We start from the raw sequence: 144,179 nt of genomic DNA on the forward strand, positions 1-144,179 counted from the left end.
GAACGAAATGTCAAAGACAAAGATTTATGGTGAACATTGATCATTTGGAGATGAACAGGCTTATTTGCATTTATAATCACTTCAGCTGGTTTCCTGATGCATTTAATCTGCCACAAGAAACAGTCAAACACTAAAATGTCACAAAGCTGAAGTCAGATTCTTGTTTGCCAGCTTTCCGTTTGAATTCTCCCATTCCACCTTAAATGGGGCAGCAGTTACAATCTGGGGTCTCAGGCACCATTTAAGGTGGAACAGGAAAATTTAAACAAGAAGCTGGCGCATGAGAAGTTGATTTCTGCCTCAAAAAAGTTGAATGTTGAGAGACATTGTACTGTTCTTGTGAACAAGCTACTCTACTTTTGCGGAAATTTTCCTGCCACAGATGCGAGAAAAGCGACTGAAGCTGAGCTTACAGGCTTAAAGCAGAGCAAAGTAAGTCTGCATTTTAGTTTATATTATATTTTTTAGCCCATACTAGTACATTAGCACATACTGGGACATACTTACAGCCAACAGAGTAAAATGCACATAAAACGTTGTGGCTTCCACATGGTTTGATTTTTGATAAAATGGCTTCTCTTAACATTTGGGTTGCCGAACTCTGGCAAAGAGCAACAGCCCTCCGAAAGCTTGGGCTCATCATCAACTTTAACAATGCAAACTTAAATATCACCTCATACCAACATACTGTGATTACATTACACAAAAACCACAAGGAAAGAAAAACAACATCCAATGAAACAAAATAAAGGCTAAAACTAACGCTGGTCTGTGTGCTTATATTAGTAGGTGACAGCGCTGGTGTTGTACATAAATACAGCAGCACACGGGGGAGCATGCTATATTATCCAAAGTTTAATGATGGGTGATTAACTGAGGCTGCCTCTTCAGATGAGCTAACAGAGCTAACCAGTGTCACACTGGATGTTGAGTCTGACTCATCAATAGACCTTGTTTAGCAGACAGTGAGTAGTCTCATCGGTCGACGTTGTGCTAGAACAGTGGTGGTCAAAGGAACACACTGTCATTGCTTCTGGACCTAGCTAACATCAGCTAGTTAGCCTAGTTAGTGACAGTCACGCTACCACTGCCTTCTCAGTCGCATCCTTAGCGACGCTTCCTTGGTACTGAGCTCATATTCAGGCACTTTGGTTTTGGAGTTAAAAAATATAACATAATTACTCACAAACACAAGCAGACACTTGGGTTTCATTGAAGTGTTAGCCTGTAACTGAATACTGGCACCTCAAACTGAGCACTCGAGCAGCTGTGCACATCCCCAAAAAATACCTTCCCCGACATCCTTACGTCCCTCGCTCCCTCACTATGTCAGGCCCAAGTTTTCAAATGTACTAAAATGGCTCAGTCAGTTCCAAATCTGGTCGTGTAGTGCCCTCTAGTGGTCAGGAAAAGTAATAAGTCTGTACTGGGGCAGTAAAAGGAAAAACAGTGGGGCTGATAGAAGAGCTGACACTGAAAGTCTGCAGACGTCAGGACCGTCTGTAGTGTTCAATTCACCATCTCAGGGCTGACAAACTACCAAACGATACAATGTAAATAGATAGTTACAGTAGAAATATATATGAAGACCGAATAACATCTAAAAAAACCTTTTTCCAAATTAAACGTAATATGTAGATCCACATTGTAGAAGGTATTGGCAAATAATTCAGAACATTATGATGTAAATCATGCTTGGCTCCACAGATTCCATGAAAGTCAATTTCCTCCTCTTCTGGAGGTCCCCCAGTTTCTGTAATATCCCTCTTTACCTCCCTCAATAATTTTTATGGAACATGTTTGAATGGAAATGTGCAGTTATTGTATGTGTAATTTATAAAACTGGAAGTGAGCTGGATTTTCATCTTTGTAGGCGGGCAAACAAGTCAACATATGAAGAGTTTCACTCTAAAATTCTGCGCACATTTCTAACAATTTTGGATATAATGATTTTTTGAAGGAAATACAGCTGACGTCTCACAGAAAGGCCATGTGTATTTCTCTAGAGAAGCTGCAGAATGGGGTTAAAGTGAACAAGGACGTGAACTAAGACACAAAACGTTAGTTTAGACAGAGGAGAAAGCAGGCCTGTTTCAGACAACATACTGAAGGGGAAATCCAACAATTTGAGTGTCTTGATAAGAAGGGGCCCATTATAAAGAAACTTGGTTTATACGTCAACAACAGAAACAGACATTTGTTTACTATCCAAAACCACCAGTGAACCTATACGTGTCTTGAGTTTTTAATCGGTGCTGATGATGGGAAAATAGTGGTGAGTTTTCTTTGGGGACTATTTTGCCTCACAATACCATGCATGGACCCCTCACCATGAGTGGATTTAAAAAAATAAATAAATAAATCGCAAAATAATGTCTCAAAAATTAGGCAGTGTATTCATAACCACTTCATGTAGGAACTTTCTGTGAGCTTTTAGAGGTGGATGTCTGGTTCCTATCACCACCACTGTGCACAATTCTGACTCTGCAAGTTTCTGTAGAACAGAGCGTTTCACACCAAACCACTGAATGACTTTACATCTCAACCATTAATGATGTAGAATTTTGAAAAGTCGGTGGAGATCCACTGTAGGTTTTGCTGCTGGAAGGTGCTGCTAATGGTTCTTCAAGGACAGTAAGAAAACCATATTTGTCCATAATCCAAGGGCAAACAGACAGAATAATAAACATCTGACTGGACACTGAGCTTTAACATTTCTTCCATTTACTAAATAAGGAATGTCATTCCCCACACCCACATACACCCCCCCCCCCCCCCCCCCCCCCCCCCCCCCCCCCACACACACACACACAGAGTGTAATCTGCTGCCAAATAGGCCTGCACAAGGAGCTTTGATGTCAGCCTCACTCTGCACGCTCTCTTCACCTCTCCTCCTTTTTTCTTCCTCTTTTTCTCTTTCTCTCTCGCTCAGCAGGCAAGGGCACACAGCGTGCACGTTAGAGTGTGTGTGTGTGTGTGTGTGTGTGTGTGGGGTTGGCATGTCTTTGATCACTTCGTTATTAGTGAGGTATGCAAAGACAGAGGAATTCAGAACCCCTTCTTCCTTTTCTTTTCACTCTCACTCCATCCTCCACTTCTCCCCTTGACTACAAGACTGTTTTCCCCCCAAATCTGACTTCCCTGACGTCTTTTGTCCTGAGGAAAAAAGGCCAGATCCTGTTATACACAACACAGTAACTCCCTCTGATCTCATTTTACTTGGTAATTGTGTCACTTAACTGGTTAAATCATCTCATTTACTAAAAAAGTCCATTAACAGCATAACAGCAACACGCTGCACTGGTAAGAGTGATGATTTCACAGCAGCACTGAAAATACTGAAGATTACTGTTTAAAGATTGATAAAAAAATAATAGATTATTAGTTTATCAAAGATTGAGACACAACTGTCTCAATGTACATGTTTAGAAAGATTCTTCAGGGGTGCCTTTTGTAAACACAATGGTTCTACATAGAACCATGAATTCTATATAGAACCACATGCACGCTGAAACAGTTCCTCGCTTGTTGAAATGGTTCTTTAGATTGATGGAGAATGTCATGTATATGGATCTATATAGAACCTTTTTAAAAATTATTCTATATAGTGCCAAAAAGGACTCTTATATTGTGACAGGCTTGACATTGTAACAATAGCAGAACCCCTTTTTCAGCATAAAAAAAAAAAAATGTTGTCCACAGAACCATATTCCCTTTACTTGGAGACCCCTTGAAGAACCATCTTTAACCTTTTCAACTCCTTGAGACCACCAGTGGTTCCAAAACACAGTGTCATATTCTTCATAACTTTCATATTTCATCAGCTACATTCAGAAGGTGGGTGTCGTATGAGGCTGTAACTGTCTTCTTTCCAGTCAAATAGACGGGTAATGTAATTGTAAACCCTTATAATAAAAGAAGCTGAACCATTTTCTGTTCGCTGAAAGTCGACCCATTTTTCCACAAACTATAAGCTATAAACAGATGGTGCCTCTTTAGTGTTTTACTCTGTAAAATTATTTTTATAATCAAAAAATACAGAGGGCATCTAAGATTTTTGGCTTTCAGCAGTAAACTGTAAGCATATAGAAACATATGGGATCATAAAACACATTTTTGTTCATTTGAGGGGAATTTTTACCAATAAATAAATAAATAAATTCCAAATTTTCATTTTATTATTTCATGCAGTTACTGAATTTGCCAATCTGGTCATGTATATTCAAAGGGAAAAAAACTAAATATACCCTGATGAATAAGAAGTGTGTGTTTTTATACCAATACATTATAGTCTGTGACAAACACTTCAGAAACACTATGTTTTAAAGGAAATATGAATTTAGTGAGGTATAAAGCGTATAAACATAGATTTGTCCTCTCTTTGGGTTGGGGTGTGGGGGGCATGACGAGATACCATTCCCATTCAGGTGGGCCAAAGTGAACATCCTCACAGACCAACTTTGGGCAGCCCAAAAAATGAACCAATCAATCAAAGTATATTAAATACACAAGAAACTGAATACTAGTTTAAGAAATTTGCATGAAACACAATAGAAAATCACAATATTTATATATATATTTCACACATCTGATCAGTTGGAAGCAAGCAAAAAAATAAAACCTACATTTAAAAAAAATACTGTCATAAACTGTAAACACAATGATTTTTACTCTATATGTGGCACTAAATCCAGTTAAACTGGACTAATTTTGCTCTCTTTATAATGAAATATGCGGTTTGTCACTGTTCAAGCACTGATGATATACACAATATGTTCAGAAAAGCATATTATACTGCACTGTAACAATTTCTCAATCACGATATCTATAATTACTATCCAGCCTTTTATCTATCTATCAATCAATTGCACGGAAAACCTTTCTACAGACCTCTATATTCACAAGATATTACTATCAGTCTGCAATGATATTCAAAAGTAATTATATAATAACAGCATCAACAAGGTTAGTTACATAATTACTTTTAATAGTGCACTGTAACAATTTCTCAATCACGATATCTATAATTACTATCCAGCCTTTTATCTACTATTGCACAGAAAACTAAAGCTTTTTACAGAACTCTATACTCACAAGATATTACTATCAGTCTGCAATGATATTCAAACGTCATTATATAATAACAGCATCAACAAGGTTAGTTACATAATTAATTACTTTTAAACTTAATACCAAAATCAACAGGTTTGAGTCTGCACTTCTATTTTTTAGCAAAAAACTAAAGTAAATAAATAAAAAACCCAGAACAAAATGTAACAGATGTTTGCTTTTCCTCTGGTCTGTTATGGAAGGATGTGTTACACACTTTCCACATTCACCACTTATGAGCTGCGACTGAGAAACATATAAACTACAGAGTGATTTGATGAGCTGTGATGAGCTCGTGTTGTTTCTCCTGTACCTGTTATACAAAACATGCAGAGGAGAGAGAGCGAGTCGAATAGACAGATGGACTGGAGACTGCTGATTGAACCCGCGCCAAGAGTCTGATAATGATGATGATAATGAGAGAGAGAGAGAGAGAGAGAGAGAGAGAGAGAGAGAGAGAGAGAGAGAGAGAGAGAGAGAGAGAGAGAGAGAGAGAGAGGAGAAAGAAAAAACATGGATAGAGAGAGGTTGATAAAATAAGAAAGAAATAAAGAGATTTGGAGAGCAACAGCAGGAAGAGATAAAGGCAGGAAGAGACAGAGAAAACAGAGAGAGAGAGAGAGAGAGAGAGAGAGAGAGAGAGAGAGAGAGAGAGAGAGAGAGAGACAGAGAGAGAGACAGAGAGAGAGACAGACAGGTGGAGAAAATTAGAGTAAGAAAACGAAAGAAAGAAATGTAGACAGTGGAAGCAAGAAAAGAGGTGGAATGAAAGACCTTTCTCTATTTTGATTCATAGTTTATTTTTATTGGTATTAGCATTATTTTATTGTTTTTTGCGTGTCCATATTAATTGTATGCTTATATGTATTACCATATTTATATCTCCACCTTTATAGCTTTGATATAATGATTTATCCCTATGAACTTTTTTTAAAAGCTAAAATTTAAAATAAAAAACTTTAGATTTTAATGATATTCAATTTGACATGTATGTACAGCTTTAGCAGCACAGGCCTCATATCCTGTCATGTCAATAAAGACAGAGAGAGAGAGAGAGAGAGAGAGAGAGAGAGAGAGAGAGAGAGAGAGAGACAGAGAGAGAGACAGAGAGAGAGACAGACAGGTGGAGAAAATTAGAGTAAGAAAACGAAAGAAAGAAATGTAGACAGTGGAAGCAAGAAAAGAGGTGGAATGAAAGACCTTTCTCTATTTTGATTCATAGTTTATTTTTATTTTTAGAGAGCGAGCATATCAGAGAGAGAACATAACAGTTTTCAACATAATCTGAGATGCTGAACAGCACAAACCTCGTTCGTGTGTGAACTCGGAGCAGAAAACCAACAGGAAAAATGAACACAAACACAATAAACATGATTCTGAATGAAGAGCAGAGGTTCTGATCTTGGTGTTCGTGGTTCCCTCCTTTAACATTACGGAGTGATTATTTTTAATAGAAGAGTGAAAAGCACTCCGGTCTGTATCAGAACGTTTAGGATGAAAAATACTGTACAGAAATAACTTCTGATGAATAAAGTTTATCCTCCCACAGTACCACATCCACCCGGAAGGGCCGGACACACAGCCTCTCACAGGAGACCTGCGTAATGATCAACTCTGACCACAAGGCGTCACTGAACACACAGCAAATACTGCCACACCGTGAAGCACCAAATTAATAAAAGCGTTCTGTATCGGTGCCTCAAAATAGATTTTTTTTTTTTTTTTTTTTAAATTAAATAAATTAAAAAAAACCTGTCTGCACTCGTTCAAACAATAATCTTCATATTAACGACTCAACCGTCATTAGTTTCATTGTAATCCGCTGTTATAAATAAAGAGAATCATAGCTTCATGCATTTTTGATGACTACTTCAATAATAATAAAATTTACCTTAATGATAATAATAATAATAATAATAATGTTATTATATTTATTAGTAGTAGTAGTAATAGTATTCTAACTGAAATGATACTCAGGATAATAACTGTGTTCCAGAAGGGAAGAAAACAGTTAAACCAAAGCAGCACTTACATTCTCAATAACAAACGTCCAATCTTTGTCCTCAAACTCTTCAGCGTGGGGGTCCTGCAGGAGACCAGACGAGAGATTAAACAGGACTGTTTTATTTGTTTATTTAAATAACTGGGTGTGTTAATATATGTTCATATGATTAAACCGGAGCTCTCAGAGTGTTAAAGCTGATATTCTGGGTTTATATAATTACCATATTAATAACTAGGACTGATCTCTGAGTTCAGGTTCATTCATCACTCCAATGTCTACAGTCTGTGTTAAACATTTGCATGTGAACACATCTGTGTAAGAGAGAAGGAAAGAAAGAAAGACAGAAAGACTTGCACAGAGAACAAACGAGAAAAACAAAAAAGACTGACAGAAAGAGAAACAGATGAGAAATAGAAAAAAAGAACTAAGAAATAAACAGAAAAAAATGAAAGAAATAAAAACAAACAAAAGACTAAAGACAAAAAAAAATGAGAACAGGGAAAAAAATGAAAAAGAAATAAAGAAAGGAAAAGAAACAAAGACTAGCAATGATAAAAAAAGAGAAAGAAAGAAAATAATGAGAAAAAGAAAAAGAAATAAAATCAGAAAAAAAGAAAGACTGACACGAAGAAGAAAAAAATAAGAAAAAGCAAAAAAGAAAGCAACAAAAAGACGAAAAAAGAAAGAAAGAAAGAAAGAAAGAAAGAAAGAAAGAAAGAAAGTGAATAGCGAGACAGACAACTGTGTCCATATGAAGAGAAACAGACACTGAGTCTGAGAGTGAGGAGCACCTTAAACAGCGTGACTGTGATCTCGACGTTCTCAGGAACAGGCCACACCACCACGCCTCGGTACGGGTTCTTAATGCCCGGCTGCCAGCTGTGAGACTGAGAGCACGTACACGCACACACGCGCACGCACACACACACACACACACACACACACACACACACACACACACACACACACACATCAAAAATCAGACAGGATCGTCTCATCTTGCAGCATCTTCTCAAATGCCTAGGAACGACAGACAGGGACGCTTAAACAGAGTTAGGACACTGCTGGGGTTCGTTCTACAGTTAGGACAGTATTTAGGAGATTTAGTCTAGTCAGGATGTGTGTGATACTGTTTTCTTATCTGGAGTTAATGATGAGATAATTAAGTTAGGAACTGTTATTCTGTAATAGCTGCTATCCCAAATTCAGTCATGAAGTCGTCATGGAGACCAAACAGATCAGATTTCAGAATCGGGATGTTTCTGTAACATAGCCTCCGGATCAGAACATCCATTACGATGGAGTTTGTGATAGAGTGTTTTAACACATGAAGGACAACAGTGAGGAAATCTAAGTTCTGTCACGTTTCTGTGTTTTGATACACGAGAATCACTGATGATTACCTTGGATGTTAACTGCTCTCTCCAATTGCAGGGACATTAAGGCAAACTCTTGCGCAACACTGAGGAATGTTAGACACTGTAAAGCTGTCAGACTGAGTCATGGGGGAGTCAACCTGCTGCCTGTTTCAACAACTTTTTATACTCTGAGGAAGCAAACAAACACAAACACTGCAGAAACTCTGCTCGAGCTGTATCCAATCCCAGCCACCAGGGGGCCTCAGCAAGCTGGCACTACGCCGTCCCATCAAAGCCGTTAGATTCAGAGAGGAAGGACTTCCACCGATTTTTTGCTTAATAATTCAGTGTTTGAGATGTAAACAAAGTGATTCAGAGTGGTTTGGTGTGAAATTTGTCAGACGTCTTTACAGTGGTGGTGATAGGAACCAGGAGTCACTATGACCACGACACTAATATAGACATTTTATTTACTGTCCAAAAGCAGCAGTGAACCTACACGTGTCTTCTGAGCTTTTATATAGAATGTTGATGATGGGAAAATATTGATAAATCTGAAACAATAAGTTTTCCTTGGGGACTTTTTTTGCCTCATAGCACTATCCCTCCACACATAGGGTGGGATATAAAGGATATAAAAGATATATGTTTTACACCAAAATCTTCTCAAAACTATCATAAAACAGTGTCTCAGACCTCAGGCAGTGTGTTCATAACCATTTCATGGAACACATTTCTGTGAGGGAGCTTTTAGAGGTGGATGTCTGGTTCCTATCACCACCACTGTCTAAGTTTCTCTAGAACAGAGCGTTTCACACCAAACCACTCTGAATGACTCTGTTTACATCTTAACTGTTAAATTATGCAGAAATTTTGAAAATTCACTGGACTTCCCATGTTTGAACTTAAATAAAACATACATTCCTCATTTTCCCTCTTACCCCAAATGATGATTGCTTAGTTTTGTACTGGAGCTATGAGGCTAATGGAGCTAATAAGTAAAGTAAATGTGTCTGGGTTACTCCCTCTGGGAGTATACTATATTTTTATACCTATAGTAAAGTAAAATATACCTATTTTACTTTCATCCTCAAGCCTATTCAGAATATTTGGGTTTATAATAATCCATAATAAAGTTTGACCATTTTCCAACCTTTATTTATTTATTAGAATTAAACATGTTGTTTTTTTACTGTAACTTTAAGACGGATATATGTAAATGAGCTCTGTTCTGACTGGAAGCCCTGTGCTGTGCCTTGGTTATAAAGCAGTCCAGGCTGAAACACTCCTTATAACTTGAGTGCGAGTGGGCGGAGCTAAACTGCAGCATGCTGACTAGGAGGATATATCGCTGCTGTCGGAAGAAAACATTTTTTATGATCACACAAAAACAGTGAGCTCAAAGTGAATTTCAAAACTTCAAAAGAAGAAGGTTTCTATAACTGAGGGGGACTGGGGTCATTTGTGGATCAAGATAAAGTAAATGAGTCAGAACAAAAGTTTTCACACCTGCCTGTGACAGCAGCTGCCTACTGACAAACATTTGATGGACCCATGTCATAAAAAAAAAATAATTTTGGACAGTTGGAAATAGTATGTGAACATATTCAAAATTTCAGAGCAAGGAAACTTGCAAAAACAGCCCATTTTGAATTCATTCTTTGTGATGTCATGAGAACTGTACTACATGTACATGTGATGTCATGAGAACAGCCTACAGCAATGTTTCAGCTCTGAGTGCTTTTTCAACAAGGTACAATACAGAGCAACTAATAAGAACAGACCTCATTTAAAGGTAACAGTAAGAAAAAACAGCCAATTTAAATGTAAGAAAGAAGATAAAGAGATGATGGTCATATGAAAATGTACCATTTAAGGTATCAAAACCTACACAAACATAGGATATGGGTCCTTTAATGTTTATTCATACTTTTTCACCGAGACCTCAGGACGATGAAAATTAAGGCTGCAGTCATGAATAGGGCTGAATAAGCTGAACTGTTGAACCATTATCAGTTATTTAAAAAGTGCTCTATAATGCTCGTATGCCTGAAGATTGCAGTCCACTGTAGAATGCAAAGAGGGAGACAGTCTATCGTCTCACTGAACAATAAATGAAGGAATGGGATGTGAAACAGAACTTGGAGCAGCAAAGCAAAGGAAGATGATCTGAAGAATTAGCCCATAAACCCATTAATAAAAGTCAGTATGGCCATTAACTGTAGAAACAGTCAGCAGCAGCACAAAAACACAAACTAAAAACAAACAAAAAAAAAGGGGTAACGCACCTTGGAGGATTTCCGCCGACTCCTGCGTGTCCACACGACCACCAGTTTATCTGGCTGCCTGAAAGAACAGACAGGAACAAACGATTAGTGATTGAATAAAACGTTACACGCGGGGAACGTGTCTCCTGAACTCGTTAGAGCTCACGCTCCTCTGATGTTTGTCCTGGATGTGCTAAGCCGATTTTGCTAAGACGCAACAACTTGGCACTAGTTTGGAGAGAACCTGCTGTCGTCTCATCCGTGGAAAAGCGTTTACATTGTGGGTGTGTATGTGTGCGTCCGTACATACATAAATAAATACACAGTGGATCATATGATACACATCCTGTACATGATTCATTTATATTATGATCACGTGGTGCTTCAGAATAACTGCACTGAACAAGTATATATATGTGTGTGTGTGTGTGTGTGTGTATGTATATATAAAACACACACACACACACACACACCCCTAAAAATCTTCACCTTGTTCTTCTGTAAATGTTTTTCATATTTTAGCTGAGATGTAGATGGGAACTTTGCAAATGATACAGTACTACACTCAGTGATGGTGCTTCAAGTGTTCTTTGGTATAGAAAATGGTTCTATATAGAACCACGAACACTCAGAATGCATGAGTAAAGCGTTCTCTGTATCATGAAACAGTTCTTCAGATTGATGGAGCCTGTGTTGTACCCACCGTTACAGTGTCAAGCTTGTAACAATGAAAGAACCCTTTTGGGGACCTTTCAAAAAGGATCTAAATAGAACCCCCTATAGCACATTCATGCACATTTTCCTTCAATCCAAAGAACTTTTTCATGATGCAGAGAACCATTTAAGCTGTCTGTCTCTCTCTCTCTGTCTCTCTCTCTGTCTCTCTCTCTGTCTCTCTCTCTGTCTCTCTCTCTGTCTCTCTCTGTCTCTCTCTGTCTCTCTCTGTCTCTCTCTGTCTCTCTCTGTCTCTCTCTGTCTCTCTCTGTCTCTCTCTGTCTCTCTCTGGCTGTCTGGCTGTCTGGCTGTCTGGCTGTCTGGCTGTCTGGCTGTCTGGCTGTCTGGCTGTCTCTCTCTGGCTGTCTGGCTGTCTCTCTCTCTGTCTGGCAGTCTCTCTCTCTGTCTGGCAGTCTCTCTCTCTGTCTGGCAGTCTGTCTGTCTCACTGTCTGTCTATGACTTGATGACTGCACAAAAAAAAACAACAACAAGCAAACAGAGAATCAGAAGCAGATAAACTGAATCTGGTCCACTCTTAAATCTGTTGACCTCCTTACAGAGTGGTTTGTGGTCCAGTTTCAGAGTAAATTAGTGATGACTGAGAAAAGGGTCAGCAGAGCGAGACCTTGTGTGTATAGTGTTTCTCTGGATAACAACACTGACCAGAGATCAGCTCTTGCATCTGTAAGACTGCATTAATGCACTGCACTAAAGCTTAAAACTAAAGCTAACAAGGAACTAAAATACCAGCCCGAGGGCCAAATGGCTGATAATAAGCAAAGGACAGACAACATGAAAAGGAACTCAAACCACGCATGAAGCTGCTCTGAGTGAGAGATAAATCACCACAGCAACCGTCAGGCACGCTCCCTCACACACAGGTGCACAGGCATGTGTTAAAACATGTTATTCTCATACTATGAGGTCTGGATAAAGCTGAGCTGGGCAATATGGCAATGTTCATAGTTATTGTGATGAATGACATCTGAATGTCAAAATATGCTTTTCTGAGCATTTTGTTGATCACAATTGCTGCACAAAAAAATGGAGAAAATGGAGCCCATTGACGTGTTTGTTGCTATGGTAGCTGATACGCAAACAAGCTTATGTAGTACAATAAACAACATACAAATACTTCTTATTAAAAAAAAGACTGACAAATGCTTAATCAATCATTTTACTCGATAAGGTTATGAAGACAAATTTTAAAGCAAGCTCTGCTCCAACGGCTTTTCCATTATTTTCATGTTGTAACCGAAGGCGTGTAAATCTGTAGCGTCCTCAAAATCACTCAGGACGTAGGCTGCATTTTTAGGCTGTATAGGAAGGGTCATCCATTTTGTAAAGGCTTGGACGCATCATAGAAAACTTCCTGAAATATTCAGATGTTAGATTCCGCCATATTACCCAGCTCCAGATAAGCCCTCTTATAAGGGTGTGCAGTTCGTGTTCAGATGCAGCTCAATCTGTTTTGTTTTGATCCAGTTAAACAGGGACTCACTGTGAGCTCCTCAGAGTCTAAAGTCCTAACACTGTGCTGTGTCATCCATGAAAAAAGTGACCAGAATGAAATAATGTGAACAGTAACACGAAACTCAAAGCAGCTTACAAGATAAAAACCACACCCGCTCACACACACACACACACACACACACACAGCAGAGCCCTCACTGACCGTAATCTGACAGGCAGGGGTTTGTGTGTGGGTGCATGTGTGTTTATTTACATGACTGGGCATTTTCAGGCAGTGTTCTCTGAGTGAGAGCACTGGTGACCCTCTTCTCTGTGAATATGATCCTGTATCAGCTTCTTTCAGCCCACTCAGACCCACCCAGCACATAGCGAGGGTCCAAACAGAAAGCCACCATCATTGGGGGGGGGGGGGGGAGCGAGAGAGCGAGAGCGAGAGAGTGGGGAGAGAGAGTGGGGAGAGAGCAGGAGAAACAAAAAAAAAGGAGAGAAAAGAGAATGGACAGAGAATAAGTAGAGAAAGAAAGAGAGAGAGAGAGATTTACTGTAAGCTTCTGTGCCTTGAGGGTTGAAATACAAATACAAAGTTGCCCATTGTGTCTCTGTACTTATGATCAGCATCATCACACATACACACTCACACTCACTCTCTCTCACACACACACATACACTCCTCATAAACGCCATAAATAATTCTGAACTTTGCTGAGCCACAAAAACCCTCCCCTCTCCCATGCTGTTCTCTGTCACAGTTCCTCTGTTTCTTTAACTTTTCTGTTTTTCCTCCCTCTCCCTCCCTCTCTCCACTTAGTCTTTCATCTTTACCTCCACTGTCTGCTCCCCAGTGTGTGCTTGAAAGAAATAAACAAGCAGATGAAACTAAACTCTCCCGGTACATGCAGGGGGAGCGCAGCCCTGCCGAGCTGCAGACAGGTAAAGACAGGGTGTGTGCTGCTGAAGGAGGAACACACACTGATCCTCTGGGACGAGGAGAGAGTTTTTTTCTCTTTCCGGTTGCGTTCCTGATGAGGCGAGCGGGAAGGCTTCCAGACGGCGCTGTGCCAGGCAGCAAGGCTCTGGGGAAAAGCACAGCAAGAGTTACAGTGTCTCACTGCGCAGGCCGGCTACATCAGCTAACTGTTCAGAACCACCACTCGCCAGACAGGATGTCACACATACTCACTGCCCTCTTTTTCAGAAACAATGACTACAAACACTGGGCAAGTCCGAAAGAATCCAGACAGTCCTCCTACTGAGCGAATTCAGATTCATAAACTCTGAGATTCACAAACTGCTGATACAGCAGTTGGGTAATGATATTTATAATCTCCATAGAAAAGCATGGACCAATAGAAGGCAAGGCAATTTTATCTGTTCAGCACCTTTCATACAAAAATAAAATAGACAGATACATCACTAAAATAGATAGACAGACGGTCAGACAGACAGACAGACACAGACAGACAGACAGACAAACAGACCAACGGATGGACAGACGGACGGATTTATCACTTCTAAAATAGATGGATCACCTCTATAATAGACACAGAGACGGACAGACAGATGCACAGACAGACAGACAGAACTTCTAAAATAGATAGATCACTTTATTATACCCAGAGGGAAAGTGGTCTATTACAGCAGCACAGAGTACAATAAAGAGCAAAAGAAGAGTTGTAAAGTATTGTCATAAACTATTATAAAGACACAAAGAAATATAATAAAATATTCTAAAGCAACCATAAAATACAACGTGCAGTACAAAAGGAAGTAAAATCACAAATATTATGCAGGTCACAATGCAGTGATGCATGACACATCCAGTGGATAAACTGAGTAACTACACACTGTATACAATAACATGTTAATAGTTCTGCAATATGCCTGGGTACATAAGCGAGTGCAATATTCAATATTTATGGAAGTATAGGTGACAGTGCAATATGTAACACTGCAATAATAATTAGATAATAATACAGCTTATGGCATCCTGAGATCCTGAGACCTCAGAAAGGCTTTTGCAAAAAAAGGCTTAAAAATAGAGAGGCCTAAATTTTGACAAAAAAATGCAATAGCAATTATACTCAAGTCGTTCCCAGCACCCTAAGAGAGCAGGAGCAGCAAAAGTTAGAACGGGACGCTCCAGAGCAGCCACAGCTTAGGCCACACTGACATTACCAGCTGTTTGTTTTGCAAGCTGTGTATTTCTGAATTAGTTGTCTCTAATTTTCTCAGTTCATCTACCAGATGATTATCGCCTTTTACAGATTACCATCGGGTTATGTGAACATCATCCATCACACCCGATTTCACCGGCCTACCGCCCAGGCCTAATGTCACCTACACCAAATTCACACCCAACACAAATCGAACCGAGGAAAACGACAAAAGTGACTTCAAAAATCTCTCAACAGCAAAGACCAACAGCATCCTTTCTCTGCCAACTCAGAGAAAAAGCTATGAGCAGATAAGGCTTTAACAGATGGACTAGTGTCAGTACTGGGGTCTGTTCCATATCAGCAGACAGTAGATTTTGCGTCTGTTTTTTACATCCGCACAACGGTTCAATCAGGTTTTTCTGTTACAGAGACACACTCTGCACTTTAAGGAAGTGCTCAGCTCAGGTTTGCTGACCCACTTTTCTAGAAACATCTAGGATCCATTAAGTTGTTAAGCTAAGCACAGATTTCACCGAGGGCAACATGGAGAAACACCAAAACTTTCATACCCGCAGAAAAAAGCAGAATTCATCCTCTCTCCATCCTGAGAAACAAGCCACCCAAACAATGTGAATGTAGGTCAGAAGTGTGTAGAATGATCATTTGAACTGGCCTCTTTATTACTGCATCTCAGCAGTATCAGTTTATTCGCTGAAAAATGCAAATGTTACAATAAATACAAATATATTCATTCTTGTAGACAGTGCTGTTGTGTAGGTGTGTGTTCCGCTGGCACGAGTGGATCAGACACAGCAGTGCATTGGACCCATCATCAGGAGATCGCGAGTTCAATCCCTGGTGATGCTACAGTGATGTCTGGTGACTCCCATCCATAGCCAGGAGTCCAAGAGAGCACAACTGTCCTCGCACTCTCTGGGTGAGTAGGATGGCCTCCCCCATGCTGGTCAGCACAGGCGTCTGTTAGCTGACGTAGCACATCTGGCAGTTGGCGCTTTCCTCCGAGTGCATTCGGCTGTCCGGTGACGTCGCATGAGCGGCAGTTCGAAAAGATGAGGCATCTGGCTTCACAGGTCTCAGAGGAAGCCTGTGTTAGCCTTCCTCCTAGCATTGATAGAAACGTGTGATTGGGAGGGTCCTAACTAGCGGGTGGACTTGGGAGATGATTAAATAATTGCGGAGAAAAGAAAGAAAAAGAAAGAAAGAAAGAAAGAAAAAGAAAGAAAGAAAGAAAGAAAGAAAGAAAGAGAAAGAAAGAAAGAAAGAAAGAAAGAAAGAAAGAAAGAAAGAAAGAGAAAGAAAGAAAAAGAAAGAAAGAAAGAAAGAAAAAGAAAGAAAGAAAGAAAGAAAGAAAGAGAAAGAAAGAAAGAAAGAAAGAAAGAAAGAAAGAAAGAAAGAAAGAGAAAGAAAGAAAAAGAAAGAAAGAAAGAAAGAAAAAGAAAGAAAGAAAGAAAGAAAGAAAGAAAGAAAGAAAGAAAGAAAGAAAGAAAGAAAGAAAGAAAGAAAGAAAGAAAAAGAAAGAAAGAAAGAAAAAGAAAGAAAGAAAGAAAGAAAGAAAGAAAGAAAAAGAAAGAAAGAAAGAAAGAAAGAAAGAAAGAAAGAAAGAAAGAAAGAAAGAAAGAAAGAAAGAAAAAGAAAGAAAGAAAAAGAAAGAAAGAAAAAGAAAGAAAGAAAAAGAAAGAAAGAAAGAAAAAGAAAGAAAGAAAAAGAAAGAAAGAAAAAGAAAGAAAGAAAGAAAGAAAGAAAGAAAGAAAGAAAGAAAGAAAGAAAGAAAGAAAGAAAGAAAGAAAGAAAGAAAGAAAAAGAAAGAAAGAAAGAAAGAAAGAAAGAAAAAAAGAAAGAAAGAAAGAAAGAAAGAAAGAAAGAAAGAAAGAAAGAAAGAAAGAAAGAAAGAAAGAAAGAAAGAAAGAAATGCACGCTCTGTTCAGGGGGAGGGGGGGTTCCTAACAAGTAAAGAACAGGGTAGCAAAGTATGCAGTACAGTCTGTAAACGTGCTCCTATACGGTAAAATACCACAAACATCTCACAGCTTTACTGCCCAGTAACACCACAAATTACAACTCTATAGCATGAGAGAAAGAACTGTACACACAGATGGAGAACAGGAAAAGGAAAGAACGTTGAGAGAAACGTAACACATTCTGCAATAAAAATAAATAAATACATAGCGAGAGGTAAAGTGGGTCAGTAGCACAGCAGGGGTCCAACACAGAGAGAGAGGGGAAAATAAATGAGAATGAATGTGTGTCAGTGTACAGTAGGTGTGGAAAGCAGAGAAAAACAGATGACAGTAAAACATTCTTTCTCTCTCTCTCTCTCTCTCTCCCAAAGGAAGAGTTAAACTACAGAATGGAAACCACAGAGCCAGCTGAACTAAAATGGCTCTTAAAATGCCCATCCGTACTCTAAACCCAATAGGTTAGTATGAGAAACTATTTTTCACAATATGCATCACAGTTTCAGACATAAAAAGGACCAGCAGACATACTACACACACAATTATTTTTATTCAGCATTTCACATGCTGTGCTGCACTAAACCCAGTTTAACAGGACTTACTATGCTCTCTTTGTAATAAAACACAGAGCTGGTCTGTTTTAAAGGTGCAATATGTAAGAAATATGTTCAAATGTAACTAAAATTATCAACAGAATGTTAAGAAATAACAGTTTTGAGGTTCTTTTCGAAGATGTCTGTGCCATCAGTCCAACATGAGAGTATGAAGAAGCAGCTCTGCCCCGAGGGTGTTCCAACCTCGTCAGTCATGTTATGGGTCCCAACCTCTGATTAGCCCGTTTAAGGACTGGGAGCTAATGAAAATAACAGTAAACGCAACAATGGCTGAAGCACTTGGCGAGCAACCATTATGACCACCATCGGCCCCGCTCACGCCAAGAAACCACGTTCAGCAGCAAAGAAAGTTGGCGCACTAGCATTGATGCCGTTTCCCCTGCTGGAGACTGGAGCACTGAGAGTAAAGTGATGCAGTCTGAACTTTTAGGCTACTATACACGGAGGATACACAGGGTTGAGCAATACGACAATATTTATCATTACTGTGATGTAATTTATCACAAGGTCACAAAAGGCTTCTCTGATATCCTACAGCGTTGATATCATCTGAACTTCAACACTGACCAGCTGCATATTTCTTTAGAAAGAGAGCATAATTAGTGCTGCTTAACTGGAATTACTGTAGCGCAGGTTTTGTATTCCATAGATTGCATTATATTGTATTACATGGATGTGAAATGTTCAATGCAAATCATTTATTATTTTTCATAGTATCTTTTGAACCTTGCACTGCTGGTCCCTTGTTGTCTGTTCCAAGTTATCAGACGTCAGAAAGAAATTAATGGTAGCATATTGTGTAGTACTGTGGAACTAAATATGTCGCTGTTGTCGGAAGAAAACCTTGTATCTCCATTTTTGACGTTTTTCAGTTTTTGACATAGTTTGAAAAATACCTATTACGCTTTACGTTGTGTGGAATTTTCATAAAGAATGGACCAAAAGAAAGCATCCAAAATGACTTGGAAATACTTCTGGTTCCACTGACTTACATTAAAAGTAAGGCATGTTTTTTCCTTCTCCTGTAAAGTTACCATTTTGGGGATACGAGGTTTTCTTCTGACAACAGCGATGTAATGATTTAAACTATCACTTTTTCCTTGTATTGAACTGGAGTCGTCTTCTGCTTGGAAAACTCTTCTGTCAGTGACGTTCACAGCAGAGGAAGGAAGAAGGAAAAAGGGAAAGGGCGAGAATCTCCCAGGGCGGAAGACAACAGATAGAGGAAATGAGAAAAGCTAAAAAAAGAAAAAAAGAAAAAAAAAAAGAAAAAAAAAGCAATGAAAGGAAGCAATGCAGCTAAAACAAACGTCACAGAGGAAGGATTGGCCTCGGGGGGGTGGGGTTGGTGGGGGAGACAGTATGGTATTAAACACTACATCCTGCAGTAACGACAGCTGAGTGTTCACATTAACACAGAGCAAAATTCACCTGATACGTGTGCACTTGGAAATTCAATCAAACTCTGAAAACCATCCTTCCCCACTCACGCCCACCAAGTGGACCAGACCAGAGACAGTGGAGCCACTCAGCATCTTGCCATTAGTGTTTAAAGCAGCACTTTATGCACTGAAAAGAAAGTTGCTTAAAAGGTTACTTTTGACCTGATTGACATGACCAACATGATTAAAATGTGACCACTGGATCATAATTACTGTGTGTAAATGCTTCATTTAACTGCAGCTTATATTTTATGTGTTTAAAATCTGTAAATGCACACATTTTTATTTTCAATGTATGATTTGTTTGTTAAAACTGAGCCAGAAGAATAAAAACAAAAAAAATAAAATAAAATCTACAATTACAAATTCATAGCAGGTGACATGGCTTAAAATTTCAACACAAAGGGGTGAATCTTAAGTTTTTTTATGTGATCTGAGAGTTCTGCTCGCCTCACATCTCTCCAGCAGATGAAATACATATGCTGTTCCAGCACCACTGAGCGTTTTTTAAAAAGGTTCTACAAAGTCATATGCAACACATTCTTCATCAATCTGAACAATGATTTCCCAATGCAAAGAACCACTGTAGCAGGCAAATGGTTCTGAGTGCTCATGGTTCTATACAGAATCAACAACTAAGAACAGCCATCTTTTAGAGTGAGCTGAGATTGTGATGAATCTTTATAACACTTTATGGAAATAAAAATAAAATATAATGAAAGTACAAAACAAAATGAATGTGCAGGGGAAAAAAAAGTCTTAAAGGGTTAAAGGGTTAATGACTGACTTTATGTAGGACATCCTGCACGTTCTCACACATTTCCTCCGTTTCTTTAATAATGTTACAGTCTAGACTGTGTTCGGAATAGCGCCAGAGTTTGAGGAGTAGCTGAATGTGTCCCTGGGGGGGAAAAAAAAAAAGGGGGGGGGGGTGAAGTTCGACAGTATCAGTCCCAATACAGATGAGGAATAGGTTGGGTTGGTAAAAGACACGTCTCTTCATACAGCACTTAAAAGAGCACTGAATTAAGTACTGATTGTAATGTAATGTATTGTATTGTATTGTAGTGTGTTGTATTGTACTGTATTGCACTGTTTTGTGTTCAACTCTGTTCCTTTTCTCTGGGCATCAACAGTGACTTTTGTTTCTAGCAGTATCTGAGCTCAGGACTGGCTTTCTCTCTAATCTCTTTGAAACTAGGAAAGATACTTCCTCTAGATAAACAAGCACTTCTGGTAAGTCGCTCTGGATAAGAGGGTCTGCTAAATGCTGCAAATGTAAATGTAAAAGCTCACCTAAAGAGTAAAGTATTTCTGCAGCAGTAATGAGAGTATCAGCAGGAGCGAGAGGAGTTTTAGCGCAGCAGGGCTATCAACTGATCAGAGGCCGGATGGATGCTGTGCTCAGTATCAGGAAAAACAATATACCCATAATCAAAACTGTTCATGTATTACTCTTGTGTAATGTAGCAGTTTATTCCAGCAGGATTTTCTTTCCATCAACTCAAGGGTCTAAGGCAGGGGTCAGTAATCCAAACGTTAAGCCATTCTGTCAAGTGTCAACAGAAATTAAACCACTTACTATATAGCTGCACTTTGTAGTTCTACAATTACAGACTGTAGTCCATCTGTTTCTCTGATACTTTATTAGCCCCCTTTTACCCTGTTCTTCAGTGGTCAGGACCACCATGGACCCTCGCAGACCAGGTACTATTTGGGTGGTGGATCATTCTAAATCACTGCAGTAACACTGACGTGGTGGTGGTGTGTTAGTGTATGTTGCGCGGGTCTGAATGGATCCATGCAATTCTGCTGTGTAGCCGCAACAGGGCATTAAAAGAGCCACATGTGGCTGCAGAGTGACGTTGCCTACCCCTGGTCTAAGGCTATATTCAGACTGCCAGCAAATCCAATTTTTGGTATATCCAAATTGGATCCAGATTTTTGGATTTTTACAGCTCCGTCTGGACGCTCAATTTGGATTTCAAAGTGACTTCCAATATGGCAAACAACGACAATGTCAAATCTAGAGGGACAGAAGTGCTGCGATTCCAGAAGAGAGACAAACGTTCATGCTTATGCCAGTGAATTTTGAAGAGTTTGAAGGCCGAGATGAAGCACCTCCACCTCTCCAGCATCTGCGTTTGAAACCAGTAGGGCTGAATGATTTGGGGAAAAATATCTAATTTCAATTTTTCTGATTAATTTCTGAAGTCCAGGCATGTTATTTTGGCCAAGAAGACCAGACTGTCCACTTTTTCAGGATTTGAACATGCCAGACTACCAAGTGAGTTGCGGTTGTGGTCAGGGATGCCAAGATTAATTGACTTAGCCGACTAAAATCAATGACCAAATTAGTCAGCAACTAATTCCGTAGTCGATTAGTTGGTGACATCATTTTACACGTCTTTCCCACGCCACTAGGAACGTTTTGACATCACAGTTCACTGGAGAGTTAACAACACGGCGGCCCACTGTGAAGAAGATTCATCTCGGTAAGATACGCCGTGTCCCAAACCACATACTAGCTCACTAAATAGTGTGTAAAAATAGTGCATATACAATTAGAAATGCACTCATTAGTGTAGTGTGTGAAGTACAGAAGTGTATGGTTTGGGGCATGGCGACAGTTTTGCTAGTTAGCTAATCATCATCATCATCATCATCATCGTCATTGACCGCTTAACCCAGATAGGGTTGTGGCAGCAGTTGGAAGAGCAGAGAATCCCAGATGACCCTGTCCCCCACAACTTCCCCAAGCTCATTCCCAAGGACCCCAAGCCGCTCCCAGGCCAACTTGGAGATTTAATCCCTCCAGCAGGTCCTAGGACGACCCCGGGGCCTTTTCCGGTATGCCATGCCTGGTACACCCCCACCGGGAGGAGTCCTGGAGGAGTAGCAGCTCTACTCAGAGCTCCTCACCCTATTAAATAGAGTATAACCCGCCACCCTGAGAAGAAAGCTAGTTCCGCCACTTGTATTCGCGTATATCTCATTATATATATATATATATATATATATATATATATATATATATATATATATATATATATATATATATATATATATATGTGTGTGTGTGTGTGTGTGTGTGTGTGTGTGTGTGTGTGTGTGTGTGTGTGTATATATATATATATATATATATATATATATATATATATATATGTGTGTGTGTGTGTGTGTGTGTGTGTGTGTGTGTGTGTGTGTGTGTGTGTGTGTGTGTGTATATATATATATATATATATATATATATATATATATATATATATATATATATATATATATATATATATATATATATATATATATATATATACACACACACACACACACACACACACATACATATATATCATTCTTTCGGTCATTAACCACAGCTCATGACCATAGGTGAGGGTTGGGATGTAGACCAACCGATAAACAGAGAGCTTTGCCCTATGCCTCAGCTCCCTCTTCACCACTACAGTCCAGTACAGTGGCCGCATTACTGCTGCCGATCTCACGATCCCTCTTCCCATCACTCGTGAACAAGACCCCGAGATACTAAAACTCCTCCACCTGGGGCAAGTCCTTTCCCCTTACCTGGAGTGGGCATGCCATCCTTTTACGGGCTAAGACCATGGAATCGGAGGTGCTTGGATTTGGAGGTGCTAATCCGCATACCAACCACTTCACACTTAGCTGCAAACTGCTCCAGTGAGTGCTGGAGGCATCCATGTGATTCAGCCAAAAGAACATCATCTGCAAACTGCATTAGTTAGCTAATGTTAAATTGTGCCCTACTTCATGTTCTGAGCGAAGCTGTAACGTTTTCTATTTCGAAATGCAGGTTCTCTGGAATCGTTAATGAAGCTGGAACAGAGAAGCAAGTAACTGTTATTCACAGCGACCCTTTTCACTTCTCAGATGATTAACGTTTGCATCATCGTCTTAGTGCAGAGGCCGCTGATGCACTCAAACTCGGCAAACACAGGAGATCCAAACAGGTTCCTGATCTCTGCGAACATTTGGCTCCACTCCTCTCCTTGAACACTCAGGGTAACTGGACAAAGGGTTCCCGCTGAAACGAAGCTTATACACAAAATCGTTCACGATTATTAGTTTCAATAACTGATCGATTAATCGACTTTAAAATTAGTTGTTTGTTGCAGCCCTAGTTGTGATGTCACCGCATATAGCTGTTTGGTTGCTTCTGATTGGTATAACTCATTTACAGGCAGTTTACAAGCACTGATATTATGTCAATTATGTTAAGCTACCTAATTAAGACAACACTGTTGATCAATAATGGCTATAATTAAAATAACATTTCTTGCTATTTGTATTCTTGCACTGTAAAATTGCAATTTTGACTTAACACGATTAATCTTTCAGCCCTAGTCACCAGCACAGCCACGTAGCTACCACAGCAACCCATGCAGATCGGCTGGTGAAGTCTGGAAACAAATCTGATCTGATGTCTTGCTACAGTGTGGACAGTTATTCTCAACACATCAGATACCGTTTTGCCTGCAGCCTGAACACAGCTGAAGCAAACTGGACCTGAACGAGCCTGTTGCACAGCATCATCTAATGTCCATCACCCACTAAACTTTTCCATATCAGGCAGAGTCTTCATCTTCCAGAATTAATGTGTTAACACTTGAGAGTAAAGCTTTCACACAGTCAGTTATTCATGAGAATTCCTCTCTCACGACTGCAGAATATTTCAAAACACACTGGAATCGTTAAATTACCCCATAAATCCAGAAGAATTCTGGTCCTGCACTAGAGAAGTGGAATGTTTTTAAGCCAATTTTAAAACAAGGGCCTCTGTATCTTAAAAGAGACCGCATTCATTTTTAAAAAATCTGTACATTTTAACTGTTGAGATGTAAACTCAGTGGATTGAGTTGAAATGCTCTGTTCAAAGTGGTGGTGATAGGAACCAGACGTCCACCTCTAAAAGCTCACAGAAAGTTATTACACGAATTGGTGATGAACTGCCTGATGACTGAGACCCTGTTTTAAAGCTTTTGACCAAAAACGCAGAGAGGTACATGCAGAGCACTGTGAGGCAAAATTGACCTCAAAGAAAATGTATTTTTCCAGACTCACTGCTGTTTTATTATTGTCTGTACGTCATATAAAAGGTCGGAAGACATGTGTAGGTTCACTGGTGGTTTTGGATAGTAAATAAAATGTCTATATTTGTGTTGCAGAGTCAGTAATTCATTCCACAATGAACCATTTCAAATCATAGCATTCTGAAAGATTAAATTATTTGGAAAACGTGAGAAATCCCAGCCTGAAACAGCATGAAAACTGTCTAATTTAAAAGTGAACTCAAGCGTCTGCTGCATGCTGCTGGTTTGGTCAGCGTGCACTACTTAAGTGTTTGTGTGACTGCTACACTGCATCACTGCTAACTGGGGCAGTAGACATTTACAGTCATTACACCTCTACATCCATCAGAAATGACTATATTTTAGGGTGTTGCTATTGTCTGCTGATTTTGTACCTATTTGTCCTGCATTACTGTTTACTTTATTGTTTATAACTGATTTTAAAGCTGCCTGGATGCGTTGATTAAACCTGATTCCTCATCTATTACAATGATTAGCTGGCAGCTTGTAGGACAATGCATGTTTAAAATTTTACTGCTTTACTGAGGTTGGCTGACACCTCATCCGAACAGCAGTGCTCATATACACAACAGCAAAAATCTGTCCCTGTTCCCCAGCGCAACCACAAACACACACACACACACACACACACACCTGCATGCTGTAATGGAAATATTCCTTGACTGAGTTTTGAATTGAGCGATAAAACAACTTTATTGACTCCATTACAACAGATTAAGTCTTCAAAGCGGCAGTGAAAAGGAGGCTGTAAATGAAGAGAGAGACAGAGAGAGAGATGGAGCGAGCGAGCGAGCGAGCGAGCGAGAGAGAAAGAGAGTGAAAGAGAGAGAGAGAGAGAGAGAGAGAGAGTGAAAGAGAGACAGAGAGAGAGAGAGAGAGAGAGAGAGAGAGAGAGAGAGAGAGAGAGAGAGAGAGAGAGAGAGAGAGAGAGAGAGTGAGAGAGAGTGAGAGAGAGTGAGTGAGTGAGTGAGTGAGAGACAGACAGACAGACAGAGATAAAATGAAATCCAGAGAAAAAGCCACAGACACTTCAGCACAGATTAATCATCAGTCCAGACACAAAACACAGTTAAACATGGCACTGATTTACTGTGTCTGAGGGACAAAGGGCACTCAGAACAGTTCCTACAGGCCTGTCTGTCTGTCTGTCTGTCTGGGTGTATCCAAACATGAGGCCATTTATTTACTAATATAAGAGGTCAGACAGGAGCAACAAGAGAGAGAGCCAGAGAGGGAAAGTGAAACCGTTGTTCGGCTTTAACTTTGTTCCTAGCAATACAAGTACTCTGTCACTGCAGCCCTTGATGTGTTTATGGCAAACATTTATAACACGATAATGATAAAAAAAATTTGAAAAAAAAAGCATGATTTATGGTGTCTCAGTACTTTCACTAGTAAACGCTCCCTGAAGTGGGTGCTGTGAGCTGAAAGTGTGGCTGCAGCGTGTGTGTTTGTGTGTTTTTGGAGGGGTTTGTTGCCGCTTGTCTGAAGTCTGCTGAGCTGCAGTCCTGGCCAGGCACTCTGCCGAGGAAAATCCTGCCGCTGGCACCGGGAACATGCACTCCTGCACAGAGGATCCCCCCAACACGCACCGCAGATCTACACTGAATTTGACTGCTGCAAAGCAAGCCCAATTCACCAAACGGCTGAGAATCTAGCACACAGTTCTATACTGCTGAAATCAGACTCATGTTCTAGAACCTTAACATTCCACCAGATTTGCATCTTAGAACATGACATTCCACCAGCATTATATCCTAAAATGAGACATCACATGAAATCACATTTATTGTCATTTACACAGGTGCAAAGGTGGGTGAAACTCTTACTTTTGGGTGTGTAGCCCTTACTTAAATATACACAATCTACAAAAAAAAAATCCCTTAAACCCTATATTTAACTGTGAACAGTACAAGGACAACATATCCATGTTGAACATGTCGAAACTGACATATTTGTATGGTTTTTTGCACGAGCAAAGAGTTCAAGAACAATTCAAGAGCAACATTTCTGAACATACAGTACATAATATGAATATGGAGAAATCTCTATATGCAAGGCACAAGGCCAAAAACCAGTATTTGCTGGATCTTTTGGCCCCTAGACGGCACGGTATTAAAAATAGATATGATGCTCTAGTGGAAATCACAGCATAGGCTCAGAAACATTTCTGAAAAATTCTATCCATGAAAATAATGTGTCACTGCATCCATAATTGCAAGTTAAAACGCTCAAATCCCCCAAAAAACACCACATATAAACAGCATCCAGAAACACTGCCACTTTCTCTGGGCCGGAGCTCATTTAAAAGTCTGACAAATCAACATCTGAAATTCCATGGGTGACGTGCACATCTGTGAAGACACCATTAATGCTGAATGATATACACATATTTTGGCAAAATATGCCACCATCCAGACTACATCTTTTTCAGGGAAGGCCTTGCTTATTTCAGCAAGACGAGGTCAAACCACACTCTGTATGTATTACAGCAGCATTTGGTCCAGGTGCCAAACTGACCTGGCTTCAGTCCAGATCTGTCACCACTGAAATTATCTGGCGCATTATGAAATTTAAAGAAAAAAAAAAAAAGACAACTAAAAGTGTTGAGCAGCTGAAATCCTATATCAAAGACCTAAATCCTATATGAAACACAGTGGTAAACAAGTCCCCGTCTGAACGTTTTTGGAATGTGTTGTTGGCATCAAATTCAAAAATGGGCATATATTTTTAAAATTTCTGTTTCAACATTTGATATGTTGTCTTGATTTGCATATCATTGCATCCTATTTTTACTTATAAAAATATTCCTTAGGAGTCATGTCCTAAAGCACAACAGCACCGCGTTCTAAAATCTGACTTTATTAGATAACAACACTTGCGACATTGTCTTGGTGTCCTGTTCTAAAACAACACTTTACCATCCATGTCTTTTGTTACATGCAGAGGAGCTCTTAACACTGAAACCAGTTACCAGCTAAACCAGCCTCTTCAGCTACATGTAATGAAGCAAGAAGAAAACTGTGCTGTCATTGCTCATTCTTACTACAGCACTTTAAATGAATTTAAATGTATTAAATGAGTGCAGTCAGCCTGGTAGGTTTAAATTAGCCAGTATTATTACAATGCAACAGACATTAGACAAATCCTTCTTCAAAAACTGAACAAGGAAATACTGTTGAGGCAGACATTCCATCACTCGAACATTTTACGCCCCCACCCTTCCTAAAAGGCCTTCCATCCAGCAGTCCGGATCTTTAAACAGCCAGCGGTGATTCTCCAGTGTAACCTGGCTGAATGGTCCTGTAATAAACCCAGGTCTGCTAACATGGCTACTCATAAGGCAGTGGCACTTTCAGGGAAACCTGAGGCAAATCCTTGGTCTAAACATCAAACATCCAAGATTCTCCATCAGAAAGAGGTATAATGAGGGCTGTTGCAATGTCAGCATGGGGACCACCATGTGCAACACCACCTGTGATTAGAGAGCTTTGCATTAGCCTTCCTTTGTTGACCTTCAGACTATCATTACTAAAATATACAAAGCAACTCTAGATATTGAAGGGGATCTCCACCAATTTTTCAAAATGTCTACCCAAGTCCTTGAGATTTAGAGTGATTTGGTGTGAAATGGTTGAGATTTCTTTACAGTGGAGGTGACAGGAACCAAGGGTCACCATGAGATTACAATTATAAATATAGACATTTTATTTACTGTCCAAAACCACCAGTGAACCTACACGTGTCGTCTGAACTTTTATATGGAATAAGGATGATGGCAAAATAATGGAAAACCTGGAAAAATAAGCTTTCCTTGGGGACTATTTTGCCTCATAACGTCTGTATCCCTCAGTCACGACTGGATTAAAACAAACCGATTCAAAGACAGTTTAAACTGAAACAGTATAACAAAACCATCAGAAAACAGTGTCTCAGACATCAGGCAGCGTGCTCAAAACCATTTTGTGCAATAACATTCTGTGAGGGAGCTTTTAGAGGTGGACGTCTGGTTCCTATCACCACCACTGTGAATAATTCTGACTCTAAGTTTCTCTAGAACAGAGCATTTCACACCAAAAGCGATCATTTAGAATTTTTGAAAAATCTGTGGAGTTTCCCTTTAAAAGAACAAATTACACTAAAGCAAGCTTGTTCTGTTCCAGAGGCATGGCCAGGTCCATCATAATTATAACACAACTGCCTAATCTCAATTACTGGAAATGATCGCAGTTACTGAGCTGTTGGCAACAGTTCAACAGTCGTTACATTTCACAATCGTATTATGCCAAACTGAGCTGGGTGAGCTGGATCGAGGTAAATGTCACCAAGGAACATCATGAAAACAAAGTTCAGTGCCATAACATGTTTAGAAGGGAGCGCTGGTATATCAGCTACACAGGCAAAAAGGATTTATTATTTACGCATTGATATATATTATATATAATAACATGACGATAGGAGCCCCACCCCTTCCCACCAACTTTACTGTGACAGGATGCACCCAGACAGCCAGTTCTGATCACTGATCATAAATGATGACACTTGGAAGAGAACAAAGAATCATATCTGTGGCAGTTTAGCTTTTACAGACATATTCACATGCGCAAAATTAAATTTTCCTATAATGTACTGAAACAGATTTTCGTTGGGAGTGACAAGGATGGACAAGATTAGAAATGAGCAGATCAGAGGGACAGTGAAGGTGGAGCAGTTTGGAGATAAAGCCAGAGAGGCCAGGTTGAGATGGTTTGGACATGTGTTGAGGAGGAATAGTGGATATATTGGGCAAAGAATGTTGGAGATGGAGCTGCTGGGTAGAAGGAGAAGAGGTAGACCTCAGAGAAGGTTTATGGATGTAGTGAAGGTGGACATGGAGATGGTTGGTGTAAAAGTAGAGGAGGCAGTGGATAGGGCAAGATGGAGGCAGATGATCCACTGTGGCGACCCCTAAAGGGAGCAGCCGAAAGAAGAAGTACTGAAACAGATTCTTACTGATAACTGATTATTTGAAACGCATTTCTTGTGCCAAATTTCCACTGCAGTCTTTGCTTCTGTTGACATGACCAGGAAATCGAGGCTAATCTCCAACTTGTCGTCATCATAATGACTACTACTTTATTTATACAGCACATTTCCCATGCTTAATTACGAACAAAAAGTAACAAGATATATAAATCAACAAAACAATAAAATAACACAGAACACACACACACACACACACACACACACACACACACACACACACACACACACACACACACACACACACACACACACACACCTCTCAGTGACCACAGTATATAGCGTCACTTAGCTACCCTCTTAGCAAAAAAGGGTTCTATATAGTACCAAAAAAGGGTTCTTTGGCTTGTAACAACAATGGAACCTTTTTTGTGCTACATAGAAGCCTTTTCTAAACAATGATCTATCTATCACACATTCTCCATCAATCTGAAAAACCCTTTCATGATGCAAAGAACCCTTTAATCATGCAAATGATCCTTTGACTGTTCATGGTTCTATGTACAACCATTTTAGTTACTAAAGAACCCTTGAAGAACTGCATTTTTAAAGAGTGTAGCCTGGAAAGAGTCCTTAGCTGCGGGGGAAAGTTCACACAGCAACTACAGTGCATCACACATGTGGCTGGCCCGGAAAGGCTCAAAAGGTTCTCAGCCACAAAGTGGTAGTGTTTCCCTGCAGCCGAACACCACCAGTCCAGGCAGCCTCATAGCTGCAACGCAGCGTCACCCAAGTGGCCGGCCCAGGCAGACACATAATGGCAATGTTGCGTCACTTAGGGAGCCAGCCCAAGAGCTCTTGTAGCTGCGCCATAGTGCTGTTCATGCAGTCAAACACCACCGGACCAGCAGCCGATCATAGCAGTGTTTGTAGTGTCACCCAAACGGCCAGACCAAGAAGCCTCTGAGGCACGGTTGGGAAAAGTCAGACTCGGCCACCATCTCCATGGATATGACAGTAAACTCCTCAGCCAGCAGGGAAACGTCAAAGCATGCACACAAACAATACAGAACAAATCAATGCAAAGCAGCAGCCATATCGTACCACACAGAGAGACACACCCACTTCTGTGCACTCTCCAGCACCTTTTACCTCTCATCTCCCACTCTTCCTGTACAAGTTCTCTTTCTTTGGCCTCCCTACTTTCTCTCATTTCTTCCCTCTCAATCTACTACTTCCCGTCTTTCATCTTCCAAATTACCCCCTCAAACCACTCTCTTCTCTCTCCATCTCTCAGGACCGTTTCCCTTTCCCTAAACCCCAGTGCAGTTTGTACTTTTTTCTCTATACAATCAGACACTGACAGAGTGAGTTTTGTTCTGAGTAAGAAGCGGCTGTGCTTTTCTTTCTTGGAGCAAATGGAATCTTTCCACCACAACACCAACATATGGGACGAATGAACCACGAGGCACGAAGCCCACGCTCCGTCTCACACTCTCTCCCTCACAGATACACTCCAAAACTCCTCAGAAAGGCCCTGCTCAATCAGGCAGTGCTGCGTTCCCACTGCAGGATAGTCACTAGAATATCTTCAGACTTTTGCTGCTCATCCTCAGATCCTCTCTGCAATCTTACTGGATTGTGCTGCTGTACTTACAGCAAAAGTGCAGCCTCACAAGGACAGATATGATCTTATTTCCACATTCTTAAAAAAAAAAAACGGTTCTTCAGGGGTTGTTAAATAAAGAAAATGGTTCTACATAAGACCACTAACACTCAAAGGGCTCTTTGAACCATGAAATGATCTTTCAGATTGATGGAGATCAATGCGTGCTGTACATGAAAAGGGTTCTATATAGAACCTGAAGAACCATTTCATGATGCAAAGAACTCTTTATTCATGCAAGCAGTTCTTTGCATGATTAGAGAGTTCTTTGCATCATGAAATGATTCATCAGATTGATGGAGATTGTGCCATAGACAGTTCTGCAAAGAACCTCTTTGAAAAGGGTTCTATATAGCACCTAAAAGGGTTCTTCTATTGTTATTATGTCAAGGCTGCAACAACAGAATAACCTTATTTGGTGCCATATAGAACACTTGCAGAAAGAATTTTTTTTTTTTTTTTAATAAAAACACACTCCAATCTGAAGAACCCTTTATCTTTACTAAAGAACCCTTGAAGAACCATCTTTAAGTGTGCAGAATACATGTGTGAAGACAGCTTTTGCTAGCAGACGGCAGTGAAATCTCAAGCTAACAAGGCTTCAACCACATTCTTTTCTACAAAAAAGCCACTCCAAATTCCTCCAATCTCGATCAATAATACAAGCAAACACTTCACTAGTTAGACAGCAAGTCTCTGCAAACAGAGCAGCTCATTCTTTCCTCATGGTAGCTGTGAGCTGCAGAAAAGACAAGACTACTTTTAACCCACCATTAACTTTTACCAGATGTCCAGTAGGGTCTTAACAATACAACGCATCATATTAAACTGTAGCTGTGTCCCAAAGCCTAGGCTGCATTTCTTGGACGCTACGTCATAGAAGGCCGATCCAAAGTCAAGGACCCTTCATAAACAGCCTAGAAATGCTGCCTACGTTCTGGGTGATTTCAAGGAAGCAACTTGCTTGCTTCATGCATCCCTCCAGGCCTTTGGTTACCCACAGTTCCCTGCGCACAAACAATGTAAAGTTTAAAGACAAATAAATAAATCAATCAATAAAAAGCATCACGAAAATGGTGGAAAACGCAGCTGCTGGTTATTCACATCCTTGAATTCATCTTCGTTAACTTATAAAGTCTAAAATGATTGATTAATTAAATTCTGTTTGCTCCCTCTTTACTATGGCCCATCCCGCACAAAAAATAAAAAACAAAATACAAAGCTAAACAAAAACTACTTTTCTAAGCTTCTTGGACGCAGCAGATTCTATAAGTGGAAAACGATGAAAGTAAGACATTCATGCTACACCGATACGAGAACATATAGCTACATGACTAACTACAACCCCAATTCCAATGAAGTTTGGACGTTGTGTAAAACATAAATAAAAACAGAATACGATGATTTGCAAATCCTTTTCAACCTATATTCAATTGAATACACTACAAAGACAAGATATTTAATGTTCAAACGGATAAACTTTATTGTTTTTTGCAAATATTCACTCATTTTGAATTTGATGCCTGCAACACGTTCCAAAGAAGTTGGGACAGGGGCATTTTACTACTGTGTTACATCACCTTTCCCTTTAACAACACTCAATAAGCGCTTGGGAACTATGGACACTAACTGTTGAAGCTTTGTAGGTGGAATTCTTTCCCATTCTTGCTTGATGTACAACTTCAGTTGCTCAACAGTCCGGGGTCTCTGGTTTACACTTTTTACACTTCATAATGCACCAAACATTTTCAATGGGAGACAGGTCTGGACTGCAGGCAGGCCAGTCTAGTACCCGCACTCTTTTACTATGAAGCCACGCTGTTGTAACACATACAGAATGTGGCTTTGCATTGTCTTGCTGAAATAAGCAGGGACGTCCCTGAAAAAGACGCTGCTTGGATGGCAGCATATGTTGCTCCAAAACCTGTATGTACCTTTCAGCATTAATGGTGCCTTCACAGATGCACAATTTACCCATGCCATGGGCACTAACACACCCCCATACCATCAGAGATGCTGGCTTTTGAACTTTGCACTGATAACAATCCGACAGTCCTTTTCCTCTTTGGCCCGGAGGACACAACGTCCATGATTTCAAAAAGCAATCTGAAATGTGGACTCGTCAGACCACAGGACACTTTTCCACTTTGCGTCAGTCCATCTCAGATGAGCTCAGGCCCAGAGAAGCCGGCGGCGTTTCTGGGTGTTGTTGATATATGGCTTTCGCTTTGCATGGCAGAGTTTTAACTTGCACTTGTAGACGGAGCGACGAACTGTGTTCACTGACAGTGGTTTTCTGAAGTGTTCCTGAGCCCATGTGGTAATATCCATTACAGAATGATGTCGGGTTTTAATGCAGTGCCGCCTGAGGGATCGAAGGTCACGGGCATGCAATGTTGGTTTTCTGCCTTGTCGATTACTTGCAGAGATTTCTCCAGATTCTCTGAATCTTTTGATGATATTATGGGCTATAGATGATGAAATCCCTAAATTCCTTGCAATTGCACGTTGAGAAACGTTGTTCCTAAACTGTTGGACTATTTGCTCACGCAGTTGTTCACAAAGCGGTGAACCTCACCCCATCCTTGCTTGTGAATGACTGAGCCTTTCACGGATGCTTCCTTTATACCCAATCATGACACTCACCTGTTTCCAATTAACCTGTTCACCTGTGGAATGTTCCAAACAGGTGTTTTTTGAACATTCCTCAACTTTCCCAGTCTTCTTTTGCCCCTGTCCCAACTTCTTTGGAACGTGTTGCAGGCATCAAATTCAAAATGAGTGAATATTTGCAAAAAACAATAAAGTTTATCTGTTTGAACATTAAATATCTTGTTGTTGTAGTGTATTCAATTGAATGTAGGTTGAAAAGGATTTGCAAATCATTGTATTCTGTTTTTATTTATGTTTTACACAACTCCATTGGATTTGGGGTTGTAGTTATTCAGTAAAGTACTGCTCAGAAATAGCTTTCCTTTTTAGAGAAGTGGGCCAGTGAAACTGCTGCTTGGGAGAGTAAAAATCTGAACCACTGGCTCCAAAAAAAAAAAACTTCCTGTTGAGCCCTTCACACAGTGAGAGAATCAGCCTGGCGCAATAGATTTCAACATCTTGTCAGTGGGTGAATAGTTGCCTTTCAGCAGACTGTTCCTCCCAGCTGTATCGCTCTATATTGGAACAGATAAAAACTAATAACCAACTAATATCTTGTTGTGGCCCATAAAACTGTCCCATATCAAGATTACATGGATGTTTCATCACTGACAAAAAAAGTCAGTGATAAATCGTCCACATTTATAACTGTTTACATACTGAAAAGAGCAAACTCCTCTAACATGAAGAGAATATCTGATTTGTGATTTTACTCTTTCATCCATCTCTACACCAGGTGTCGGCAAACCAAAGGCTAAGAAGAGACATTTTGTCCCATCAACAAAAATCAAACCACCTTGGGAGCCAAAACATTATATCTGTTTTACCATCTGGGCTGTAAATATGTCTCATTATGTGCTAATGTGCAAACACATGCTAAAAAAATTAATAAATAATAAATAAATAAATAAAAGCCATTTTTCTTGCTTCTCCAGCAGGAAATGTTCCTCAAAAGTAGAATAGCTTCTTGTAAAATGCCTCTCAACGTTGGATTTTATGAGGCTGAAATCAGCTTCTCATTCATGACGCAAGTCTTTGACAGTTTCTTGTTGCAGATTAAATTCATCAGGAAACCAGCGGGAGTGTTTTTTAGGGATGCAACGATTATTTGACTTGATCGACTAAAATCAATGACCAAACTAGTTGGCAACTAATTTAGTGGTCGATTAGTTGGTGACGTCATTGCATGTGTTTCTCGTGTTCACTAGGAATGTTTTGACATTACTGTTCCCTGAAGAGCTAACAACAGCCAGATGGCAGTTTCGAGAACAAAATCCTAAAAAGTGTGGGAGCTAAATTCATAAATAAAAAAAAAAGGTTGTCAGTTGTGCTATTTGTAAAGCCGAGCTCAGCTGGCACGGGAGCACATCCTCCATGCTGGAGTATCTGAAGATGAAACTCTTCGGCTCACTGGGTGAACAAGATTCATCTCGGTAAGATACACCGCATCCCAAATCACATACTAGCACACTAAACAGCATGTAAACATAGCGCATATACTATTAGAAGTGCACTCATTAGTGTAGTGTGTGAAGTACAGAAGTGTGTGGTTTGGGACACAGTGATAGTTGCGCTAGCTGTCCTACTTCATGTTCTGAAATGCAGGGTCTCTGGAATCGTTAATGGAGTTGGGACAGAGAAGCAAGTAACTATTACATATTCGAGCCTGTTGTTACGACCCAGCCTAGGGGTAAAGGATCATAGCAGCTTGGTAGTATGAATATTACTGTCAAGGTGTATGTTGGATTAAGTTAACCACACAAGTCACAGAGGAACAGTGAAAGAAAGTGTATTGGGCTTTAAAGTGAACTTGACAAAAGACAAACACTGATACAAACTTCAGGAGTGGCCCAGGCCAAAACAATAAACAAAAACCCCAGATAATTAGACACACAAACAAGTACTTAACCTAGTGACACAAATAAATAAACATAAAAACAAGGTGTGCTAACCTAACTCCCTGACCCTACAAAAACACACAAAACCCCAAATCCCAAAACAAACGGCAGTCACTCCCTACACCCAGCACTGTACAAAAATTTACTAATATTTACAAAAGCCACCACATCAGAAGAGAATAGGCAAATTCGACATAGAAACAAAACAAGCAAAAGGTCAGGCACAAATCAAACAACAAGCACATAGCAGAAATCTCTCTCGAAACTCCAACGCAGCTCCATTTTTAAACGGGACAACGACCAAATCACGGGACGGAGGTAGGCTGGAAAATGGAACAGAGTGGAAAACCTGGACTGGAACATGGATAAACTGAACAGGAACTGTAATGGGGGGGGCGGACACAGCAGACACAAATGGAGACATACAAACACAGAGACAGGAAAACCTACTGCACATAACACTTCACTTTTCAGATGATAACTGCATCATCGTCTTAACGCAGAGGCCGCCGGCGTTTCAGATTTGGCGAACAAAGGAGACGCAAACAGGTTTCTGTGTCTCAGCGAACGTTTGGCTCCACTCGCTAACAGTTTTAGAAGGTAGTTCTCTGTGAACACTCAGGGTAGCTGGACAAAGGGTTACCATTGAAATGAAGCGTTTACACAGTAGTTTATAGAGGATTATTCTATTTTTACCTAAAAATCTAATTCTGTTGTGGAGTCGCAACAGGGTGGTAAAAGAGCCGCATGTTGCCGACCCATAAACTATACAGACTGCTACTCTGGCAGTAACTGTTTACTTCACAGCACTATGGAGTAAACTGGATAAACTTGAACACAAAACAGCCATACGAACTATGGCTGTCATAATCAAGAAACTTTAGCTGACAAATGTCACATAAACAATCCCAATTTCCAATTCAATTGTATGCAACTATTAAAGTACAAGCCTAAAGTGGCTAAATTAAGTTATTTACTAGTTAACTCAGCTATGAATGTGCAGTCATCTAGAATTCCACAGTATATATAGAGTCAAGTAAAGCTGTATTTTTCTCTTGACAGTGAAATCATAAGCCAACATTAGAACTATCATCATGTGCGCTGCCCTCTAAACATGTTAGAGCACCAGGTTAGACGTTTTCATAAATGATGTGCCTTTAGCATAGAAACTGAAATAAGAATAATGAGATCCAAGTAACAGAACCAGTAAAGCCACTAGGAATGCTGGGAAGCTCCGCCCCCATGCTGCAACATATATATTATCTACTGTTTCACTATGTATGGTTTTCTTGTTAAAGTTGAAAGAAGCAGCATCACGGAGTCAGGATGCCATCGCTATTTTGGGCCATTTAATTCTTGACCATGCAAAACTATAATCGGCCGATACTGAAACAATATTTGAACTTCTTAAAACTGGTATTGCCCACAATTCACGTCTTGACATCTAAACTGCAGATTAAGATGGAGACAAACCGTCTTTCCTCACATTCCTCTTCCTCCCCCAGTGCCCCAAAGCAACAGACATCGCCACATTCCTCTCATTCCATCCCCGACACACACATCTGGAGCACCTCAGGCACGTGTGTGTGTGTGTGTCCTGAGGGAACAGTACTCAACTGAACACATGCCTTCGAAAAACCCTTGGGTCGTCTTCTCTGATCTGGGCGTGTGCGTATGTGTTGGCACTCTGAAGTGATGCACAACAGTGCGTGTTTGTTACTGAAATGTGACTCAACTGAAGCCGTGCCAAGCCAAACCTCTGTTTCTCTGTAGTGCTGAAATCTGGAAGATGAGAGAATTCACTGAAGCAGAGAGAGAAACCGCATCACACACACAGGCGCGCTTTCAAAAAAGGTGAGGAAGAATGAAGGGAAAAAAATAGCAACACCAAAAAAAGTAGAGTAGCTGTATATCACTGGCCTGGAGGCTTAGACTTCTCCATGAAATGGATGTTTTTGCTCTGCGATATGGACTGTCTGGACTGTAGATACCAGCAAATTTCGTTCACCACCATAAAACTGAGGAAGCTCCAATTGGATATACAAGATCAGTACTTGTCTGATACCAACCTTAATAAATGGATCAGGCATCTGCCAGACAGTCCTTTTAAAATTGTTTATTAGAGAAAATGTTAGTTTTTTCCCCCTTTTATAGCTCAAATGTGTAGACAACAGTATTCCAACCAACGTTATAAATCAGTGTCACACTTCATTTTGATGGTCCCCTATAGGCACTTCAATTATTAAACTTTCTGGTGATAAACGTTGATAGGCTTAGGGTCAGGTTAAGGTGTAGGTCTTGGTTTTTGGTTAAAGTTGAGGTCAGGTTTAGACTTCTGGTTAAGCCAAGAATCATTAGACTCCTTCACAAGTTCTGTTGCATTTCATTGATATTTAGACGAATGTTAACAACAGACTACAGAGTACTATCAAATAGTGGACTATCAAAATAAAGTGGTGCCAGTCATTTTTATTACTAGGCACATAGGAATTGTAGACCAAAGCCAATATGCAATATTGTTCATGTACATACAATATCTGACACATAACCATCTATAAAAAGTAAATGATGTGTTTATATATGGGTACAAAAGCATTAAAGTGAATAAAATGCCGATATTTCAGTGCTGCAGTCCAGTGTCACTAACATTCTGCTCTTCCTTGGTAACAAATACATTACCAAATATCGGTCTGAAATATCAGTCAAACCAAATCATCTAATCATCTGTCCAATGCCAAGATTGTTTTTTTGAAGCAATTATATGCTGATACAATATGATTCAGATATCATTAGGCATCATTGTTCGTATATTACTGTGGCGCCACATCTGATGCACTTACACCCATCATCAATGACATAACCTGGGGTCATTGGGTGTTTCAGGCCTTTTAGCATCAGACAGCCCAGCCCAGCCCAGCCAAGGCGACCCAGACGGGGCAGATTAGACCACAGAACGTGTCCAAGTAGCACTCGCTGACCTCACTTCTCCCTTCCTCATCTACAGCTATCTAGACACTCTTCTATAGCCTCTGAGATTTCCTTGATGTCCTCCCTCTTAATGATCTAGTGGTTGGTATAGCGTAGTGGGCAACATCTCTGCCTTTCACACTGTAGGCTGGGGCTCAATCCCCACCTTAGCAAACACCCTACAGTATACCAATAAGAGTCCTTGGGTAAGACCCCTACCACTACCTTCACCTACCTGTGTAAACATAATCCAAAAAAATAATCATTCTGGATAAGAGTGTCTGCCAAATGCCCTAAATGTAAATCTACAGCGTATTCCAATGTTCAGGCATCGAGCACTTCTGCCTAGTCATGGATGACATGGATTTTATCATATGTTAATTCATCATATTATTATTACTACATCATTATACTGAAGTTAACAGGAAACATTTAAAATAATGGTCCTTCAAGGGTTCTTTAGTAAAGTGATCCTATATAGAACCATGAACACTCAAAGAACAATCTGCATGCTTAAATGGTTCTTTGCATGATGAAATGGCTCTTCAGATTGATGGAGAACATGCTTTAGATGGCTCTATATTGAGCCCTTTTCAAAAACCTTCAAAGGGTTCTGCTATTGTTACAAAAGAAGAACCCTTTTGGTGCTATGTAGAGCCCTGTTCAAATATGTTCTCTATAGAACCATTTTCTTTATTAAAGAACCCTAGAAGAATCATTTTTAAGTGTGTAGACATCCGGACCTTTTTCACCAGAGTAATACTGGGGGCTCACTGAGCCGAAATACCTTAACAGTGTCCGCACAGAAACGGGCTTTATTACATGAATCAGTAATTCCATTTCTTAGTTAAAATTACAACCTTTTTCTTTTAGAGTTCAGAAAACGATGTGTAAAAATAATTTTACTAAATCACTTGTGGTATAGCAGTTCTAAGCTGCAGCAGAAATTCGACAGCCGGGGATCGAAAGCTCACATGCAAATTGATGGGCGTAGCTGCTCAAGCTCTTGATGTTTACATTTTTATTCCACTTGATGTTTTGTACTTGTTGATGTTTACATAGGCCTATTTTTTAGTCTTTTCTTTTCCTTGAATAGGTGAAAATTTTGCAAAAGGGTCATTTTCAAAAACAATTTAAGAAGTCTTTTTGAATTATAACTTTTGGGTTGCATTTGCCCATCCGTCATTTCAGTCCTGTGTATTGTACTACTACTGTAACTACTGTATTACAGTGGTTACACTTTCCCAAACCATGATACAAATCTAATAGAGGTGCAGAAGTCGTGGACTGAACCGAATCGTGAAAAGGCTGAACCATTACACTTCTAATTACTATTATGAACTATTATTACTACTCCACTCCTATTACTGATCTATCAAGCTGCTTTGTTGTTGTTGCTGTCTGGAAGACAAGCATCAGTATTCCTCACATTCCTGGCAACCAGGTGGTGGAACGAACTTACAGTGGCTGTCTGCAAATCGGAGCCCCTCACTGCCTTCAAACGCAGACTAAAGACTCATCGATTTGTGAAACACTTCAGTGAACGCTAATCTAGCACTTCAAGAAAGCACTTCTGTCAGTCACTCTGGATAACAGCATCATCTAAATGTTATAAACAAAAACTAATCACTACTACTACTACAATAAACACATCATTACTTCCCTGAGAGCAGTAGCCATCATTATGTTCAGTTCATGTTTCTCCCACCTTCCCAGCTCCTCCCTGTATGATACATGGGCAAGTCTGCACTACAGCAGAGCTGAATAATCACCGTCAACACACACACGTCACAGGCCAACTCAGCATTCCACAGCACGCTGTGCTTCCAGCAGAGTCACACACACGTTACACTACATCTACAGAAGTGCAGAGGGCACGAGAGAATGATGAGCAGACACAAACTCACCACTTCTTTGTACATTCCACCATGAGTTCTTGATAGGAGGCCACAAACTGGAATTTGGACGCATGTTTTCCCACGCGCTGAAGTCTCTTCCACACTGAAGCCATGACCCTCTATGAGCTAACAGTTTGTTTAAAATAATATTAATAACAACAGCAATAATAATTACGGCCAGTCCTGGAGGCGCTTCCTGTCAAATTCCTCCTCCTTGGAAAATCCAATTCACAAGTATCCGGGTAAATTCACAGCAACGCATACATTCATTGCTGATGCTTCAGGCGCCAAAATAAGTAAATAAAATAAAACAGCAGCTGGAATAAAAACTCCAGTGAGGGATCAGTGCCATCAACACAGAATCACGGAGGGCCAAAAAGTGGCATGGCAGAAAGATGCTCTACATCCACAAAAGAGATGGATAGGTGACAAACAGCGGCATAGCGACGTCCTCGTACTCCCAAACGAGCTCAGCGTAGCATGATGGCCCCTTATTCTACACTTGCCACCATCGGAAAACCTGGAAACACAAAGATGCAGGCTGTCAGTAATGAGGAAAAGTACAGAAATACACATCTTCACATCTTGGTATCAGACCAAGGTATTTATTTATTTACCATATTTCACCCCTCAGCCTTTCCACTAAGCCCCACCTCTCCATTGTATTGCTTGGCTCCCTTTTAAAGCTCCATATCATCTAGAACATAAATTTTCCTCACATATGTGGAAAACGTATGAGGAAAAACGTACCTTTCACTCCCCAGACACACATTCCATATATGAAAACTAACCTTCAAAGACGGTCAAGCTTGTTACAACAGAAGAACCCTTTTGGGTGCTTTAGAGAATGCTGTTCAAAAAGGTTCGATATAGAACCACATGAAACATTTTCCATTAATCAGAATAACTCATGACACACAGAACCCTTTAATCAGGCAAAGGGTTCTCTGAGTGTTCATGGTTCTATATAGAATCATTCTCTTTCCTTAATAACCATTGAAGCACCATCTTTTTTAAAAGTGTACAGTAACAAAAACAGACTGCTTAACTGTGAGAAACTGAAAGAGAAAAAAAAAAAAACAATACAACAAAAATGGAAGACACGGAACCTCGCACGTTGTCGTTAAGCAGACAAACTACAAACAAAGGAAATTATTTTAGCTGTTATGTATTTCAAACTGCTTTTCCAAAAGAATCTGAAGCATCAGCAAAATGTCAGCAGGTACGTTTCTCTAGAAGTAATGCCAATCATGAAAATCAATATGCCTGTAAAACACCAATATGTATACAAATATTGATTTAGATATATCACCCAGCACTGGGAAGCTACATCAAACTCACACAAAGGTGAGATTCCCATCACAGCGGCAACAACCTGCAGCAAGTTCAAGCAAGGTGTCTTGGCACCGGCAGCCGCCAGGAGATAAATTAAAAAAAAAAAAAAAAACCCACAAGCAAAACAAAATAAGAACAGATGTTTTCAGGTTACGGTGCTTGAACGATCACAAAAAAAATTCAGTTTCATTTGTTAAACCTTCAGAGTCATCAGACGAGCCCATATGAGGCTAATCACGGATGATGGAAAGACCTCTTTGGTAAAATCCCAACAACCGCACATTCCTGCACTTCGTCCTGCGCAACTTATCCATGCAAACTACAGGCAGATAGGCTTCAGGCCAACTCTACCTGCCAGAACGAACCCTGACAGAGCTTTAAATTACACAACACTATCAGACAGACTTGGCTCAGGCTGTTTGACATCCGGGTACGACACAGATCTGCAGTTACAAATGTAGCAAGGCCTGTATCTCATCATATGCGTGTGAGTTTACATTGCACTGCATGGTAAAGACAGACATCTTGATCTCGCTGAACTGAGACAGAACGTTTACAGATTTTTCACATTCCATTTTTTTTCCTACCCAAAAGGTGATAATGAATGAGTACCAGGTGAGGTGATCTATATCGGTTCTACTGTACTGCATATTTGAGTGTTTCACACTTTATATTTTCAGTTTTAGTACAATATTTGGTAAAGCTTTCTGGTACTTTGCGCATTAAAGGGGCCATACAGTGGAAAAGTGAATTCCCCCACTCTTTAATCTGTAATAAAATAGTACGACGCAGTATGTAAACACAGTTTTCAAACCAAAACGCTTATTATCCAGTCCAACTTATACTTGAACACTAAGCCCGTTTCGTTTTATGGCACATAAATCAATATTTTTTTGTATCTCTGTTGAATATATGTCTGTTTTTATTTCTGAACAATGTATGCAAGTTTATGAGTAATTCCCTTTACGGATCAATCAATCAATCAATAAATATCTATATAATTATCCATCTACCTACATTTGTCTGCTTATTCAACCTACAGTATCTTAGACCCAGCCATTCACAGTAGAGTGCTTCAGCATGGATTATTTGGGGTTTTTTTTGTTTTGTTTTTTTTTTCACAAGGCACAATATAGGACCAATCATCCAATCAGAATTAAGGTAATTTGCATACATCAGTCTTAAAGGCACAGTAACAAGAACAGCCCATATAATCCTAACTGACCAACAGAGATTAGAAAATGGTCGATGATTTATGAATTATGACAGATTTTTGGACATTAAGAAACGTTATAAATGTACAACAGGACTCTAATTATATTCTACACAGATCTGTTCAGTTCATATATTCCAAATTTCTCGAACAGGACATTTGTAACGTCTGCTGCACTGCCCTAACTAAATAACATAAAAAAGCCCAATATCAGATTATAGGCATGTCCTTAGCATAAGCCCCACCCCCTTTCCCCACTTTAATATGCTAGGAGACACCCTGACCCCTACTTTCAATTTCTGACAGCGATATCCTCAGAAGATGGTAAATGGTAGACGCCTTACAGGACATATGTTTTATTTGATATTTCTAGTTTTCAGTCGCTGCCATTGGGACAAAACCTCGTATCTCCATTTTTAGCATTTTATATGCAAGAAGTCTGGTTCCATTAACTTACATTCAAAGTAATCAGTTTAGAGATACGACATTTTGTTCTGACAACAGCCATAATTTCTGTGAATGTTCTATAGTAGCAGATATATGGACCTCTACGGTACACACATTACCTAAAGTACTTGATCTCATTATGCCACTGTCGCCACATTTATGTTTTTTAAATGGTGACTCAGCTCTTTTTTCTTCGATTCAGCGAAGGATGATGATGGCAGGTTTTACAGCTACCAAGAAAACTAAGTTTTTTGCATTTGAACTGCTCCACAGCTTTCAGCTGTGCAATTCTGGATATCTAGTTTTCAATTCATATTTCAGATGGAATATCTTACAGCAAATCTTAACAAGGCAAAACAATTAACACTAAGAAACTGTGAGAGTTTAGTTTCCAATTCAACTGCGTAATGTTGCTCAGTTGTGTACTTGCTTATGTATTGTCTTTGGTTCATTTTTGATTTGTGTTTTCATAAAAATGTATGTCACCACCTAGCTTTCCCCTAGCCCTTATCTTTCCCCACCCTTGACCTAAAACATCATATAAAATGCAATAAAAAGCTTGAGCTAATTTATTCGATTCTTCAGTGCTGTGTTGAAATCAGTGCAGCCTGACGAGCTGTAAAAACAGGACTGTGACTGAAATATTGGGTTATTTCGAACACAACCCATCACCTGAATACACAGTGGATCGTTTTTGGCAAGAACCTAGAGGACTGAATAAAGTTTGTTGGAGCAGAAAAACACTAAATTGTGCATGAGCTGCAGGAGAAGCAGGAAAACACTGTTTGAGATTTAAGTGGCTGGCTTGATCAGAAAGTTACCGAGCTTATCCGAAGTTATCAAGCCTGCTAAGAGGATGACAAAGGTAGACACAAACAAGTCAGCTCACTTACTAATTCATGTCAGTAGCTGGGGCGTTACTTAACAGCCCTGCATCTACACATAACAAAAAGGTTCTTCAAGGGTTCCTTATTGAGGACAGTGGCTCTACACAGAACCATGAGTGAAATGGTTCTTTAGATCGATGAAGAACATGTTGTATATGTCTCACTATAAACCCTTTTTGAAAACAGCTCTATACAATACCAAAAATAGTGCTACACTCTTAAAGATGGTTCTTCAAGGGTTGCACATATTCTAGGGTTCTATGCTTTTATTTAGCTCTTTGCACAGTGAAATGGTTCTTCAGATTGAGGGAGACTGGTTGTGATAGACTTTTCAAAAAGATGGTTATTCAATGATTCTATAGATTCTAGGGTTCTATGGTTTTACATAGAACCATTTCATGCTTAAATGGTTCTTCGCATGGCAAAACAGTTGTTTTAGACTGATGGTGAATGCGTTGCATATGGCTCACTATAGAACCTTCTTGAAAACGGTCCTATATTGCACGAAAATGCATTACTGTCAAGCGTCGAGAAGCCTTTTTAGTTCTATATAGACCCATTTTCCAAAAGGTTCCATACAGAAAACACATCGCACATACAAAACATCCATTCTGTATCAATCTGAAGAACCATGCGTCATGTAAAAAAAACTAAATGGTTCTATACAGAACCACTGCCTTCAGTAAATAAGCCTTGAAGAACCATCTTTTTAGGTGTGTAAGCTGAGCCAAGTTACTCCACTCCTCTTCTGCAAACTCCCAAACAACGTGGATCCTTCACGAACACAGCGGTTTACACTTTTGACAGTTTTGGAGATCTACGCGGGATAAGATTTCAGTCGCTATTTAGTCTAATATTTTAACATTTGAAGCATACTGTGGGTATGCAGGCGCTTCGTTAACTCACTTCACAAAACGAGTCTCAAGTCGGCTTCCTATTCGCCAGAATCTGGCTCAAATTTTTCCGCTCCACCTTAAATGTCGGGCGCCAGAATGTAACTGCTGCACCATTTAAGGTGGAACGGGAAAATTCGACCAAGAAGCTGGCGAATAAGTAGCAGCCTCGTCTTCACGGAGTCCGGTATGTTAGCCTGTTGTTTGTCGCGGCCAAAAAGAGAAAGAAAATCCATCACTCACCTCTTAAATTATTCAGCAGGCTGGCCTTGGTTGCAGTCTGACGGCAGGAAGGGTAGGTAGGCAGCCAAGGCTATGCTAAGCTAAGTTCAGCTAAGCTAAGCTAACGGTTAGGCACAGTCTTTCAGGCGCAGCTAGCCCGTTAGCCTGCTACCCTGCTAGCTAACACCATCCTGCGAACAGCCATAATAGCTCCCAGACGCCAAATGTTTGACATGAAGACGACCACAAGGGAAAAAGCGAGAAAGTTTAGGCGTTTTTGAAAGACGGGGCGAGCAAACGAGTAACATGAACTTCTTGTGTTTGTTGTTTTTCTAGCCGAAATTCCCCACAGCCTCCGCATACACAAACTCAACAGTCAGTTTTCTTCTCCGTCATTTTAATACATTCACTCGGTCACGCCCCCCGGCGGCCTCTCATTGGCTGCCGACTACTAAATTACTTACAAATTCATGAGGTGAACACTTCTATTGGTCGATTCCGACGTCCTTTAAAGCGCCGTTATCCCTTCCATGCAAGCAATCACGCCGGCTCGCATAGAAACATGAGTGTTGCAACGAAGCGGACCCTTTTCTCCGAAAGATGCGTTTTACTGTTTCTCCACTGCGGATTATATTCAGGAACATTCAACTAACTTATTCTTGTCCTAAGAACAAACTTGAAAACCTGCTTTTAAATGTAACAGTTTATGCTGAAATATCTTAAACCATTGAATAATCCAAAAAATAATAAATTATTATGTATTTTATGTGTATTAAAATAATGTCTTGTTGTGAAATTGCACCCAAAAAAATGCAAATTCATTTCTTGTTTATTTATTTATTTGCTAATGACCTGGTGAGTTTATTAGTATTATTGGTATCATTATTGTAATGGTTTTTTACATATACAATTTTTGCCACATGCTTGTTTGTAAAAAGTGCAACCTTTTTTTATCGAGTGCAGCAATTATGTGCATGTATACAGCTGCATGCAAAAGTTTGGGCAGCCCTGGTTAAATGATGTTTTTGTTGAATTTGAGTGAAGAAGTTTGCATCCTCTACAGAAAACACACTTCTACACATTTTAATGCACAGTTACTGTTTATTTACTGAATTTATGTGGTGGCATATTGGGGTAAAATAAAGCTAAAAATGTGACCTGAGCAGAAGTTATTGCATGTTTTATATTTTACTTTTTCTCTGTGTGTTCAAGAGAGAAATGCAATAAAATTAGTCGAAAAAAAAAATATATATATATATAGATGTATGGATAAAATATATATAGACAAATACATGATAGATAGATAGATAGATAGATAGATAGATAGATAGATAGATAGAGAATACATAAACATATATATGCCATCATATATGGCATTTTTTGTGCAAACTTTAGTTTTTATTTTAAATAAAACGTAAAATATAAATTTTTCTGATATATTAAATCCAATAAACATACAGTACATGTGCATTAAAATGTGCAGAAGGTTTTGTTCAAATTTCCTCATGACAATTTAGTCGTATGCAAAAGTCTGGGCCAAGTTATTAGCTCCATAATAAAAACACAGCTCCCGTTTAAAGTCTGTGACACTGAACGATGAATTTTCCTCCTTCAGTTCTCAGCTGAAAGCTGCTGAGCTCCGCTGTATCTGATCTCTTCTCCTGTTAGCATGTTAGCACAGCTGATTCCTGCAGCTCCGTTCAGACTCATTCTGCAGGCAGCAGCTCCTCTCAGACCTCGAGAGCCGTTCTGAGATTTCAAGATTACAGAGAAACGCAACACGTCAAAGAATGCTTTGAAGTGACAAACGATACAGAGAGAATTACTAACCAGAGAGAGAGAGAGAGAGAGAGAGAGAGAGAGAGAGAGAGAGAGAGAGAGAGAGAGAGAGAGAGAGAGAGAGAGAGAGAGAGACAGAGAGAGAGAGAGAGAGAGAGACTATATGACTACGTAGAAAAACGTGAAAGTCCAAAAGTCAGAGATCACCATTCATTTATTTTAGATACAGTCAAAAGAACTAGTTCTTTTTATTTTTCACCATCAGGATAAAAAACGAAAACATAATAGAAATTTATCCAGAAGCCTCAACAACTAAATCTAATCTCAGCTGTGTGAGTGTTCGGTGAGTCACTCTTTACCTTAAATAAAGCTTCCATTCTTTTCAGGAGACTCACTTTCAGCTCCTCAAACAGTCTGCAGACACACCCCCAAAGCTCAGTCTTAGAAGCTGGTTGATCATTTTCTGAAGTAATCAAACACATTTAGTGATGTTGAGGTCTGGACTCTGGCGTGGTCAGTCCACTGTTCAGCTTCTTTCTTTGATGTGTCTTCTTTTCTCAGTCAGGTTCTTCTTGAACAGCTACACATCCTTTCAGACCCATAGCGCTGAATCGTCTTCTCACAGTGGAAGGATGGACAGAAACACCTGTGGATGTTTGCAGATCTGAAGCAGCTTGATTTTCTCCTCTCTCTCAAAGATGAAAGCCTTAAGTGCTGTTTATCTGACGGGGGCAGTTTTTGTGTCTACCGGGGCTTCCAGGTGGTTGTTAGGAGGCACCTTTTTAATACATCTTAATATTTTTAAAAATTCTCTGTGTACTTTTAGAATAAATACAAACATGCTTGAATTGTTAGTTAAATGGTCATGTAAACAGCACATTCAATTTCTTAGCTTGAAGGTCTAGTGATCAGATTTCTCAGTGCATGTGAGCTCTTACTCTGATTTCTTTCAGATTTCTGTCTGAGCATGTGGGAAAACAGGTGGTGCTGTGAGATGCAGCAACACTTTTGGAGTGTCGCCGAAACCAAACACATGCTTGACGAAATGAAGGATATTCTTGATCTTCTAGATGATATATGTTCGTATTTTCAGGAAAAGTGGCTCAGGTAAAAAGCCACAGTATGAAGTCTAAATTTTACGGCATGTGTTTATGTCACATCTTATTCTGTGAGTTTCTTGACTGTTTGTAAAGCAGAAGTCTGATTACTGTGTGACTCATGTAGACCCGGAGTTTCCCCATTATCTGATTACCAACTTTCTGCAGTTATCGGATATTAGGGGCATGTAAATGCACTCACTGTGAGCGCTTGGCTTTGGCAACAGTTACTCACAAACAACACAAATGTAGTGATTTGAATGTGAGCGTGAAAGAAAAGCAGGTTGATCTGATAAGATTTCAGAGTAAATGTTGTATAACATGTTGTATATGTGAGCACATCCTGCCTGTGACCCAGCAGGAGCTTTTCTGGACATTCAGCCAATCAAACGGTCATGCAAGGACTCTCTCTCTCTCTCTCTCTCTCTCTCTCTCTCTCTCTCTCTCTCTCTCTCTCTCTCTCTCTCTCTCTCACTCTCTCTCTCTGTCTCACTCTCTCACTCACTCACTCTCTCTCTCTCTCTCTCTCTCTCTCTCTCTCTCTCTCTCTCTCTCTCTCTCTCTCTCTCTCTCTCTCTCTCTCTCTCTCTCTCTCCACAGGGTGTCGGCGCTTAAACAGAATCATTATCCACCTCCAAACCTCCTGACACACACACACACACACACACACACACACACACAGTGAGCTGAGGACGGAGGTGTTGACAGCCGACAGGAAACACTGTAATAAACTTATGAGAATCTTTCTTTTTGGCCACATTTGACCAATAAATTTGTCTCTGGTCCTTTATTTTCATTTACATTTGTCCATTACATTTTTATCTTAAAATGTAATTTAAATGTAATTTATTATTATTATCTTTTTGTTCATATTTGTCCACTGAATATTTATACTGATCTCTGAATCCTTGTTTTTGTTCACATATGACCTCTGAACCTGTCTATTTTGCCATATTTGTCCAATGAATCTTTATAATAGTCTACATTCTTTTGCTGTTTGTTTTGTTTTTGGTCAGTTTATTTGTACCTTATATGTCCACTAAATCTTTTTTCATTTATCCACTCAATCACTGTACTTGATCTCGAGCTGTAAAACAGACAGAAGTCCATTTTCTCATATGTTTGGCTAAAAGATGCTTAAGGAAATCCACTTCTCTCTACATCTCCCTCTCTCTCTGTTTCTCTCTCTGTCCCTGTCTTTTTGTTTCTCTATCTCTCTCTGTCTATCGTCTCTATATATCTCTCTTTGTCTCTGTCTCTGTATCCCCCCTCTCTGTTTCTCTCTCTGTCCCTGTCTTCCTTGGTTTCTCCATCTTTCTCTGTCTATCATCTCTCTATATATCTCTCTTTGTCTCTGTCTCTTTATCCCCCCTCTGTTTCTCTCTCTGTCCCTGTCTTCCTTTGTTTCTCTATCTCTCTCTGTCTATCGTCTTTCTATATATCTGTCTTTGTCTCGGTCTCTTTACCCCCCTCTGTTTCTCTCTCTGTCCCTGTCTTTTTGTTTCTCTATCTCTCTCTGTCTATCTTCTCTCTATATATCTCTCTTTGTCTCTTTATTCCCCCCTCTGTGTTTCTCTCTCTGTCCCTGTCTTCCATTGTTTCTCTCTCTCTCTCTCTCTCTCTCTCTCTCTCTCTCTCTCTCTCTCTCTCTCTCTCTCTTGTGCTCTCTCACTCTCGCTCTTCCTGCTTATACCCATCAGTAATGTGAGAGTGTGGCAGGATGATAAGGATCCTGACTGTAAATGATGCCACCCTTACACACACACACACACACAGAGAGAGAGAGAGAGAGAGAGAGAGAGAGAGCTACTGCGTTTTATGCTCCTCATAATCCTGCCAGTCTAACACATTCAGATGTTAGTACCTTTTTTAATCCTTTATTGAAATGCGTTTTTTTTTAATCCTGTTTTTCTCTGACTTTCCCTGACTTTCTCTTTCCTTATGCAAGTGGATTATCGTATATCTTATCTCCTCACATACTTAACTTGCACTTATTGGCTGTTTTGGCTGGAAATTAGTATTGCGGTCTCTGACGCCACAGGACAGTGTGGGGTGCAGTATATCATGATAATAGCTCTCACTGCACACTGTTACAAGTATTTGTCAAAATATTACATCATCAGAGTATATTTGCTGTACTGGAGAAGCACATCAACCTGCGTACAGCATATTATTTACTGCATTTGGACACAATGCACAAGAAGTATTGGGAATACATATTCAGAATACAAACACTGAGTATCTATATTCAGTATTGGTTACATTTTGTTAAAGTACTACGAATACAGTTACTTTTTATATTTTAAGTAGAATAGTTTTAGAATACTGACTCATTAAAAATATATATAATATTCAAAAGACACAGAATCCATGATCACTTATTAACTAATAGTCTTGTTTTCAAGAGGATTTCAATTAAGTGTTACTGCCAGTGTTACTGAGCTCTGCTAAAGCCTGAGTAGACTGATAAATCAATATGATTAGTTATTAATCTCAGTGTTACTGAGCTCTCCTAAAGCCGGAGTAGACTGATAAATCAATGTGATGATCAGTTATTAATCTCAGTGTTACTGAGCTCTGCTAAAGCCTGAGTAGACTGATAAATCAATGTGATGATCAGTTATTAATCTCAGTGTTACTGAGCTCTGCTAAAGCCTGAGTAGACTGATAAATCAATGTGATGATCAGTTATTAATTTCCGTGTTATTGAGCTCTGCTAAAGCCTGAGTAGACTGATAAATCAATATGATTAGTTATTAATCTCAGTGTTACTGAGCTCTCCTAAAGCCTGAGTAGACTGATAAATCAATGTGATGATCAGTTATTAATTTCCATGTTACTGAGCTCTGTAAAGCCTGAGTAGACTGATAAATCAATATGATTAGTTATTAATCTCAGTGTTACTGAGCTCTCCTAAAGCCGGAGTAGACTGATAAATCAATGTGATGATTAGTTATTAATCTCAGTGTTACTGAGCTCTCCTAAAGCCCAAGTAGACTGATAAATCAATGTGATGATCAGTTATTAATTTCCGTGTTACTGAGCTCTGCTAAAGCCTGAGTAGACTGATAAACCAATGTGATGATCAGTTATTAATCTCAGTGTTACTGAGCTCTCCTAAAGCCTGAGTAGACTGATAAATCAATGTGATGATCAGTTATTAATCTCAGTGTTACTGAGCTCTGCTAAAGCCTGAGTAGACTGATAAATCAATGTGATGATCAGTTATTAATCTCAGTGTTACTGAGCTCTCCTAAAGCCTGAGTAGACTGATAAATCAATGTGATGATCAGTTATTAATCTCAGTGTTACTGAGCTCTGCTAAAGCCTGAGTAGACTGATAAATCAATATGATTAGTTATTAATCTCAGTGTTACTGAGCTCTCCTAAAGCCTGAGTAGACTGATAAATCAATGTGATGATCAGTTATTAATTTCCATGTTACTGAGCTCTGTAAAGCCTGAGTAGACTGATAAATCAATATGATTAGTTATTAATCTCAGTGTTACTGAGCTCTCCTAAAGCCGGAGTAGACTGATAAATCAATGTGATGATTAGTTATTAATCTCAGTGTTACTGAGCTCTCCTAAAGCCCAAGTAGACTGAAAAATCAATGTGATGATCAGTTATTAATTTCCGTGTTACTGAGCTCTGCTAAAGCCTGAGTAGACTGATAAACCAATGTGATGATCAGTTATTAATCTCAGTGTTACTGAGCTCTCCTAAAGCCTGAGTAGACTGATAAATCAATGTGATGATCAGTTATTAATCTCAGTGTTACTGAGCTCTGCTAAAGCCTGAGTAGACTGATAAATCAATGTGATGATCAGTTATTAATCTCAGTGTTACTGAGCTCTCCTAAAGCCTGAGTAGACTGATAAATCAATGTGATGATCAGTTATTAATCTCAGTGTTACTGAGCTCTGCTAAAGCCTGAGTAGACTGATAAATCAATGTGATGATCAGTTATTAATCTCAGTGTTACTGAGCTCTCCTAAAGCCTGAGTAGACTGATAAATCAATGTGATGATCAGTTATTAGTCTGTGTTACTGAGCTCTGCTAAAGCCTGAGTAGACTGATAAACCAATGTGATGATCAGTTATTAGTCTCAGTGTTACTGAGCTCTCCTAAAGCCTGAGTAGACTGATAAATCAATGTGATGATCAGTTATTAATTTCCATGTTACTGAGCTCTGTAAAGCCGGAGTAGACTGATAAATCAATGTGATGATTAGTTATTAATCTCAGTGTTACTGAGCTCTCCTAAAGCCCAAGTAGACTGATAAATCAATGTGATGATCAGTTATTAATTTCCGTGTTACTGAGCTCTGCTAAAGCCTGAGTAGACTGATAAACCAATGTGATGATCAGTTATTAATCTCAGTGTTACTGAGCTCTCCTAAAGCCTGAGTAGACTGATAAATCAATGTGATGATCAGTTATTAATCTCAGTGTTACTGAGCTCTGCTAAAGCCTGAGTAGACTGATAAATCAATGTGATGATCAGTTATTAATCTCAGTGTTACTGAGCTCTCCTAAAGCCTGAGTAGACTGATAAATCAATGTGATGATCAGTTATTAATCTCAGTGTTACTGAGCTCTGCTAAAGCCTGAGTAGACTGATAAATCAATATGATTAGTTATTAATCTCAGTGTTACTGAGCTCTCCTAAAGCCTGAGTAGACTGATAAATCAATGTGATGATCAGTTATTAATTTCCATGTTACTGAGCTCTGTAAAGCCTGAGTAGACTGATAAATCAATATGATTAGTTATTAATCTCAGTGTTACTGAGCTCTCCTAAAGCCGGAGTAGACTGATAAATCAATGTGATGATTAGTTATTAATCTCAGTGTTACTGAGCTCTCCTAAAGCCCAATTAGACTGAAAAATCAATGTGATGATCAGTTATTAATTTCCGTGTTACTGAGCTCTGCTAAAGCCTGAGTAGACTGATAAACCAATGTGATGATCAGTTATTAATCTCAGTGTTACTGAGCTCTCCTAAAGCCTGAGTAGACTGATAAATCAATGTGATGATCAGTTATTAATCTCAGTGTTACTGAGCTCTGCTAAAGCCTGAGTAGACTGATAAATCAATGTGATGATCAGTTATTAATCTCAGTGTTACTGAGCTCTCCTAAAGCCTGAGTAGACTGATAAATCAATGTGATGATCAGTTATTAATCTCAGTGTTACTGAGCTCTGCTAAAGCCTGAGTAGACTGATAAATCAATGTGATGATCAGTTATTAATCTCAGTGTTACTGAGCTCTCCTAAAGCCTGAGTAGACTGATAAATCAATGTGATGATCAGTTATTAGTCTGTGTTACTGAGCTCTGCTAAAGCCTGAGTAGACTGATAAACCAATGTGATGATCAGTTATTAGTCTCAGTGTTACTGAGCTCTGCTAAAGCCTGAGTAGACTGATAAATCAATGTAATCATCAGTTATTAATCTCAGTGTTATTGAGCTCTGCTAAAGCCTGAGTAGACTGATAAATTAATATGATGATCAGTTATTAATCTCAGTGTTACTAAAGCCTGAGTAACTTAAGATGCTGCTATGCAGTTGCTATGGTATTCCAGGTAGTTGCCAGGGTGATACTAGGTGGTTACTATTGTATTTCAAATGGTTGCTAGAGTGTTACTATGCAGTTGCTATGGTATCCCAGGTGGTGGAGAGGTGATTGCTGGTGGTTGCTATGATATTCCAAGTGGTTGCTAGGCTGTTGCTAGGTCATTGTCATTGTGTCCCAAATGATTGCTAAGGTGTTGCTATGCAATTTCTATGGTATACCAGGTGGTGGCTAGCGTGTTGCTAGGCGATGGCTATTGCATCCCAAATGGTTGTTAGAGTGTTGCCATGCAGTTTCTATGGTTGCTGGGGGTTGTTATGCAACTGCATGGTTAATATAAGCTGGGTGCACAAACTTTTGCACCCCATTCATTCCTATGGGGAAAAATGTCATCATTTAATTAGTATTGAATGAACACTGTGGCGGCACGGTGGCGTAGTGGGTAGCGCTATCGCCTCACAGCGAGGAGGGCCTGGGTTCGATTCCCCGACCAGGCAGCCAGGGTCCTCTCTGTATGGAGTTTGCATGTTCTCCCCGTGTCTGTGTGGGTTTCCTCCAGGTTCTCCAGTTTCCTCCCACAGTCCAAAGACATACAGTCAGGCCAATTGGACATGCTAAATTGCCCCTAGGTGTGTGTGAGTGACTGTCTGTCTGCCCTGCAATGGACTGGCGACCTGTCCAGGGTGTATCCTGCCTTCCACCCAAAGACTGCTGGGATGGGCTCCAGCGTCCCCCCGCGACCCTGACGGAGAAGCGGCTTAGAAAATGGATGGATGGATGGATGAACACTGTATGTAGCACCAAATTATTGTGTAAAGGCATGACATTCTAATAATAACGAACACTTTATGGTGCTACACAGTACCATTTTTGAAAAGGTTCTAGGTAGAACGCTATACAACACTTTCTAAAGAAAGATTTCACCATGCAAAGAAACATTTAATCATGCCAAGGGTTTTTTGAGTGTTCGTGGTTGTATATAAAACCACCCTCTTTACTAAAGAACCCTTGAAGAACCATCTCTTATTTCAGTCAGAGCTGGTTAATCACCCATAGCTCTGCCTTAGGATCTGCTGAGGAGGAAGTGACCAACACTTTTGATTTGTTTTTGTATGCAAGATTGGATCTCTTTGAAGTCGAGGACGAAATGCTTGGCTTTGGGTTTTCTGTAAATAAACTCTTCCTGGAAATAAACTCACTGAAACACTTCACAGCAGCTGTTGGGTTTGTTTCATGATAAAGTTTAAACATGTGTATGTTTGTATATGTGCAAAAGTCTGAACACCCCTGGCTAAATGACATGTTTTGGTGGCATTCAAGCTGAAAATATGTTAAAACATGTTGTTGCTGTTTACAGGAGGGAGCAGAAATGCTCTTACCGTTTAATGTAAGTCAACGTATAAAGAGTTTAAGTGATTTTGGAGCATTTCTGCTGGTCCATTCATCATCATTTTTTTTGCACAATGTAAAGGACAGCTGTGTTAAAATGAAAAAAAAAACAACACAAAATCGAGATACTTGGTTCTCTTCGCACAGCAATGATATGTCAACACATCTTCTGCAGGAAACACAATTAAATTTGAGATTTTTTGTAGATTTTAAGTGCACAGTTCCTATTTATTTGCTGAATTTAATATAGCAGAAAAAATAAAACATGCCGTGTAAAATGCGACATAATGTGTACAGGCCACATTTTATGTTATATTGTTTTCCTATATGTTAAACCCAGTGAATAAACAGTTACTGTGAATTTTAATGTGCACTAGTGTGTTCTCTGTAGAGAATGTGTCAAAGCTACACTTTGGAAGTTTGGCAAATGTGGGGAAATGGCGGCCTCTCTGGTGGAAATAGGTAACTGCATGAAACATGCAGAGGAACATTTTTTGTAATGTGGGTTGTGCTGCAGTTGCATTTATGAAAGGAGACAGATGGTAGAACTGGAAAATATCAGGGAATAATGGCTAAGCTGGTGTATCAACCAATAGAGGATGAGCTCTAATGCAAAAAAAAAAAACCACACCACTGGCAAAGTAATCCGCTAATATTAGCCAATTAACCAGCTAACACTAGCTCTGCAGCTAATATAACTTCAGAGTTACAAGATTCCCAAACGGAGAACGAATTCTGAAGCAAGAAAGACATCCTTAGCAAAGTAATCTATTTATTTTAGCAAATTAGCCAGCTAACCATGGAAACAAACTTTACATTTTCATTTGCAGCAGAGATGTGAGTCTGCATGTGTACAAATATTATTAACCATGCTGAAGTATTTTAGTTATTCAGCAAAATAATAAAGATGCCATTCTGTGCCCTGCTCTCCTCCGCTTGAGCTTGAGTGTAAAAGGAGAGGAATGTGTGTGTGTGTGTGTGTGTGTGTGTGTGTGTGTGTGTGTGTGTGTGTGTGTGTGTGTGTGTGTGTGTGTGTGTGTGTGGCTGAAATTTTTGAAGCTCAGATCATCCAACAGCGGCATGTTTTCGTTCTCACACTCAGCCTGATAACAGTCTGATCTCCTTTAATGGACATTCAGATTCGCTCCCATTCAGATCATTAATCACTTGATTACACCATTAGAAGAGTGAGAGAGAGAGAGAGTGAGAGAGAGGAGGGGGAGAAAGAGAGAGAGACAAAAAGAGAAACTGAAGAGAATGGATTGGAGAGAGAAAAGAGAGATTTGGAGGGATAGAGGGAGAAAAGAGGAAAAAGAGTGAGTGGAGGGAAGGAAAAAGACAGAAGGAGTGAGACTGAATAAAATAGGAAGGAGAAAGAAATAGAGAGATCAAGTGAGAGACAGAAAGAGGGGGAGACAGATGGGATGGAGGGAGAGAGAGGAATAAAAAGAAGAACAGATAGAGAGAGGGAAAAAAATTTAGATGGAACAATGGAAGGAGAAAAGAAAGAGAGCTGAGTTTGGCGAATGCCAGGAGAACGTTGCACTGTGCCAGCTGTAAAGTTTGGTGGAGGAGGGATAATGCTATGGAGTTGTTTTTCAGGGGTTGGCCTAGAACCCATAGTCCCAGTAAAGGGAAATCTTAATGCATCAGCACACCAAGACATTTCTACGCTTTCAGCATGGCTGAGACCCAGAGGACGAAGTATGGCTCATAAAGGCATAGTTGGGTGAGTTTGGTGTGGAAGAACTTGACTGGCCCTGTCACGATCTGCCCCTCCCAGTCCTGTCCATGTGCTTGTGTTTACCACCCAGTCCTGTCCATGTGCTTTTGTTTTGTTTCTTCCCGGTCCTGCCCCCCTGTTTTCAGACCCTGCCCCCTGATTGTAACCACCTATGTTTTCCACCTGTGTCTTGTTAACCCTCGGTATCCCTGTTGCATTTAAGCCCTGTGTTTTCCCCTGTGAGTTTGCTAGTCTTTGTATTGTTTGGATTGTATTGTTTGGTCTTTGTATGGTATTGTTTGCTGTGTGTTCCTCTAGCCTCTGTTCTATTTTTTGTTCTCTGTCGTGTGTTTAGTCTGTGTTTCTATTTATCATGTCTGTACCCCAATCTCTCCATGTTGGCTCCTTGACCCTGGACCGTTTTGACCCTAATTCTGGATTTGCCCTTAATAAATCTCGCTTCTCTCAGTGCATACATCTGCCTTATAATCGCTCCACAGCCTTACAGGCCCTCACAGAGCCCTGACCTCAACCCTATCAAACACCTTTGGGATAAACTAGAACGGAGATTGTGAGCCAGACCCTCTTATCCAACATCCGTGTCTGACCTCACAAATGCTTTTCTGGATTCAATGGGCAAAAAGAGTGGAAGCTGTACCAGCTGCAAAGCCAATGGATTTAGAATGGGATTTATAAAGGCTCCTGTAGGTGTAATGTGTAGGTGTCCCAATACTTTTGACCATATAATGTATCTAACTGAAGTTAGCATGCTAACCAGCTAGCCTCAGCCCCTCCTGTCTCGTAATACAACTTTGTGCATTTATTTGTCTGTTCCACATGTTTTTATCCTCCATCAGTGGTTCCATATTTTAAATGCCACACTTTACTGACCCCACAGCACCTTAGACACAACGTCCTAACACCGGTGAGGAGGGGGAGGAGTCAAGAGTTTGAAATTTAATTCATTACACCCACAACTTTCTGTTGATGTCGCCCCCTGTTTGTTTGGAGTGTGAGGTATGACTGACAGGTTGTGTCATCTTCCATAAAGCTCCATATTGCTCTGTCTTCAGTGATTTTAAGTCAAATTATCACTATATTGGCAGATCATTTTGTTTGTTGTAATAAATATGCTTAAAACAAGTAATATTATCTACCACAGTGAGAATGTATACATATTGGACCACTGAAGAACAAAGGTTCTACTGTTTGAACATCAGAGAGAAAGATATTTGGGAACGAAATGAACCTAAACCCGATAACCAGGAATGAAAAAACATTAGATGGACCTGAAGAAAAACTGGACGTACGATTCTCAAATCAAGTAAGTGGACTTGCTTGTGCCGCAACCTGAGAACAGTACAGGTTTATTTAATGAAGGTTGTTTTTACCAGTAAGCTGCTCAGTTTTAAGATGTCCTTGGCTGACGGACGCATAAAAGACACATTACTGATGAGTTTGAGAACATATCATTAATTCAAAATGTAGAAATCTAAGGCAAGCAGAGAACAGACGGCAGTGCTTGGGTTACAATAATCTGTTTTTCTTGCAACAATACTTTTTAACAGTTAACAGTGAATCCATCATTTTTTTCCTGCGATTCTGCATAATTAAATGGTGAAGATGTGAACAGTCATTAGGCAGCGAGTTCATGTGTGTGAGTGGCAGACAGAGAGAATCACGGCCTTCATTTCCGCTCTCTCTTTTATTTTTAGGAGTTTATCTCTGCTTACCGTCTCATTTCCCTCTCTGCATGTCTCTCTCTCTCTCTTTTCTCTGTCTCCCACTTTTCTATCTCTTCATCACTCGTTCTTTCCTTTCTCTTTTATTTCTTGCTTTCTTCCTTTTATTTCTCTCTCCCTATTTTCTCTCTCTCTCTCTCTCTCTCTCTCTCTCTCTCATCAGCTTATACAGACTGTATAAAGTGTAACAGGGACTGAGCCTCATTCTGATAATATTAAAAATTTCTCCTCTCCCATTTACAGACACAGATATATTATTCAAATATTCGTATATCATTCATCATTCAGAAGAAACGATGTTAGCGTATTTGTCATCATGGGCGTTAACTAGGACTGAAAGTTGTAAAGTGCAGAGAGTCAGCTGCATGTATCTCCACATTGGTTGAAGCATTTAGGAATTACAGAGCTTTGTATACATACTCCCACCCCCCACCCCCCCCCCCATGTCAGGGAAGTATTTGGACAAATTACAGGTTTTAAAAAACTCTTCACTTCCAAATGTGCTATGCTCTATGAACATCCATGACCATGTTCTGAGAGCAATACTACTACAGCTACTGCTACAACTACTTTTACAACTACTATTATAAGTACAACTAATACTGCTACTACAACTACTACTTCAACAACATCAACTACTACTACTAGTACATCTACAACTGCTATTATAAGTACTACTAATGCTACTACAACAACAACTACTACTACTACTATTTCTATAACTACTGGTATAAGTATTAATATTCCTACTGTTACAAATACTACTACAACAACTACTACTACTACTATTACATGTACTACTAATGCTACTGCTACTACAAATACTACAGCTACTACTACTACACTTTCTATAACTACTGTTATAAGTATTACTACTCCTATTACTACTAATACTTCTACAACTACTATTACATGCACTACTACTACTACTACTACAACTACTATTACATATACTACTACTACTACTACTACAACTACTATTACAAGCACTACTAATGCTACTGCTACTACTACAACAACAACTACTAGTACTAAAACTACTTTTATTTGTGAGGTCAGACACTGATGTAGGACGAGAAGGCCTGGCTTGCAGTCTCCGCTCTAATTTATCACAAAGGTGTTCTATTGAGTTGAGGTCAGGACTCTGTGCAGGCCAGTCAAGTTCTTCCACACCAAACTCGCTCATCCATGTCTTTATGGCCCTTGCTTTGTGCACTGGTGTGCAGTCATGTTGGAACAAGAAGGGGCCGTCCCCAAACTGTTCGCACAAAGTTGGGAGCACGAAATTGTCCAAAATCTCTTGGTCTGCTGAAGCATTAAGAGTTCCTTTCACTGGAACTAAGGGGCCGAGCCCAACTCCTTGCACTTGGTGATGTAAGGCTTGGATGCAGCTGCTCGGCCATGGAAACCCATTCCATGAAGCTCTCTACGCTGTTCTTGGTCTAATCTGAAGGCCACATGAAGTTTGGAGGTCTGTAGTGATTGACACTGCAGAAAGTTGACCTCTGCGCACTATGCGCCTCAGCATCCGCTGACCCTTTTTACGGGGCCGACCACTTCGTGGCTGAGTTGCTGTCGTTCCCAATCACTTCCACTTTGTTATAATACCACTGACAGTTGACTGTGGAATATTTAGCAGTGAGGAAATTTCACGACTGGACTTGCTGGAATTCACTGAGCTCCTGAGAGCGACCCATTCTTTCACTAATGTTTGTTGAAGCAGTCTGCAGGCCTAGGTGCTTGGTTTTATACACCTGTGGCCATGGAAGTGATTGGAACACCTGAATTCAATAATTTGGATGGGTGGGTGAATACTTTTGGAAATATAGTGTATTTCTACAACTACTATTATAAGTATTACTATTATTGCTGCTTCAACAACTACTACTACTACTACAAGTACTTTTATAAGTACTACTGCTACTATAACAACTGCTACAACTAAACCAGAACAATACTGCTACTACTACTACACATATAACAACTACTACTATCATAACTAGCAGCAGTTGCACTAGTAGTGCTCACTGAACATGTATATGTATGCTATGTTACACAAGTTAATTGTTCTTTAAAGAGACAATTAGCTATGATTCTATTGTAGGTTGCAAGTAATGAAGCTAACAACCCACCAATTAGCACTGTGCAAACTGCATTAGCCTCACAGCTCCAGGGTAGAGTTAAAAAAGCAAACATCTGGGCTAATTCGCTACATTTGGGTGAAGGGGAAATCTGATTTTCACCCAAACTCACTCTTATAAATTTACAGGACTGGAGAGGGAGACTGTAGAGAAACAGGAGTGAATCAGCAGCGGACGAGGGGACTGTAAGCAGCAAGCACCAGAAGGACATTCAGAACTGTCACAGTGTACAGGGAGCTAAAGGGAAGGAAGGCAAAAAGTGTGAAAAGAGAGAGACGTGTGCGGATGGAGACACACGTCTGAAGTTTCCTTCCTTGTAACTCGGCCCAAAGACTGGAAAATAAAGCACAGCATTGACTGTGACTCAGGCTTCTGTTTAGGAAAGGGAATTAACCCCTTAAACTACTGGAACAGCCGTACACTGTGGAGCTACTTACACGTATAGGAGGTTTAGAGTGAGAAGTCGTGGGATTGTGAATGGAGATTTTGCACTGGAAGGAAAATTTAGTCCATGATTAAATATAATCTCTGTCTGGAAAACCGGCCTTCAGAGTTTCAATGGTTACAATCATGAAAGCGTTACTAAGCTGATCTGCATTAGTAACACACTGGAAAAAAACTATCTTGCCAAAGTAACATTTTCTTAAATATAGTCAAGAAATCTAATATTTTTTATGGCATTTTTGGCAGACGGTCTTATCCAAACTTACAATTTGATGATTTTTACACAGGTAGGTGAAGGCAGTGTTAGGAGTCTTGCCCAAGGACTCTTACTGGTGTAGTATAGGGTGCTTACCCAGGTGGGAAATGAACCTCAGTCTATAGCGTAGAAGGCAGAGGTGTTACCCACTACACACTATCCCAACCACTATATTCTTGCTGATGAGATTGTTGTAAGTTCAATTTAAGATTATTTAACTTGTTTTAAGTAATTAGGTTATTGAGGAAAAATATCTCACTGCACAGGCAAATCATTTTGCTGGTTTCAATTATATTTCTTAAACCAAGCAAACTTATCTGCCTGTGTAGAGAGATATTTTTACTCAATAAAATAAAATAAGTCAAAAATAGTCTATATAATAAGTGCACAACCATCTCAAAATGGGAAATCTTAGATATATCGACTAGATTTAAGATCATTTCACTTTTTTTGCAGTGCAGTATTAGAAGTAATAGCAGTTGTAATAGTAGTAGTTGTTATAGGTGTAGTTGTAGCTGTGGTAGCAGTATTGGTTCAGGTAGTAGTTGCTTTAATTGTAGCAGTAGCTGTAATAATAGCAGTAGTGATACATACACCGATCAGGCATAACACTATGACCACCTCCTTGTTTCTCTGCTCATTGTCCATTTTATCAGCTCCAATTACTGTATAGGTGCACTTTGTAGTTCTACAATTACAATTAGCCCTCTTTTACCCTGTTCTTCAGTGGTCAGGACCCCCATGAACCCTCACAGAGCAGGTACTATTTAGGTGGTGGATCATTCTCAGCACTGACGTAACACTGACGTGGTAGTGGTGTGTTAGTGTGTGCTGCGCTGGTACGAGTGGATGAGACACAGCAGTGCTGCTGGAGTTTTTAAACACTGTGTCCACTCAGTGTCCACTCTAGATGCTCCTACACTGTCATGTAGACGTAAAGTCAGAGACGATAGCTCATCGGCTGCTGCACAGTCTTTGTTGGTCATCCTCTAGTCCTTCATCAGTGCTCACAGGACGCTGCTCACAGGATGCTGTTGGCTGGATTTTTTGGTTGGTGGACTATTCTCAGTCCAGCAGTGACACAGAGGTGTTTAAAAACTCCTGATCCATTTAGGCCAGCACAACACACACTAACACACCACCACCACGTCAGTGTTACTGCAGTGCTGAGAATAATCCACCACCAAAATTGTACCTGCTCTGTGAGGGTCCATGTGGGTCCTGACCACTGAAGAACAGGGTAAAAGAGGGCTAGCAAAGTAGCGTTAGGAGCTGTAGTAGTAGTTAGAGTAGTAGTAAGGGTTGTAGGAGTTGTGATAGCAGGACTTACAGTAGTAGTTGTTATAGAAGTACTACTTGTAGAAGTAGTACCTATTGTTGTAGCTTTTCTAGTAGTTGTGGTAGTTGTGGTAGCAGTACTCAAATAGTTGTTTAGATATTTCAAAGCAGCATCACTTTGCACTTTCAGTTTTGCATATATGTACAAAAAGGCTATTCTAGAGGCAGTTTTACAGTTTTTCATCTGCGTAGAAGGCCAACTTGTAGCAGAGAGGTCAGCAAATTGTGCAGAAAGGAAGCATTGTATACACAGGAACTACAGCATTACCCCATACTACCCTCTAGTGGCGAACAGTGACTAATACAGCAAAGATCAGAATAATACTTAGCTGAGCTCACCTCAGCTCAGCTTTGAAGTCAAGATTATTCAGTAAAATTAAAAAAACAACACTTCTGTCTTTATATTTAGCTAAAATCATGAGGTCAAAACTTTCTTTTAATAAATACACACCAGTAAACAATGTCCAAACATGAAGAGAGCATACAAAGATTTACAATAAATATTTTAAAGCTTTAAAACAATACCCAACATGTGTTTTAAGACTCTTGGGCAAATGTTTGACTTCTATAAACAATGAGGAACTGATCTATAGTGACTAATTATGAGTCTATGAAGAGATGATTCCTTATATTTCAGCATTTTTTCAGCATTATACATTCATCCTAATGAGAAACTGTAGAACAGACTCGGTTTATATCACAATACCTACATTTAGAGCCAGTTATTCATTCAGCCTAATGAGAAACCGTAGAACAGACTCGGTTTATATCACAATACCTACATTTAGAGCCAGTTATCCATTCAACCTAATGAGAAACTGTAGAACAGACTCAGTTTATATCACAATACCTACATTTAGAACCAGTTATTCACTCAACCTAATGAGAAACTGTAAAACAGACTCAGTTTATATCACAATACCTACATTTAGAGCCAGTTATTCATTCAACCTAATGAGAAACTGTAGAACAGACTCAGTTTATATCACAATACCTACATTTAGAGCCAGTTATTCATTCAACCTAATGAGAAACTGTAGAACAGACTCAGTTTATATCACAATACCTACATTTAGAGCCAGTTATCCATTTAACATAATGAGAAACTGTAGAACAGACTCAGTTTATATCACAATACCTACATTTAGAGCCCGTTATTCATTCAGCCTAATGAGAAACTGTAGAACAGACTCAGTTTATATCACAATACCTACATTTAGAGCCCGTTATTCATTCAACCTAATGAGAAACTGTAGAACAGACTCAGTTTATATCACAATACCTACATTTAGAGCCAGTTATCCATTTAACATAATGAGAAACTGTAGAACAGACTCAGTTTATATCACAATACCTACATTTAGAGCCCGTTATTCATTCAGCCTAATGAGAAACTGTAGAACAAACTCAGTTTATATCACAATACCTACATTTAGAGGCAGTTATCCATTTAACCTAATGAGAAACTGTAGAACAGACTCAGTTTATATCACAATACCTACATTTAGAGCCCGTTATTCATTCAGCCTAATGAGAAACTGTAGAACAGACTCAGTTTATATCACAATACCTACATTTAGAGCCAGTTATTCATTCAACCTAATGAGAAACTGTAGAACAGACTCAGTTTATATCACAATACCTACATTTAGAGACAGTTATTCATTTAACCTAATGAGAAACTGTAGAACAGACTCAGTTTATATCACAATACCTACATTTAGAGCCAGTTATTCATTCAGCCTAATGAGAAACTGTGGAACAGACTCAGTTTATATTACAATACCTACATTTAGAGCCAGTTATTCACTCAACCTAATGAGAAACTGTAAAACAGACTCAGTTTATATCACAATACCTACATTTAGAGCCCGTTATTCATTCATCCTGATGAGAAACTGTAGAACAGACTCAGTTTATATCACAATACCTACATTTAGAGCCAGTTATTCATTCAACCTAATGAGAAACTGTAGAACAGACTCAGTTTATATCACAATACCTACATTTAGAGCCAGTTATCCATTTAACATAATGAGAAACTGTAGAACAGACTCAGTTTATATCACAATACCTACATTTAGAGCCCGTTATTCATTCAGCCTAATGAGAAACTGTAGAACAAACTCAGTTTATATCACAATACCTACATTTAGAGGCAGTTATCCATTTAACCTAATGAGAAACTGTAGAACAGACTCAGTTTATATCACAATACCTACATTTAGAGCCAGTTATCCATTTAACATAATGAGAAACTGTAGAACAGACTCAGTTTATATCACAATACCTACATTTAGAGCCCGTTATTCATTCAGCCTAATGAGAAACTGTAGAACAAACTCAGTTTATATCACAATACCTACATTTAGAGCCCGTTATTCATTCAGCCTAATGAGAAACTGTAGAACAGACTCAGTTTATATCACAATACCTACATTTAGAGCCAGTTATTCATTCAACCTAATGAGAAACTGTAGAACAGACTCAGTTTATATCACAATACCTACATTTAGAGACAGTTATTCATTTAACCTAATGAGAAACTGTAGAACAGACTCAGTTTATATCACAATACCTACATTTAGAGCCAGTTATTCATTCAGCCTAATGAGAAACTGTGGAACAGACTCAGTTTATATTACAATACCTACATTTAGAGCCAGTTATTCACTCAACCTAATGAGAAACTGTAAAACAGACTCAGTTTATATCACAATACCTACATTTAGAGCCCGTTATTCATTCATCCTGATGAGAAACTGTAGAACAGACTCAGTTTATATCACAATACCTACATTTAGAGCCAGTTATTCATTCAGCCTAATGAGAAACTGTAGAACAGACTCAGTTTATATCACAATACCTACATTTAGAGCCCGTTATTCATTCAGCCTAATGAGAAACTGTAGAACAGACTCGGTTTATATCACAATACCTACATTTAGAGCCAGTTATCCATTTAACATAATGAGAAACTGTAGAACAGACTCAGTTTATATCACAATACCTACATTTAGAGCCCGTTATTCATTCAGCCTAATGAGAAACTGTAGAACAAACTCAGTTTATATCACAATACCTACATTTAGAGGCAGTTATCCATTTAACCTAATGAGAAACTGTAGAACAGACTCAGTTTATATCACAATACCTACATTTAGAGCCCGTTATTCATTCAGCCTAATGAGAAACTGTAGAACAGACTCAGTTTATATCACAATACCTACATTTAGAGCCAGTTATTCATTCAACCTAATGAGAAACTGTAGAACAGACTCAGTTTATATCACAATACCTACATTTAGAGACAGTTATTCATTTAACCTAATGAGAAACTGTAGAACAGACTCAGTTTATATCACAATACCTACATTTAGAGCCAGTTATTCATTCAGCCTAATGAGAAACTGTGGAACAGACTCAGTTTATATTACAATACCTACATTTAGAGCCAGTTATTCACTCAACCTAATGAGAAACTGTAAAACAGACTCAGTTTATATCACAATACCTACATTTAGAGCCCGTTATTCATTCATCCTGATGAGAAACTGTAGAACAGACTCAGTTTATATCACAATACCTACATTTAGAGCCAGTTATTCATTCAACCTAATGAGAAACTGTAGAACAGACTCAGTTTATATCACAATACCTACATTTAGAGCCAGTTATCCATTTAACATAATGAGAAACTGTAGAACAGACTCAGTTTATATCACAATACCTACATTTAGAGCCCGTTATTCATTCAGCCTAATGAGAAACTGTAGAACAAACTCAGTTTATATCACAATACCTACATTTAGAGGCAGTTATCCATTTAACCTAATGAGAAACTGTAGAACAGACTCAGTTTATATCACAATACTTACATTTAGAGCCCGTTATTCATTCAGCCTAATGAGAAACTGTAGAACAGACTCAGTTTATATCACAATACCTACATTTAGAGCCAGTTATTCATTCAACCTAATGAGAAACTGTAGAACAGACTCAGTTTATATCACAATACCTACATTTAGAGACAGTTATTCATTTAACCTAATGAGAAACTGTAGAACAGACTCAGTTTATATCACAATACCTACATTTAGAGCCAGTTATTCATTCAGCCTAATGAGAAACTGTGGAACAGACTCAGTTTATATTACAATACCTACATTTAGAGCCAGTTATTCACTCAACCTAATGAGAAACTGTAAAACAGACTCAGTTTATATCACAATACCTACATTTAGAGCCCGTTATTCATTCATCCTGATGAGAAACTGTAGAACAGACTCAGTTTATATCACAATACCTACATTTAGAGCCAGTTATTCATTCAGCCTAATGAGAAACTGTAGAACAGACTCAGTTTATATCACAATACCTACAATTAGAGCCCGTTATTCATTCAGCCTAATGAGAATCTGTAGAACAGACTCAGTTTATATCACAATACCTACATTTAGAGCCAGTTATTCATTCAGCCTAATGAGAAACTGTGGAACAGACTCAGTTTATATCACAATACCTACATTTAGAGCCCGTTATTCATTCATCCTGATGAGAAACTGTAAAACAGACTCAGTTTATATCACAATACCTACATTTAGAGTCAATTATTCATTCAACCTAATGAGAAACTGTAGAACAGACTCAGTTTATATCACAATACCTACATTTAGATCCAGTTATTCATTCAGCCTAATGAGAAACTGTAGAACAGACACAGTTTATATCACAATACCTACATTTAGAGCCAGTTATTCATTCAGCCTAATGAGAAACTGTAGAACAGACTCAGTTTATATCACAATACCTACATTTAGAGCCAGTTAATCATTCAACCTAATGAGAAACTGTAGAACAGACTCAGTTTATATCACAATACCTACATTTAGAGCCAGTTATTCATTCAACCTAATGAGAAACTGTTCTTGCTTATTGCTATTTTTATCTCAAATAATAATTGTAAAATATGCATCTGGGGGTTGATCATGGACAGGTTAGTTTTACGGTACCTTCATAATTTGATGCACCAAGGCTTTCTCTTTCTTATTTACACAGAGGAAAAAAACTGAATCTGCTGCCTAAATTAAGAGTAATAAGATGGGAGTTGCCTGACCAAAGGACTAATTGGAGAGGCGTGAGCATCCCTGACCAAACCACAGAGACAGGAGCAGATTTGCTGAAGATGAATTAGTCTTAGAGGTGTGACTGACCAGGGCCTGGGTCAAGCACAGGTCAGAGGAGTGAGAGATCTGAGTCATGCTCTGCTGCAGAGCTCCCGAGAGAAATAGCCCTCGATGTTGTGCATCATTCTGTAGTCGGTGTCATGGCCCATGTTAGGAGCTCTGGTCTAAGCTAGTTTGTCTCTATGGATGCAATGAATGGCGTTTTTTGAAATCACAATCAGAGCCGCAGTAAATTAATATGTTCCAAAGCTGATATACTGTGTTCAGCGGATCCTTTCAACCACAAGGCTGTTTAGCAGCTCAATATAAAAATAATGCTACATACATCGACTCTGGAACATTTCTGGTCACCAAAGGAAAACGACGTTTATTTTTCCAAAGGAGAAAAACGTTTTAGACCCAGAGATTCTAATATAGGCCTGGTGGTCACTTCAGAACGACTACATAACTTCAGAGGTCTGAGTGGGCATAAGCAATATCATCAAGCATATGAGGGTTTCTAATAATGTGGCCAGTGAAACTCCCAGAAAGTCATGATCCTCCTTCATGCGAAAGCACAGATACGAACAGTCACGTCTTGTTACATCATCACATCATGTTCAGTTCTCTCTCTGAAGGTGGCCGAATGTAACTGGTGCGCTTTTCCAATGTGGAGCGTATTTGAGTTTCTTATCTGAAAACCTGACCACACCATGTCACCAAACCGCGCAAGCACCAAAGCCATTGGTCAGACTGTGAAAGGACACTTTCGCAGGGCAGGAATGGTTTGTTCTAAGGGCCCACATTCTTCATTTATCTTTTACTGTTTTCCAGCCTGCTTTATTATACAGCCTGTTCTTGTATCTGTGATTTTAAGACTGTGAATGGCGCTGTTCTGACTGGCTGTCCTGTATTAAGTCTCATTCCAAAAGCAGTCTGAGCTGAAACACTCCTTATAACGTCAGAGTGGTGGGCTAAACTGCTATAGGCTGAATAGGTGGGTCCCTACGTGGTCATGTCTGTCACACCTGTCACTTGTCATGTATAGACTGGGCCTAATCTTGGCATCAGTCCATTGATACAGGCTGGCTAGGCCTCTGGTACCTGGGTGCAAGAAATAAACTTTAATGCTCCAGACACTTTGTTTTGTGATGGGTTTGGATTCTGTACTGGGAAAGTCAACAAAACACGACCCAGGGATATTCAAACTCCATGCTGGAATATCAACTTACTGCCCCTGCCACCTTGTTGACCTACAGTTAGAAACTACAGCTAGAGATGGCCTATGAGTATTAATAGGTATTGGGTGGATATTAGCAGAAAATGTGGACAAGTATGACAAGTGAAAAACTACATACAGCTCATTTTAAAGAAAAAAAAGTATCAGTATTGATACTGGAAAAGAAAAAAATGATATTTTGCCATGTCTGGATCCCACCTAATCTTAAACCTGCGGTATTTACTTTAACTTATGACAAGTTTCCTCTTTGCTCATCTAATCTGCATTCATTTGCATGTGAATTGCATGTGACTTCAATTTTAACTGACAAAGCTAAATATGAGGCAGCACTTCAACACACAGACACACCAACAAATACAAAAAACAAAATTAAGGTTTATTTTATTTAGATCAACAGAGAAACACACACACACACACACACAAAAAGAATGTGCATTATAATTTACAAAACACAGCCCAGCAACAGAGACAGAGCACAATAAAACGCAGGCACACTTTCGTCAAAATATCTTTCTATTGTAGGACTACTATAAAATTAGCTTTGTACACAACTCTACTTATAGATCTTATATAATTTTTGCAAAGATTACAAGTTGCTTTGTGGCACACACTTAAAATAGGCAACACTTTGATTTTGGTCAATATGTAATTACAGCTACAGCAAACGAAGACCTGAGTCATTTTGATAAACAGCATAATTGTGCCTTTGCACAGACGTGACTGCGTCTACAAGCTTTATTGTACATTTTAAAGCAACATCAAAGTGACAGAGTCTAGAGAGAAAGACACTTAGGAGATCTTAGAAGGCACAGAGGACGGAAAAGAGCTGTTTCTTACAATCAACCTTTGGCCTTACACGGCCGCGGAGGATATCCTGTATGAACGTAATTTAACACACCTAGATATTCACAAGCAACAGGGTCTGAACTTTGGTCTGTATTGAAAAGCGTTCAGGAAAATGATGAGTGATGGGGCTTTTTGAGTGTTCTTTTGCTTGAGGACCCATGAAACACACCACCCGGTGCACCACTAACCCTTGAAAGAAGTCCTTTGAGACAGTCCGAGATCCTGCCCAGGGCCTTCTCTCTTCATACTGTGCGAAATAACGGGGTCCGAATGATCTGCTTCAGGTTGATAAATAAATACCTTTCAGTTTGATTGTTTTTTTTTTGTCTAGTCATGTAAACATAAGTTTCGATGCTACTTCTACAGCTAGCAGGCACAGTCTGCAATATTTGGTTTTATGTTGAGCAGTGAGGAGGAAAATCAACAGAACTTTCAAAGAAAAGGAAGGATGTTTAAAACCAGAAAGGCAGCAGTGCAGCGACGTCTCGACGCGTAACATCTCACGTTATCTGCCTGTCATATTACAAAACATGGATCCAGTGTTTATTAAAATAACTCTAATACAAAAAAATAGGTGTGCTTCCAACACCTAGCCAGCAGGTGTTGCTGTAACATGACTAGTCCCCCAACTCACCACCCACTTTGTGTTATTCCTTAGTGAAAAAAGACTGCCATCAACAGGGGCGCCAGGTCCTTGATTCCCTGGTTCTGTCGTTTGTCAAATCTAATGAACAAAAGGCAGCGTCTACTTCAGACAACAGTCCACCATTACACAAGCCCTATTCCTCACATCTTACTCTTTAATCAAGTCATAACAGCTTTCCAAAGCATCTACGTTGGGCACCGAAAGAAGAACACTGTAACGATAAGAGGGAAATGCTTCCAAGTCCGCTCTCCTGTGAGGGAACATGGGGAACAGTGGCCTGTCCAGCATGCCTCACGTAAAGCTGGCTATGTTATCACATTTTGGCTCCGACTGCTTCGATTGAAAGAGGTGAACGATTTGATCTCACAGAAAGCTGATGCACTTTGGCTGGACACACCTACAGGACCGTTGAAAACATTTACAGCAATAATCATTTTAGTCCGTTAGGAAATCTACTTCTTAATGGAATAACCATTTAATTGTGCAAATGGATAAATAACTTACATAATAGTTCCACTTAACATCAGTGTCGACAGCTAATCAGAGAATTATGTGACCCACAATACTAATTCGCTGACCTAATTTCATGGATCTGATTACTACGATGGAATTGCAATGCACTTTCAGGATACTACATGTCTTACTCTTTTGGAGCAGCAACTCAAACAGTAGCAACACAATGACCAATGCATATACGCATAAGCTAAAGTGGTCAGCATTGATAATACAGGCACTGACAAGGCAGCGATCAATGGTTTTGCAATACATTATTCATGTGGAAATGTTTTTTTATGTGGCTTTTGCATTTCTTAATCCTTAATTGACGCCCACTTAATAAAAAATAGGTAGTGCAATAACAGCATTTACCCAACTTATCTAACAACCTAGACACATAAAATAACTTATAGTATACGCTCAACTGTGTGAACAGGCCAGCTGAACTACAGTTCCCATGATTCTGTTGTTTCTAGCTTCTGTGGTACAGCAACTGGTTTTGTGTAACACTATCAAAGACATTTGTGGTTAACGTTATGTTTAAAATACAAATTGCTACTTTCTCTGCAGCAGCTTAGATCAGCTCAGACACAAGGCATGCGTACAGGCCAAAAGCTATTAGACAATCATATCAATTATTAATAATAATAATAATAATAATAATAATAATAATAATAATAATAATAATAATAATGTGTAAGCTGCCAACACCTAGCAACCCTGAGGTTGCTGAAAGGCACCATGTGGAATCTATTGACAGTTTAAGGCTGGATCGTTGAGCCAGGCCCAGATTTTAATCATGTCTTGTGGAGTTCTTGGGTGGACCAGCATCAAGCTCTTATAGGCACATGGGTTGTTACGAAATTTCTCCTCGATATTGAAGGTGCGGAAGCCCTTATGCTTCTCCGGAGCAAGCCCCAGCTTCCTCAGGCACATGCCTGTGTAGACGTCGTCGATGGGATAGAGGACCACCTGGCCCATGATGCCGTGGAGCCTCTTGGCCACATGTCCTGAGTACAGGTAACCTCCACCACCTGCATAAGGAGGATATGATCCAACAAACATGCTCTCAGGGATGTAGTACTTTACTTTCTTGTCTCTGTGAGGACCAGCATTGGTGATGACATCCCCGACGAACAGATCCTGCGCCTTGGCAGGTGAGAGGCCCTTAAGGTAATTGATAATGTGTAGCGTGTTGACAAAAACGTCGTCGTCGCCCTTGAATATGAAGCTAGCTTCGGAACAGCGAGTGTTGACCCACTCAAGGAAAAGCACCTCTTTAATGGTTAGGTTGAAAAAGGAGTCTCTGTAGTCCCACTGGAGGAGGTCTCCATACCTGGAGCTCTCATAATGTAACAGGTGTGATAAGTCTGGGAAGTTATCCACACTGGTGGCATTACCAAGAAGAAAAATGGTAACAACAGTTTTGTTCGCCATGAGACCAGCTCGACCCCAGGACTCTCGTATTGCCTGGCGCCGGTCAAAGTGGGGCGCCAATGACTTGATGGCCAGGAGGAGGAATGGTGGATCTTTGCATATTTCTGGCTGGTCCACTACCATGGGGTAGGATCTGCATCGCATGTACAGCAAAAAGTCTTTAAACCGGTCTGGAAGGGAGCTGAAATCCTTCACTTGTGTAGTGACTATAAAATCCGGCTCACAGGAGTTATTCAGCGACGTTTCGTTTAACCACTCTGGCAACCTGCTGTTGCTAAATGTCATGTTTGGTCCATTCAGGATGGGATTGTTCTGATGGTCCAGTTTCTGCTGTTGGAGATTCCAGTAAGCATCATGCGGGGTCTGTTTTCTCCAGAACGGCTTTGTGGGGACTCTAACTTTGCTCCTGCTGTTCTTATCCTGGCCAGTGCTTCTTGATACTTCTACCACAATGAAGATGAATAGGGTCATCATAGTCATCACAAAGACCTTCAACTTCCTTCGAGGTCCGTGCATGGTGCCAACATTCACCACCTGGTAAGAGAGGCACAAGGGTCACAAGTCAGAAGACAGACAAAGACCAGAAAACAAACCTTCATAGGCATTAGAAAAACAACTAGCAGATATCCTATTCTTGGACCTTCTCAAAACACAATGCATGAATGGTAGAAATGTCTGCTCTTAACTTGGCTAACCACCATAAGTGAATCAATCACTTCTGCTTTCTCTCACAACTGACTACACTGCCTGATTTCTTTTAAAAATATTAGAGATGGCACAATGTTTCCTTTCCGATCCTGAAACCTTAAATATCAGCCAATATGACATCCACCTGAATTTTTTTTTTAACAACGCTTCAAAGTGGAATTTGTATACAAACTCAAGCTACTCAAGCACTGAATTACCCTACTCCTACTTTTATTATGTCATGCTATCCTATTTCTTTACTTTTCAGTTTGAACTACAAAGAGGTTGTGTTATTTGACACTAAACACTTGAACTGTGGACCCACCAATAAACATGGCTGGTCCACTTCCAAGCAAACCTGGGTACTGATTGCTGCTCAAGGGACTGCAATTTTATGATGGTCAGTGCACCAAATGAGGGAGTTCAACAACAGAGCATGCTTTTTCAATTCTTCTATCAGCACATCAGTTCTGTAACCCCCTCATAAAACCTGCCTGTTTCAGCATCTGACTCTTGACAACCAAAAATCATTTCTGCAGCAATGAAGGCAGACAATAAATTAATAGCAAAGATACATGTTTGATTTTGCCACATAGATCACTGAACATTTTTTTTCCTGGGAGGTGAATTTAGTGAAGGGTAGTTCTTCACACGCCATCAAGTAGGCTGTGAAATTAATTTTAAGCTGTTTTCTGCATGCACGAGACATTGCATTGGCTATGACCAGGTGATCTTGTGCCTTTCAAGTACTTTTACCCTCTCAGATCTGTGGGGTCAAACCAGAGCAAGAACAAAGAAACAGAAAGAAAAAAGCAAATGCTGAACTTTATTAAAGGGTTTGTTTTGATCAAACTAATTTATCTGACAACCCTAAGCACCCCAGCCACTGGGTATAGCCTCAGTCTCTTAATAAAGCAAAACACTGTCTTGTGACCTTCCTGCTTCGCTCCTTCATAGAAAAGAAAATCACACGATTTATGGTCATCATGTGCTGTATTCCCAAACCCTCATGATAGCAGTAACAGATGCTTTATGGATCAAAAAAATACAAAAAGACAGTGAACATGGGATTACAAAACAGGCATAACAAACCTGCGTTGGTGGTTAGGTCCTTTTTATATATTATATTATCTATTTGACTGTACTGACTAGTACTGCTTTGTATTATTTAACAATGTCACTGTGTTTTGGCTTGAGAAAGTTCTGAAAAAAAAATAGTCACTAACATGTGGAGCACATGGACCCAGAAGCTATTGATGATGTTTACTGGCAACACCAGAGAATGCATGTACAGAGCCTTCCAGAAATGCACAGGGAATAAGCTGCTCTGCAGGGAGAGCAGCAGTGTGAAATGCTTTCGCTCTTCTCAGTACAGGTAACCGATGTTGACAGTAAATAATTCAACATCAGTAGTTTTCAGTCCAGTTCAAGGGTCAGTGTAGTCTTTAAACTGACCAGCCACACCTGCCTCAACATGTCAGTTAATATCCAACCGTAACACTGTGGCTAAATGCATGGATAGTTTTTAAACATGCCTCTTTTTCAACTCTAAATTTCTTAGAAAGGCAAACTAAAGTAGAGTAAATCATTAAACAATCGTGACTGTCTGGGAGTCCAAAGAAAACTTACAGCTTAAACTTACAGGGGTGAGTGATATGGGGAAAAAATATCACGATACCTGTTCACGATATAGTGCTTTTCTGAGGTGTGATAAATCTGTACAGTCAAAACAAAAAGACTCAGTTGTGCCAGATTTTAAAGCTGCTACCAAAACTATGAATATAAATGACTGATTTTCAAGGCGCTGCACAAAATCCAATTAACAGGACTAACATTTGTAATATGTAGTCCCTCAATATATACCATATAATGATGTAATTTAGTATGATATGGATAAATTTTGTTGTAAGCTACCTGCATTTGCTCAGTTCCCATTTTTACCCACCATCCAATCTATCCAAGTTCATCACATTAGTGTAAGTATGTGTATAGGTATTACTTCTAATGTAGGCTAATGTAAGGAGAGGTTAAGTGATTTTGGAGAATTTCTATTGGTTCACTTTAAGACATTTTCACACAATATAAATAATGTAGAAACCAAATGCCTTGTGTGTGTCAACATACTTGGCCAATAACTCTGCTTCACAGTTTGGCCTATAGTTTTTTACAGATGATATTAGTGAACTGCTGTACTATTTGTATCAACTGTTTTAGGTCATGGCACCGCTGGGATTTGAACTCACCATCCTGACGACAGGGCAAAACCTTAATCAGCTCAGTATGAATCACCTGTTTGGCAACATGAGAGCAATACAGGCTGAAATGCTGACTTGGAGCAACAGCATGGTAAGGATTTCCAAAAACATTTTACACGAACCTCACATGTAGCGTGAGACTAATATTACAGCAAAAAAGCATTTTTAAAATAAAGAGAATGAAAAGAAAAGAGGACTGCAATAATAATAATAATAACAATAATAATAATAATAATAATAATAATGATTAAGCCTGTGAGTTTCTGCTTCTGTTTAATTGTGTTTAGGAAGTTTGAGAACTAAGTAGTGAAAATCATAACTGTCAGTAAAGCACTGTTGAACTACAACCATTGGAGTACGATAATCTAAGTTACAAACATAAAATTATATCGGCCCGATAAACTTGTTATCGGTTATCCAAATTGTAGCACCTAGAATCGGGATCTGCCATAAAGCTTAATATCAGCCAGGATGTAGGTATTTCAACCGACTTCAGAAGCATTTTAACAGTCACTATTCTTTGGCGATGGACTCCAACAGCATGTCTGTATGTCTCAGTGGGTCAAGGTTGAAGTGAAGAATGCAAACAAGGGTCACACCATATATTTAAATGTCTGCTGCAGGATCTGTCCATCTAAACCAACACAGAGGCTTAAAGCTAAAAGCATCATCAAGCCGGCTTTAGCAATTCCTGATTCGGGTCAACACCACACAGAACAAGCTCTTTGTTTCGCTGACTTATTTCTGTCTCTTCACATGCCAGATTGACCTTCTGACTGCTCAAATCAAATCAAATTAAAACGCTTTTGCTTTTTCACTGATGATTCTCTAGTGTAGGGGGGGGTCAAACTCAACTAAAAGGGCCATATTAAAAAATCTGAACAAATCCATGGGCCAGCTGTGTTCTTATTTTGCCATGACCCCAACTGGCCACGGTTTGCTCTAAATATGCCAAAATTACAATGGCAAAAAACAATGAATACTTAAACGATTCAAAAATAAGTTTACAGAAAAACAAACTTTTTAATATGAAATAATAGGCTACATTAGCTGCTCACCGTTAAATCGAACGAGACGCCTTTTTTTGTCCCATAGATCGTTGTTGGGGAGGTGGGAGCACACATTACGTTGCAATGCATGTTGGGTACTGTAGCGCAGCTCAGGGTGAAATGCGCCAATAATAATAATAAGGTCCCTTGTTTTTCAGTAGGTATATCTGTATTGTGTTAACTGGTTAAAACATTTTTATACAACATTATTATATACAGTATTAGCTTTTGCTAAAAATAAAGGTACCAAAAACATAAATAACCACTTTGGGGTCCCTAAAGAAACTTGCAGTGGTTTAGTCTTCAAAGAGCTCTTAATGTCCAGGAAAGCTTGCAACTTTGAACTGTCCTACAGTTTTTAGCTTTGAAATTCTGGATATCTAGTCTTCAAAATATAGTTCAGAGAGAATATCTTACAGCAAAGCTTAACAAGGCAAAACAGTCAACAATAAGAAACTGGGAGAATTTATGACTCTATTAAAGAACTTCAGTTTCCAATTCAATTATATAATATTGTTCAGCTGTCTAGATATTTTATTTTCTGTGTGATCCTAATAACATGTTACCATCCTGCTTCCCCTCGACATTACCTTTACCCATCCTTGTTGTAAAACGTAATATAAAACGCAATAAAAAGTTGACCACGAAAAAGAGCTACTGCTGCAAATGAGATGTGTGAGAAGAATCTTTTTGTAGCTCCTCAAAAAACCTCCTCATACAGTTCTATAAACCATAACCTTAATTCTGAATTTGTTTATATTCATAAACATAAAGCCCATGGAAACACAGGAAGTCTTTTGTTACTTAAATAAAGGTTGAAGAGAATTAAAAATCACAGATTCTTGTTTTTACTGAATTTTACAAAATGTCTCAATTATTCCAGAAATGGGGCCTGTAACACTAATTAAAGGTGTTTCCTAGAACCATATTTCCAAACCAAGAAACACTGAGGAACATGTATTATTAAATGGGAGTTCAGTGTATTTTTAAGAGTCTTTGTTTACATCTCAACCATTGCATTATGCAAAAGATATTCAGACTGGATTGACCTGAAAAGCTTTGTGGTGGTGATAGGAACCAGACATCTGAGGAGCCTCTAAAAGCCATCAGGAAGCTATTAGAGTAAACGGCTATAAGTAAATTAACCAATTTCACTGCTTTACATTAGTTTTGGCCTGAGCTTTTGGCCTAAAACTTTTATTTTCATCACACTAATGGCTGAGATACCCAAAGAAAACACTTTTTTTTCCCTCAGATTTTACCATCAGTGAATGAAAGCTTGTGTAAATTCACTGGATAGTAAACAAAGTGGTTAAAAACCTCTAGGATACATAAGAGCTTATTACAACGACAAAGGAAAGATGGTGGTTTGACTCTTCCTAACTTCATGCAATACTACTGAGCAGCTAATGTGCAGAAGGTAGTACTTCGGCATCAATCCCCACAATTAAATTGGTGTTGTTGGGAAGCAGATGCTTGTACTTCATCCTGGCTTTCACCCCTAATAACAGCTAATTTACCTTTAGCCACTTTGACTTGTGCAACTTGTTCTGTTGTTAGATCCACTTTGAAGATATGGTTTGTTTGTTCTATGTACCACATTATTTGTAAGTCGCTTTGGATAAAAGCGTCTGCTAAATGTAATGTAATGTAATGTAATGTAATGTCCCAATTTCGGCAGCATTTTGGTCTCACTGAATTTTCTAATCTTGGTCCTATTTGTAAAAATCACTTGTTTACTCCTGCTACTATGGCTTGGGTCTTTACTGATTGGCATAAAAAGGGCATCAGTAAATTTGCAGATCTATACATTGATGGAGTCTTTGCTTTCTGATCTTTCAGTCAAGTTTCAACTACCACCTTCTTCATTTTACAGATACCTTCAAATTCGGAATTTTATGCATAAACAATGCTCTCATTTTCCTTCCCTGCCACCAAAAATTCCCCTGGAAGATATTCTTGAACTACGCATGATAAATAAAGGTTTAATTTCAAGACTTTAGAATAAAATCACTCCCCCACATAATACTCGTTTAGAGAAAAATCGCACAGCTTGGAATGAAGAGTTGAGTCTGACTATACCTGAAGAAACTTGGAAATCCGCTATGAGCATAATTAACAGATTTTAGTCATGTGCACAGATTAACCTTATTCAGAGTTCAAGGTCCTTCACAGGGTTCATTACTGCAAAGTGAAATCGGGATAGATGAGCTGTGTGATCGTTGTCATTTAGATAAAGCTGACCTAACACATATGTTTTGGACTTGTCCCGTTTTATCAAGTTTTTGGTTGGCAATTACTAACTGTTTATCAGAAGTAAATCAACCTAGAAATTGTGCCAAGCTTTGAATTATTTTTATTCGGGTTGATCATCTGCGTAGAGCCACGAATAAAATAAATAAATAAAAGCATTAGCATATCAGTATCACATATCAGTATCAAATAGACAATAAGGGGTGCGGGGATTTTCTAAATTTAAATTTGTGCTGTGATGCTGATGGAACACAAAGGGCGGAGCTTAGAAGTGGGTAAGTGCAGCACCTGGACAGTCTGTGGCAGCACATAACAAAAACACAACTGGATGAACGAGAAATCCAACCGGCTCTGCATTAAAAGCCAGGTCAGGTCAGGAGTCACAACACAAAATGTTAAGAAGAGCCATTTTGTCCTTTCAACAAAAGTCAAACCACTTTGGAAACCACAACGTTTAATGTCCAATATGTCGCTGTGTGTGTGAATGTCCTAGTATAGGCTAAAAAATATGAACAAAAACGCAGATTGCTTTGCTCTGCTTTAAGCTTTAGCTCAGTTATAGCCACTTTCCTCCCTTTCCATCAGGAAACTTTTCCTCAGAAGTAGAGCAGCTTATTGTAAAAATGTCTCTCAGCGTTAAGCTGTTTTATGAGGTTGAAGTCGCTTCTTATTCCCCAGCTTCTTGTTCGAATGTTTCAGTTGTAAATGCAGCACCATTTAAGGTGGAACGGGAAAATTCTAAAGAGAAGTGACTTCATCTTCACAACTTTTTAGCGTTTGACAGTCTCTCGTCACAGATTTAATGTTCCTGGAAACCAACTGTGCTGTTCATAAATGCAAACCAGTCCAATCGTCTCCAAGGCTACGTTTACACAGCACGTAGAAGTGGCCCAAATTCAATCTTTCTCCTCATATGTGACACAGATGTGTCTTTTGTGTGTCAGTATGAACAGCAAAAAACGCATTGAATCATGCACACACACACACACACACACACACACACACACACACACACACACACACACACACACTTTCTAAAGCCGCTTCTCCCTCTGGGTCGCTGGAACCTCTCTCAGCGGTCATTGGGAGGAAGTCTATTGCGCACGACCCATCTCGCAGATGTTTTACTGTTACAGTGAACCCTGACAACATGACCAAATCCGAAGTTATAAAGTCAATACAGCTATTCTACCCATTTTCTTTAATGTGCTGCATGGACATCCATTGCCACTGGATGTTATTTCACCGTAACTGCGCAATTTATCACAGATGAGTAGCGTCTAATATGCTCCAGACAAGAGCAGTGAATGAGAGTCTTCCAGTTCACTTGCCACATCACTTCCATTTGATTTATTAATAAAAGATATTGGACATAAATGCATTATGGATCATTACAAATACTTTGTTTTAAAAAGTACCAAGTGGTCACACAGTGAGAAAAAAGAAATCCTGTATAGAAAATGCATCAAGATGCATCAATAATCATTTTATAATCGCACCTCAGCTCTCTGAATCGTAATCGAATCGAATCATGAGGTGCCAAGAGATTCCCACCCCTAATCACAATACACAAGCTACACACGCTGTAGAGAAAAATATATCACAGAAATAGGAGCGTATAGAACGTCTGATTACTTATTTACTAGTTCAGGTGTTTCTATACCTGGCAACGAGTCTCACCTCCCTCTATTTCCCCCCCCAATTTACATCTGCCACATCAGAGGAGCTTCAGCTCACCATACTACTCACCACTTCCACTCATTGTTTACAGGGTGTGTTATTTAATAAATAAATACATGCTCGTCTGGCTCATCAGTCTCCCACTCACTTCATTCTCTCTCGCAGAAAGGCTTTTCTCCAGTTTCGCTGCCTCTGCCTCCTAGCAACTCCTTCAATGTGGTCTCTAGGCACCTCTCTCTATCTCTCATTTCTCTCTTGTGCTCTCTTATTCAAAGTGTATTTATTAAAACTGCCACATCTAATAGCAATACTCAAACGGTGACTTTACAAGAGAAGGAAACATTTTCCTTCTGTAGGTAACAATGTAGATGAATGTAAAGAGATTTCTGGAGTGATACTGGAGCACTTCTATTGGTCCATTAGTCATGATATATTTCCACAATGTAAAAAGCAGCTGGCATTGTCTCATGTAGGAAAAGAAAAAAAACCCCAACCCCCCCCCCCCCCCAAAAAAAAAAAAAGATTCACAAGCTTTTAATATGACCTAAATAAATAAATAAAATTAGGCACGGCACTCCCTCGTTCTACTAAGCACGGTTAAGCATTAACTCCATTAAACCCTCCATTAAAGACAACAAGAAAGAGACTCCCTGCCTCCACTGAAACGCCACTCTGCTCAGAGGTGCTTACGCAAGTTCAGTCATACAGAACTGTTACCTAATTGCAGGATCCGCTTACCAGAAAATATTCAAGATTTCTTAATGCTGCCAGGAGCTCCACAGCCAATTAAAAGCCTAATGAGTGGTTTTGTGGACACAGATAATGTATAAAAAGGGCTAGTCTTCGGAGGGACAGAACACTTTGAACGGTGTGTCCTCATTAACAGTGTTATTTAACTCAGGACCTGGCTTCTCTCTGGGGAAGAGATGTCCTTCAGACATACAGATACACCCAACCAATTCAAATCAACTATAGAACCGAATGACATCTTAGATGGTAGCTGTGTAACTGAATTTGATTCATGATTGTGATCATATCTCTATGCGGTTTCACTGTATTCCCAAAAACCTACATAATGATCATTACTCTACGGTAGAACAATATACTGGACATATCAACGTGCATGAAATGTGAGAGATTTTAAGTAAGGAACACATTTATTAAGACCGATATAACAGCACAAAGCAAGCAATGAATCTTTCCTGTGCGTACTGTTTGTATAGTTGCATGAAAAAGTTTCTGAACTGATCTTTTTGACACAAAGCATATACTATGATTTACATGATCATATCTAAAATAAGAAAATGTTTTAAACAAGCAAAGTCATTGACTTAAAAAGGATGTGACACCCTCAGATAAGGGCAGATTGAAAATAGAGTTAAGTGCGCCCATCAATTCAGACATATCTGATCCGCCCTCCAAGTTAAAAAGCTGTTTTTTTATGGCTGCAAAACACAAATTACAGCTATTAGAATTGCAGCTAAAGAGCTGGAAATATCACAAATTCATGAATCCCAGAGTAGGGGTGTTTATAGGGGGTGTAATGATTCTCTAAATTCACAGTCCAGTTCAGACCTTGATTTCTGAGCCACTTTTTTTGATGAATAAAAAAAATTTCTAGGCTTTTATTAAATCACCATCAATTTGGAACACTAAAAAAAAGAACACGGTATACACCTGGCCCTAACTTCAAATAGTGGAATAAAAATAATTATTTTGTGATTTACAAGTGTTATAAGAAATTATGAAATTGAAAATAAGTTTTGCTACATTAACGTAATGTCAGCCATCAGGCTGCATCAGCAGTGGTGGCAACAGAATGGGTTTGGGGTGGAGCGAGGTATTGGGTTCGAGAAGGCGGAGCTGTGACATGAGACTGTGGGTGTTTGTATCACAATATAAACACTTTACTTTCTACTTTTTAAATATTTTCTACTTTGAAAATTAAACCGCTTGACTCTTCATTTTTCACGTAACTGGTCTTCATAAACATCCTGCATTCATGTGCACGCAAAGTTGTTAACCACTGTTAACAAAGAAAATAAGTTGTCCCATGTTCTGTGAAGCTGAAATATAGTCAGGAACACTGTGCTTGGACAGACAGGCCTCAGAGATGGCAAACTCCATTCCTTATGGGCTGCAGCTCATGAAGGCCTCGCTAATTAGCTGATGAGTTGCATAAGATGAGTTTAATGAGGCAGAATGCTGAACTCTACAGAGCTGCAGCACAGAATGTTAATAAAAGCCTCAACTGCTCAAGCTTTGTCTTACACAAAGCTGTGAAAGTGTGTGGAAGAGGGTTTGCTCTGGAAGGGTTACCTGTTCTCAGGTGAGAGTGAAGGTGAGGCTCCAGGTGTGTGGGGCTCCGCAGTCAACGACAATCTTTACCCCATCATGCCATTCAGACAGAGGGGAACCGGAGGGGTCAAACAGGGAGTCAATGTAGAGGTAACCTGTAAGGACGAAAAAAAAAAAAAAAAAAAAAAAAAAAAAATGCATCAACCCTCCTGCTCACACACAGGCAGAATAATTAGGATGGCTTACTAATTACATAAACCGGAGAGAATTTCACAAGTGTTTAAGCTCAAAGTGCAGACGCACACAAATAAGAGATACCGCTTTTTCCTTTTCTGATACTGATATGGAAACTTTAAGAAACGTCTGATACCAGTAATGATCAAATACCTTTTTCTATACACACTATAAACTTCAACATAATCTGTTTTTTTATGTGAAGCACTTCACTTGCGAACTATCTACACCCTGGTCTCTTTTCCCACTGCACAGTAGAACCAGAGTAGAAAGTTCTCTGGAGATTGTGTGGTGGTCAGAAGATTAACGGTAACAGTAACTCACAGTAAACACAAGCAGCAGGAGCAACAACGAAGAAGCATTAAGCACTAATTTACCTTTAACATTTGGTTTTGTGTGAGGTATTACAGTGATTCTGGCTACTAAGTGTTTTTAGAAATGTCTCATGTCTCTGAATGGTGAAAGACGTAGAATCTGAAAGTGAAAACCAAACTCATGTTTCAAAATCATAAGCAAAAAACAGCAATATTATTAGTCTGTAGCGTGTGGTTCAAATAACCCACAAAAAAATGCTGTATAGTTGTTCCTGCTAATTCACATTCATCTGCAAGAAGGAAGTGCTTTTAGCACTTATGCCTTCAGCAAAAAGTTGACTGGCTCTTTTACTTGAATGTAATAAAAGGCACCACAACAATCTTCTACATTCAGTTTACAGTAAAATCTGCTGTATTTGCGAGATGTTACATGTGAAAACATATTGCTCTGATTAACAGGTTGGCGCTTTCAACCACCCGTAAGAAGACAAGTCGACATTAGGATTCCACTGAATTTGGCAAAATGTTACAGACGTGACTAATAAGGCAGAGGTAGTGTGGCTGCATCACTAACTAGGCAAACAGTTTCTATCAGGTAGAACCGAGTGGCTCTGAAATCACTTTTTAGAAACAAGCAAACAAAAACTGAACAAAAGGTTCAGTTTAAGATTTATTTACCACTTAGTACCAAGTTTAAGTTTAATAAAAACTTGCTTTAAACTAAGGATCACAAATTAGCTTCCTTTACTATATTGACCTGTAGGTCTCTGTTCATGAACATTAACTAATTTACTGTAAAATGAAATCTTGGTTATATAAATTCAGAAAAAAGGAAACCTGCCAGTCACGACTGCATATGTGGACATATTTCTATATTGTGGTCTATTTACACAAAGTTAGGTTAGTTCCATCATTTAGGTATACGCATGTATTTTTACGTTGCTGCACTGACGTTGAACCATGTGCTTGCACTGGGTCAAGATAAGTTCAAAACAAAGTGACCGCTGTGCCCTGATTGGTGTTCTTGCTTTGCGCTTCTTTTGTTTTGACATGTTACGTTTTTATACACACAAAAACCAAAAGGAATGACAGATTTTAAATAATGTGGAGTAAAAAGTAAGACATTTGACTTCAAAATGTAGTGGAGTGAAATAAAAAGTCACCCAAAATGGAAATACTTAAGTAAAGTACAGATACACAAAAAAACTACTTAAGTACAGTAACAAATTACATTTACTTAGTTACTGTCCACCACTGCCCCTACGTACCACGCTGTACTGCACTGCCTGATGGAAAAATGCCTTACCAGCACCTGCTTACACGCCTGCACAAGATTACTAAAAAGTGAAAAGTGCAGGGAGACGAAGTTCATTTTGAACTGGTTTGAATAACACTCTTGAAGTACCTGGAAAGGGTGTGTGTGTGTGTGTGTGTGTGTGTGTGTGTGTGTGTGTGTGTGTGTGTGGACAGGGAGCAGAACAGAGTTGCCATGGCACACAGCCACCTTGGTTTAAGTAAACAGAGGAAAAAGTGAGCAGGGGCTATGCATGTGTGTATACACCCACACCCACACACACACACACACACACACACACACACACACACACACACCCACACACACACCCACACACACACACACACACCCACTCAAATCTGTTGCCCAACAGCTCAACACATTAGATCTGCTAAAATCTGGGCTGTAAGAGGATCTGGAGGTAGCAAAGCTCACCACCTCAATGCTTCTGGAAAACTCAAGGCAGAAAGTTAGCCTCAGTTTTACAAAATTGCCTAAGCACCTCACGACTACAGCTAAACTGGATTATTGATTATTTAACTAAAATGAAAGATAGGATTGTTTTCTGTTCCAAGAGGATGACACAAATATATCACTGTAAAATATAAAACCACATTTACCATTTTTATGGAGGCTACAACCATAATGGAGTCAAGAAAATGCACCAGGGTCTATGGAAACCAAGTAAATTGTAAAAAACACTATTCAAGACAGAGTGGGGGGGGGGGGGGGGTGCAGCTCAAAGCCTTAAAAAGATCTGAATTGTATTCTCTATGATGGAAAATCTACATAAAACTAACACCAAAAAGAGATCTGCCATTATTACAAGTCAGAATGTTTTATTAATATGATACAGAACCCTATTTGACACTGTAAATGTGTCTTTTTTATGATCCATACAGTTCTTCAGTGTTGGAATTATTAGTTATAATCGAATACTAAGAGCAGGTGTATTGTGTCATGATCATGATAAAGTAAACAGCAAACTGCCCATAGCTTTACTTTTATTCTGCTTGACCTGCGCAACAATTTTACGTGCAAATAATGTGAGCCAGCCAATGTGTGCTGCATTTCCATGCTGTGAGGCATGGCAATTTATGGTGAAGAGTAAATAAACAATGTTCTTTCCTTTGTTGCCTGGAATTGTTTTTTGGGGGAGGGGGGGGGGGGGGGGGGGGGGAATCAATCAAAACCAAGTGTAAAAATTAATTAATCGGTACACTCCTACGGTTTTCCCTCATGAAAACTAAGCAGGGTGTTATTTTCTCCCACTGAGCCATACAGGAGCAACCTGGCTCATAACTCAACACCACAAGCAGATTACTACTGTAAAAATGTGGAGACAGAAAACTCTGAACCCAGATCAGCCACTCAGTTCAGACAGCCTACAAAACTAAGCTAAATATTTAGACTACAGGAAACTTTTAATCGGTGCCAAATGTCAAACATGCATCTCACTCGGGAGCAGAGGATCCAGCTGTATCTAAAAATCCACCAACGAGTTTCCATCAGAGAGACAGAGCTTTATGTCAGATGGCCTGTTAGCATTACGAAAGGTGAGAAGGTAACCCAATGTCAGGGTGAACAGAACGGGGCTTAAAATAAATTAGGACCTTCTAGAGCTCTGCCAGGTAACAGTGTATAAAAGGCCATCAAAACCAGCACAAACAGACATGCCAACAGCTTTTTCCACCCAGAGCCATGACACTTATTAACCACAGAGGACACCTAGCACTTTAAACTTCAACTAAACCAAACAAACCTCCTGACTGCATTACTGTAACTCCTCTACGCTTATCTGAATAACTGTACAGAAGTATTTTTAAACAATGTTCACATCATTCTGCAACATACTGTACATGAATAATATATTGTATAGTATATGTTCCATGTATCAAACATAAGGCCCTCAGGCCAGATCAGACAATCCTATCCAGCCCACAAAAGTATTTTAATTTTCTATTAATATTAGCCCATTTCATTGGTGTGAAAGTAGATGAGGCAATGGATAGGGCAAGATGGAGGCAGATGATCCGCTGTGGCGACCCCTAAAGGGAGCAGCCAAAAGAAGAAGATTAGCCCATTTCACAGACTGAGCTCCTGGGGATGTTTACATTTTTAATATTTCAAGTATTCATGTAATATTTCAAGATCTACTACAAGTGCCTACATTTTACTGCTGAGGATTTTGTGTCTTTTAAATAAGCAATGGTCAGTACAGTTTATATCAAAATGTAGTAAAACACAAGTATTCTCTGGCCCACGGATTTGTTGAGATTTTTTTAATATGACTCCTTTAGCAGCAGAGTGCAACACCCCTGGTATATGTCTACCCAGACCTGCATATGTACAGACATTCACATCTGCACATGTACAGATATCCACTCATCTTATATGTACAGACATTCACATCTGCACATGTACAGATATCCACTCATCTTATATGTACAGACATTCACATCTGCACATGTACAGATATCCACTTATCTTATATGTACAGACATTCACATCTGCACATGTACAGATATCCACTTATCTTATATGTACAGACATTCACACGTCTCTCTAGCTCATTTCTCATGGCCATTCTTTATCCTTTGTTCTTGTTTTTTTTATTGTATTTGTGCAAAATATAATGTCACAATACTTATGTGTTTAGACATCTGATCAGTTGAAACAGGAAAGAGAACCAGTACTGCTACATTGTAAAAACACTATCAAAAACTATAAATACATTGTTTCTTATTCATTATTTGACATGCTGTTCTGCACTAAACCCAAATAAGCAGGACTAACGTTGCTACTTTATAATGAATCATGCAATTGGTCAGTGTCTACAAGCACTGAAGATATTCATGACACATTCAGAAAAGCGTATTGTATTGCATTGTGACAATTTATTACGATAATGATCTACACGGTCATATTGCCCAGCCCTATCCTGACCGCTGCTGGTTTTGTACGGACTATGAAAATCAAACAGTACGACTGAATTCAATGCCTAAACTAACAGAATGCCATTCTCTACAATGCACTACTAGTTTTTCACAGCAATATTACAATGTCATGATGCTTTGTTACACCCTTACAAATCACCTCAGTGCAGCCGAATGGCTCAGGGGATGGTTTACAGCAGAGGTTTCTGAGGGGGTCAGTGAGGGCCGCTTTAACAACCACTGGCTTAAAGGACTAATTTACATGAATTACTCCAAATGCAGTCAATCAGCCAAGGCATGTTTTCTCCTTTGCTTCTGCAGTTGAGCTACACAGCTGATCTAATAAAATTATATGTAATCCAAAAATATTTTTGGTGACCTACCCTTTTGTTACTTGTCACTTGTTACATTAGCCCTGCATCACCAGTGCATAACAAAAGAAGCAATATTCAGAGACCAAACATGTAAACAAAACTAATACATGGCTGAACCCAGCGGTAAATCATCACTATTTGTGCAACAACACAGTTCCTTGGTAGATCTAGTAAACCTAGGCCTAATATAAATTAAAATAAGATCGATTTAATTTTTCCACATCCCACTGAGCTAGCAATAATTAAGTGGTTTAAGTAACTTTAATTAAGGAAAAAGTTCCCATTTTTGGGACTCTCGCTTTCCCTTTTTAAAAAAAATCTGCAGGTATATTTATCCACAACTACAAAGTTCAGTCTTAGACGTTGGTGGCATTTTCTGCTTCTCGTAATCCAAAACTAATTTACACTCCAGTGCAAAATTTTCCTCTTTTTTGTCCTTCCTTTTCTTAGCAGTCCAGTTTGAAACATTCGTTTTTTAAAATTTTTTTGCTTTCACTTTCATTTTCCTTATACAACTGGATTATCATACATCAATTCTGCTAAGGATTCTCTCCTGAAAATGAACAACTTGTACTTCTGATTGGAAATAAAAAAAACTGAAGGGTGGTCTCTGATCTTTGGACACTACTGTATAAAACTGCTGTTAGAACAAAACCATGTATCCAAATTACTCGGCAGAATAAAGTCACAGTGAGACCCCTCGTTTAGAATGCATCAATTTACCAGCAAACACATCAGCTAAAAACATTTTTGGCAAAGTACTCAAAGCTTGGATTAAATGGAGATCACCCATTTCCATGTAGTCAGAGAACAGAGGACTAGGAGTGACCAAAAAGGGCAGAAAGACACAGGCCAAGAAGCAGCGACCATCAGGTACACTGTATTAGTGGTAAATCACAATGGTTAACAATGTGTTTCCTAAGTGTTAACCTTGCTCAGATATGATAAAACAACGTGGCTCTCAAAAGCCAAATACAAACCGAAGAACAACGTGTCGATTTTTAAACACCAAAATACCAGCTGACCAAAGCAGAAACAATGATTTTTGGATGAATGAGATTCGTCCTGCCAGGTTATCTGGGTGGAGAATGCAGATCAGTTCCTGTATAAAGTAGAGCCTAAAAACACAGCAAACATGAAAGAAAACACCAGAGAGATATAGAATGCTTCACATGGTGACAGGAAGTCCTGTCCTCCAACAATCCTAGGGGGAAAACACAGTTTACAAAGACTTTTTGCCCTCATCTGGGAAACAAACTAGAAATAAAGTTCAAATTAAGCCAAAAACAAACAAATCTCAGCAAAGCACATCTGACCATTACTTTAAGAAACTGGTTTTAAGGGGCTAAACTCCTGAACTTCTAACTGATATAATCTTATATTTAAGATTTATATATTTATTTTATACCCCAGTAGTTTTAGTTACAGCACTTTACATGAATGTCAGTTCTCAATTGTCACATTTCACTTAAATCAACCGCAAGATTTCCATCCTACGCCCTCCACCCTGAGGCATACTATTCAGTACCTACACTGACTACAATGCAAATTGCCAGAGCTATTCTTAAGTCTATTAAGTACATTTTTTTTTTTTTAATTTCATATTAGCCTTATAGTGGAGGGTAACAACTCGCTTTCTTCACCATTAGAATAATGATGTGTTCGAGTGGTGTCAGAAACTGGGAAATACCAAATTTCTCACTTGTAAATTGCACTAGAACGGCCGACAAAGTCGTATTTACAACTGGCAATCCAGAGATTCTAGACAATGAGGGTTTTTTAAAGAGATATGACATATAACGTAAGCTTTCACCTTTTGCACGAGTGAAAAATGCTAAACTTGCAGTAAATGTGAAACATAATAAACCTGAAGAGCTTCTATCAGACCCAATGACTTTTGGGGTTTTTACTACATGATCTATAAATGCAGAAGGGTATTTGACTAACTTCATCACTCAGTTCCATGTAGTTAGAGAACAGAGGAGTAGGAGTGAATAAAACGGGCAGAAAGATGTTTTCATGAACGCAGTATAAGTTAAATAAGGTTTGCTCCTGTTTGGTTGGAATAAAAACCTGTAGCCACACTGGCTCTACCTCAGTAAACTTGGTGACCCCACGTATTACAGCATCAGAACATATTTAATAATGCTTAGTAAACGGACCCTTGCTTCCCGAGAGCTGCTACTTTATCCTAAAAAAGCTTTTTAGTCAAAATTACCCCAAACTTGTGTTAGCTTGAACAATTTTGAAAAGATGTGGTGGTGTTTCACAGGTTTTACAGTAGCACTACTGATATTGTGTCATTGGGGGAGTCCTAAAGAGGGGGCAGAATTGGATACAACTAAATTGGGGAGAAAATAAATAATAAGAAAATAAAAAAATAAATGAAAGGTTACTCTAAAGCAGAGGTGTGCAATCTCATCCACAAAGAGATACTTCTGCTTGTTTCGAATGAAAACCTGCAGCCACACCAGCCTTTTGTGGATAAGACTGGACACCTCTGCTCTAAAGCGAACCTTACCAAAGTCTTTACAGAGAATCTGTTCACTTGGCGGGCATCTTTGCCATGATGCCGGGTAGTTATTTGCAGCCATAGACCAAGACTCTGCTGCCTTTGAATGAAGAAAAACCAAAATACTCAAAACTGAAGGTCAAATTACTGTTTCTAAAACATACTTGAAATCAAGAGTAAAATCTGAGAAAAAAAACCTCATTAATAGTTTGTAGCGTCTGAGTCAATAACAAAAAAAAAACATGGCCTCTAATCTCCATAATGAGCAAACTCCACAGCATCCTCGACTGTTCTCCACTCATGGCATAACCAACAACCTGACTGGCTCTTTTTCTTGAAGGGCAGGCCTTTCTCTACAAACAGACGGCATGTTGAGCATTACAAGCCTTACTGTTTATATTTCAAGCAGAGAAGGTCTCGGACCTTACACAGTGTATATTTACTGGTGTAGCAGCAGAGACTGCTATTATAGGAAAAAAGATCCATTGTCTAAGATATAATCCTTATTTTTTATCAATTACAAATGCAAAGAACGATCAGCTATTACTATAGCTGTATGCATTGAAAGGAAACAGTCAGACTGGCAGTTTTTTTAACAATATCTGACTTGCACCAAGTCAATAATATTAGTATAACAACAACAACAACAACAACAACGAGTAAAGGCTAATGTAGTTCATGAGTTCATAAACAGCACGTCAACTTTTAACATCATTACGACACTTGAGTGTGCATCATCTAAGTGATCAGAAGCTGACAGAATTAGCCGAGACAGAAAACAACACACAGACCAGTCCATGGAGATGGCGAATGGATCCCCTGCCTAACATGAACACCTTCCAAACAAACAAATCAGATCACCCAAGCCACTTCAGGAGGCGGACAAACGCATTTAAGCCACTTTATAGCAGCATAAATGGATCCGTTTCTCCATGACACGTTTGACAACTGAAACTCCTCCAAGTACAACCAAAACTCCTCCCCACACGGTACGTCACTGGACACATGATCCATGTCTGCGAGGTAGATAATCATGGAGGCTGCACATGGCTGGAGACCGAACATCTGGATACAATCCAGATATTGGACACATGAAGTGACCAGGTGTAAACAGGGTCTAATAGCTGGAGGCAGCCAGAGCACAAGGGACTGAAATCTCTTATTCAAATTTCCCACATCTGTGCCAATTTTGCCAAACAGTCCTATGAAAACATATTTTTTACTACTATTTTACCATCATCAACACTTCTTTTAAAAACTCAGAAAACACATGTGGATTCACTGGAAGTTTTGCATGAAGAATAAACTGCATCTACATCGCAACACCTGGTTCCTATTAGCACCACTGTAAAGAAGTCTAAAACTCAGCCCTACTCATGCCCTACTAACCTTAACTAACCACAGCCTAAACATAAAGTAGTACCATAAACCTGAGAGAACATATCCGATGTGACACACATGGAACTTCCTGTCATCCAATCCTAATTTTTTAAGCCACACCTGTGTGTAATCAGCTATCTCAAACTCTTACAAGCAACTTCCCAGGTCTGGCAGGTGAAGTCACATGACGCTCACGGCACGCATAGTGAAGAACAACAGTCAGAACATGAACGACAGGCAATGAACTTCACTTGAGCCTTCAGCAGAGGGAATTCCTTGAATAACAAAAGACTGACACACGTATGAGCCAGCTTAGTCATTACACTAAAAAGGAGGAGGAGGAGGACAAAAGGCACAGAAGGACTCATTTACGGATGAGCTATTTTTTCCCCTGCAATGAAACATGCTAAACACAAAACATGTAGACTGACCACAAGACCAAGCAGCACTACATTATCCATTCTATGTTAGTTCTATTTTATTTATGGAAAGCTGTGTTATCATGTAAATCCAACCAAGTCTCACTTACTCAATAACTGTAACTACATGCAAACTGTAACTACAATAATTGCGATTAACAATTTAAGTGCCTTTTTTTGTTTACTGCATGCAGCTATTAAGATTGGCTGTCTTGCTTACTAGCTGTCAATACTCTCTCCCCACTGGAAGACAGAAACAGACTGACCTAAAAAAAAAAAAAACAAAAAAAAAAAAAAACAACCAACTACTAAGAAAAAAAAACTAAAAAGCTACTAGACAGAATTTCAAACTTTAGTTCTTTTCTTAAAACCCACACTCAATGTGCTGTCTCCGTTCTTTTAATTTACATGTTTTTTTTTTTTACTTAACCCAAGAGATGAAAACATTCCCAATCCACTTTGTTCTAACATAAAAATATGATTGTGAAAGCTATCATAATTGTGATCAGCTTAAATGCTGCAATCAGGTGATTAAGGGATAATTATGACAGGCCTACTTCAAATCTGGCTTAAACTGTATGTCAGGCCCACAAGTATTTTGCTAAGAGGAAACAGCTTAGTTCTCGTTCTTTCTTCTGCCAAAAGAGTTCTTTCAAGTGATGCCACAGAAGAACAACTTTTGTTTTCCTAAGAAACCATTTAATTTATGAAAATGTTACGCAGTTCTTCGGGAAAAATCCTTTTAAACCATTAAAACTTTGAACCAGTATAGAATCCTTGGTTTATAATTAGTTGGTTATTGAAGCTTAAGGAACCAAGAAGAGGAACTTCTACACTCTCAAAAAAGATGGTTCTTCAAGAGTTCTTTAATAAAGACACTGGCCCTTACTTATCAAGCACCCCACCATAAGAACACTGACCTAAGATCAGGCCTCATCAGTTCATGCAGTTCTATTCAATACTATGTAAAAGAAATAACCTGACATGGCTTAAGCAAACGGTTCAAGGCTTACATGCTACAAAGGTTCTTTGCAAGGTGAAATGGATCTTGAAGAATGTGTTGTTTACGGTTCTATATAGCACCAGAAAGGTTCTTCTATTGCTACAGTGTCAGGCCTGTGTACAAGAGCAGACCTTTGAACATGCAAATGGTTCTTTAATTCTTCATGATTCTATACAGAACCGTTGTCTTTACTGAATAACCCTTTTTTTAAAGAGTGTATGGTTTTGATCCACAGAACCTTTTAAAGACCTTTATATTTAATGTTATGTAGCCACTTCTGACCCTCCTTTTCACTACGAGTCAATCCAATACCACCAAAAGAAAGACAAAAATGCAAATTATACACACTTGAAAAAGACGGTCCTTCAAGTGTTCTTTAAAGAAAATGCTTTAATATAGAACCAATCAAAGAGCCCCTTGCATGATTAAAGGGTTCTTTGCATTGTGGAAGCATCCTTCAAATTGACGGAGAGTGTGTTTTATATGGTTTTATAAAGAAACTTTTTGAAATGGGTTCTATATGGCTCCAAAAAGGGTTCTTTTATTGTTACAAGCTTGATGTTTTAAACAATGGAAAAACCCTATAAGGTCTATAAGGAACCATCTACAGCACATTCTCCATCAAAAGCCATTAAAGGGTTCTTTGCATCATTAAATCATGCAAAGTGTTTGAGTGTTCATTGTTATATACAGAACCATTTTCGTTACCAAAGAACCCTTGAAGAACCATCATTTAAAGAGTGTAGCTAACACCACATAAACAGAACTGATCTCTCATCCAACACAAGCATAAATTAATTAAACTGTAGTACCTTTTAGTAAAAGATTAGTCAACATATGGAGGTATTTGTCTGAACACAAACCATCATGTTTTAAAAACAACAATATACTCATGAAACAGAGTGATGTCGGAAATCACCAAACGCTCACTCCACCACTTCTGCTTTGTCAGTGCCGCATAGTTTTCCACGTGACGAACACAAAGCATGACATTTCAATCATCTCAAAGTGTTGCTTCTGTTTCTAATGAACACAACCTACGAGGAATCATAGCAAAGACAGGCAAGCCTTCTGAGCATAGAGTTCAGAGAAATTATACAGAAACTGTGCTGCTTCTTCCTGTGATCTCTGCATTATGCCTGGCTACGTATTAAATCACACAGGTGAATCAGTGATGTGACATGGTTATGGATCAGCCTGAATTACTCTGAACAAAATGATTTACCTTCTTGGTCTCTTGATTCATTCAAACATGTAAAGACTTTTCATGACTGGTGCGAGTGCTCACCACAGATAATGCCAGCTTTCTGCTCTAGCTACTGGCCACATACTTCCTGCCTGCTCTCTATCAGCTTTTCGTAGACAACACAACAGCACAGGTTGGTATGGAGCCGCTATCCTGTAACAGATCAATCCTAAGGTTGTAAACAGCGTAGTTATTCTTGCAGTGTAGTAAAGTGTTGGAGTAGTTTGATGATGACAGACAACTTTTAGATGCTCTTGATGTGATCTTAGTTAAAATGCTTCAAATGAAAACAGTTTGTAGCTTCGAAGTTTATAAATAAGAAACCGTATCAGCTGATACTCAACATCAAGCGCGGAAAAAGGTTTCATCGTGCCGTTTCCCGTTATATTTAGATGCACCGGCCAGTCATATCTATGCATTCTAGCTATAGGCAAAATCCTTAACTTTAATCCAAAAATGAACCTACCTATTTGGGTGAACTAGCATGTGCTATGCACTTATTCTGTTGGGCCCCAAAGAAACCCGCAGGAGGACGGCAGGAGGACGTCAACCACCAAAGAGGGGGCTATTCCCCTCGGATCACACTGCTGAGATCAAAACCACAACTGAGCATTTTCATAAATGTTACACTCAAAGCAAATGGGGGGTTGAGGGGTGTGTGGGGGGGGGTTCTTTGTCACAACCTGCACTCAATTCTGACCACAGATCTTTCTCAGGTAGCCCACTGCAGGAATGCTGTACACACAGACATGCTTGATTACTTTTAAACAAGTTGGAATGCAGAAAACTGGAAGCGGTGGCCAGCAAGGAACGACTTTCCACATTTTTTGCGACTCCACACATGTACATAGGCCAGCATACAGGAGATTTTCCAATATAATCCACCGCAAGGGTTTGTCCTAGTTAGCCTGCCTGCAGCACTGCATGAAATACTGCTAGGAATCTCTATAAGGATTGCTATCTGAGCTATGCAGGGACCTCAGGCGAAGAGCTGGGACTTGATCTCCATTCCACGAGCATGTGTGACCACACATGTAACCCTGCAGAGGTACCAGCATGCCCCACTTGAGTGGCACTGGAGGAAGCAGTGCCAATACAAGACATGCTTAAAATAAGGCACAAAAAAAAAAAAAAAAAAAAAAAAAAAAAAAAAAAAGACAATTGAGCAACAAAACACCAATAACATCACTACTGTGGCAATCATAGATCTTCACAGTTAAACAGAGAGATTTTAAGGTTGAAAAGCTTTTATAGAGCTTAAACAATTTTGCGAAGTGAAGTAAATAAACGTTACGTAAATAAAGCGTTGCTTCTGTTTTTAATATTGCTGATTCCTTCTGGAAAGAAAGAAAGAAAGAAAGAAAGAAAAAAAGAAAAAAAGAAAAAGAAAGAAAGAAAGAAAGAAAGAAAGAAAGAAAGAAAGAAAGAAAGAAAGAAAGAAAGAAAGAAAGAAAGAAAGAAAGAAAGAAAGAAAGAAAGAAAGAAAGAAAGAAAGAAAGAAAGAAAGAAAGAAAGAAAAGAATAGGCCAGGGTAATTAAAATGTGACATCAGGAGAGCAGCAAAAATCACATGCCTGGTTGGGACAGTTCATGCGGTTGGTAAATAACAAGGTAACTGAGGCTCAATTCATTTGAATATTTAAACTCTCGCCATGCAAAAATGGATCGCGTAAAACAACCAACGGTATTATATGCTGCCAAATGACAAGCAGTAATTGTCAGCAAAGCACAAATACAAAGCAAAGCAAGTCAGCAGCTTCATTTCCTCATGGGTTGATTCTGACCCCTCTGTACCTGAGAGGATCTGTAAACTTTGTAGGGAATAAGGCAGACAAAAGTGGTTCTTTTTTGTCGGAATTACAAATTTTAGAAAACAGTTACTCAACTAGGACTGAAGGATTCTGACAAAATATCTAATCCTAAGCACCTGAGCACTGCGATTCTGATTGCAATTGTTTATAATTGAGGTATAAATTAAGATACGAGTCTTTTTTTTGGCTAAGAATACCAGTGTATACTTTTTGTGGCTTGAGAACTGTGACTAATAACATGCAGTGCACCAGCCTGCCAGTTATTTGTGGTTGTGATGTCATAGCAGTTCACAAGCTCCATGTTATAAGGTAAAATTTCCCTACTTAAAACTTGCATTTCAACATTTGCACATAAAACTTGCACTGTATTAAATGTTCTTAACAACAGACTGTAAGACTGTAATATAAAAAATGGCAGCTCTGGCAATATGAAAACTGCATGCTTTCAAATTGTGATTTCGATATAAAAACAATTAATCTTTCAGCTCTAATGACAAGTCTCTCACACTGCATGTATAGCAGTGAAAAAAAAGCAGTTAGCATGTCTGGACCGCTGGAAATACGACGGATGAACAGTGAAGCAGATTACAAGTTGACCAAGTTAGTCACAACAGCATATCACCTGGTCAAAAAAGGAAAAGCTTTCCACATGAGATTGACCTTCACTTTAAAAATGGACGGGAACTTGGTAGCCAGTATTGCACTGATGTCGCTTGCAGAAGGTAATATTTGCTAACTTATGCATGAAAATGCCAATGTTCAGATTATTCATAACTTTAATGTGATTGTATTTATAATTAAATAGAAATATAATTCAATGGTAGATTTTTGAGCAGTTTTGTTTCAATTACTAGGTTTTCCTTGGTGACCTTATTTATATAAGCATGGTGTCCTTTTTATGTGTGTATATAATTTTAAAATACAAAGACTTGGAACAGTAGATATTTGGGAACATGAACTTTCAGGTCGCTTGGCTGACTGGGCAAGTTGGGGGAAAAGGTAACCTTGAACCCTGGTGGATTGTTTTTACTTGGTGGTCAATGGCAAGATATGGACATGACGAAAACATGCTTTTATCAGATGTAACAATCCAGGAAGAATGCAGTTCAGGTTGTGCGATTTGGATTGACTGCTCTTAAGGGACGATTATAAACTGCAAATCACACCACTAGAGAAAAGTACACTGCTCAAAAAATAAAAGGGAACACTCAAGTAACACATCCTAGATCTGAATGAATGAAATATTCTCATTGAATACATTGAGTACAAAGTTGAATGTGCCTGGATTTGGAGTCACGCACAAAATTAAAGTGGAAAAACACATGACAGGCTGATCCAACTTTGATGTAATGTCCTTAAAACAAGTCAAAATTAGGCTCAGTATTGTGTGTGGCCTCCACGTGCCTGTATGACCTCCCTACAATGCCTGGGCATGCTCCTGATGAGGTGGCGGATGGTCTCCTGAGGGATCTCCTCCCAGACCTGGACTAAAGCATCCGCCAACTCCTGGACAGTCTGTGGTGCAACGTGGCGTTGGTGGATGGAGCGAGACATGATGTCCCAGATGTTCTCAATCGGATTCAGGTCTGGGGAACGGGCGGGCCGGTCCATAGCTTCAATGCCTTCATCCTGCAGGAACTGCTGACACACACTCCAGCCACATGAGGTCTAGCATTGTCCTGCATTAGGAGGAACGCAGGGCCAACCGCACCAGCATATGGTCTCACAAGGGGTCTGAGGATCTCATCTCGGTACCTAATGGCAGTCAGGCTACCTCTGGCGAGCACATGGAGGGCTGTGCAGCCCTCCAAAGAAATGCCACCCCACACCATTACTGACCCACTGCCAAACCGGTCATGCTGAAGGATGTTGCAGGCAGCAGATCGCTCTCCACGGCGTCACAACAGCATGTGAAATTGATTGTCAATCAGTGTTGCTTCCTAAGAGGACAGTTTGATTTCACAGAAGTTTGATTTACTTGGAGTTATATTGTGTTGTTTAAGTGTTCCCTTTATTTTTTTGAGCAGTGTATAAAGCATATTAATGACAACTATGATAACTAGGGGCTGGGTAACTAAATTCAGCACCTTTACAGTAGTGAGTGAACTCAACATCTACACAGTCAGTCTTATCAGCATCTATGAGCCACTAAGCATAGTTGTTCAAAGTCTAGTCTGCTGACTGGCTGCCTAAATTTCATTTCGCATTCATTTCTGTTTTAAGCCCACATCCACTTTTAATGTGTAACATAAAGTGACATGTCAAATAAAAAGGTCTCATTCAGGAATCAGCACTGAAATCAAGGTATCGGTACCGGTATCAGAACTGAAAAACTATGCAAAGCCTTAAATGTGTAATTTAAAGAGAAGATGTCATTATTGGAATAAATTCTATGACCAGTACAACTGCATGGGTCATAAAAAAACAGATTGAGGCCGAACAGAGAGGCTCTGAACAATAAGCGCACAGTAACTGCATAAACTCTAACTGAATGGGTGTCAGCCCAAAATGCCATTATTATATTTTAGACATTTTTGTCAGTTGTTTGTTTTGTCGACTTTTCCTCTTGTTCTTTCCAAAGGTTTATTTTTGATACTTATGCCTAAAATGCATGCAGTCCCCAAAACCTCAGAACACTGTATACATATTGTATATCATCATCTTATATTTGGCATATCGCCTTCCCTTAGCAGTATGTCTGCTGATTCACAGCCAAGCATTTGTGGTTATAAACAGCACAGAGGCTGAGCGAATCATGGGAATCTACGTTGCGAGAAGAGAGATCAGTTTCCAATGTTTCCACAGAACATCACAAACCACAAGTAGAGTGTGCTGTGTCTGAGTGTACTATGACTACTTTCCTTAAAAAACTGCTTACAGATAACAGCACACCACAAACTTAAAACTGGGTTCTTTAGTAGAGGCAATGGGTCAGTTTAGAACCATGGGGTCTACATACAAGCATTTGCATGCTTAAATGGTTCTCTGCATGGTAAAATGGTTCTTCAGATTCATATACATGGCTATAAATAGTTTTACACAGCACCATGAGCACTCAAAGAACCCTCTGCATGATTAAAGGGTTCTATGTATCATAAAAGAACTCCTCAGCTTAATGGAGAATGTGCTGTATATGGTTCTACATGGAACCTTTTGGAAAAAGGGTTCTATATAGCACCAGAAAGGGTTCTTCAATTGGTATGATGTCAAATGACCAGTTATTGCCCTGAATTTGCTTAAATATACTAAAAAGTCATGTTTGAGTTCCAAGATCAGGCATGGTTAGTGATCACTAGGTGCATACCCTGCAGAGTCCAACTGAAACTGGACTCTGGGAGTCAAAATTGCTTTGACAAAAAAAAAAAAACAATACTACACCACATAAAGAAATACAGAGATAACATCACTGCAATTTCAGGACAGATTTGTTACAGGATTGGATCAATCCTCAGGTTTGGGCCAAATTTACCTGCTGTGTAAATGTAGCCTTGATACTCTGATATCAAGTACTGATATCAGATCAGTGCCATCTCTGGTGGTTAATCATAATCACATCGTCCCTCAATAATTTCTGTCATAGATATATCTGGAATGATTCAGATTCATTCACTCTGTTAAATCAGTTAATGACCCACCATACAAACCAGGCAGGTTATTTACTTTTGTGCGATCCTGGCAAAGCGTTTCTGATTCAATCATCATTTCTGCTGTCTAAGTGGGTTTAACTAAGGGTGAAACATGACTGCACCTATTTGCAGCCTTCATAACTGAGTGAATGTGAACACGTAAATAACCCTGAAATAAACTGACACTACTCACTTCAGTTCTCAGAATGTGTCAGCCCCCGGAGAGACCTCCAAAGGTCGTGCATGTGTGTATATTACGTGGGCTAGACCACAGAGATATTTTCCATACTAGTGCAAAGTAAGACCGGCCCCAGGCCTCACTGGTGCCATGAGGAATTTGGTGGCTGGAAGTGTGACATCACTTTCTACGTCAGAGTACAACTGGACCGAACACTCCACGTTCCAGATATTTCAGGCCAGGACTGTTTTGATTCATTGATTAAACCCTATCCTCTTACATATAGTTCTTCAAGGGCTCTTTAGTAGAAGACAATAGTTTATATATAGAACCATGAACACTCAAAGAACCATTTGCATGATTAAATGGTTCTTCGCAGGGTTCTATATAGCACCATAAAGTGTTCTATTGTATAAAGTTTGACAGTGTAACAATAGCAGAACCCTTTTTAGTGCTATACAGAACCATTTTCAACATGGTTCTACATAGAATACAACATATTCATATAGAATATAGAACCACTGTCTTTACTAAAGAACCCTTGAAGAACTGTCTTTTTTAAGAATGTAGGGGCATCACGATTAATCGATTAAACTTAAATTTTAAGGTCACTATTAAAATCTAGAAAATATTCTGGAGTCTTTAAAAAAATATAAAATCATTTGCTACTGTAGAGTTCAGTCTATTTTAAGTTTCTGGACTGACTATGTCAGAAATAATCGGTAGATTACTCGATTGCAAACGTAATTGGTAGGGACGTATAGGGATGAGTTAACTTTTAAGTTAAGTTTCCAAGATACAAGGTTTTGTCAAACTTCACTACATTCAGCTCCCTGTTCGCTTTCTCCAAGACAAAATGACTACTGAGGTGAGCAGCCAAGTCCAGGGATCACTCATGTTTCCTGAGAAAGAAGGTTACAAATGAAAGCACCCAAAGAAAAGAAACCTTGAGTTAGTGGTGGAGAAATGAAACAAAAGACGGCTGATCCAGAGCACATGGGTCATGGTGTGACTGTATTGCAACCTTTTTGAGGTGTTTCCCCTTTTCTGCCGTATCAGCCCGAAAACGTTCACTTTCTGTGCTGGCTCTCCCACCTTTTTGGCTAAAAGGGCAGGTGGAGGGGGCATTTACACAGCCTTTTCAGTTACACAAATCAACCCACAAATGCTTTTATCATTTGAAAAACATGTTAAACTTTGTCACTAAGTGTTAACTTCACAAAAAGGACTGTTCTGTAGAACAAATGGTGCTGAGAACAAAAAAAACTCCCAGACACTGTGCCAAAAAATACCCTAACCCAATTCCCCAGACAGGTTAGTTACCAAGAAACAGAAACATACCGGATGTGCAAGACACTGAAAGTAGCTTAACTGAATGAGTGAAACCAAAAGCTTGTTTGCCTGTCTTGTACATCATAGTTTACTATTAAACTATCAGCAGCACAAGTTACATTCCTGGACAAGTTTTCTTTGGAAAAGACTTCATTTATTCCAAGAATTAGGCCAGGTGACTTTGTTTAAGGTTAAAAAAAATTAAGTATTACCATAATTCTTTATCATAAAGGTGCTCGAAGAGCAGATGACTGAAAAGACAATTACCACAAAACATGCGAACAAGTACTACACTAGTGCTCAAGATCTCAGAGGACACAAGCTAAGTGAATTACTGTAAAGCAGGGGAGTCCAATTGTGTAAAGAGCCAGTGTGACTAAGTTTTCATTCCAGCAAAGCAGGAGCACACATGGTCAGCTATTGAAGACCAAGACTAACCTGATTAAAAGACTGGAATCAGGTGTGTTCCTGCTTGTCTGTAATGAAAACTTGCAGCCACGCTGGCCCTACGTGGACTGGACTGGACATCCTGTCAGTAGAGGACTTATGTTAAGGAGCACCAGTTATGGCAATAGAGGAGAATAAATCAGAGATCAGAGAAATAAAAAAGCACTAACCGACAGTTTTAGAGGAAAAGGAGGCTAGAACTATGTTAGCAAACTCCCTCCATTGCAACTCACCTAGCATTAAAGGTGACTTTTCTACTTCTATATGATTTTTCTATTCTATTCTATTCAATAATTTGTCATTGCAATGTAAAACAGAGCAATTCAGAGTGGTTTGGACTGATATTATTTATTGTAGAGACACAGATTTCTTTACAGTGGTGGTGATAGAAACCAAGGGTCACCATGACTACAACACACATATAGCCACTTTATAGGACTGAAAGATTAATCATTTTAAATTGCAATTGCAGTTTAAAAGAGTGAAAAACATATGAAATTTAAAGAGTAGAAACTGAATCTAATAACACAGCGTTTGTGAACAGCCTACAGATAAGTTAAACAAAGGCAACCAAACCTCCATATGTTGTGACATCACAACCACAACTTACTGGAAATTGGGCACACTACATTCAAGGGTCAAGCCTCAAGCCAGAAAAAGTGGATATTCTGAACTTCTTGGCCAAACAAAACCCTTTTATCTTATAGATAATAGTCACAACTTAAATTGCAGCCACAATGTTAGTCAGAAAAATCACAATTAGATATTATCAGTGAATCGTTCAGCCCTACCTTTTTATATACTATCCAAAACTATGTGATGTTAATGTATGCTGATGTTAAAATAGTGAAAAACATAAAAGAAAAAAAACAATGTCTACTTTGTCTCAAAACGCCCTGCATGTATCCCTCTACCGTGAACGGGTGAAAACAAATGGTTTAATAAGACGTTTTAGGTTAAAACTCTATTGTAAAGCAATGTCTTAGACATCAGGCTGGGTATTCATAAGCATTTAATAACGTAAAAACTTTCTGAGAGGGAGCTTTTAGAGGTGGACGTCTGGTTCCTATCACCACCACTGGGAACAATTCTGACTATGTTTCTCTAGAACGAAGCATTTTACATCATAACCATTTAATTATGGAAGATTGGTGGAGCTCCCCTTTAAGATCGACAAAAGGACCTCTCTCCCAATATAACAGTTGAAATAAGTTACTCTTTACAGAGGTGGCTGAAAGGTCGGCTCCCAGAATGAACTAGTTAGATTAACACACAGAGTGAATTTACAACATATGTAATCTGTTCTTCATGACGAGATTTAAGCCACACTTGGGGTGAATACGCTAGCACAGGTATGTTATATCAACATCGCTTAACGTAAGAAACGAAAATTGCTGGGCTTCTTATTCGAACTCTCCCGTTCCACCTTAAGCAGTGCAACAGTTACACTGTGGCGCCTCAGGTGTCCGACCGTAACTGCTTCACCATTTAAGGTAGAACGAAAAAAATCGAACAAGACGCTGGCGAATAGGAAACCACTCCGGTAGAACAAGTCGAGAGTGTATTCCAACAAGCAACCATATCTCAAAATGTGATCTAACTTTTCCTCTAAGCCTTTTTAAACCACCAAAGTGGCTTCTGTCAAACGTATACAAGGAAAAAACTGAAAAGACGATGGATGAAAGGACGAATACTGTCGGAGGGTGATTCCAACGTCAGCCCGTATCAGATGTTTGATTAACGTTAGCTTAGCATAACTTCAAAAAACAAGTATGAAAACAACGTCTAACTTGGCGCCAGCTGAACTTTATGACGAGAAATAATGTCCCCAAACGTATGAACTCCGGCATATAACCTTGACTTCCACTCAAGACACAGTTTAAAGAGTTAAATACCTTTAAAAGCCGGAGCGAATATCCCTCATTTCTCTCCGCTGTACAATCTGTTCTCCTTCCTTGCCTCGGTTCGCCAAGTGACTAACTGAAAACGAGGTATAGAGGGACCGAGGACTCGGTGCTCACAACAGCCAATCACGAAGCAGCATGCAAATTGAATGCTACTTTTATTTTATCCACTATAGATGCACGGGCGCTGTGGGCGGGGCTGGCTCAATGTAAACGTAATATCCCACCAAAAATAACCTTTGTGGATTGAATTAGCTCCTGCACTTTAGTACAGACAACAAATAGAAAAGATATAGTTCTATATAGAACCATGAACACCGGAAGAACCCCTTGTATCATGAAAGAGTTCTTAAAATGTGCTGTAGATTGTTCCATATAGAACCTTTTTGAAAAGGGCTCTATATAGCACCCAAAAGGGTTCTGCTATTGTTGCAGTGTCGTGCTTGTAACAAAAGAAGGCTCTTAAAGAACCATCTTATTTAAGACTGTATATAGAACCCTATGTAAAACGTTCCCCATCAATCTGAAAAGCCTTGTCATGATGCAAAGAACCATTTAATCATGCAGAGGGTTCTTTGAGTGTCCGGAGCTCTGCATAGAACCATATTCTTTGCCGAATAACCCTTCAAGAACAATCTTTTTAAAGAGCGTGGTCTGGTTCTGGCTTAGTGCTGGTTTAGCTGGTCACCCCGTCATGATCATGCTGGTTGACCGGCGTAATAGCATCCAAAGCACAACATATGCTAACATATTCTGACAGGATGTAGCTAGAACCTTTAGAACAGGGTGGCCAGGTAAGAACCAGAGAGTTCATCAGGGTAGCACCCACAAATAAAAGAGCGTTACTGCATTAAAATGACGTAAACTGTTGCGCTCATTTTCCTCTGTATATATATACACACAAATCTGTCCATCATTTCCACCTGCTGCCCTGGGATGGACTGGCGACCTGTCCAGGGTGTATCCTCCCTTCCACCCGATGACTGCTGGGATAGGCTCCAGCACCCCCCCACGACCCTGAGGGTGAAGTGGCTTAGAAAATGGATGGATGGATTTCCACCTGAATATCAGCGCAACTAAACTGAAAGGCAGAACTGTGTTGATATAACATTGCTTAGTAATAGTAAAATGAAATTAAAATCAAGATATGTAGATTATAGTTATATACGTTAGAATATATTGATGGTTAACACATTTTACCATGTCCACTTCAAAATGCAGCTCACAGAGCAGCGCACATTCGCTCACCTGTTTACTGAGTGAATTAGCCAACCACAGCAAGATGTTGCAGCGTCATCAGACTCTAATATCTGTCTGGTAGCTGCCCTGATGGCAGATTTCACCATACAACAACTTGCTTTATTAATGATGGCTGAGTGACGTTGGTTGACTGTCTCACTGTTCATAGCTGAGCCACCCTTGGCTTCGACCCTGGCGAGAACTCTTTTCTTATAAGGCCCCTGATGTCTCTTTCATTTATGTACTGCATTCTTTTGTTTACAGCTCAACGCCCAAAATTCAAACTTTTTTTGCTGCAGCATAAACTGTGGAAATCAACTGTGGAAAATGACTGCAGTCCGTTCTTCTGTACCAATTTAATGTAAAGGTTCTTCAAACATAAAGCTTCTGTGCAAGTACATTTTTTTGTTCATCAAGGTTAAAACAATGTAGAAGTTCCCTCAAGGGTACAACAGTGGTTTTAAGGTCCAACTGTGATCCTTAAATAACTTTTTCCAGGTGAAAAGTACATATTTGTACCTTTTCATAAACTAACGTTTTAAATCAGAACTGTAAAATAAAAAGCCTGGAGACGTGATGGGGTGTGTGGAGTCAATACAACTTTCAGTGGATTTTGGTACAATTATGTTTCCTGATTAAAGGTGCTGCTATGTGCCCTTGAAGGATCTACCCCAGTGACAAGGGGTGGGACCCAGAGCCAGTTTACTACCTTTTGGTGTACACACTAAAAAATGATGGCTTTTCAAGGGTTCTTTAATAAAGAAACTCAAGGAACTAAAGGAACACTCAAGGCCTCCTTGCATGATTAAAGGGTTCTTTGCAAGGGTTCTTCAGATTGATGGAGAATGTGTTATACATGGTTCTATAGATAATCTTAACGAAAAGGGTTCTACAGTGCACCAAAACAGGGTTCTTCTATTGATACAACCTTGGCATCATAAAAATAGCAGAATCCTTTTTGATTCTACATAGAACCCTTTTCAAAGTACATAGCAAACTCAGCTTTGAACAGCTGGAAAACACATAAAATCATCATGTTTTTAATTAAGACGCGAAAAAAGGACTTAATTCAAGAGGATGTGCGACAGGTCTTCAGTTCTTCCACGCTGGTTTTCAGACTTTGGGACACATTTGCTTCAAAACAATGAGATGTAACTGCTCGACATGTGGCCATGAGGGACAGGGATGCAGCCACACGTCCTGCTCTAAAATACAGGGGTGTGACTAATACTTGGATATGCAGGATCATTTCAAATCGAAATCCTTTAACTTTACTTTAAAAGAAATAAAGTGGTATTCAAAATATAGCATTGAAAAAAATACAAAAAAAAGAGGGTAAATATTGGGGTTAGGATTTGGGGCAGATATCTTCAAATAGAAAGTACCCTTTAAATGATGATTTTGTATATATTTAGCTTATTATTCTATTAATGATTTGGGTTTAAATAGATCACAACAACGCTTGTACTTGGGTCATTCTCCATTTGGAGTGGGAATTTAGGTGGATACATTTAAAAAACAATCAGTTTCTTTCATCCCAAAACTCAATGATCTTAATATATCCATCAACACCTCCTATTATCATATATGCAAAAAGGAGAGCTTAATTCCAAACCTATTGTACAGTCAGTGGTGTTGTATTAACATGGTGTAACACCAGTGACGGTGACTGCAGTGACATTCTGGATAAAATTGAGGATTTTCTAAACTGGCTGACTCGTTGGCTGTCAGGTGACCTTGTGCAGCTATTTAAAATCAGTAACACAAAAGGATATATAGCTATTATTTTGACAAAATTTGAATTACCAAGCCATTGAAGCGCATAGCACCGGTGACACACAGAAGTTATGAGCTCCCTGATAAACCTAATTATTAACAAATGAATTAAATACAGTGAGCAGGTATGACTCGCCTTGTAACACCTTGAGATACTTCCTCACTGATGAACCTCGACCCAAAGAAGTGGTTTAACAGAGCTAAAAACACTGTTAAAATGTATTAAGAGTCCTGATAACACCACCACAGTCTCTGACAAATGAATTTTAAATAAAAGACATATTTTTTAATGTAGTATAACATTAATGATATAAAAAGTAAACATTAATCTGTTTTATACTAATTCCTAAGTCTCCTAAAACATTGTTTTATATTAAAATTGGTTTCTCAAATGTTGAAAATTGGTTTCGTGATGGGCTGTTTTACAGACGCAGAGTGACTATGAAACTGGATGAAAACAGAAAAAATCTGAGAATTATAAGGGAACAGTGTTTAAATCTTAGGTCAGATGTGTAAATGTAAATACCATACCAACATTTGGAGCTGTACCTAATATTTAAAGCAACTTTGTAAGCCCTGCAACCTTTGTGACATGGTTTCCCCTCCAATACTTCACTGTTTTTTTAAATAGATTTTTTTTGCTGTGGGACCTACTGAATGCTCCATGTCTGAGTTGTTTTAATTAGGTTTTGAAAACCTAAAGCTGTGCTATATCTGACAATGTTACGCTGGTTTGAACACATGTACAGATGCTTTTATTTTAAATGAATGTTTTAGATTATTGTCTATTAAAACTAAGGCAACACATAGGAAAACATGTATGGATAAACAGGTTTTGCTCCCAGATGACTGTAAAGTGTGTCAGTCATCATTAGTCCAAAGTTCCTTCAAAAGGACCATTGTTCTGGCTGATAGGAGCATTGAAACTACTCTATAAGCCTATAGACCACAAACATGCAGGGCTGTTTTCTCTTTTTGTCAATCTAGCAGGAGAAGTACTCTGATAACAAAATGAACCTCCTCTCGCTGTTGTCGGAAGAAAACCTTGTGTCTCCTGTATCTTGTAATTCTTCAGTTTTTCACATAATTTGAAAATACTTGTTGTCCTTTACATTGTGTGTAAATTTCATGACGAATGGACCAAAAGAAACGACCCAAAATGACTTGGAAAAAAGTTTGGTTAAATTGACTTACATTAAAAGTAAAGTAAAGTTACCATCGCAAGGTTTTCTTACGACAACAGCGACATGTACTTCTTATTACATCACAGTCTGGGGAAATAAACCCAAGCTAAGTCAAAAGCCCCTCCCCAGCGAGAGCAATTTCATGCGTTATTTCATTATTGAATGTGCGTTGTGTGTTTCAGGTCATGAAAAAAGAAACAAACTGACCACAAACTCTCTTTCTCAGAGAAACCCGATACACACACTCTCATATTTCCTTTGTCTGTCTAAATGGCACAGGCCTGAAGAATGAATAGAGAGGCTTCAGTATCAATACCTGTCTCGTTACCTAAATGACTCAATGCTTTTGCAACTTTTCATGGTGTGAAATGGAGGCCTCTCAATTTAACACCATGAGAATTAATAGTATAAAAAAACACTGCTGTGACTATAATGACCAAAAAATGAAGAGTAGCTCTGAATTCTCTACAAAATTGCAATTTCAAATGCTTGTTCAGAAACTGCAAATGACACTTTAGTTATCATCTTTATTACAGAGTCACATCCACCAATTTGCTATTTCTGTGTGATTCATTCACTGAGACGTAAACAGAATGATTCAGAGTGGTTTGGTGTGAAATGGTTCAGATTTCGTTGCAGTGGTGGTGATAGGAAGCAGGGGTCACCATGACTACAACACACATATAGACGTTTTAATTACTATTTTAATATTAATATTTTTGGAGTGTTTTTGGGACTGTTTTGCCTCACAACACCATACATGTGCTCTCTGTTGGGAATAAATGTTAAAAATATATGTTTTAGGTCACAAAACTGTCATAAACCAATGTCTAAGACACCAACTTTCAGAGATAACTTTCTGTGATGGAGCTTTTAGAAGTGGTTTAGAGACATTTACATGCACACAAATGCATAACACACTAAAGAAAAGGGAAATACTGGAAGAGCATTAACATATTAGAATCAACTATGTTGGTCTATAAGCAAACTGATTTAACACTGAGTGCGTTTACATGCACTTAAATGATCTGATAACTACAGAAAATCCAATTTTCTCAGGAATCTGATCAACACGTTTACATACACTTGGGTAATCAGATAATGGGAAACTCCAGGTCTACTTGAGTCGGACAGTAAGCAGATTCCTGCTTTACAACCAGCCAATAAACTCACAGAAGAAGACGTGACTTAAATGTAACATAAAACTTCATACCACAGCTTATTTTTAAACATTGTGCATACCTGAAAATATGAACAAACAACATGTAGAAGATGAAGAATATTTAATTCCTGCATTTTGTCAAGAATTTGGTTTCAGCGTCGCTCCTAAATTGTTTTGCTGCATCTCACAGCAACGCTGGTCGCTTATATCTGGTACCGCTGTCTGTTCTCGCGCATGTGCAGACTGAGAATGGACTGAAAGAAATGACCCAAAATGACTTGGAAATCACTCTGGTCCCACTGACTACATTAAAAGTAAAGTATGTTTTTTCCTACTCCTGTAAAGTTACTATTTTGGAGATACAAGGTTTTAACCTGACAACAGCGCATTATATATATATATATATATATATATATATATATATATATATATATATATATATACATAAATGCATAAATATAAAAAATTACAAAAAAATACTGTAATTATGTAATTACTGTGATAAACTGGGAACATCAAAAAAGGGGGCCCATGAAAAAATTTATGTGTATCACCTTTAATTGTGTGTCTGATTTATTCCAAGTAGAGGAACGAGGCAACCTCCTTAAGCCAGCATTCAGGTGAAGGTGGAGTGGAACATTTTCACTGAATCAACACAAGATGTCTAGCTATAAGGGTGCAAAAAGCAAGGACATCAGAATATGCAGCTGAGAAAGTGGAATCCTTGGGCAATAAACCAAATGCAGCGACTAGGGGACAAAGTTTAACTTCTGTGATTTCAAACATTTGAACAAAAGTTGCAAAAGTTTTATATTTTACATTTTATTTTTCCGATATGTTAAACTCTAAGCAGAATGCCCTATTTAATTTTTTTTTAATATTTAAGAGAACGGATTAACTTATTTTCACTTAGAAAATACAAAGCATGTCATTTGACTGGGGATGTTGAAATGTTTGCATGCAACTCTAAACAGATAGATATATTCAGTTCTGCCTTCAGGGCAGCACAGAGTTAATCTAAATAAGAGGCTTTGGTTACAGGTTTTAGCCGAACCTGTGATGAAGAAGCCAAAAATACACTAAAGTGGAAGTAAAACAAAAACATAAACTAAAAGTTGACTGGTGTTTTGCAGCTACTAGTCCTTTCACAGACTGATTCATTTGTGTGTGTGTGTGTGTGTGTGATGCAGTGTCAGAATCCGCATCATTGGGTCTGTTGAGGCGAGTGTGTGAGATGATTTAGGCCTGCAGTTAGCATAATGCTAATTGGTGGGGTATAAGGTTCCATTACATGTTAGCTACATTAGCCTTTTAGCTCCAGAGTAAAACAAAAGAAGCAAACTTCAGCCACCGACTGTATCTGGGCTGACCGACTGCATTCAGGGTGAGGGGGAGAAACTGGGCACATTGGGTTTTTCCCTTTAAACGTTGACCTGGTCAGAGATTCCAGACAATCAGCACCTCGCCAGATCAGAAGATGTTGATGAGTCACTAAGTGATGAGTAGACCTCTCCCTCTCACTCTTCCTTTCCTGTTCCTCTCTCTCTCTCGTACTCATCTTCCCCTGTTGTGTTAGCCACTCCCATCCTATTGTCCTTCTCACGCACCAAACCAGCATCCCTCCCTCTCTCTGTTTCTCTCTCTCTTTCTCTCTCCCTCTATATATTATCTCAGGTTCTATCTATCTATCTATCTATCTATCTATCTATCTATCTATCTATCTATCTATCTAGACTGGACTTGACTGGACTGGGCTGGACTGGGCTCCACAGAGGCTGCTGCTGCAAAACTTGAGCTTCATTTCGTGCATATGCATAGAAACACATTTACAGGCATCACAGTCATTTTTTCCGAGGTGCTGCTCATTTCTGTTCCTCAAACGGAATAAATACACTGTTAAAAATGATGGCTCTTCAAAGGTTCTTTAGCCAAGAAAATGGTTCTACACAGAACCATAAACACTCAAAGAAGGCTTTACATGATTAAAGTGTTCTTTGCATCATGAAAGGATTCTTCAGATTAATGGAGAATGTGCTGTAGTTGGTTCATAGAACTTTTTTGAAAAGGGTTCTATATAGCCCAAAGGTTCTATTATTATGATGTCAGAGATAAGCTACATGTGGCTTTCAAGAATGAAAAACTACAGTGGATTGGGATGCCGGACCCTGATCAAAGGACTGTTCAGATTATTGTACTAACATAGTGTACGTAGTGAGAGTAAGGTAGTAAGTCAGAAAGTCTGTCAGGGTGTTAAGGTAGTGAGTCAGTGAGTCAGCCAGAGAGTCAAAGAGTCAGTCAGTGAGCCAGAATGTCAGTCAGTGAGTCCGTGAGTCAGATAGTGAGTCAGAGTATAAGTCTGTGAATCCCAGTCAGTCATGATTGAGATTAGATAACCTAAGAAAAGCTCTGCAAATTTGCACGGAATTGTATGAATCCTGGTATTTTAAGGGGTTAAGAATTTACAGGCAGTTTAGAGAATCTGCTCGTCCAGACAGTTTGTCCTTCCACTCCGCCATTTGGGTGGAAAAGCTGTGGATGAGTGAGGGACGTGAATCAGGAGCCAAGGTCAACAGCGAGTAATGAAAGAAACTGAGGGTCATGATGAGAGGAGGGTCATTAGTGTGATTGGATTCATTAGTTAATGTCTGAGAGGCTCATTAGTGTGATTAGATTCACTGGACAGAACCTGAGGGTCATTAAAGTCTCTCTGTCTTCCTCCTGGAGCGGCTAATGACTCAGTTTGTCTAATCTTGTTTGGCCAAGGATGGTCAACACTACTCATTAATAACAGTGCCGGCCTACACATCACCTACGCTCTTACAAATACAGGGTAAACACCACAGATCATCCACCTGTGGGTTCTGTGAAGAACTTTTCAGTAAATGTTGCTTTAAAGAACCATTTTTTTGGAAATGACATGGCTGTAATAACCTTAATACTACTGGTACGCTTCAGTGCTACTTATTGAATTATATTCAATCTAAAATGAACTCAAAAGATCTTATTTCAATATCACTAAGAAATAAAATATACTTTTATTAAATACACTTGAGTATACACAGATACACCGATCAGGCAAAGCTTAATAACTTAATGTTTAAACACCTCAGTGTCACTGCTGGACTGAGAACACACCACCAACCAAAAATATCAAGCCAACAGCATCCTGTGACCACTGATGAAGGGCTAGAGGATGGCCAACACAAACTGTGCAGCAGCAGATGAGCTATCGTCTCTGACTTTACATCTATAAAGTGGACTGACAAGGTAGGAGTGTCTAATAGAGTGGACAGTGAGTGGATACAGTGTTTAAAAACTCCAGCAGCACTGCTGAGTCTGATCCACTCGTACCAGCACAGCACACACTAACACACCACCACCACATCAGCGTTACTGCAGTGCTGAGAATGGTCCACCACCAAAATAGTACCTGCTCTGTGAGGGTCCGTGGGAACAGGGTAAAAGGGGCTAACAAAATATTAGAGAAACAGATGGACTACAGACTGTAGAACTACAAAGTGCACCTATACAGTAAGTGGAGCTGATAAAATGGACAGTGAGTGTAGAAACAAGGAGGTGGTCATAATGTTATGCCTGATTGATATATATTATTAGGAATAACCAAACACAAATTATGTACTCTTTAATTATATACAAGTAATATTCAAATACACTCTATGCTTCCAAGAGCTTTTCTGTTCTAAATTGAAATTAGATTAAGCACAAACTCGACTACAATTACAACATATTTTACATTTTGTTGGGGGCACAAATACCCATATTTGTTTGCTACTTAGTCTGCAACAAAAATGCAGCTAAAACGTACTGATGCCTACTTGTGGTTGGTTAGTGTAGTGGTTAACACCTCTGCCTTCTACGCTGTAGACTGGGGTTCAAGCACCGTACACTACACCAATAAGGGTCCCTGGGCAAGACTCCTAACACCACCTTGGCCTACCTATGTAAAATGATCAAATTGTAAGTCGTTCTGGATAAGAGCGTCAGCCAAATGCTGTAAATGTACTTTAAAAGACATTGCCTTGAAATATACTGGGCCTAAAAGGCCCAATTCCATTTATTTTTACCCCTACCCCTTGTCTTCAAGTGTCATCTAGTGGCTAAAATCTTTCCTCTGAAATGACCCTCAAATAAAAAGAGCATCATTTCATTAACAGCTACTAGCGCTGCTCTGTAGGCGACCCTGCCATGTGCAGTGACAGCAGAGGAGGGTAAAGCTCAGCTCCTCACTGCTGGGCTTTAGTTACATTTAGGACATTATCTGCCTTCAAAAGATGGCAAAAAGATTCTTTGGTGATACGAAGCTGAAGTCAGATATTTGCCAGCTTCTTGTTCAAATTTTCCCGTTTCACCTTAAATGGTGCAGAAGTTACATTGTGGTGAACCAGGCGTCAGAACTGCTAGACCATTTAAGGTGGAACAGAAAATTTGGCTAGCTAGGTACCAAGACAAAGCATATCACTAGCAATTGTTTATGCTACTTATAAAGGAAAGGACCGCAATACACTGAAATTACATTAAACTAAGATAATATCATCGTTATTGTAATTTTTTTGACTGAGAAAATTCTCACATTTGTGTGGTCACTTGTGTAGCCATCTTGCCATTCTTTCTTTTTCCCCATAACACTCTGTTCAGAGTGAGTCTCTGAAAAACCTCGGTTTGGAGAGTCATGTAACTTCGACCTACCCCTCTGGGCTAAGTGGTAGGGCGAGGGGTGAAATTGGAGTGGGCCTTTGGCTTACGGTCTTGGGACAGTCTTAGTTGGACTAAATGTTTTGTACTTGTAAACTGATGACTTGCTGAGATCTCTGGTGTGTAGACTGTATGTAAGATACAGAAAATGTATCTGTTCAATTCACAGAAACCACACCATTACAAATGCGTGCTACAAACTCAGAGGGGCCAGGAACGGACATTCCTACTTGCAGAGATAAAACTGAGAAGAATACAATGTGAGTTGATAAGTGAGCTGTTCTCCTGCTTTGCAGATGAAATCAGTTTGATTATGATCATGGCTGCATTTTGAGGCCCTCAAACAGAAGGTAAATGTTTGGGAAGTTATGTAAGACTTTCAGAGGAACTGAGATAATGACCCAAGTCCAGAAATGCCTGGAAGCATTTCAGTTGTTTTTCTTTCTTTGGAGATAACCTACACAAACTGTAACTTCGTCAGAAACACCCATCTTTTCCTTCCGCTCACTTGACACTGTATTAGAAACATTGTATACTTCCACTAACTGGCCACTTTATTAGAAACACCAATCTTGTGCTTCCACTAACTGGCCACTTTATTAGAAACACCTTTTATTTCCACTAACTGGCCACTTTATTAGAAACAGCTATCTTGTGCTTCCACTAACTGGCCACTTTATTAGAAACACCTTGTACTTCCACACAATGGCCACTTTATTAGAAACACCTACCTTGTGCTTTTACTCACTGGCCACTTTATTAGAAACACTTATTAGCTCCACTATATACATGTATAATGCCAGATTGTAGTCCATGTTACTGCCCAGTTTTCAGAACCCCTTTCCCATATGGTGAGGTGCAGTACTGGACAATTAACAGGGCTTTTCAAATGTATCCTTTCACATTCTGACCAATGGCCTTGGAGCTAGTTCAGTTTGGTGACAGATGCAGTCAGTTTTTCTGATAAGAAACACAAATACGCTCCACGTTGGAAAAGCGCACCAGTTACATTCAGCCACTTTCAAAATGAGAACTGAACATGATGTGAAGATGTAACAAGACGTGACTGTTCATATCTGTGCTTTCAGGACAAAAAGAGTCACATGAAGGCGAAATGTGACCTACTTCTGTTTCTGCTCGTTTATGAGAGAAAGAGAGAGTGAAATAAGAGTGGGAAGGAGGTCACTGATCCATTTGTTCATCTGTATTATTACCTTCTGTCTTTCTTGGCTGATACATAGGCCTTTGCTATTAGCACAAAGAGAATGAACAGACAGAACTTCAGTTCAACTGTAAAGATAACAAAGGTTATCATTAAAGGATCCAGAACTTCTAGAAATATGACATAGATCAGCATAGCAGAACAAGGATGAAGGAGCTTGAAAAGGTCGTAAAATTGAGTGATCTGTCAGGCTGTGGACTTTCCTGTGGTTCTTTATGGATGTGAAAGTTGGACAATAAAAAGCAGGACCGGAAAAATATTGACGTGTCTGAACTTTAGCGTTGAGAGAACCTTGGATGGCAAGAAAACAGTTTCATGATAAAATCAAGTCTTAAAGCCCAGATAAGACACTAAGAGAAGAAGCAATTCACAGGAAAAGGCCTTCAGGGAACAGCTAAAGGTAAAAGAGGAAGAACTACAAGATTGACGGATACAGTCAGAGGAATCATGAAGTAGCCAATCATAAGCCTGAAGACCCAAAGGGAAAACTGCATATATCTATAGAAACACTATCCACATGATCACTAGGAGATGGAATCCACTTGACGGCTCTTAGGCTGGCTTTAGCTGGTGAAACCTTCATGCAACTAGTTGTGAGTTGCATGCAACATAATGTCTCTACAACAGTACACAAAGCAAATCAAAAGCAATCGCATGCAATATATATAATATATGCATTTTATATATATATATATAAATATGTAAGAGGAGGCTGAGCTGTGCTCTGCTATGACCAGATAATATGCAAATATGGAAAAAATATTTCGCCAATGATTTTATGTAGTGAGAACTATTTTATATATATATATATATATATATATATATATATATATATATATATATATATATATACATACACACACACACACACACACACACACACATATATATATATATATAAAATAGTTCTCACTACATAAAATCATTGGCGAAATATTTTTTCCATATTTGCATATTATCTGGTCATAGCAGAGCACAGCTCAGCCTCCTCTTACACAGTAATTTCCATTCTTTGAGGTCTAAATGAATCAAAGCTCTCCATAAAGTTAGAGGCATCAAGAAAAGAAAAATGTATTTAGTAATAGCTCGCTCTCGAACAATAAGCAGTGTCACAAGCAGTCATTTAAACAGCTGGTAGCATTAGCTGTCTAGTGAAATCAATCCCTTGAAATTATGTCATTTGATGGGATTATGTTGAATGATTGACATTTAGATTGGCTGTTTTGAATGCTTGCAACTGTTGGGGCTGAGTTTCAATTGAATTGCAGGATGCTGAATTGCAAGATGCTGGTGACCGGGATAGTGTAGTGGTTAACACCTCTGCCTTCTATGCTGTAGACTGGGGTTCAATCCCCTGCCTGGCTAAGCACCCTACACTATACCGATAAGAGTCCTTGGGCAAGACTCCTAACACCAACTTCGCCTACCTACCTATCAAATTGTAAGTCGCTCTGGATAAGAGCGTCAGCCAAATGCCATAAATGTAAATGCTGTACATTGTGCTGCTAAGTGTAACTTAGTTTCATGTATGTTTCAAGCAACTAAAGTTGCATGTAATCAACCATAACAACAACATTAGTAATAATAACAATAGTGAACATTAGTGTTGCAAAAATGTATGTGCTCTTGAAACCAATGACCAAGCTGATAATATATTTACAGTGTAAACTTTGATTATATCTAATGGTTGATTATATAAAGTCTGGAGGCCACCATAGTCTATTGTCATTTGTTAGCTTGCTGGCATATAACAATAGCCTACTGTTGTATATGTGTGTGTGCAGCTGAATAATGTCTTGGCAGTCTGTAGATCCTGTGAGGGCACACTTCAGACTGCACACTGTGAGCGCTGTTCTTGGATGTTCTTAAATTTCATATTCAAATTATTTTGATCATACTGATTGGCCACTTTATCAGAAACCCCTTGCTTCTAGCCCCACCTTGCTGGTGCACAGTTAGAGACTCATCTTTTGTGGGTGACTAATAAAGTGGCCAGTGAGTGGAAGCACAAGCTGGGTGTTTCTAATAAAGTGGCCAGTGAGTGGAAGCACAAGCTGGGTGTTTCTAATAAAGTGGCCAGTTAGTGGAAGCACAAGGTAGGTGTTTCTAATAAAGTGGCCAGTTAATGGAAGTACAAGGTAGGTGTTTCTAATACAGTGGCCAGTAAGTGGAAGTACAAGGTAGGTGTTTCTAATAAAGTGGTCAGTTAGTGGAAGTACAAGGTAGGTGTTTCTAATAAAGTGGCCAGTAAGTGGAAGCACAAGGCAGGTGTTTCTAATAAAGTGGCCAGTAAGTGGAAGTACAAGGTAGGTGTTTCTAATAAAGTGGTCAGTTAGTGGAAGCACAAGGCAGGTGTTTCTAATAAAGTGGCCAGTGAATGGAAGTACAAGGTAGCTGTTTCGAATAAAGTGGTCAGTAAGTGGAATGACAAGTTTTTCTAATGTTTCATTAAATGTTTATTCTGAAAATAACAAAAATAGATTTACAAAGTTTTGTTCTGAGAGAAGAGATATTATTGTTTGTGCTAGCCTAAAAATGCACAGTCTAAATAATGCATTATCATAACCCATTTATAGGGCAAAGGTAACCCCGTATTTTGGTGAATATGGACCAAAATATGTGCTGAATGCTTAACTGAGTTTGCTAATGGTTAACTCAGCATGTGTTCTGGTCAATAGTGACTCAGCCATGCTTGTAAAAACAACCCAAACTGAGCTCTCTTTAGACTGTATAACCTAATCACCATCAGAGGAAACTCCATAAATACAGCCAACACAGGACTCATTACACTTCGCTGTGATCTCTGTGAGCTGCTGTGTGTGCGTGTGTGTGTGTGTGTGTTTGTCTGCTGAGCTCTAATGGAGCCACCAGAGGAAACAAACTACTCCCACTGTACAGCACATCAGCTCTGAACCAGAGCTTATTAGATAAAACATCCACTCTCTGTTTTCACCATCAATTTCACTCTCTCTCTCTCTTCATCACTCTCTCAATCTCTTATCTCTTCTCTCTCTATTTTCTAATCTCATTTTCTGTCTCTCTTTCTTGCCCCCCCCACACGGTTTTTGTCTTTCTTGCTTGCTCTCTCTCTCCCATCCTTTTCTTTCTCCCTTTTGTCTTCCTTTGTCTCTCTTTTTCTTGCCCTATCTCTTGCTTGTCCTCTTCCCTTTCCTTTTTCCCACTCTCTTTTTCTCTTTCCTCTCCTTGTGTCTCTCTGTACTGCCCACTTCTCTTTCTCTCTCGCTTTCATTCTCTCTTGCTCACTCACTTTTTTCTGACTTACTTTCTTTCTTTCTTTCTCTCTCTCTGTCAGTATGAGAGTGACAGAAAATCCATAGTGTTTGTTGGTTTATCTGTTTGTTTACATGTTTGTTTATTTGTTATTTGGCCTAAATCTATATAAATCTCCTCCCACATTAAAATCCTGAAATCATTGTCATCGGCAGCAGCACATGAGGCTGATGATTGCATTTTTAGCACAAACAGAATCAGTGAAAGTGTGATGGATTAAAGCTGCTAATATATAATACATTAAACTGCTACTGTACATGCTGGATTAAAGCCATTGCTGCACATACAGGGTTAAAGCTGTTACTGTACATGATGGGTTAAAGCTGTTACTGTACATGATGGGTTAAAGCTGTTACTGTACATGATGGGTTAAAGCTGTTACTGCACATATGGGGTTAAAGCTGTTACTGTACATGCTGGATTTTAAAGCTGTTACTGCACATACGGGGTTAAAGCTGTTACTGTACATGATGGGTTAAAGCTGTTACTGCACATACGGGGTTAAAGCTGTTACTGTACATGATGGGTTAAAGCTGTTACTGCACATACGGGGTTAAAGCTGTTACTGTACATGCTGGATTTTAAAGATATTACTGCACATACGGGGTTAAAGCTGTTACTGTACATGCTGGATTTTAAAGCTGTTACTGTACATGATGGATTAAAGCTGTTACTGTACATGATGGATTAAAGCTGTTACTGTACATACAGGGTAAGGCTGTTACTGTACATGCTGGATTAAAGCTGTTACTGTACATGATGGATTAAAGCTGTTACTGTACATAAGGGGGTAAGGCTGTTACTGTACATGCTGGATTAAAGCCATTATTGCACATACAGGGTTAAAGCTGTTACTGTACATGCTAGATTAAAGCTGTTATTGTACATGATGGATTAAAGCTGTTATTGTACATGATGGATTAAACCCATTACTGCACATACTGGGTTAAAGATATTACTGTACATGCTGGATTAAAGCTGTTACTGTACATGCTGGATTAAAGCTGTTATTGTACATGATGGACTAAAACTGTTACTGTAAATGGTGGATTAAAGCCATTACTGCACATACAGGGGTAACGCTGTTACTGTACATGCTGGATTAAAGATGTTACTGTACATGCTGGATTAAAGCTGTTACTATACATGCTGGATTAAAGCTGTTATTGTACATGATGGACTAAAAGTATTACTGTAAATGGTGGATTAAAGCCATTACTGCACATACGGTGGTAAAGCTGTTACTGTACATGCTGGATTAAAGATGTTACTGTACATGCTGGATTAAAACTGCTACCGTACATTCTGGATTAAAGCCACTACTGCACATACGGGGGTAAAGCTGTTACTGTATATGCTGTATTAAAGATGTTACTGTACATGCTGGATTAAAGCTGTTACTATACATGCTGGACTAAAACTGCTACTGTACATGGTGGATTAAAGCCATTACTGCACATACGGGGTAAGGCTGTTACTGTACATGCTGGATTAAAGCTGTTACTGTACATGCTGGATTAAAGCTGCCACTGTTTTTGAAGGATTAACGCTGTTACTGCATCACTGCATTCAGAGCCAACAGCAGGAGTGCCATCAGGAAACAAGCAATCAGAATCCTTCCTGTTTGCATGGTCAACAGGAAGCAGTGCTTTGATATTTACGCTGCTGCTGGACAAACACACTGAACAAAGGATTCTGTTGGCCAGTTTCACAGAAGCAGGTCGAGGCCTGGACTGACACTCTCAATTCTGTAAACAGAGCAAATTTTGTGCTAATTCTACACTGTAAATACAAACATTTCATTTTAAAGGGCCCATAACCTACAGTTCTGTCGCTTTCATTTATTTTTCTCCAGGGGTCCTTATGATGTATGTGTAGGATTATGTACAAGAACAATTATTCAGTTTCCACATGATTATTTTTCAAATCTCTCTTTATTCCTTAGAATCAAACAAACTGTTTTTGCTACTGTCCATTTGAGGGTGCATTCATATTCAGTTCTCTTGGTCCGGGCTAACATCATAACGTCAACGTGAATTGGTGGAGCTAAACTGCTGTAGGCTGGTTCGTTCTTGTGACATCACAAAAGCAATCATGTCAAAACAGGCTGCTTAGCTGTCATTTTTAAAATGGGGAGTAAATAATAAGGTTTGGAACTACATCAGTGCTTATAATGTACTACTTCATACTGTTATTAAAAAAAAAAACAAGGAAAATTAATACATTACCCAATCCTAATAGATTAATAATCTATAAATATATGAATAGATAATGAATTCCAATGGACTAATAACTTCCTAACAGGTTAATAGTCAGTGGATTGTAGTGAGTTAACAATCTGATAATAGGTTTATAGACAATTAGTTGCAATGGATTAATAATTAGGTAATGGTATATAATAATTAATAATAGATATATCCTATAATAGATGTATCCTGCCTTCCGCCCGAAGACTGCTGGGATAGGCTCCAGCACCCCCCCACGACCCTGACGGAGAAGCTGCTTAGAAAATGGATGGATGGTTGGATGGATGGATAATAGATAATGACAGGTAGGCCATAGATACTGGATTGCTTTAAGTTAATAATATATTAGTAATGATACATAATGAATTGCAATTGGTTAATAGTGTATAAATAAGTACAATAATACATACTGGACTGGAAGTAATTGTATCTCTGGTAGAACATACATGAGCAAATCTTGTTTATACACATACAGACCTGTGTTGGTGATCAGGAGTGCTGCACATCCTAAGTGTAATAAAACTAAGCTGATTGTGATTTTTTCCCTTTCAAACCATCTGCACTACAAGCTTGCACTGAAAGCTGTTTAACTGCAAGGAAGTGACATTCACTTCTAACCACACACTGGTATCACTCTTACGGTGCTGCAGGAGCTCTGTGGTGTGCTCATGTTTGCATTCTTTATAACCACTGGTCTATAACACCACCAAACTAAAGAAGGAGGCACAATTTCTCCTCAAGACATGACATGGGTTGACATTTTTGAAGGCACATTGGCCAGTAAGTGGGAGCACAAGGCAGGTGTTTCTAATAAAGTGGCCAGTGAATGGAAGTACAAGGTAGCTGTTTCGAATAAAGTGGCCAGTAAGTGGAAGCACAAGGCAGGTGTTTCTAATAAAGTGGCCAGTGAATGGAAGCACAAGGTAGCTGTTTCGAATAAAGTGGTCAGTAAGTGGAATGACAAGTTTTTCTAATGTTTCATTAAATGTTTATCCTGAAAATAACAAAAATAGATTTACAAAGTTAGAAAAGCATCCTTTTCTGTCTTTTAAGGCAGGAATCAGCTACCTAAAGCATTTGTATGACACTACAAAAGAGCATTGCTTTAAATATTAAGCCAATTTTGAACAAGCAGAGGCAAAGTATGTAGACTGCATTTGCAAAACCATGTTTCTGTCCTCACATTGACAAAAATTAGGCTAAAAAACTAATGAACGCCTGTGATCTTTGACCCCTTAGACAGCACTGCCATAAAATGGCATGCTTTTCATGATTGACATCACCACATGGGGTCAGGAATACTTAGCAAACTGTTGTCAATAAACACTGTTCATCACTGCATCTACCATCACAAGCTAAGACCTTACTATGCACAGTGGAAGTCATATATCAACGTCCAGAAACGCTGCCAACTTCTCTGGGCTCAGCTCATTGATGCACAGTGGAAACATGTGTTGTGGTCTGATGGGTCGAGCTTTAAGGTTTTTTTATGGAAATAATGGATGTTGTGTCTACTTGGTCAACAAAAAAAAGGACCACTCAGATTGTGAGCCCAACATTGGGGTTAGTATACTGCCATCATGGTGCTGCACAGCCCAGTAGCCTGTAGCCTGTGGGTGTAGCTCCCACCGATGTGCCTAAGGTCTGATAACTTGATGATCCAGGCTGGGCAATGAGGGGTAAAAGGGGAGCGGTGAGTAATAAAATAATCTTGATTTGCTTCCTCCCCACTAAAGACAAAAATCCTGTGTGATTTTGTAAGTCATACATATTTACATCCAAACATATTTTAATCAATATCATCAAAAAAGATGCTTAGTACAACAGAAAGACTTTCTCCAAAATTTGAATTTTATTTACTTGAGTATGTTTATGTGAAAACGATCTGACATTCACTGTATTTTTGACTCCAGACCTCCACGTCTGGTTTAAGAGCAGGATTAGTACATACACACCCAGAGCTAATATGTTTATTCAACTCAGTGCCTGCATTTGACTCTAGCACAGATGACTGTTTGTCATGTTCTAAGTCAATGCCTCCTGAGGTCACTCGGCCTGTACCTGACCTCAAGTGTCCCGGGCACTGCTGAGTCTAGCAGTGTGCTGAAACACTACTCCTGCAAACACAGCATCTAGATATGAAATAACATAGTCAACTCCTCTTTCAGAAATGCTTACTGAACCTTCTGGATTACGACCTATAAAACACTTCAAACACCTAAAGACATATCGCTGCTGGCTTAAGAAAACCTTGTATCTCCATTTTTGTAGTTTTTCACTGAAATTTCACTGACATTTGTTGTTTTTCATTGACATCATTTAAATATACCCGATACCCCTTACATTGTATGTACATTTTATGATGAATGGACTAAAAGAAATGACCCGAAATGACTTGGAAAAAATTCTGGTTCCATTGACTTACACTCAAAGTGAAGTAGGTTTTCTTCTTCTCCTGTAAAGTTACAATTTTGGAGATGCACACAGTGATATATTGCTTTGTTTTAAGATTACTGAATTTAAATCTGACCTTTACACTACATTCTCTATCAAAAGTCTGGTGGCATTTTATGATCTCGGACATCATTTGCCCTCTGTCTGGTCTCAGTCTGGACATAATTTGGTTTTGGTCATATCTTGGTCTCAACGTCATTTGGACTCAACATCAGTGCGTCTCGGGTTTGCCTTGGTCTGGACATTATTTGGACTTAGTCTTATTTGGTTTTGGACATCATTTGGACTTGGCCATGTCTCAGTCTTGACATCATTTGGACCTGGCCTTGTCTCACTCTCAAAATCATTTGGTCTTAGTCTTATCTCTGTCTCAACATAATTCGATCTTCTTCTTGTCTCGGTCCTAACTTCATTTGTTCTTGGTCTTGACTTAGTCTTGACATAATTTGATCTCAATCTTGTCCCAGTCTCAAATTGTAGTTTATTTATATTATTAAAGTGATCAGTAAAATGTTTCTAAGATGCTCCATGTATTTATAATAATAATAATAACAACACTGATGATGATAATAATAATGGTCCCAATTTGAGACCCCTGCTCTACATGCTTAAGAAAATCTGTTTGTGCCAGTTGAGGATCTAACTGATCCTTTCCATAATGGCTTTACTGGCAGATTGGAATATTTAGACTTAAGCTTTTCTAGATGACTGTACTGGTTCTGGCGCACTTCTGTTCAAGCATTCACTTTTGTTGTGTTTTTCTGCAACAGATCGTTCAGCAACATGGCGCTCAATCTCAGGATTTGATTCCCATGAGTCATTTTATTATCCATTATTCACAGCAACTGTGATTGCCTTATTTGGATTTTGCTCATGAAGCCATGATTGAACAAGCGCTAGGATATCTGTGGGTCCGTGTCTTTAAATCCGATCTATGAGTCAGGCGGAAATAAGCTCCTTCTAAGTAAAAAATGTTCACTGGAAAAGCTGGGTTTCCCACTAGGTTTCACATAGCACCTTTTCATGGATGGTTCTTTAGAGAGTTATTTTTGTAAAAGCAATCTTTATGGACAGCAACACTATAGAATTCATTAGACCTCTAGAGACATTTGATTTGAAGCAATACGCAAGCCGCTCTACCCACAAGTCAATTCAGATATTGCATCTGATCAGTAAAGTTTAAACACAAATATGTCCCTCATCTCTAATGTTCTCAAATCAGATCATTTCTGTATGTTCTTTCAATTCATTATAGAAGTAAGAAAGAAAGTGCTTGAAAGTTATTCCAAAAAATGCTACATTTATCCAGAAACAGTTGAAATACAGCTCTGTTACTCAGTTACTACATCAGAGGCGGTTTATGAGGACCCTGGCCTCTTCCTATTTCCACCGTTATATCAAGCACAGAACTGCAAAACACCAGAGGGCACCCTTGATTGAGTCCTCAATAAATGGGGTTGAATGGAGCAAAACGGCTAAAAACAAAAAGCTAAAATAGAATCCCATTTCCAAAAAAGTTGAGACGCTGTGCAGAATGTAAATAAAACAGAATGCAATGATGTGTAAATCATGTTAACCATATTTTTAAAGGAAAATACTACAAAGACAGCATATCAAATGTACTGATAAATGTTATTGTTTTTTGAAAAGCATATGCCCATTTTGAATTTAATGGCAACAACACATTTAAAAAAAAAATTGGCGCAGGGGCGTGTTTACCTCTGTGTTTCGTCACAACTTCTTTTGACAAACTCTGTAAGCGTTTGGGAACTGAGGAGACACTGCTGTAGTTTTGAAAGTGAAATAGTTTTCCATTCTTGTTTGATATAGGATTTCAGCTGCTCAACAGTTCAGGTCTCCTTTGTTGTATTTTTCATTTCACCTCAAATTATTTACCACTTTTGGCCTGCCTAAAATTGTACAGACTGATCAGGGCACAAATGTTTTATCCAAGCTGTTCTCGCAGGTTATGGTCTCTCTAAACATCCCTCATCAAGTCTCAAGTCCATATCATCCTGAGTCACAGGGTGCATTAGAATGATTTCACCAGTCTTTAAAATCTATGCTTCGCAAATATTGCTTAGATACTGGGAAAAATTGGGATGAGGGAGTGCCCCTTGTGCTCTTTGCTGTGCGTGAGGCTGTTCAAGAATCCTTAGGATTCAGCCCTGCTCAGTTAGCTTTTGCACATTCAGTGTGTGGCCCGTTCAAAGTCCTTAAAGAGACATTTTTAAGCGACAAATGTAAACCGCAGAACATTCTGGATTATGCTAGTACTTTTCGTGAGTGTTTGCATAATGCTTGTTCTTTAGCTTGTGAGATTTTGAATGTCTCTCAAGAACGTATGAAACGGTCTTTTGACAAGCATGCAGTTGCCAGACAGTTCCAGCCAGGTGATAAAGTTATGATTTTACTCCCTGTTCCTGGTCCGTCACTTTCAGCCAAGTTTACTGGTCCATATACTGTTGAAAAAAAGCTCAGTGACACAGATTACATCATCCGCACTCCTGATCGTAAACGTAAGAAACGTGTTTGTCATATCAACATGCTGAAGACTTATCACACCCATAAAGCAGAAAATGCATTGTCAGATGAACAACCCGAAGGTAAAGTGTTGTCCTTGATTGGTATCGTGACTACTGGTCCTAGTGACATTGATGTGGATGGATTAAACTTATGATCGTTTCCACACGCTTCTTGTAGACTTCTGAATTCAGAGATGTTACAGGATCTGTCTAGTCTTTTGAGTCACTTGCCAGATCACCAAAGAACAGACATTGAAAACTTAATGTAAACTTTTCCTTCTATATTCAAAGACATACCTTCCCAGACAAATGTTTTGAAGCATGATAAACAGGTTACAGCAACACCACTTAAGCAGCATGCCTATCGCCTTAACTCTACTAAAAGAGCAGCCATGAGAAAAGAAGTAGTCTACTTTTTCGAACATGGTTTAGCATAGTTGCCTAGTTGTAGTCCTTGGAGTTCGCCCTGCCTGCTTGTTCCAAAACCTGGTGATTCGGTTCCTCTTTGCACTAATTATAGACGTGTTAATTCTATCACAATCTCTGACTCTTATCCTTTGCCTAGGATTGATGACTGTATTGATAATGTGAGATCAGCACAATTTGTTAGTAAATTAGACTTGTTGAAGGTGTATTGGCAAGTTCCTTCGACTTCTCGTGCATCAGATATCTCTGCTTTTGGGACTCCAGATGCTTTCGTGCAGTACACAGTTATGCCATTCGGACTTAAAAATGCTCCAGCTACGTTCCAAAGACTAGTTAACATTGTATTGTCAGATGTACCCAATTGTTCTGCTTATCTAGACGATCTTGTGGTTTACATGTCAGACTGGCCCACTCATGTGAAAATCCTAAGTACTGTTTTTGAACGGTTGGAAAAAGCTTCGCTGACTCTTAACTTAGCAAAGTGTGAGTTTGCTCAAGCTACTGAAACCTACCTTGGTAAGAGAGTTGGTCAAGGACAGGTACGTCCTGTTGATGCCCAAATCTCAGCTATACTAAATTTTCCTGTGCCGTCTACCCAACGAGAGTTACGCCGATTTTTAGGCGTGGCTGGCTATTACAGATGCTTCTGTAAAAACTTCTCCACTGTGGTTATGCCACTCACTTCTTTGCTTAGTCCATCAAAGCTCAAAGCATGATTGGAATTCAGACTGTCAACATGCTTTCGACAACGTTAAGGCTCTTCTCTACATCCATCCATCCATCCATCCATCAATTTTCTAAGCTGCTTCTCCCTCAGGGTCGCGGGGGGTGCTGGAGCCTATCCCAGCGGTCATCGGGCGGAAGGCAGGACACACCCTGGACAGGTCGCCAGTCCATCGCAGGGCGCTCTTTTCTACAGTACTCCTGTTTTAGCAGCTCCTGATTTCTCCAAACCCTTCAAATTGGAGGTAGACGCAAGTGCATGGGCGCTGGTGCTGTTTTACTTCAGGAGGGTGATTCTGGCGTGGCGTTCTGTGTGTTACTTCTCTCATAAATTCAATAAAAATCAACTTAATTACTCCACACTTGAGGAGACTTTAGCCTTATTGTTGTCTTTACAACATTTTGAGCTCCACATTGGTTCTTGTCCACTACCATTGACTGTGTACACTGAACATAACCCTCTGGTATTTTTATCTAGAATGTACAACCAGAATCAACGTTTGATGAGATGGTCTATTCTAGTCCAGGTGTACGACTTGGAGACTAAGCACAAGAAAGGATCAGACAATGTTGTACCTGGTGCTTTATCTCGCGTATAATACCTCTGTTTTGCGGATAATATTGTTTTGGTGACTTTGAAATTTCTTGAATTACTAATTATCGCTAATTATAGCTACATGTTCGTTCTTTGGGGTGGGTGGGTTACATGTTTTCTCTCTCTCTCTCTCTCTCTCTCTCTCTCTCTTTCCTGCTCGTTTGCTCTCTTTTCTCTCCTCTTTCCTGCAAGGTCGGTCTATCTTTCACCTTATAGGTGGATCGGGGTGTCATTCATCATCTTCGTCACGCTCGTCACTTACTGGCCAATCAGATGGTCCGGACCAAGAGAGGGGCGGGACTTCGTGTTCAAAAGCTGCGCGGCGGCGCTTGCTCGAGAACCTTCGGCTTGGTCGTTGTTGTGCTCACGCTGTGCTGCTCGATTAGATATCGCTGGTTAGTCGTTTGTGTCCCAGCTTAGCTCTTTGTTGTTATATGTACGTGTTATCGTTATATGTATTGCTGTTGTCACTGTAAATCTTTTGGTCTCCTCTTTCTCCTCACTGTGTCTGAGCTGGTTTCCTGCTGGGAGGAAGAACAGTCTAGAACGTGCGCGCACTTACACTGCCACACGCAGGTAGTATGAGTGTCTAGACACACTAGTTCAGAGGCGGGTACCACCCCCTGTACTTTTGCTCTAGTTTAGAGTAGCAGTCAGCTTTTTTATTTCTGTTAGATAAGATACTAAAATACAAGCTAGTGTAGTTCTTTTTGTTATTTTCTTTTCTGTGGTGCCGTCTGTGTTTTCCCCCAGGCTGGTCCAGTTCCTCAACGTCCTAGTTTGTTGTCTTGGTGTTTTGTGATCATTTGTGTCCATTGTATACTGTTGTGTATGAACATGGATGTCCTTGAACTAAATCTGTTTTCTGTATACTCTGGTTTCCTCACTGGTTGGCCATCTCCACCCACTCACACCGCACGTTACAGTCCCCACACTCTCCCCTGGACTGTAGCCTTTTGTGGGAACGTAACAATAATGCAACAACTGTTATCAGTGGATGACAGATCTGGACTGCAGGAAGGTTGTTTTCGCATGAGGACTCTTAATATGGAGTGCCTTCACAGATGTGCACGAATGCACCCCTATACCATCATGAATACTGGCTTGTGAACTGTGCACTGATAATAAGTCTATTGGTCTTTAGCCCGGAGGACACAGTGTCCATGATTTCCAAAAAAGAATTTCAAATGTTGATTCGTTGGACCGCAGGGCACTCTTCCACATCCTCTCCATCCATTTTAAACCTTCTCTCAGGCTCAGAGAAGGTGGCAGCATTTCTGGATCCTGTTTACAATATGCTTTCTTCTTTGCATTTGTGAATGCAGACACATCACAGACAGTGGTTTTCAGAAGTGTTTCTGAGCCGAGAAATCACGTGACGCGCTCATGGGTCCGCACGCATGTTGACGGCGCTCCGCGACCCCAGCCCTTTTTAGTGGATTTATTTTCATGTATATTCATTTTGGCACTATTTTCGGACGATAAAACTGACTCTCCTTCATGGCCTCCACTCGAAAACAGCTTAACCTGACTCCAACGTCCTCTCCAACAAAGAAGAAACCGAAACAAAACGACTCCGCGGATCAAGCTAACATGGCGCCTACAGCGGACACCATAGCCAAACTGGAGAGCATCCTGAAAAATGAGTTAGCAGCTTTGAGGGCGGACTTCTCCTCTCATATGAGCACAGTTCATTCGATGTGTTCGAAATTCGACCAGTTAATGGGCGAACAGAGAGTACAGAAGAAAACCCTCAACGATCATGCTCGCCGACTGGAAGGTCTCGAGCAACAGGTGGTGGACCTGCAGGACCGCAGCAGGCGCAATAATCTCCGGTTAGTGGGGCTACCTGAGGGAGCCGAAAAGGACGACCCGGTAGGCTTCATCAGGCGGTCGCTACAGCAGTGGTTTCCATCGCTAACGGGTAAAGAACTGGAAGTCGAGCGGGCTCATCGCATATACAGCAAGACAAGCACTGACCGGCAGAAACCGAGAATCTTCATGTTCAAGCTCCTCCGCTACGGAGATAGAGATCTGATCCTACGCGAAGCGAGGAAGCACGGGCCGGTAAGATTCAATGGCGGATCCACGCTTAGCTTCTTCCCTGACTTTTCTCCTTTTACGGCCAAGAAGCGGAGCTCCTTTACCGCGGTTCGGAGGGAGATGAGAGAGGCAGGCATTCAGAACTTTCTCATTTATCCAGCGACTTTGAAGGTCTTAATCAACGGAGAAGTTAAATTGCTGAATGATCCAGAAGAAGCCCGCAAGCTTCTCGACTCTCACCTCCGACCGATCGATTCAGATATGGAGGCCCCTTAAGTCTGTACACAACACCGCAATTTGAGAGGTAGCTGTGACTGAGGGTTTGTTTTCGGTTTGCTAACCATGTGTCGGGGACCAGTAGGTAGAAACTCGAGTGGTTTGTATAATTCCTGTTACCCCATTGTTCCGACATGTTTCACCCGCTGTTAATGTGACTTGTTAAAATAGAGCGGTTTTCATGTTTTCAATTTGTATCAGTGGATGCCTTTACTACCTTGTTTGTATAATTGCTGATAAAGCAAAAGGGCTGGGGTCAGCGTCCTTGATGTGTATAGACCAATGTGGTTGCCACGGATTGCTGAAGTGGAGGGAGGCATACCTGGGCTATTAGTCTGTCCAGGCTGCAGTAGTTTTATGGGATGGGTTTTCTTTGGGATTCTGTTGTTATTGGGGTGGGTTTGGGGGAGGGTTCCTGACAGACTCCAGTTTAATTATGTAGTTTGTTCTACTTGTGCTTTCTGGGAAGCGGTCATGTTTACGGTGCAGTTAATATTCGATAGCTATGACTGACTTAAATATCCTAAGCTGGAATGTTAACGGTCTGAACGACGCTCATAAGCGTACGAGCTGCTTAGAATTACTGAGACGGAAAAAGATTGATTTAGCCCTAATTCAAGAATCACATCTAAAAGAAGAAGATGTTTACAGATGCAATAATACATTTTATGAAGTGATTTCTCACTCTGCTGCGGGCAGTAAAACTAGGGGAGCGATGATTATGATACGTAGAACATTACAGATCTCTATATTGGAGAAAGGCGGTGATACTGAGGGTAGAATAGCTCACATTAAGACTTTGGTCGCTAATAGAAAGATTGCGTTCTTGTCTGTTTATGCCCCCTCCACTGGAGATCCAAGTTTCTATTCTACGTTATCTGCTTATCTTTTGAACTTGTCAGACTGTGAGGTGGTGCTAGGGGCAGATATGAATGCAGTTATGTCGCACAACTTAGATCGGTCCGGAGAAAATGAATCTTATTTGCAGAAGATGTGTGCAGATAAACTCAGACAGTGCATATTTTCATCCTCTCTAGTAGATTGTTGGCGCTCTCTAAACCCATCCCTGAAGAAATATACATTTTTGTCGTCTAGGCATAGGACATACTCTCGAATAGACTATATGTTTATATCTAGAACTCTTCTTCCATTAGCTCCCATGGCTGATATTTGGGTTATGACTCTTTCAGACCATAATAGTAACTTTCTTAGACTAGTTATAACGCCTAAGCCACCACGGGCACCACGTTGGCGCTTTAATACCAAATTATTACAAGATAAAGATTACTGTGCACAGTTCAAAAATGAATTAAAGGAGTTTATTACAATAAATCAGGGCTCGGTGGATGATCCACGTATACTCTGGGATGCGGTAAAGGGTCTTATCAGAAATAATTCAATATCGTATGCTTCATGGAATAATAAACAACGCCTTAAAAAGATATCTGATCTGGAAGCGCAGTTAACATCTCTAGAGAACTCTAATCAGACTCTATATTCGGATGATATAGTAAAAGAAATTTTTGTTATAAAGCAAGAACTCAATCAGTTACTTAGACATAAGGCAGAATTTCTTATACAAAGATCAAGGCAAAATTATTACTTTCATGGAAGTAGGCCAAGCCACTTACTGGCTCTGAGATTGCGTAGTAACGAGAAATTTGCTAATATTTCGGCTATTAAATCTACATCCGGTGAGATCATGTCGGACGAAGCCGATATTAATGAAACATTCCGGTCTTTCTACTCAGAACTATACACATCTGAAGTAAACTCAAAAAATGACGCCACCTTATCCTTTCTTTCCTCCCTTAACCTACCACACATCACAGACTCTGAGGCAAATTCACTAGCTGAACCAATAACTCTCGACGAATTAAAATCTGCACTTCAAGGTATGAATAAAGGCAAGTCACCCGGTCTAGATGGAATCCCCAACGAATTTTATTTAACTTTCTGGACTGAGTTGGGCCCTCTTCTATTAGAAATGATTCTATATTCCATTGAAAAAGGTTTTTTTCGTCAACAAGTTAACATGGCTGTTATATCTGTTCTTCTAAAGAAGGATAAAGATCCTACTTCATGTGCTAGCTATCGCCCACTCTCCTTAATAGGCTCTGACATAAAATTATATGCTAAAGTTCTGGCTTGCCGATTAGAGACATATATGACTAAATTGGTCCAGCAAGATCAAACTGGTTTCATTAAATCGCGTAACGCTTCAGACAATCTTAGGCGCTTACTACATATTATTCACTCCTCGGAACAAACAGATTCCCATCATGCAGTTTTTTCCTTAGATGCTCTTAAAGCGTTTGATAGGCTTGAATGGAATTATTTATGGCTGGTCTTAGAAAAAATGGGGCTCGGTTCGAATTTTATTGACATGATTAAAGTTCTGTATTTCAATCCAACAGCAGTTATTTTAACAGGACGAACTTGCTCACAACCATTTCAGTTAAGTAGAGGGACCCGTCAGGGCTGCCCCCTCTCTCCTCTACTATTTGCTTTGTCCCTTGAACCCCTCGCACAGGCCGTCCGCCAGTCGACATTGATCTCACCGATAATTATTAACAACACGCTTCATCACATATCCCTATATGCAGACGATATTTTATTATATGTGGATAAACCAAACAGTTCCATCACTCATATATTGACCCTCTTTGACAATTTTAGTCTTTTCTCTGGGTATAAGATTAATTGGAATAAGTCTTGTTTTCTTCCAATTAATTTCGACCCTAGTGCTGAGAAACTTCCTAGTATTATCCCGGTTGTCACCTCCTTTAAATATCTTGGAATAAAAATTTTCCCGTCTTTAACTGACGTTGCGGCGAAAAATTTTAATGGCATCTTATCTAAGATAGACGCCGATCTCTCTAATTGGTCTCATTTTCCTAATTCCCTGCATGCACGTGTCTCTGCAGTTAAGATGAATGTCCTTCCTCGCATTAATTTTTATTCATATATGATCCCTCTTTCTCTGCCAGTTGGGTTCTGGGATAAACTTAAATCTAAATTGTCTCATTATATCTGGAATGGGAAACGGCCACGCATCAAACAGTCAACTCTTCAGCGTAGTAAACTGGAGGGAGGCCTCTCTCTACCAAATTTTAAACTATACGCCCAAGCCTTTGTTCTACGTCCACTGGCAGTGTGGTTTAACTCAAATCTCTGTACCTCATGGCGACCCATCGAAGAAACGCTTGTTGCACCACACACCCTTGAGGACTTGTTATTTAGTGGCATATCTACTAGACAATGTAAGCTACGCTTTGGCCCCATAATATCATATTTGATATCCACATGGAGAGCCGTCGAGAAAATGACTGGATCAGTTGTTAAATGGCATCGGCATTCCCCGCTTTTCCGCAATTATAATCTTCTCTCCGCTAATGCTCCCTTATGCTGCCCGCAGTGGTCTCAGAAGCACATTAAAAAAATTTGTGATTTATACAATGATGAAGGCCTAAAATCTTTTCACGACCTTCAATCTCAATTTAACATACCAGCTACTTCTTTTTTTATGTATTTACGCATTAGATCAGTACTCCACGCAAATGGGATTCTAGCTAACGCCAATCTACCCATACACCCTTTGCGTAAACTAATTTTGCAGAGTGACCTTACCCCGAATTCAGTATCCAACATTTATTCCTTTCTACTAAAATCTACTTATACTGCTCTGGGTATTATCCCAATATGGGAAAAAGACCTAGACACAGATTTACAAGACACCCCGACTGAACATATCTGGGGTCTAACATTTATATCCTCTAAAAACCCGAATCATCAAGTAATCCATTGGAAATTTATACATAGAGCATACTTAACTCCTTTAAAGCGATATCATATGCACCTGACCAGCTCTCCCCTGTGTGATTCATGTTCCCTAGGGGAACTAGGGACTTTTATGCACTATTTTTGGTACTGTCCATCACTATCAGCATTCTGGAATCAGTTTACATCGGACACATCAGAGTTGATTGAGAAAGACTTCCTTTTAACTCCGGACTTATTCTTTCTAAACAACATCTCAAGCCTCAACTTGTCACTATGGCAGAGAAATCTACTGCTTGCAGCTCTTACCGCGGCAAAACTTCTACTGACCAAACGCTGGAACCCTACATGTAAGCTACACAGAACTGCTTGGATTCAAACCTTATTGGACATAATATCTATGGAACTTTCTACAGCTCGTATACACGGGGCTAAGGCCAGGACTCTGGGAAGATGGCATGACGCCTTTGAGAAGGTGAAACTGCTTCTTTTGCACAAGTGAACTCTCAAGACTCTGGAGATTGATGGCAGCAATGATCTCTTATATGTGACTGTATATTGATTTGTTTGGGGGGGGGGTCTGTCAGTAGGGGAGGTGGGAACCAGGAGGGTTGGGGAAAAAAAAAAAGGAAAAGAAACAATAAAACAATTGTTCACAAAAAGAAGTGTTTCTGAGCCCATTCAGTGATTTCCACTACAGAATCATGTCTGTTTTTAATGAAATGCTCAAGGCCCAAACATCACAGGCCCTAAGATTACAGCCAGAGAATACTGGTTTTTGGCCTTGTCCCTTACATACAGAGATTTCTCCAGATTCTCTGAACCTTTTAATGTTATTACGTGCTGTAGATGATAAAAAGCAAAAGTTCTTTGCAATTTTATGTTGAGAAATGTTATTCTTTAATTATTGCACTATTTGATCGTGCAGTCTTTCCTGGAGTAGTGAACCCCTCCTCATCTTTACTTCTGAAATCCTCTCTGGGATGCTTTTTTATACCCAATCATTGACCCGTGGTCAGTCAACTACCAGGTGTTTTTTTTTTAGCATTGCCCGTGTCCCAACTTTTTTGGAGGTTCTTTTGGAAGTTCCTGCCATCAAATTCAAAATGGGCATGTATTTGAAACAATAAAATTTCTCACTTTCAACATCAGATATGTTGGCTTTGTACTATTTTCAATGAAATATAGGGTTTAAATGACTTGAACATCATTGCATTTTGTTTTTATTTATATTTTGCACAAAGTCCCAACTTTTCTGGAAATGGGGTTGTACTTTCAAATCACTCGCCCAGAACTTTACTTTAATGTTAGAAAGTAGAAAGATGTATTTCACTAAAAAGCAAAGAAAACTTACCTGTATGTTTCCTTTTTTCTCTACCAAATGGACTTTGGGCAGCAGGACGTTGGCATTACTGCTACCAAGTTTGGTGAGCAGAGCTCAGTGGCTCAGTGGACTGAAACAAGCTTCTATAATATTCCTGATAAGCAGCCAACACCAGTAATGACACCTTTCTAACCATAATACTGACAAAGTGCATGGTGTGAATGACCTCAGACTCAGCATTGATGAACAAAACCCTTCTGTTCTGATCTTATCAGATCTTAGTGCAGCTTTTGCTTCTGTTGATCTCAAGATTGTAATCTGCTGTCTTGAATTCTGAGTAGGCGTCTCAGGCACAGATTGGTTTAAATCATATTTAATGAACGGACAGTTTCTAGTTTCGCTGGAAAATTATTCTCCAAAAACTATTAACATTTCTTCTTGAGTCGCACAAGGTTCCATTTTAGGGCCTATATATATGCTGATGACACACATTTCCATTCCTTCTGAAGATCAAAGCTCTGTTGACAGGCTGAGCAACTGTGTGTCAGATATTTCTCAGTGGATGTCATAGAATTTTCTAAAACTAAACAAGCAAAAGACTGAAAATCTGAGCCTTGGTACTCAAACTCAGAGAAAGCTTGGTTCTTTAGCTTTGTATACCAAACCTGCAGTAGGAAACCTGGGTGTGATCTTAGACTCTGAGATCTTTAGTTTTATACCACATGTAAACACAATAACTAAAGTAGCTTTTTATCATTTAAGAAATATCGTTCAACCTTTTCTATCTCAAAGCGATGCAAAGGAACTTGTTGCTGCGTTTGTTCCAGCAGAGTTGATCACTGTAATGATCTTCTTACTGGAGAAAACAATTAATCCTCTACAACTTGTACAGAAAGCAGCAGCACGGATCCTAACAACAATATAGAGGGCTCATATCATCCCTGTTTACACACTGCACTGACTGTCTGGGTCTTTTAGGAGAGATCATAAAGCCCTGCTACTAGTTTTAAAGGGTTTAAATGATCTTAAAGCAAATGACCTACATCACAGAGGGTCTGTCTGTTCATGTTACAGCACGTGATCTTAAATGTGCAGATAAAGATCTTCTGCAAGCACCTTCTGTAAAATACAGAGTATGTGTTAGTGTTATTCTGCTTCTAAACTGTGAATCTCAGTTCACCTTTTTTAGACCGTCAAGCTCAGTGCTCACTTTTAAGAAACATTTGAACATCTTTAATTTAGCATTCAATTAAAAATCCAAGTCTCTTTGATATTTATGTTTTTCATTTGAACTGTCACCGTCTCATGTGATTTTCAATTAATATTTACTAGCATTAGTATTTGTGGTATTAACTATTGTTAGCTAATCATTTTTCCTATTATTTTTATTTTTCTGCTGTTTTGTTTGAGTTTTGTTCATAAATCTGTCCTACAGTTTTCAGATATCAATTCCAACTCCATGTTTGGTCTGATCAAGTGGGTTTGTATACAGCTTGTTGATCATACATATGGTTTTTGTAAATTTTTTTGTTAAATGATCATTTTTTACTCCTAGGAATAAAATGGTTGCAAACATTCTCACACCCAGCATTTATTATGATGTAAAAAGTCTATTAATTACACCCTATTAATCATGTGGGATCTTAAGCAACAGCCAGCATCCACCTAGCAACCCTTTAGCAACCACCACCAACACCCTAGCAACCACCTGAAACATATAGAATTTTTTACCAACACCCTAACAACCATCAGGAGTACCATAGCAACCACCTAGCAACACACTAATAACCACCAGGAATGTTGTAGCAACTGCCTAACAACACCTGTCAGGACAACTGCGTGAGCAAATAGTCCAACAGTTTAAGAACAACGTTTCTGCAATTGCAAGGTATTTAAGGATTTCATCATCTACAGTCCATATCATCAAAAGATTCAGAGAATCTGAAGAATCTCTGCAAGTAAGCGGCAAGAGACCTTCGATCCCTCAGGCGGCACTGCATTAAAAACTGACATCATTCTGTAACGGATATTACCACATGGGCTCAGGAACACTTCAGAAAACCATGAACACAGTTCGTGGCTCCATCTACAAGTGCAAGTTAAAACTCTGCCATGCAAAGTGAAAGCCATATATCAACAACACCCAAAAATGCTGCCGGCTTCTCTGGGCCCGAGCTCATCTGAGATGGACTGACACAAAGTGGAAAAGTGTCCTGTGGTCCTGAGTCCACATTTCAGCTTGTTTTTGGAAATCATGGACGTCGTGTCCTCCGGGCCAAAGAGGAAAAGGACTGTCTGGGTTGTTATCAGCGCAAAGTTCAAAAGCCAGCATCTCTGATGGTGTGGGGGTGTGTTAGTGCCCATGGCATGGGTAACTTGTACATCTGTGAAGGCACCATTAATGCTGAAAGGTACATACAGGTTTTGGAGCAACATATGCTGCCATCCAAGCAGCGTCTTTTTCAGGGACGACCCTGCTTATTTCAGCAAGACAATGCCAAGCCACATTCTGCACGTGTTACAGCAGCGTGGCTTCATAGTAAAGGAGTACGAGTACTAGACTGGCCCGCCTGCAGTCCAGACCTGTTTCCCATTGAAAATGTGTGGCGCCGGGCTGTTGAGCAACTGAAGTTATACATCAAGCAAGAAAGGGAAAGAATTCCACCTACAAAGCTTCAACAGTTAGTGTCCTCAGTTTCCAAATGCTTGTTGAGTGTTGTCTAAAGGAAACGTGATGTAACACAGTGGTAAACACGCCCCCGGGATGCTCCCTTTATAGCCAATCATGACACTCACCAATTAACCTGTTCACCTGTGGAATGTTCCAAACAGGTGTTTTTTGAGCATTCCTCAACTTTCCCAGTCTTTTGTTGCCCCTGTCCCAACTTCTTTGGAATGTGTTGCAGGCATCAAATTCAAAATGAGTGAATATTTGCAAAAAACAATAAAGTTTATCCGTTTGAACATTAAATATCTTGTCTTTGTAGTGTATTCAATTGAATATAGGTCGAAAAGGTTTTGCAAATCATCGTATTCTGCTTTTATGTTTTCATTGGAACTTCATTGGAATTGGGGTTGTACATAAAAGTCACTTTTAAAGATGTGTCGATCTGCTGTCTATCTAATCAGACCCATCCTGTTACAATCTGAAATGCACTGTTGGAAAAACAGCAGCTCAACCTGTGCAATGTGCAATTACATGAGTAAAATACTGAAGTTGGTACACATATTTACACACTGCTGCAGTCAATCACCCGTATTTACACTATTGTTGCCTACGTTGTTGAAGTGTAACTACATAGTTATTGAAAAGTATTAACATAAAGTGGGACTAAAGTTCTTCCTACAGAACTTACACAGTTACCCTTTTTAAAACATTGTAAGTAATAAATGGAAAAAGCACACAAAATGAAAACAATGGCAAACTGTTCATCTTCCTTTTCAGTGCTTCAGTCTGGGATGGGCTTCCCCTTTCTGTTCTCCATCAGGAAAGGGGAATTAAAATGGCAATGAAGAAACAAAGGAGGGAACAGGTGAATCACACAGTTACCCCACTACTCCCATTTCCATCCAACGCTAAACCGCAACCTGACTACTTACTTGTATAGGCGCTGTTCACAACATTTCAGTGTCAGTACAGTTACCTAGACTTTAATTCCAATTCCTGAATGATGCATTCAGGATTCCTGAATGATGCATGGCCTTGTAAATTGCAAACAGAAAGTGGGTGTGGCTTTTACCAGAAATAAGAATGAATTGCAGGAAGTGGGTGCGTTTACTGCAGACATTAATAATGTCCATGTTGAAAACAATTTAGACAGCCAATCAGCAGTCCTAGATTTTGGAACCAGCATGCTATCTGTTAGATGGTATATCAGGCTTAGGTTAGCTCATTGCGAGGTATTGCCTGTGCTTCTAAAACTACTGAGAGGTATTTCCTTTACATTGTTTTCTTGTGAACCTGATTTCTGTATTTCTGTATTTTTGCCTTCTCCTGTTGGACCTTTTAGCCTGGATTTTTGTCCATTGTTGTGTTTGTCTCATTGTGTATATATTTTGTCTTGGTTCTGATTCTGGTTCTATGCATGTTTTTATACCAGGTCTTTGGAAAATCCTCTGAACAGTAAATCCTCTTTTGATTATTTTAATGGTGATCATGGTGATCGTCTGACTGATCCTGTCCCTTTACACAAACTTGGTCCTGGAGATCCACCACATTGGAGAGTTCAGATCCACCTGTGTCTAATTTTTTAGACACCTCTGAAGGCATTTATTGACTGGATCAGGTGTGTGACATAAGAGTGGGGCTGTCGTGGGCAGTCGTGCTGCCCGTGCTCTGTGGATAGGGCTGCCTACCATTCTGGGCAAGTGTGCTCAATGCTCCCTAGTGTGTATGTAGGTGTTTCACTGTACAGATGGGTTACATGCGAAGGTGAAATTTCCCCGTTGTGGGATTAAAAAATGGTAATTTATATATTTTAACTCCGCAGGCTGGTAGATCTCCAGGATCAGGATTGGGTACCCCTGAAAGATGAAGATTGTGGAAATTTCTGTTCAACAAGTAGTTTTACACCTACGACAATTCATGTCAAAAACTCTTCTGCTTTCCAGGTATTTTGAAGTATTTGTGTCACAAAAATAAAAAGTAACCTAATTGTAACCACATAAAAATATAACCTGTTGTTTATTAGACCATGTCAGTGTGTATGAAATGACATTCTCATTTGTGTTCTATCTGCTGAAAGGCCTGTATTGGACCCCTATGATCGCCACTTGCAATATAATTTGCAGACAATCATAGGAAGTACAATCCACAGAAATCAATGTGTTCTACAACAATTTCAGACCAGATCGAAGTGGTATCTGACTGTCTTGGCTGCAAACAATGATAATTTACTCACGCTAGCCTTTTTGCACCCACCATTCTAAAGCTATTGAGGAGTGATATCACTTTTGTGAAAATGAAACTGACTGATGCACAGAAGAGGTTTCATTTACCAGCACAATTCTAAAGCACTGATTTCCAGTAACTAACTAAGCTAAGCTGATGTTGTGCAGCAGCATTCCTGAAACATTACAGTTTACAAGAGCGGCATATTCACGACTCAAATCCAGGAATTTTCAGGAAGGGTAATGAGATTGTCAATGCTGTGAAGTTTCTACACCCATGTAACAGACTGTTCTCACTTGTTTGTTTCAGTTCCTCGTCCGATGATGATCAAAGCTATCATTTGTCTCTGAGTGTGAGAGCAGCTTTGATTAGCTGGCAAAAACTGTTCTCAAATCAGTTAAAAAGACAGCACGCAAAAGGTCAGTCCACACTAACCAAATGACCTCACAGGTGACCTGAGATTTCCTTCCCTTTTTGTCATTTTCATCTAAAAGGGAAAAAGCTCAAATAAACAAGAATGACTGATGTAATATAGAGGACTCTCAGCTTAAATTAGCTCACCTGCAAGAGAAAATTGAAAAAGGGAGCTAATGACAACAAGAGAAGTATACTTTGACAAAGACATTTGTGTAAAATAATGTAAGGTAATGACAGAATACTGGCCTTGTTGTAAAGTAGTGTAAAGTCTTCTTCTTCTTCTTCTTTCGGCTGCTCCCTTTAGGGGTCGCCACAGCGGATCATCTGCCTCCATCTTGCCCTATCTCCATGTCCACCTTCACTACATCCATAAACCTTCTCTGAGGTCTACCTCTTCTCCTTCTACCCGGCAGCTCCATCTCCAACATTCTTTGACCAATATATCCACTATTCCTCCTCAACACATGTCCAAACCATCTCAACCTGGCCTCTCTGGCTTTATCTCCAAACTGCTCCACCTTCACTGTCCCTCTGATCTGCTCATTTCTAATCTTGTCCATCCTTGTCACTCCCAACGAAAATCTCAGCATCTTCATCTCCGCCACCTCCAGCTCAGCCTCCTGTCTTTTAGACAGAGCCACAGTCTCCAAACCATAAAGTAGTGTAAAGTAATGACATAGTAAATAATAAATAGTGCAATGTAGTGCAATGATAGAATAAATACCTTTCTGTAAAATAATATCACAAAATACTGACCTTGCTGTGAAGTGCTGTAATGACAGAATACTGACCTTGCTGTAAAGTACTGTAAGGTAATGACAGAATAAATACCTCGTTGTAAAAATGTATGGTAATCACAGGATAATGTTCTTTCTGTAAAGTAGTGCAAGGTAATGTCAGAATACTGACCTTGCTGTGAAGTGCTGTAAAGTAATGACAGAATACTGACCTTGTTGTAAAGTAAAGTAATGACAGAATACTGACGTTGGGATACAGTAGTATAAAATAATGACTGAATGATGATCTTGCTGAAAAGCAGCTTAAAGTAATGTCACAATACTGACATTGTATAGTAATGACAGAATAAATTCCTTTCTGTAAAGTAGTGTAATAACAGTATACTGACCTTGCTGTAAAATAATGTAAGGTAATGACAGAATACTGGCCTTGTTATAAAGTAGTGTAAAGTAATGACAGAATAAATTCTTGCTGTAGTGTAATGTTAGTTAATGTAAAGTAAAGTAATGACAGAATATAACATAAGATAAGATGCCTTTATTGTCATTGCACAGTGTACAATGAAATTGAGCAGTAGTCCAACGGCACTTTCTACATACAAAACAATTAAACATAAGGCTAAAATACACAAAATAAAGGGAACACTTAAACAACACAATATAACTCCAAGTAAATCAAACTTCTGTGAAATCAAACTGTCCACTTAGGAAGCAACACTGATTGACAATCAATTTCACAGCTGTTGTGCAAATGGAACAGACAACAGGTGGAAATTATTGGCAATTAGCAAGACACACTCAGTAAAGGAGTGGTTCTGCAGGTGGGGACCACAGACCACTTCTCAGTACCTTTCTGCTTTCTGGCTGATGTTTTGGTCACTTTTGAACGTTGGTGGTGCTTTCACACTCGTGGTAGCATGAGACGGACGCTACAACCCACACAAGTGGCTCAGGTAGTGCAGCTCATCCAGGATGGCACATCAATGCAAGCTGTGGCAAGAAGGTTTGCTGTGTCTGTCAGTGTAGTGTCCAGAGGCTGGAGGCGCTACCAGGAGAAAGGCCAGTACACCAGGAGAGGTGGAAGAGGCCGTAGGAGGGCAACAACCCAGCAGTAGGACCGCTACCTCTGCCTTTGTGCAAGGAGGAACAGGAGGAGCACTGCCAGAGCCCTGCAAAATGACCTCCAGCAGGCCACAAATGTGCATGTGTCTGCACAAACGGTTAGAAACCGACTCCATGAGGATGGTATGAGGGCCCGTCATCCACAGATGGGGGTTGTGCTCACAGCCCAACACCATGCAGGACGCTTGGCATTTGCCAGAGAACACCAGGATTGGCAAATTTGCCACTGGCGCCCTGTGCTCTTCACAGATGAAAGCAGGTTCACACTGAGCACATATGACAGAGGTGACAGAGTCTGGAGACGCCGTGGAGAGTGATCTGCTGCCTGCAACATGCTTCAGCATGACCGCTTAGGCAGTGGGTCAGTAATGGTGTTAGGTGGCATTTCTTTGGAGGACCGCACAGCCCTCCATGTGCTCGCCAGAGGTAGCCTGACTGCCATTAGGTACTGAGATTCTGAGACCATATGCGGGTGTGGTTGGCCCTGGGTTCCTCCTAATGCAGGACAATGCTAGACCTCATGTGGCTGGAGTGTGTCAGCAGTTCCTGCAAGATGAAGGCATTGAAGCTATGGACCGGCCCGCCCGTTCACCAGACCTGAATCCGATTGAGCACATCTGGGACATCATGTCTCGCTCCATCCACCAACGCCACGTTGCACCACAGACTGTCCAGGAGTTGGCGGATGCTTTAGTCCAGGTCTGGGAGGAGATCCCTCAGGAGACCATCTGCCACCTCATCAGGAGCATGCCCAGGTGTTGTAGGGAAGTCATACAGGCACATGGAGGCCACACACAATACTGAGCCTCATTTTGACTTGTTTTAAAGACATTACATCAAAGTTGGATCAGCCTGTCGTGTGTTTTTCCACTTTAATTTTGTGTGTGACTCCAAATCCAGGCCTCCATTGGTTAATAGATTTGATTTCCATTGATGGTTTTGGTGCAGGACATTCAACTTTGTACAGAACAAAGTATTCAATGAGAGTATTTCATTCATTCAGATCTAGGATGTGTTATTTGAGTGTTCCCTTTATTTTTTTGAGCAGTATATATAAAGTACCGATTTAAGAAATCTTAAATATAAAGAAAAAGGACTATAAATCTATATATTCTAAAACAGACAACAGACAATAGACAAATGAGGTAATCTTATCTTATCTTAGTATGAAGTAATGCTTTCTAATATCCTTGCTCTTGCAAGAACATTAACAAAAGTAAAAATGTTGTAAAGTAGTGTAAAGATCACACTATTGGACAGAAGTGTCATTGCTGTAGTGTCAAGTGATTAAAAATGATGACCTTGCTGTAAATTGCTGTATTGCTATAATGGCAATAATAGCAAGTAATGGCTTTACCATAAAGCTCTGCAACAAAATGAGATGCTTTATGAGATACTTTGTAAAGTTCTGACAAAAGTGATGCTGCTACTTTAAAGTAATGTAAAGTTATGTCAGACTAATAGTCTCACAGTAGAATATTCTAAATTAATGACAGAATTAAGTGTAAAGCATTGGCAGAAAGGCAGAACGGCCTTGATATAAACATAGAATGAGGGCCAATGTAATGATCAACACGAGCAACAGTCGTAAAGACAGGTTGTATGATGGTATAAAGAAAGAATGAATGTGAGCGTAAAATTATTCAATAGGGCGGAAAAAGTGTGAAGGCTGTAAAACACCACAGCAGTCAGATGAGTATCACAAGCATCAGCTGTGTGTCACTTCTCCTAAAGCAGAGTCTAGTTCTTCTGTACCCGGTTTGTGTCATAAGGAGATAAAGCTTCCTCTTTCAACATCATATAAAATAAACACAACAGCCCACAAATCAAACTTCCAAATATCTGGACTTTCCAATGGTTTTTCCAAGGACAACTGACCTATCCATTCTCTAGCCACAAATGGTCTTTATCTTATGATCTAAGATTTGTGGGGTTGTTTTTTCCCTTGATCTCTTCTTTAACCAAACCTAGGTTTTAGCCAATTGGGTCACTGTCTTGGCTTATTAAGCTATTTCCACTGTGCTGGGTAGTTTTAAAGTAGTTTTTGGAGAGCCCAGCTGCTGGAATAATGACTGTGACACATTAACTACCTGGATAAAGGGTTCATTTTCAAACCAAACAATTTGTCCTATCCATTAAGCAGTCCTACCAAGCATGTATTACAGTGTAATAACATTGTTTTTAATGTTAATTCATGTCTATTA

General features: G+C 39.4%; 2 protein-coding genes and 1 long non-coding RNA gene across 7 annotated transcripts in view; 1 reads left to right on the top strand and 2 right to left on the bottom strand.

The window, feature by feature from the left end:
* Positions 1-45,669, bottom strand: part of ehbp1 (EH domain binding protein 1) — a 245,448-nt gene extending 199,779 nt beyond the window's left edge. For all 5 annotated transcript variants that reach the window (XM_017704980.2, XM_017704981.2, XM_017704979.2 and 2 more), the window contains exons 1-5: positions 45,303-45,669; positions 40,294-40,804; positions 10,761-10,818; positions 7,906-8,001; positions 7,142-7,195 (exon numbers count right to left, since the gene is read on the bottom strand). In XM_017704980.2, coding sequence (XP_017560469.1) covers positions 7,142-7,195; positions 7,906-8,001; positions 10,761-10,818; positions 40,294-40,397 — 312 coding nt within the window. In that variant the 5' untranslated portion in view covers positions 40,398-40,804; positions 45,303-45,669. The remainder of the gene's footprint in view (positions 1-7,141; positions 7,196-7,905; positions 8,002-10,760; positions 10,819-40,293; positions 40,805-45,302) is intronic.
* Positions 45,670-47,695: 2,026 nt separating this feature from the next.
* Positions 47,696-48,884, top strand: LOC108431641. Its single transcript, XR_001858164.2, has 3 exons — positions 47,696-47,820; positions 48,014-48,167; positions 48,758-48,884. It is a non-coding gene; the product is annotated as an uncharacterized LOC108431641 (long non-coding RNA).
* A 20,644-nt stretch (positions 48,885-69,528) lies between these two features.
* b3gnt2b (UDP-GlcNAc:betaGal beta-1,3-N-acetylglucosaminyltransferase 2b) lies at positions 69,529-103,900 on the bottom strand. The gene is made up of 3 exons (XM_017704982.1): positions 103,821-103,900; positions 82,841-82,974; positions 69,529-73,131 (listed from the first exon to the last, which is right to left on the bottom strand). The coding sequence occupies exon 3, from the start codon at positions 73,111-73,113 to the stop codon at positions 71,911-71,913; it is 1,203 nt and encodes a 400-aa protein (XP_017560471.1). The 5' UTR covers positions 73,114-73,131; positions 82,841-82,974; positions 103,821-103,900; the 3' UTR covers positions 69,529-71,910.
* Positions 103,901-144,179: the final 40,279 nt, after the last annotated feature.

This window comes from Pygocentrus nattereri, chromosome 10 (genome assembly GCF_015220715.1).
Source record: "Pygocentrus nattereri isolate fPygNat1 chromosome 10, fPygNat1.pri, whole genome shotgun sequence".
Lineage (NCBI taxonomy): Eukaryota > Metazoa > Chordata > Actinopteri > Characiformes > Serrasalmidae > Pygocentrus > Pygocentrus nattereri.

Excerpts from the sequence above, each read along its gene's own strand:
- b3gnt2b (XM_017704982.1), bottom strand. The coding sequence starts at position 73,113 with ATGCACGGACCTCGAAGGAAGTTGAAGGTCTTTGTGATGACTATGATG.